This window comes from Tenrec ecaudatus, chromosome 5, assembly GCF_050624435.1.
Source record: "Tenrec ecaudatus isolate mTenEca1 chromosome 5, mTenEca1.hap1, whole genome shotgun sequence".
In the NCBI taxonomy this organism is placed as follows: Eukaryota; Metazoa; Chordata; class Mammalia; order Afrosoricida; family Tenrecidae; genus Tenrec; species Tenrec ecaudatus.
In genome coordinates this window covers 182700488-182816482 of record NC_134534.1, presented here as the reverse complement: position 1 = coordinate 182816482, position 115995 = coordinate 182700488, and the positions used below count along the sequence as shown (strand labels likewise).

Genomic DNA, 115995 nt, shown 5'->3' with positions numbered 1-115995 from the left:
ATCAGATGGTGCCTGGCTATCAGTGAGAATAGCATCTGGGGTCTTAAAAGCTTGTAATCAAACAAGCAGCCATATAAGTGAGGCCGCAACTAAGTCCACATGGAAGAAGCACACCAGCCTGTGTGATCCAAAGACGATGATAACAAAATCCAAAGATGATGAAGGGAAAAGTATCGGGGATTAACCCCCAATTCGTAGAAGGCTATGGAGGACAGTGGGAACCCCAAGTCCATCTGCAGAGTGTCTAGTCAGATGAAGCCTTGGACAGATCCCCTCCGGTTACTGGCAAGGGCCTCAAACAGCTTTGCCATCAGACAGAGACTAGTCAACTTGATCACAGTGGATCCAAACCATGGTACAGTGTGGTACTTGGTCAGTAGACCCCCTTCTTGACTCAACCTGAATTTGCTCTAGGCTCAAATATTTCTCCCTGTCCGATGACAGAAATGTCTTCTCTGCCTTTTTACATTGCGTCGGTGGTCTTTTTTTTCCTTACTCATTTTCCTCTTTATATTGTTATTATTTTCTTGTTTCAGTTTTGGTTTCTATGGTTTCTCATTTTGTGGAGCACAGAGGGAGTGGTTGCATGGAGACAATAGCTGATTCAATGGTTTATTGGGGATGGGGATGGGGAGGGGGAGGGGAATTGGGGGAGCAAGCAATGAATGTAGGAGGGGAAGGGAGCACTAGAACTGATTGTGATGATGTATATACAACTTTAAAAAAAGTGATTTAACTATGCAATTGTAGGATATGTGAATATTACATCAAGAAAACTACTAAAAAAAAAACAAAAAACAAACTTGACCAATGGTTAGTATAGGTGAAGGAAGAGGTGTTTTTGCTTAGGGTTCTTGTGTTTATGTAAATGGTGGTAGTATAATTTGGAAAAGGATATTGATAATGGTGGTATAATATAAAGAGTATAATCAGTGGAACTGAATTATGCATGTAGAAGTTGTGGAATTGGAGAATATTTTGTTGTGCGTATTTTTGCCACAATTAAATAAAATAATTACAGGAATAACAATGGGTACAAGGAAAAAGGAAGGATTCTAAAATTGAATGTGGTAATAATTGTACAGCTCTTCTTGATATGATCAAGCTCTTGAATTGTATGACATGTGGACAAAGTGCCCCCCCAAACCTATTAAAAAGAAAAAGAAACACTTGCTGATGAAGATCAAGGATCGCAGCCTTCAGAGTGTCCATGTCAATGGAAAGAGGGTCCAAGTCCTCACAACTGGTTGAAGCTGTCAAGGATTTTGTCTTGCTTGGTCTACACTCAGTGCTCACAGAAGCAGCAGCCAAGAGATCCAAAGACATATTGCACTGGGTAAATCTGCTGCACAGACCTCTTTAGAGTATTGAAGAGCAAGGATGTTACTTTGAGGACCAAGATGCACTTGACCCGAGCCATGGTATTCTCCATTGCCTCACATGCATGTGAAAGTTGGTCATTGAATAAAGAAGACCAAAAAAGAATCAATGCATCTGAATTGTGGTGCAGGAAAAGGATATTGAAAATATTATAGACTGCTAAAAGGACAAACCAATCTGTGTTGGAAGAAGTAAGGTGAGAGTGCGCCTTAGGGACATGGACAGCAAGGCTTTGTCTTACGTACTTAGGACACATTGTCCGGAGAGACCAGTCCCTGGAGAAGGACTTCATGTTTAGCAAAGTGGAGGAGCAGCAAAGAAGAAGGTCCTCAATGAAGGGGCTGACGCAGTGGCTGCATCAATGGGCCTATGGCAGAGGGACGATTCTGAGGATGGCATGGGACCGTGAAGTGTTTCATTCTGCTGTCTGCAGGGTTGCTATGGGTTGGAGCCGACTTGGCACCACCACCAGCACCACCAGCACCACCCCACTTTTGATGCCGTTTTGCTATAAATGCTAAATTTGTGGTTTGCCATTTACACTGGATTTATTGTACTCTATATGCATATTTATATGCTAATTGATAAGCAGTTTTCTCTTTTACTAAACAGGCGACATTACTATCAGTTTACCCCAGCAGTTCTCAACCTGTGAGTCGCAACCCCTTTGGGAGGTGGAATGACACTTTCACAGGGGTCACCCAATTCATAACAGTAGCAAAATTACAGCTATGAAGTAGCAACGAACATTTTATGGTGAGGTGGGGGTCACCACAACATGAGGAACTGAATTAAAGGGTCGTGGCATGAGGAAGGTTGAGAACCACTGGTTTACCCACCGTGAAATAGTTCATCGGGTGGATAGAAAGTTTGTTTATCAATATTCCTGCCTTCGTGACTTTTTAAATAACTTTTGCTGTTATAAAAATATATCTTCAAACATGTTGGAGTGTATAGTTTTGCCCCAATTTAGTATTATTTCCCTGAAATAGATTCCCAGAAGAGTAGTTCTCAAGTCAAAAGGTCTGAATGTTTAAAAAGCCTTTAAGTACTCAGTGCCAAATTGCTTTCCACAAGATTTTAACAAGTCCTCGGGGGGGGAAAAACAAAACAAAAACAAGTCCTTGTCCCCACTCCAAGCGTAGGAATGCTCATTCCTCCTGTCAGTCCTAGCCTCCTGTGGGAGCAGCTCTTAAAGGCTTCAAATGACATCTTCTTTCCCTGTGTATTCCCATTACTCCGAGTGAGAGAGAAATGGCCCATGCTTGCTTCCTGCGTCTGCCCTTTCACAAATCATAGACGTTCTTTGGCCATCTTTGAGATTCTTAGCCGGTTTCTCATCCATTTGCATGCTCCTTTTTTATGTAATGAAAACGTTTCCCCAACCTGAAGTTTCCCTTTTAATGTTGGTTGATTTTGGAGCAGACTCATTCTGGTTTTAGTGATCTAGTGCTGCTAAAACAGGAAGAGCCCAGCTGCACAAGCTTCAACACCCACATTTCCACACAGTTAAGAAAGCTTGACGTCTGAATTCAGGCACGGGCTCTAGGGGAAGGTCCTTTCTCTGTTAGCTCTCCGGGAGGATCCTGGTTTCTTTTTTATTTGTTTCTTGGTCCCTTGGCAATCTTCACAGCCTGACATCTATCTCCTCCCATCTCAGCTTCCTCCTTTATATTTAATCTGTTCATTCTGTGTCTGAAAGGTGTTTGGCTTTAATGGTACCCCGTTGGGATGTGGCTTGTTAGCACAGCAAAGAAAGCTCTCTTCTCAAAAGGGGTTATATCCATGAGTATGGAGGTTAGGGTATCCAACACTTACTTTGGCGGAACACAAGTCAATAGCAAGTTTTGTTTTTTTAATTCAGCAACAGAAGTTAAAGAATATTTTAAAATGTTTTTCCAATCAACCCGTTCACTTTTTCCTGTGTGATTGCTTCCATTTTCTCTAAACGTAGAAGGCCGTTCCCTGTTGTTAGGTTTAAGAATGGATGGATTTCTCTGAGCGGTCTGGTCCTCTTTTATCCTACGCTAAACTGACTTGCCTTTACTTTTTTAAAATGTATACCTTGAAAAATAAAAGAAATAAAATGTATACCTTGAATTGTGCTCATTGGGGTTGTGGACTACAGGGGGAAGTATGTACATGGATTTGCATCCAAAAAAGTCTGAAAGACTCTGTCCAAAAAATGTTAACACTGATGTTCATCTTGATTGCTATTCCTGCCAACCCCGCCCTCTGCTTTCCTCACCTTTATCCCTGGTGGCTCTGGTGTGGCTGCCCGTTTCAACCGCTCCCCCAGCCGAGCACTCCCCCCCCCCCTTCGTAACAGATAAGGCATGGCACGTTACTCAAGCAGGGCCAACCAGAGTCCTGCCTTGAGACTGCTACACAAAACTGGGTGTAGCTCTCCTTCTGCCGGCTTCAGGTGGATGCTGGGGCCAGGTTTCCTGCCAGTGAGAGAATATCATTCTGCAGAGGAAGAGAGGTCAATGCACAGAGAACTGAGAGAAATGATTTTTGAGAGTGTAATTTGTTATAAGGAGCACATAACCTTCCTCCCGAGGAGCAGCTGATGGGTTTGAACCTCAACCTTGTAGTTAACAGTGCCGTATGTATGTAAACCACAGTACCATCAGGCCTCCGTTCCTAAAACAGACAGGATGCGCTTATTTCTTACAATAGCACATATGTGACCTTCCCCAAACCAAAGGATGGAGTACAACTGTCCCATGGGATTCTGAGACTGTAAATCTTTATGAATGCAGGCAGCTGGTGGGCTCAAAGGATTGACTACTGGCCCAACCGGGCTCCTTAAGGGCCCGTAGACATACTTAAGAACAGTCAGGATATCAAAACATGCTCACTGCTCCACAGACACCTACCTTCTTTGCCATGAGCCCAGAAGAACTGAACATTTTGAACAAAGATTTCACCCTTGATCAAAAGGGGGGGGGAACTATATGAAAAATTCCAAATTTTCACGGACTCCAGACTTTTTAGACCAACTGAGGCTGAGCGAAACCCTGAGACTACTGTCCTGAGGTAATCTTTAACCATCATACCAACTAGATCCACTGAAATCTTCCTCAAACCAAACAATGATTTAATGTTCTTTTAAAGAAAATGTGATGTAAGGATTGTGCCCTTTTAAAGAATGGTCTACTCATTGATGGGATCAAATTGACAGCAGCAACTAGAGATATGTGATTGAAACCTTAGGTAATGTTAACGAGGGAGGAGAGTGAGAATGAGCGTCATCAATATCACCAAACTGCACACGCAGCAACTGTTGGCCTGACTGAGGTTCTGCGGTGTGTTTTTCAACAATAACAACGAAAAATAACCGAATTTTCTTTTAATAGCATAGAAGTTGTGCAAGTCCTTGGAAGGACTCAGGCCACGAGGGTCTTGGCAGGTTGTCAGTGGGATCAACAGGAGCTTATTGGGAAGCATACTCCACTCCATGAGGATGCTGCTGGGCCGGTGCAGGGGCAGTAGTGGCTCAACTTTGCGCCTGAGGTATGTTCACTGGGGGCTGGGGAGCTCAGGCCTCCAGATTTGGAAAGAGGGGTTGCTACTTGGTCCAGGAGCCTGAGATACTGAGAGGTGGGGGAAAGGGACATGATTACCCCTGGTCAAATCAGGTCCCCTCTCTTCCCCTCCCGTCCCCCCTTCTCCCTGAGGAGCCTGTGTCTGCTAAATCCAGCTCTCCTGTGAGGTGCTCCTGTGGTATTTCAGGCAGTTCACACGCATCACCTCACATAGTTCTCAGGCGAATCCTGTGATTCTATCAATTGAGTCCCTTATTCCAGATGAAGAAATGAGACTCAAGTTAGGGTAAGGTATAAAAAAAAATAAAAGAAAGAAATGAGACTCAGAAGGGTCAAGGGGACAAACGCAGGCCAAGCGGGACCCCGAAGCCCTCTACCAAACACAGCCAGATGTCTTCTTCTCGACTCTGTAAAAGGGGCTTACGGAATCGCTGGACATCTCTGAGTCCCCATGTTGACAGGGAAGGTTTGCAGCCATTGGAAGTGAGCGGCGGGAGGCAGTCTTCAGCGTTCTGGAGGAGGGTCCCACTAGAAGGTGGTTAGCTGTGGGCTGGGAGTCCGATGCATGGTCTCCGCCAGCCGGCAGTCCAACCCCACCATCAGATCCTGAGAGCTGCTCCCGCACGCCCTGCTTCCCATTCGTGCCAGATTGTTTTCCCAGGGAAAGCCTTGCGCAAACAAACCTGGGTCAGGTCCCTTGGCCCCCAGCCCGCCGCCCCAGGAGCCAGTTTGGCGCCCGCCCCCTACCCCCCCATTCCACCTGGCCCCCAGCCATCAGCCCGGACTCCTGCCCATCCACATGACACGTGGGTTCTCTTTGACCTGCTTTCTCGGGATACAGCACACGCAGACTTGCCTGCCCTGAACCGCTGCGTCCCACGCTCGTCTGGCCGGTCTGCTAAGAATCCTGCCCTCCTCGCCCCCCACCCCGCCCCAGTCTCCTGAGCTCTCCTTCTGCACGTCTAGTTCACTTCTGGACACCGGAGGGAGGGACGCCTTGGGCCGCAGTCCAGAAGTGGTCTGGAGGAATTGCAGCAGGCGATGGCGTGAAATGGGCTCGCTTGGCATCACAGACATGGGTTCGAATCCCGCTCTGTCACTGATGGACTGCCGACTGGAAACTTGGCTGTCTGTCTCCCTGGGACTCCCAGTGGTCCCCTCTGAAATGGGAGCGAGCCTTCCTGGAGACCGAGGTGCCCAGCAGGTCTGTCTAGGGATCAGGGGTCCCCAGCCCCTGCAGGAGCAGCGCCGCGTCCCTCCGCCACAGGCTCCGCCCCCGCTGACATCAGAGCGGGTGCGGGGGTGGGGGGGTGAGAGCAGGGAGCCGCCGAGCCCAGCCGACGAGCCGGAGGGCGGGCCGGACGGACGCAGCGGCGGCGACGCGGTCAGAGCTCCGCCAGCCTCCTCGGGCCTCGCAGCCAGCCCCGCGGCGGGGCAGCCGCAGGTACTCTGGAGCTGGCCAGCCAGCGCCCCTGGGCGCCGAGGGGGGCGGTGGCAGGAGCCCTTCACCACTGAAAGCCCTCGCCCAGGGGTTGGGGGGTGGGGGTGCCAGGCGGGCTGGACCCTGCATGGGCACGACAGGGCTGGGCCTTTTTTTGTCTACCTCTGCTCCGGGCCCAGCAGGTGCCAGGCCAGCCATGGGAAACAGGGTGGGGAACAGGGTGTGTGTAGGTGGGGGGCACGTGTTGGGGTGCACTGTGGTCTTAGAACAGCCACCTGGGTCTGTGAGTTGGAGCGCCAAACCTTCTTGTGGGTGGGATGTCTGGGGATTAGCGGGTGTTCAGGTGTATGTGCTGAGAGGTAAGGTTATCTGGCTCTGATAGAGTGGCGGAGCAGGGCACGACTGTGTGCTCTGGATGTCTGCAGGGTCTGAGGAGCTGGAAGGTGTAGGATGTGGGTGAATCTGGGGTGTATCACAGGGGTGTGTGCTCAGGCATCATCTTGTCCAGGTTCAAGAGGGCCAGGGTGTTTAGGTATCTCAGTGAGGGTGAAGATGCGTGCTGATGTCTGGGGACATGCTCATATAGTTAGGTGTCAGGTGTTTGGGTGTCACCTGGCTCTGGAGATGAGTCAGTCCCTGAGTTTGGGGATATGGGTGAAGCTTGGTGTGAGATGCCTGAGTGGGGGCGATGTGTGTGGAACTGTAAGAGGGTTATTTGCCTTCTGATGGGCTTAGGACGCCACCTCCAGAGCTCCCCAGCCAGTCTCTTGTCCTAGAAGTTTCTGCTTCTGGGGTTGGAGGTGAGAGCTCCTAGGTGGGATTGCACACCAGTAGCTCTAGTTAGGACCCTTTCTCCCCACTTCCCCACAGGAAGCAGAGGGGTGAGCTCCCTGTGTTGGTCACACAACACGCCAGGCTGCTTGGAGTCACCCTCTGGGAGTGGGGTGGGGAGCTGTGTTCCTACGGGCCCTAGCCTGGTTGCACATTAGAAGAACCACTAGAGGGAAGGCCCCTCTTGGCCTTTCCCCTCACCCACCTCAGCTGGGACCTCTACTGGGTATCATCTGGGGAACTCTGACCCCAGCCCATATTGATCGCCAGCCTCCGTCTCTCCATGCCCCTGGGCACAGGGGAGATAATGTCCACCCTCTCCCGCTGGGTGAGCCAGGGCCCCCGGTAGGAAAACGTTCTGACTGAATCAGGGTAAGGCCAGGGCAGGAGGGGATGGGTTGGGTGGGAACAAGCTGCCTGGACCCAGATGGGGAGCCAGGAGGGGGAGGGGGTAGGTAGAGGCCTGGGGGAGCTCCAGCTGTGGCTGTTGTTGCCGTGGTAACAATGCAGAAGGAGCTATTTAAAAACGTGGCTGAGATATTGCTGGAAGCCTGGGCTGCCGGAAACCTGATTTCCGAGAGGCTGGGGGAAGGAGGGGGGAAGGAGGAGGAGAGGAGACACCCACCAGAGCAGTCCTGCGTGGGGCTGAGACATTGCTGACTCTGAGCGAGGACCGTGATCTCAGGCTGTGCACCCATACTAGCTTCCTGGAGTCTCCTCTACGGTCTGTCCGGAGGCCAGGGTCTGTCTGGGCGCCTGGAAAGGGACTACAGAAATGAGGGGAGGAGCGCCTTTGTTGAATGAAGACTTTTGCTTCTGCCGAAAAGGATGTGCAATGAATCAATTTTTCTAGCGAACCAACAAATGCTTGTTAGAGGACTTTGAGGAATGACTGACTTGAGGGATGAATGCAGGCACGCTGAGTGATGGAATGGGCCCCCCTCATTCATTCCCTTAAGAGAAGGCGAAGCCCCACTCAGCCCACACCCTCCTTTTCCCTTCCCAGGAGTCCTGGCTGGGGCCAGCGGGCAGTGGGCCATGCCGGGGGCAGTGGAAGCCCCCAACTGGAAGCAGGCAGAGGACATTAGGGACATCTATGACTTCCGTGATGTTCTGGGCACGTGAGTGTGGGCTCTCAAGTCTCAGGGCAGGAGAGAAGGGGGCTGTCCCTGAGGTGGCCTGGTGGGAGGGGCCTTGGGTGGCCTGCATGCCAAGATCTAGAGGGCAGCACAGCATTGGCTGGGACTGGGGCACTTCCTCTGGTCAGTGGACCACTGCTTCCTGTCTTCCACAGTCTCAACCCTGCAGCAGGGCAGGTGGCCTTGCCGTGACCCAGGCTCCCGGTCAGTGGTGGGCGGGCAGGGACTGCTCTGGGTGCAGTTGTGGGTCCCTACTGGGGCAGGAGCAGGGAGACCAAGGGGCCAGCTTCTCAGACTTAATGGCAGTAACCAACCTGGGGCCTGGCTTGTCTGAATGTGGCTCTGTTCTTGATCTGAGGATCCAGAAATAACTCATACCCGGTCCCTCTCTGTCCCTCAAGTGGGTCCCAGACCCATCTGAAAGGACCACAGCATATGTTCTATGCCCCACTTCAGGCTGGGCTGTAGCTTCTATCCGGAAGAGAGAGCATTATTGCTGGGACTGAAGGGTAGGTGGGAGTGCACTTACCAGAGAGGGAAAGGGCATTCCAGGTAGAAGGAGTAGCACCAGTAAAGCCACACAGGCAGGCATGATACCTGAAAGTAGGGGCTGGAGGAAAGGAGGGAGCAGGACACCCAGGCCCTTGAAAATCAAACCACTGAGACTGCCCTCCGTCCCGTGGGCCAGAGGAAGCCATGGAAGGCTTTCCTGCAAGTTTCTGATTCAGGGTGCATGAGTCACTCTGACCCCAGGAGGAGAGATTGGAGAGGTGAAAAACTGTAAACTGGGGGATGAGCCTACTACACCCACTGGTTATTCTTGATGACAAGCATTTCACCATGAGAGATGCTTTTCTTTGACTATTCTCCCAGGAGAAGAAACAACCATAGAAAGAAGACCATCGAAGCCCACCATGCTCACTGAACTCTAGCGTCTATGGGTTTATTTGTTCCTTTCTAAGGGCCTGGTTCTAAAACACTGCTTCTTAAGCTTAAATGTGCATATAAACCACCTGCAGAGCTGGTTAAAATGCAGAGTCTGATTTAGAAGGTCGACGTGAAACCTGACATTTTTAATTTTTTAAAAAATTCCCTGAAATACCCACTAGAAATATCTCTCTACTCGGTATAAAGTCCCAAAGGAAAAAGGCATACAACACAGACAGATGCACATGCATGGCTATTGCAGTGCCATCCACAACAGCAAGAAGATGGAGATAGCTGGACGCCCGTCTGGAGGAAGACATCGTGGTACGTCATTGCAGTGGAATACTATGCATCCCCGAAAAAGCAATGATGACACTTGCAACACAAATTTGGAAGACACTGCTCAGCAACGTCAGTTCATCTCATAAAGACAAATGCTACGCAAGACGACGGTTAGGAAAATGGCTTCCACACCCGAAGCAACAGACTTTGAAGGGTATGGGGAGGCTGGGGGAGGAGTAGGGAGTGAAGAGAGGTGAAAATAAGCAAATAAAAAAAGAGAGCTACATATAGGGAAAAAAATGTCTAATCCCCCTCACCCCATGCCAAAGAACATACAGAGCTTGCCCCGCTCAGTGCTTTTACCTAAAATAGTAAAGACAGCAGGACCCCAGACCTCAACCTTCATCCGTTCTAGAAGAAGCATCGAGATGTGATAAAGTCAAGTTCTGAATCAATTTTTCCCATAAGAAATAACCGAAAATGGATTAGTCTGTTCTCGGCCACTAAGTTTTTACCCTGTTCTTGCTTTTATATAAAACATTGCACAGTAATTTCAAAGTAAATAAATTCAGAGTTAAATAATGTAATTTAAACAAGAAATACAACATTTAAAAAGTTTTCAATAACTACAATATGGCCCTTACCTTGAAATTGATGAGGATCTGGATCTGTGGACACGGATGTGGAGAGGAGGTGTGGAGAGAGAGTCCTTGTTTGGAAGGGGAATTTCCTTCCATAAAATCAATCAGTAGCTGCTTTTCAGGAGTTTTTTTTCCCTTCTATACCTTTTTTCACTAGGACCTGGCTGGCTTTCTAAAAAACAAAACAAAAAAACCAAAAAAAAACCCCACCTGTGCAATGTGGTCTGTTGTTGGCATTTCCTTAACTGTTTTCTCAAAGGGTTTACTAAATTATCATCAACAATATCAGTAACAGTTAACCAGTTCCTTATGATGATCCTTTAAAAAAAAACTCTCAGGAACTATGTTTTTTTTTTTAATCTAAAAACAGTACAAAAAGCCACAAAATGTAAGAAATTCTAGCAAAACACTTGGAACACAGCTGCAGAAGGTTTAAGCAACGCGTACTAACGCCGAATGACCGAAGCATGAACTGTTGTTTATAAGAATCATGTGTGTCGGGTCGGGTTCCAATGTTTTGTTTGAGCTCTGATGCAAAATTTCCTCAGGATTTTTCATCGAAATCCCATGTCGTCGGGCCCTGCTGCAGTCGAGGACCGGGGCTCTACTGTAAATACTGTGAAGATGACTGGCGGCGCTTCACGTTTGTTTCTAAAGGGCGATCAGTTAGCTAGACTCAGGGGGACTGGCACACAAAGGAATGTGTGCACAGCCGAAAAGGGCAGGGATAGCTTTCAGGCACGGCTGGATCCAGGCACGGGCTGATGTTATCAGGATACTGTCTTTGGCTGCTTCCTAGCTCTGATTTCCTTTGTATTGGCTTCATACTCAAGCAGGCTGTCTTGAAGCAGTGGCAAATTAGTCCCAGGCTTACATGCTTCCAGCCGGGCAGAAAAAAAAGCACCTGATTGGGAAGTGCCGGGAGCCTGGTGAATCACGTGACTCCATTACCCATAGACTGCACGGATTTGGCAGACCTGGGTCATGTGACCATCTCTAGCATCAGGGGGAGATGAGTGACTGGGAGAGGCTCATCCTCCCCCACTGGTGATGGGGCTCGCAGGTGACAGTGGGTGGCGGGCAAGGCAGTTCCCATTCCCCACCTTAGGCATTTCCTCTCCCTGCAGGGGTGCCTTCTCCGAGGTCATCCTGGCAGAAGATAAGAGGACGCAGAAGCTGGTGGCCATCAAATGCATTGCCAAGAAGGCCCTGGAGGGCAAGGAAGGGAGCATGGAGAATGAGATCGCTGTCCTGCACAAGTGCGGGGGGGCCACCACCCTCCCTGCCCCAGCCCTGACCCTTCCCCTGCCTTCCCAGCCATTTCTGGGGAATTGTTTAATCTCTCTGCGCCTCCATTTGCTTAGTTATAGGATGGGAGTGTCACTAATCACTTGGCACGGGAGTGAACACGTCAGATGTGAGACAGATACAAGTGCAGGTTTACAGTGGTTTCATGCTCCCTCCCATCTAAAGGCCCATCTCCAACAGGGCCAAGCCCACAGGTCACTAAGTTCCCCCATATATTAAGGAGTTTTTTGTTTACGTTTTATTGGCACTTCAGGAAGTTTTTGAAAAAATGTCCGTGCCGACCCTGTGCCATCAGCCACTATCCGCTCGATTTTGAGATGCTTAAGTAGCTACCAGCCTCCTTGGGAAGCTCATCTCCAGCCTCTCTTGGAAACCTGTCCAGCTCCCTGGGCAGAGACGTAGGCTGGGAAGAAATGGCTTCTGTCACTTCCCAGGGGAGAAACTGAGGCCCATAGAGGGCTAGGGATTTACCCAAGGTCAGAGAGCACATTTGTGGCACAGCCAAGCTTCCCTTTCCTCAAGATCAGTCCCCACGATGGTGAAATTCCTGAGCATCGACTGTGGCCAGGCCCTCAGTCAAGCACTTGACCTCCATTGACTCCCATGATCCCCACCCCAACTCGCTGAGGGAAGTGTTACTGTTGGCTTCACTTCATAGCTGGGGACACAGGTTCCAAGAGGTTGCGTTCAATCCAACTGATAGTCCTGGGCACTGGGTGCCAAGGGAACAGTGAACTGATCAGAGGTACTGATCTGGAACTGGCCTGATGGGAAAGGCTGACAAACTTGTTGACCAAGAAAAAAGAATTAAATGCATATATTGATCAGTGGGATGAAGAGGCCTTAGCCCCATGATAGAGGCAGGATTTGAATGCTATTGTCAGATGCCAGAGGCTGGTGTTTCCCTACTGGCCCTCCTGCCTCCTGATAAATTATCCATCGATCGAGGCAAACCAGCCCTCCCCTTTGGAGTCTAGACCCTTGGGTTGTCCTGCTCAGGTCTTCAGGTGGTGGGAGGTGACTGAGCTGTCCTCAGCTCTGAGCCACCTCATTTCTGCTTCCAGGATCAAGCACCCCAACATCGTAGCCCTGGATGATATCTATGAGAGTGGGGGCCACCTCTACCTCATCATGCAGCTGTGAGTGGCCCTACCTCTGCTCCTTCCTTACACCATCCTGGGCTTGGGGACTTGGGCCCTCCTACCTACGTTCTTGGGTCCTTGGCCAGACTGCCTACTCCCCCGCTGCAGGGTGTCGGGTGGGGAGCTGTTTGATCGCATCGTGGAGAAAGGCTTCTACACAGAGCGGGATGCCAGCCGCCTCATCTTCCAGGTGTTAGACGCTGTCAAGTACCTGCACGACCTGGGCATCGTCCACCGGGACCTCAAGGTGAGGCATGAGGTTGTGTGCTAAGGGGCACCCAGGGCCCTGGCATCCTTACATTGGTTTTAACTTGATTTTCGACCCCTTGGTGGGCCTCGGGGTACCTGCCTGCAGTATGGATTTGTCGCCCCTCAACTGCCTCCCCCCTTCTTCCCATCAGGACAAGCAAAGGCCACACCAAGCAACCTCATCTGAGTAACATTTTGTGCCATTTTCTGATCCTGGAAGTCCCACGTGGTCCTTGTAGGGCAGTTGAATGGGACAGAGCAGAATGCAGAAAGCCCCTCCCCAGAGCTAGGGACAGACAGATGTGTGCCTGTGTGCACCTCTCCTTCAGCCCTGGGGAGGCCCCACACTTACAGGCCCTGCCACTTTCTAAGGGCTCTCAGCAGGTCACTGCCCCTCCCAGCAATGGCATCCCCCTGCTGGCCTGGGGTGGGGGTGGGGGGCGGAGTTGAAGACAGAGTGGGACCCCCTGTGACGACAGGGAGCAGAGCTGGAGGGGCTTCACAAGGCTCACTGGAGTTTACAGACAAGTCCTTCCTGGCCCCTCGGCCCTTTCCTTTCTGGAAATTGTCATCTGGAGATGTCCTTGGGATACTGGTGCCTTGAGTGGGGATGGCTGCTGGAGGAGGTGTGGTTTCTTATGTGTGTGTGTGTGGGTGGTGTTGTCAAGGTGTGCCTGGGGAAGGAGAAGGGTCTACCAGCCTCTGACCACCTCTTCTCCCCTCCACCGACCCGCGCCACCCCCCCCACCCCCCCCCCGACTCCCAGCCGGAGAATCTGCTGTACGACAACCTGGACGAAGACTCCAAGATCATGATCTCGGACTTTGGCCTCTCCAAGATGGAGGACCCCGGCAGCGTGCTCTCTACCGCCTGTGGAACCCCAGGATATGTGGGTGAGGAAGGGCCTGTGCCTGGGCCAGGGCCGCAAGCAGCAGTACCCAGAATTGTCACCACCGTGACCCCTTCCCTCCACAGCCCCCGAGGTCCTAGCCCAGAAACCCTACAGCAAGGCTGTGGACTGCTGGTCCATAGGGGTCATCGCCTACATCCTGTGAGTAGGGGCTTGGCCGCCCAGGGTGGTCCTGTCCCCACCTTCCTGCCTTTCCTCCTGTCTCTGTATCCGCCAATTCATCACATAATGAGGTACACCGAGTTGCTAACCTCAAGGTAGGTAGCGTAGACGCAGCAGCTGCTCTTTGGGGCAGAGGAGGCTCTGGTCCCATAAGGATTTCCAGACTTAGCATCTTTCAGGGGCAGGTCTTCTGTCCCATCAGGTCACTAAGAGTCAGAATTGACTCCACAGTGGTGAGTTTAGAGTTCAAGCTCCCACTAGGGTCTGTCAAGGGCAAACTGAAGCCCTCGGCTGCTAGCTGCAAGGCCTGGTTCCTATCAGGACAGGTCAGCACAGAAAGCCCCCGGGACACCACAAGGCAGTGCCAACTCACAAGCTTTACCATTGCAGATGCCATCCAAAGGGACAGAGGGTCTGTCCTCGGGAGGTGATGTTTGAGCAGGGGAGAGCCAGTACACACGTGAATGAGTTCTCTTAGGTGCTACAAAGTGCTGTGAAGAAAACTCAGGCAGGGCAAGGAGGGAGGGAGGGGTGGCGGTACGGGACCGTGTGGTCAGGTGTGAGTGGCATTTGGTGTGATGTGAGGAAGCCAGCCAGAGGTCTGGGAGAAGAATTCCGTAAACAGAGAGGGGGACGGTGTAGCTGGACAGGAGAGGCCAAAAGGGCTAGTCGCCTCCCCCCATCCCCACCCCTTTGTAAAAGGGGACTCCTTCCCTTGGGTCCTGCCTCCCGGGATGTCCCTTTAGCTCTGGCTGGGAGCCAGTGGGCACTCTGACTTTGGAAATGAGACCGCCCTCTCTGCCCAGGCTCTGCGGCTACCCTCCTTTCTACGATGAGAATGATGCCAAACTCTTTGAACAGATTTTGAAGGCCGAGTACGAATTTGACTCTCCATACTGGGATGACATCTCTGATTCTGGTACATGGGCCCCTGCCCCTGGTGCTTTCATCTGCTCAGGGGGTGGGGTGGGGTGTGTGTGTGTCTCCGTACTTCCCCATCCCACAGCCCTAGTCTAAGAGCTGGCGCCAAGCCAATGCTCCAGCCAGGGGCCCCCTTCTCTTCTGCCTGGTCCCAGCGGAGACACTTAGCATACATGTACCTTGCACACCTTGGGTATCTGAAGACTCCCCCACTGACTTCCTAATGCCCAATCCACCTCCAGACATGTCCATTTCTCCTTCGTGCCCAATTAGGAAGCAAGCTATGAAGGTATCAGTCACTCACACATCCCTTCTAAGATCAAGTGTTTTCTTAGGGGAGAGAGCTTGAAGATCTGGGCTGGGGGGCTTAGGTGAAGCAGATGGGGGAGCCAGGACCCACACAAACCTGACCTCTTGTCTTGCTATGATGCCAGGCCAGACCTGAGGGGGTGTGGTTTCTCCAGGGGGTGCCACAGGCATCTCCACCCTGTCCATGCTTTGTCTTGTGGGGGGGGTTCAGCCAAAGATTTTATCCGGCACTTGATGGAGAAGGACCCAGAGAAGCGGTTCACTTGTGAGCAGGCTTTGCAGCACCCATGGTGAGCGTGCCTCTACGTTGAGGGGAGGGGCTGGGCCCTCCCAGGCTTCCCGCTCATGCCCACCCCCCCAACACCCCCTCCCAGGATTGCAGGGGACACGGCTCTAGATAAGAATATCCACCAGTCGGTGAGTGAGCAGATCAAGAAGAACTTTGCCAAGAGCAGGTGGAAGGTAAGAGCATCTCCCGGGCCTGGGAGACCCAGGAGGTAGAGGCTTGGAGCTGAGCAGCAGCAACAGGAAGAGCGAGTAGTGGCTGATTGGCTAGCCAGGAGTCATTTAGGAGACAGAAGGGACAACATGTGATGGGATGGATTTGGGGGTGGGGAGGGGAGAGAAGAGACGTCAGAGGGGTTGTTAGGTCGGGGCAGAGTGGATGGTGGTGCCATCGGGGAGATGGAGACCCCAGAGGCATAAACAGGTCATGGGGGTGGTTTCCGTTTTAGACGTGATGAACCTGAGATACCTGAGTGAGGAGTGGCTGTGGGGTAGAGGGGGTAATGTTGACTTGAGAAAGGTTCGCGTGCGCACACACCCCACCCCCAGGGCATACTGCTTAACCTTTGTGCAACTTCCTCCTTTGAGTATGTGACCCGGGTGGTGCCAACCCCAGTGGTGTGATGTGCACAGGGCTTGGGGCAGAGTGACACACACTGCTCTTGTGTTTTCGGCTATATATACATAGGAACCCTATGTCAGCACTTGTTTGTAGACACATTTTTACACATGAATGTGTGCACACAAGTGTCAACATGCACGATTAAATATTGTTTTTAAAAGCTTTGTAGAGGTCTGTGGGGTCACAGGCGATCCGTGAACAACACCTGAGAGAAAACAAAAGAAACCCATTTTCTCAAAGGCCTCCTCTCTCCCACAGCAAGCCTTCAATGCCACCGCCGTGGTGCGGCACATGCGAAAGCTACAGCTGGGCACCAGCCAGGAGGGGCAAGGGCAGACGGCAAGCCATGGGGAGCTGCTGGCACCGGCAGCTGGGGGTGAGGCCAGGGCTCTGCGGGAGGACCTGGGTGGGGCACAGAGGCACCCAGGCTGGGTGCAGGGTCTGCCCGTGCAGCCAGCTCTGCTCTTTTCCCCACCAGGGCCAGGGGCTGGCTGCTGCTGTCGGGACTGCTGTGTGGAACCAGGAGCAGAACTCCCCCCGCCGCTGCCCCCCCAGCTCTAGGACCTGGAGCCAGGGTCGGGACCCCCTGCCTGGAAGGGACTGGGGACCGCTGGCTTCCCTTCCCTCCCTGAACTGGGGAGTTCCCCTGCCCCACCCCACCCTACTCCCTTCCTGTTCTCCATTGCATTTTCCATACACACGTTTCTATTTTATTGTCCCTTCTTGTAATAAAGGGAAGAGAATAAAACCACAGGTAGCCTGTCTCCCCAGAGCCCCCCACCCAACCCTGTTGTGCAAACTGACTGCTTGATCTGGGGGTGCACAGCCCCCGAGGTCGCTCCAGGGACCCCTCTCCCCAACATGCAGTCTTGGGGAGAGGAAGGGAGGTTCAGTGTTCCCGCCTAGCCTTCCTGCCCTCTGCAGCCCTTTCTGCGCTTGGCTGGTGGCTCCTGAGCCTGGCGCGGCTGCTGTAGGTCAGCACAGAACAGCACCTGTGGGGGCAAGAGGTTCATGTGGAGAGGGGTCCCAGGGCCAGGGCTCGAAGAATGTGGCGATGTAAGGAGCAGAAGGTCTACTGGGAGGTGCTCACACGCAAGCCCTCTGGGGTCAGGGGGCCTCCTGTAGGGCCACTTGGTGGGGGGGTGGTGGTGAGGGGCTCATGAGGATGAGGATGGGGCTGCTGGAGTGACCCATGGGTTTGGGGCAGGGGGAGGGGGGAATCTCATGTGGTCTGGATTAATGGGCGGAGGTGCCTGGGTCTACTCACCGCTTGGGCCCAGCCAGCACGAGGGCCCCACAGATTCCGGAAGAAGTTTCCTAGGGCAGAAGTTATGAGTCTAAGTCACTTAGACCTTCTCTCTCTGCTTCCCACACAGAGGATGTGGGATTTAGGGAGAGGTGACTGAGATGGGGAGAGGTTTGTTCCTCTGCTGGCCCCAACCCCCCACTCTCCTCACCCAGTTCCTTGTTGGCTGGGCGACTCAGACCCTTGGCCTGGCTTGTAGCGGATTTCCAATTGTAGTCACGCTGGGCAATCTGCCACATGTGGATGTCCACTGGCACGGCCTGGAGCTTGTCAAGGGCCATCAGGCAGATACAGTCAGCCACCTTTCAGAGACACAGAGAGACCAAGGCTGAAGGGCAGGATCCACTCTGATGTGACAGTGAGCCGAGTCTCCACCAGTCTAAGAAACCAGGTACCGTCAATCGAGTCAGTCCTGGCTAACGGTGGTCCACGTGTGTCAGAGGGCAACTTTGCTCTACAGGGTTTTACATGTTTTTAAACCATATGTGAACTGTGTTATTACTAAGAATAGACACAACAAAGCATGTACCTGTTCAAGGGCTTTCCATGTACTGTTTAGTGATGCTGAGTTGGGTCACCATTTCCACCCCCCTTTTCTGAGTTGCTCCTTCCCCCAGCAACATAAATTCAGTGTTCCCCAAGATTCCTATCTAACACTTCCATTTGCCGCTGGTAGCTTGATCCTCTAAAGAGAAGTTGATCTTAAAAGTGCGCGATGCTCTTTTGGGCAGACCCTAAAACTATTGTCTGGTTTTAAGAAGACTGCAGGGGACATGGGTAGTGGTTTCAGGGGGATCATCCAACCTTCAAGGCCCCAGGCGGTGGAGAGTCCACAAGCATCCCCAATTCTGCTCTGCATATCCCTCCTATGGAATCTTCGATCCAAATGTTCAGTACTGGTGGCTGGACACCATCCAGTTCTGGATGTAGGGCAAAGGAGGCAGTGTTCCACACATGTAATGTCCACCTTCTATTCTTGACTCTCCTCCTCCCTCTGCTGTTCCTGACAAACAGAAACTAACTGTGCCTTGGACAGCTGCTTGCAAGCTTTTCCGAGCCCAGGCACGAAGCACAGAACAAGGAGGCCGAGGTGAGGCACGAGACATGTTAGGCTAAGGGACTGTGATCTCCCATGGAGGGTTTTAGTTGCACATATCAGCATCAGTGGCGATATCTTCTTCTGGTTGCTGTTGTAGACAGTGCTTTCCAATGGCTGCATTGTTGGAAGCAGATGGCCAGGGGTCTGAAGCACCTCTGAATGGAGCTGAACCTCCTTCCTCTTGGCTGGAGGCTGTGTGTGAGCCATTTGGTATTCCCTCAGTCAACAGACACTCTCGATGCGGCGGCGACGACGAGCAGCGGTGATGAGAGCTGCATCTATGGGGCTAAGCTCCCCGCATAACTTAGGGTGACGGTGTCACCATTTTACAGACAAAAAGACACCCCCTGCAGCTCAGAGGATGACAAGCAGGACTTGTCCAAAGTCAGAGTCCACTAAAAAATTCATTTTCTAAATTGGAGAAGTATTAAAAAAAAAAAAAGAACATACATTTTCAATCATCTTACTGCTCCGTAACCCAGCTGACATGAAATAAAAACTTTTCAAAGTATTCTGTGCATATAAATTCAGGAAAAATCGAATGAAACGAAAAGCAGAAAACCGCTAACGTTGCATCTCCCCAAAGAAAACCACTGCTATGTTTGCCCCGATTCCTCTGTAGACATTGCTATATACACTGAATCTGAACACGAGGCCATTTGAAACCTGCGGTCAGCAGCCTGTACTTCCTACCCTGCCAACACTCGGACTTTCTGTCCTTGAAGAAAACACCTGTTGTCCTTCATCCTCTCTGCTCTGCCTCCAGAAGCCAAGGCTGCCCAGCGCTCAGCTGCCCAGCGCTCAGCCTGGCTGTCTCCTCCTCTCAGTGTGGGTGCGAAGGGCAGCTCGCATCCCCTGCCATCACCTTGGGGCCCACGCCAGGCAGGGTGCAGAGGGCCTTGTGGGCTTCCTCGTAGGGGGCTTCACGCAGCTGCTGCAGCCAGGGCAGCCCACCCTGTTCTTCCAGGATGGCTCGGGCACTGGCACTCACGTAGCGGGCACGGTACCCTAAGCCCAGTTTCCGGAGGTGGGCCTCCACGTTGGGCCCTGTGGAGAGAGGGGAGGGGGGGTTGTCAGGCATTCGCACATTCTCCCTGTCCTCTGGCCAGCACCTTGGGAGACAGCAGACACTTGTATGTGCAAAGGAAAGGGCTACAGCCTGGGACCTGGCACTTTGCAGATGTTTTCTGAGTATCTACTAAGTGTCGGGCACTGGACCAGGGATGGGGGAGGGCTCACTGCCGTGGAGATGCTCCCAGTTGAACTCTTACCCTTTACAATGAGCCATCAGTAGTCACTGTACTAAGAACACTTTCTAGTCTCCAGTGCTGGGGGTGATGCACTGGGAATGGTGCTGTAGGTCTCTAGGTGTGATTGCTTCCTGTTCTCAAGGGTCCTGGAGATCACAGATCAAGAAACGGAGGGCTTAGAAGAGGCTGAGGAACTTGCTCACGAAAGGACATGGTGGAGAGGATGTCCCCGGTCTGTGCTCTTAATGAAGCCCCACTAGAAAGAAACTCTCTACAAACAGGTGGAGAAGCATGGCAAGGGGAAAGCCTTCCTTGAGGTCTTGTAGCCAAGAAGGGAGCCGAGTCTCCCTTCCAGAGACAGGCTGTCCCTTCCAACACAGTCCCAAGTCTTGCCCCTTGCCTGACCATCCTATCTGTCAACTGACACGCTTGCTTCAGGAAAACACTTCCCTCATGAGGCTGCTGTGCAGGGCATGTACACTCCTGGGTGCAGAATCGTGGCACTCACTGCGGTAACAGCAGTTTGAATCTTGCTCCCTGCATGTCAAAGGCGGGTGCAATGTGTGCATTCTTTTATTTGCACTATTTTCAACTTGGTGCTGTTTTGAGTCCATGTGGAGGCTCGGTGGTGTCGTGGTGACGCATTAGGCTGTGAGCCATATGACCAGCTGTTCCAAAGCACCAACAGCTCCCTGGGACAAAGACTGGGCTTTCTCATCCTATTTTTCCAGTCCGGAAACCCACAGGGTATGTGGACTCGATGGCAGTGAGTCTGGCTCTGGTTTTGAGTTCACTGCCACAGCCACTACCTGTCTATCTTGACCAGGGTCTTCCTCTTTTTCAGTGATCCTCTACCAACCATCGTGTCTTTCTCCAGGGACTGGTCCTTCGTGATAACAGGTCCAAAGTACATGAGATGAAGTCAAGTCATCCTCAGTTCTAAGGAACATTTTGGGTATCCTTGCAAGGCAGATGTGTGCATGCCGTGGTGGCAGACTACGGTACATAAAGAAGTTTTGTGCAGATTGGACCAGTGCAATATAGCCTTTGATTTCTTGACCGCTGCTTCCATGAGTGTTGTGAATCTAAGTTAAATAACATATTAGACAGCTTAAATCTTTTCTGTTTATCATGATGTCGCCTATTGGTCTAGTTGTGAGGATTTTTGTTTTCTTGATATTGTCATCCATACTGAAGGCTCCAGTCTTTGACCTTCATCAGCCAGTGCTTCAAGTCCTCCTCACGTTCACCAACCAAGGCTGACACCTGCATATCCTAGGCCATAAATGTGCCTTCTCCCAATGCTGACCTTGTGCTCGTTTTCCAATAGCCCGGCTTCTCAACATGCACAGTGAAAGGATATACCCCTGATCCTCACCCTTTGCTCTAAACGAATGAGGGCCTCTTGATCCGTGTAGATTCTACATGAACACAAGTAAGTGTGCCAGAGTCTCCATTCTTGGCACATCATCCATCGTTTATGGTTCACACAGCTGAATACTTTGCCCAGTCAATAAAACACAAGTAAACATCTTTCTGGTATTCTTTGCTTTCAGCCACGGTCCATCTGCTGTCAGCAGTGAGATCCCTTGTTCCATTTCCTTTTCTGGGGAAGCAGATGCCCTCTTTAACAAGTGGTGCTGGAAAAAATGGATATCAACATGCAGAAAAATGAAGCAAGACCCTTATCTCACTCCATGCACAAGAATAAACTCAAGGTGGATCACAGACCTTGAAGTTAAACCCCAAACTATTAGGGCCATCACTGAGGGAATTGGGACCAACTTGAGAACTTTGGCGCAGGGAATACACAGGCTATCAGAAATAGGGAAGGACACAAACACAGAAGAGGCACAAATCGACAAATGGGATATACTGAAGATAAGACACTTGTGTACATCTAAAGAATTCACCAAGAGAGTAATAAGAGAGTCCACAGACTGGGAAAACATCTTTAGTAATGACACATCAGACAAAGGCCTTATTACTAAAATCTACAGTACTCTGCTAGCTTCCAAAAAGAAAAAAACCAATAGCCCACTTGAAAGGTGGGCAAAGGACTTGAACAGAAGTTTCACAGGGGCAGAAATCCGAATGGCCAACAAACATATGAGAAAATGTTCCCGATCTTTAGCCATAAGAGAAATGCAAATTAAAACAACAATGAGGTACCACCTGACACCCTCAAAGGTAGCCCAATTCAAAAAATCAGAAAGCAACAAGTGTTGGAGGGGCTGTGGGGAGACAGGAACTCTCATCCACTGCTGGTGGGACTGTAAGTACGTACGGCCACTATGGAAATCAATCTGGCGATACCTAAAACAGATGGAAATAGAGTTACCATATGACCCAGCAATCCCCCATTTCCTTTTCTGAATTCAGCCTAAACTTCTGGCAGTTCCCTATGAATATACTGCTGCAAATGTTGAATGATCTCCAGCAAAATTTTACTTGCATGTGTTATCAATGGTATTGTTCTATAATTTCCACATTCTAATGGGCACAAATATGGATTTCTTCCAGGTAGTTAGCCAGGTATGCTCTCTTCCAAATTTCTTGGCATAGACAAATGAATGATTCCAGCACTGTTATGAGTCTCTTGAAACACTTAAATTGTCATTCCATTAATGACAAATGCCTTCAGCATAGCCTGGATTTCATTCAGTATCATCAGTTCTTGATTATATGCAACCTCTTGAAGTGGCTAAACATTGATCAATTCTTTTAGGTATAGTGACTCTTTGGATATTTCTACTATCCCCCTTTGATGCTTCCTGCATCAATCAATATCTGGCCTATAGAATCCATCAGTAGTGCATGTGGAAGCTTGAATTCTTCTTCAGATCTTTCAGCTTGAGTTATGCTGAGCATATTCTTCCTTTTTGGTTTTTTAACTCAAAGCCTTGGCACATTTCCCTATAATGTTTTGTCTCTTGGAGCTGGCCTTGGAAATGTCCTGTTCAGCTCTTACTTAATCACTTTTTACATTATCTCGAGCTACCCTCTACTCAAGGGTTCATTTCCCAGTCTCCTGATAGCCAATTTGGTCTCTTTATGACTTTTTGCTTTCTTCATGTATGGTGTTCTTAATGCCATCCCAAAATCCATCTGGTCTTTGGTTAACAGGTGTTCAATGCATCACATTTGTTCTTAAGATGGTCTCAAATTCAGGTGGGATATGTTGACGACTGTATTTTGGCTCTTGTACACCTGATTTAATTTTCTTCAGTTTTCACCTGGATTTTCATTCATATGCTTATCTGTTCTGGCTGATGACATTGAACTTCTTCTCTGTTGTCTTGTCCCACAGAAGTAGTCAAATTGGCTGCCATGTATTCCATTTGGTAAAGTCCACAAGTACGGTCAGCAGTAGGGCTGTTGAAAAATGGTATTTGCAATGATGAAGTCTTTGGTCTTGCAAAATTCTAACACACAATTTCCAGCTTTGTTTCAATTGTCAAGGGCACATTCTCCAATTACTGATACTTTGTCTCTAGTTTTTGCATTCCAAATCACCAGTAATTATCAATACAGTTTGATTGCACATTTATTTATTCCAGATGAAGAAGATGGCAGAATTCTTCAATTTTTTTCATCACTGGCTATAGTGGTTGACATATAAATTTGAATTACAATGTACGAAAAGGTCTTCCTCATGGGCATTATCCTATCACAGACAGCATTTTACTTCAAAATAGATCTTGAGATTCTTTTGATGATGAATGCAACATCATTCCTCTTGAAGATGTCATTCTTAGTTAACCAGAGGGGTGTCCAATTTGTGCGTCCTTTTTCTTCAACCCTCACGCCAACTCTGCTCAGTGGGAGCTATGATTACCCCATTGCAGATAAAGAAGCTGAAAGACTAAATAATGTGCCTGAGGTCATATAACCAGAGGTTGTGGCAGAGTTAAGATTCAACCCAAGCAAGGATGCAGGGTAGCAATAATGAAACATACACCTTTCCTCTAGTTCTTTAACGCTTCCTCCCCCCAGATATCGTGACCCCAATTCTACCTTACAAATCTGGCTAGACCAGAGGATGTACACTGGTACAGATAGGAATTGGAAACACAGGGAATCCAGGACAGATGAACTCCTCAGGGCCAATAATTAGGGTAGTGATACGATACCAGGAGGAGAAGGGAAAGGCGGGGTAGAAAGGGGGAACTGATCACAAGGATCTACATATGACCCCCTCCCTGAAGGACGGACAACAGAAAAGGGGGTGAAGGTAGATGTCGGACAGTGTAAGACAGCAAATAACAATAATTTATAAATTATCAAGGGTTTGTGAGGGAGGGGGTGAGGATGGAGGTGGAAAATGAGGAGCTGATACCAAGGGTTCAAGTATAAGTGTTTTGAGAATGATGGCAACAAATGTACAAATGTGCTTGATACAATAGATGTATGTATGGATTATGATAAGAGTTATATGAGCCCCCAAGAAAATGATTTTAAAAAGAAAAGATTAAAAAAAAAAAAGATTCAACTCACACAGTTTATCACCAGAACCCATGTTCTTAACAACCAGAACCCATGTTCTACACTATATACTGTTGTTGAATTTTTTTTTTTGTATAAGGCATTGAATGGAAAGGGCAAAAATCATCGTCTACAGAGTTGCTGGTATTTCAGGGGCAGGTGGGGAAGAAGAGGTGCAGTTAGAGCTGATCTGACAGGGTGATTCTGGACAGGGGGAGGGGCAGGGAATGTGGGAGGATTTGAAATTAGAGATGGTGACCAGGAAAAGCTGATGGAGGGTCTCAGGGGCAAGAGCCCCTCCACTCACCAGCCAAGGCCTGCAGACTGGGGAAGCCATAGTAGGTGACATCATCTAGCTGGATGAGCAGAGGTCCGAAGGCCTGGCAGAGCCGTTCCACCATGCCAGTGATGCGGGTGATGTTGTTGTTGGAAGAGCAGATGAATGAGAAAAGACACTCAACAGGGTCTTGCCGCAAAAGCCGCACACCTGGGGGCCAGAAAGGTAGCAGAAACACCTACTCAAGGGATTGGTCTTTTCCCAGCCAGAGATCCTGGCAGCAAGGGTCCCAAAGAAACAAGAAGCAACATTGTTAGAGAAAGTAACACCAGGGCTCATGTTTCATAGCATCTTGTGTGGTCTAGATTATCTCAATCCAGATGAAGAAGCCCCATGTGAGCACCAGAGGGTAGGGATTTATCTCTGTTTTGGTCATTGCTATAACTTCTCATCTATAGCCTATATACAAGCCCTGGTAGTATAGTGGTAATGAGTTGGACTGCATGGTCAGCAGTTTGAAACCACCAGCAGCTCCGAGGGAGAAAGACTGGGTTTTCTACTTCATCAACAGTTATAGTTTCAGAAACCCACCAGGTTGGGCGGGGGGGGGGGGGGGGGGGGGCGGGGGGGGGAGGGAGGTGTTGCTAGGAGTCCACATTGACTTGATGGCAGGGAGTTTTTGGTTTTAAATCCCTCACCACACAGTAGATGGATGATGTAAGCATTTACAGAATGAATGAGATTCCCCTTTCAGGGATACAAGCTTTCTCACTCCTCCTTGAAGATCAGCAGAATAATTGTAGTTACTGTAATAGTTACTATGTGCCAGACACCAGTTTAAGCACTTATATCTACAGGCAATATGAATCCAACCATTGCAACAGAGTTGATTCTGACCCTGCAGTGCAAGGTAGAAATGTTTCATAGATGCTTCTGAGGATGTGGTAAATCTTTACAGGAGTAAACAGTCTCATCTGTCTCTCATGGAGTAGCTAATGGGTTTGAACCACTGCCCTTCTGGTTAGTACCCCAATGCTTAACTTATTGTGCAACCAGGGCTTCTTAAAATACAGGTAGGTTTAATCTCCGTTTTGTTGTGTTAGACAATGAGTTGGCACCCAACTCACAGCAACTCATGCACAGTGGACCAGAATGTTGCCTGGTACTGCCCCATCCCTATGATGTTTCACCTTTGACGATTGTGATCCATAGGGTTTTCATTGGCCAATTAGATCGCCAGGTGTTTCTTCCTAGTCTGAGTCTGGGAACACATTCATCATCCCGGCAACAAGGAGGTGGCTATAAACTTGGAGCACTGACCACAATCAAACGGAGGCCTCCCACAGAACGCTGAGAATTCTACCACTTACCCATCACTGCCCCTGGATCTCCATTTTACATATAAGGAGACTGAGTCACAGGGAGGAGGCTGGCCAAAGAACTCGAACTCCTGCCCTAAGCCTTGTACATACTCACCTTGGAATTTTGGGGCCACCTTTTGGAAATGAGGGTCCTCAGAGCTCCAATGGTTATACAGTTGAGCCAGACTGACATCCAGCTGGAAATACTGGCGCAGGGTCTGCAGCTCCTCTGGCGTGGGCTTGCCCACGTGACTCTTGTTTCTGCGGTACACGGTGCAGTGCAGCTGCTCCTCTGTCTGGGTCAGTGTCCACACTTGGTCCGCCAGCACGCCACTCCAGTGTGCAGGGCTCTGCTCCTTCCACCTGAGCCCCCATGCAAAATCCTAGTACTGTTTCCCCGCCTGCACCCCGACTGGTCCCTCTCCCCGCACCTGGGTCAACCACTCCATGAATAAAAGTTACCCAATTGCAAAGTAAAACTACTTTGACCTTGGTTCTGATGCACACAACCCTCCACAAGGAAGGCTTACTATCACCACTTTATAAAGAAAGTCGAAGGCCTGCCACCTGTGCCTGGCTGCCTCTTTAGCATCTCAAGGTTGCTCTCATCGCCCCCAACATTCCTTTGCACCCCAGGAGGCAGGGTGGGGGGAGGGAGGGTGTATCCGAGGGTCAATGACTCACCGGAAGGACTGCCCAGAAACCAGGACCAGGTCCAGGCGCAGCTCAGAGCGTCGACAGGGGATGGAGGCCCAGAGGGCGGGGGTGGAGGCCAGAGTGCGATGGATCATACTACTTGGCACGAGGGTACAGACTAAACTTTACACACGCGGCTCCGCCCCCTGACGGCTCCGCCCATCAGGACTGGAGCCAGTCACCACCCAAGACCACGCCCGCCCCTCCCCTTAAGCCTCTTTAACGTGTTGCAGGTTCCGCCCAGCTCCAATTAACTCCACTCCTTGCAAGGCCCTCCCTCGCCTCTAGTGTTCCCGGCAGTGCTCGTTCCAAGCCTCGTTTTCACGTTTCATGCCTTGCCCTCCACGGCCCCTGAGCGCGCGCCAACGTCGCGGGGCCGCGAGGAAGTGGGGCAGCGAGCGCGCCAGCACCGTCTTCCGGTTTCGCCACCGGAAGTGGCTCTCTGACCCCGCCTACTTGATCCAGAGATAGCCAATCCGAGGGAAGAGCGAGGCGTGGGGATGGGGTGGGCGGAACGCCCAGCGCAGAAGCGGTTGGCGCGCTCTGGGCTCGCTGCCGGCTGGTTGCTTCTCGCGTGTTGGCCCTCGGCCCGGCAGGGCGTCCCACAGGACCGGGCGTGGCCGGTGCGCGCCTGGCCTCAAATCCAAGCCCATTCTCTCAAGCTCGGCCTTTCTCCAGGCGTCTTCACAGAACCCAGCACCCCTCCCTCGAAGTCTCTCCAAGGATGGGGCCCGACCGCAGCTCTGCTGTGAGCGCTTTTGACTGGGGGGGCGGCGGGGCTGCCTTCCCCAGAGCGCCCTTCAGAAGCCCACCCGCTCCGGAATCCCACCGTGCTGAATAGGCCTGGAGGCGCTGCCTCAGAAAAACAGCTGTTAGCTCAGGGCGTGCCTCCTAGGGAGCAGCCTGGGCTGGGGAAATGTGGACTCCGACTTCCGGTCAGGAGCCACACACAAAGCAGGGACACAGGGAAGGCCAGACTTATCAGCGCGTTTTCCACCTTCTGCCACTGAGGAGCACGGGCTTTCTACACCCTGAAAAGTCAGCCCTGGAGAACTGCCCGCAGAGTTGCTGGGTGGGGATGGCGCCCTGACAGGGGATGGGGACTGGGTTAGACCGCAGTTTGACCTTTGTCCTCCAGCATATATCTCTGGATCCACTGTGCATGGGAACACGACCAGTTTGTCTTGGCATTCAGTAATCTCAAGGTCCCTTTGAACAATTACTTTTTCCTCACTGGCACACCACCCTGTACTGTCTGACTCTCAGAACGGCACTCCAAGAATTGTTCAACTAGCACTAGAAGGCACCAAGGTTGAAAGTGAATAAAAAGCAAGTTTCTTCAGTCTTTACACACATACTTTGGACATGGTGTCAGGAGAGACCAGTCCCCAGAGAAAGGCATCATGCTTGGTAAAGTGGAGGGCAGGCAGTGAAGGAGGCCCTCAATAAAAATACATCGACACCTTGGCTACATCAACAGGCTCAGAAACAATTGAGGGTGGCAAAGGATCGTGTGCAGTGTTTCATTCTGTAGTGCATAGAGTCTCAGCTTGGAACCAACTAGATGGCCCCTAACAACAGTGGGGCAGAGTCACAGGTAGTGACTGAAGCATTTGGGTATCCTATTGGCAAAGATGAAACATCCAAAGTCTACAGAGGGATCTGTAGTTGGCACTTCTGGCAGTGCAGCAAACAAACCTGACTCGGCCACTTCCTAGATGGAACCGGGACAAGTGAATTTTTCTAAACCTCAGGGACTTCCTTGGGATAACCACCCAATATCATTAGCCTCCCCATATGAGGGGGCTTCAAAAGGCTTTTGGAAACATTCTAGGATCTTTTAATCCACTTTCCCATGAACTTTTTATGAAGTCCTCTAAAATAGTCACTGCAAGGATCACCTAAAAGTTTGCACAGAAAAGTTGGTTCTCATTAAGTAGATGGAATGGGAGCTATCCCATTATTTTTGCTGTTGACTACAGATGTGGTATGCACAGTAGCCAGCAACCACTTGGGCCCAATTATTTATCATCCCTGGGGGATAGACTGAACCTCTCTTCCAATTCCTTTCCTCCCGTGGCAGAAGGCAATAATGAAGAATTCCAAATATTTCTACGAATCAATATATTTTCTTCCTTGGAAATAAATACAAACCAGTTTGAAAGGGGTGGGGGCCTATGGGAAGGAAAAGGGAAGTGGGGACAGGCCCCAGGTATTTTTAGTACCAAATGACTCTGGCGCGACCCGGAAACGCAGTTACAAATGAGAATAATTTAAATTCTCCACTAATTACAGTATATACAACAGCAGGGGAGGGGGTCACCTAGTGCCCCTCTTCCAGGCTGGATCGACATCAATCCCACTGCTAGGCTGGGCAGATGTCTGCCCACCTTACTACCTGCAGGGGCCTCAGGCCTCTAGGCAGTTAGGGATACTCCTTGGCATAAGTAGACAGAGTTGGTGGGATGGCCTGTTTTTCGCAGTGTCCTAACCTTCACCCGCCACCATGCCCTTTAATGCCACGAGGTCTCGGGCTCTTTCTGGCTGGTGGGTCTACCCCTCTACTTGCCCAGAGCCATCATGGACCCTCAGAGTGTTCTGTACAGTCCAGCTGCACTCAGAGCAGGACGGACCACCCCCCGCCCAACTTCCCCTGAGACTGGCCCCAAGACCAGGAATGAGTCAGTGCAGAGGCCGGTGCCACCCTGGGCTGGTGAGCAGAGGGGAGAAGAAAGGTCACAGGGCACTGTGCCAGAGCATCAGTCACTGTCACTGGTCTCGCTGCTCTGCTCGCCCTGCACCTTGCTGCGGTGCTGCAGAGCCCTGTGGTAGGCGATCTGCACCGACTTGCGGATGTTGGACTTGCGGCCCTCCAGCATCTTCTCCTTGTCCAGGTCCTGGTTTACCCCGAGAGGAACCAGCTTGGTCCTGGGCAGCCACTGCCTAAAGCACGAGGTGGGGGTTAAGTTAATCATCTCATGGACAGCACAAAGCACCAGCCTTTACTGCTCCTTCAGCCAAACTTGATGCCCCCAAACCCTACCCCCAAGCACCAACACTGGGCCAGGTTCTGTGGGGGGCACTAGAGTTACCACCAGGGACCAACAGAAACAATCATGGCTCTCAAGAAACTGCTTAAGACTAGTGAAGAGAGCCCAGCCAGCAATCTGATGAAGGGGGACCACAGGGTCTCTATGGCCACTAAAAAGCAGACCCCTGGCCTAACCTGCAATTTGTGCACTCCCGCAGGATCCAGGCACATTACCCACACCTAAATCTACCATCAGACTGTTAAGAAAATAGACGTGCACATATCAGAAAAGAAGTGCAAAAAAAAAAAAGTTCAGAGGTGGCCTGCTTAGGCCTGCTTTATCCCAATGCTGTCAGCATGAAGGAAGTGGTGGAGAACGAAGCGCTGAAGCCTCTGAGGCTGGGAGGGCAGCCACCTCGTCATGTGTCACAGTCATCGATGGCCTCCTGGTTTCTAGCCACAGCTTTTGTCGGCTGCTGCCCACACAACCTCTCTGACTCCCGGTCAACACAATCCTTTAGCGCAAAGCTCTCTTCTAAGTCCTTTCCCAATGGACCTGTGATAATCCCCCCCCCCCCGCCCCGCCTACCATCTATCTGCTCCTGGGGTTTCTGATGACCACACTGGGTCGTACCTATGGCTATCAGTCATACGAAATGCTCCCATGCTCCCTTACCAGGTTCGCTTGTTGTCAAAGAAGAGGACGAGGTAGAGATGCTCACGTGCTTCTTGGGTCATCTGCTCACCAAGTTTCAGCACCTCCAGTGGGGGCACAGGGATGGGAACCCCATGGTGGAACATACCCTCCCGGGGCATCTTTGGATCAATGATCTGAGGATGTAACAAGAATCTGGTTTGGCTCAGTTCACTTCCTGATCCCCGAGGCCTGCCCTTCCCAAGAATTTGGAGACTACCTCTGAAACGGGGACAGGGCAAGGTTATATCACATTGCTGGGGATGCAGTGCTGTCCCTTGGCTTCTTCCAATGCCGACTTGGTCCAGAACCCAAAGAGCCAGGGACGGAAAAGGCAGAGATGGAGAACCAACTAAGTGGTACTCCAGCTACACCTGCCCAGCAGTCAGCCTGCTGGGGCTCCGGCGGCTCTGCCGTGTCATAGGGCGAGGGATGGGCTCCTCAGTGTAAGCCCGAGGGACTGGCAGTGAAAACAAGTGGGTTGTGAGAGAAGGTGGGGAAACCTACCAGAGCTGGGTACGATGGGTAGCCTCGGCATTTGGCCCACACAAGGTCCAGGGCATCCAGGGGGGAGTCTTCGTCCTCTGAAAGCCAGCTGGCTCCCCGGCCCAGACTCTTCCTCACCACTTCACAGGAATGGGAGAGAGGGGGCGGGTCAGCAGCTGGGGGACTGGCGAGGCCCTGACACTGGGCACCGGGCATCCCTGGCCTTGGATGAGGGTACTTACTGCTGTGGCCCACGCCGCGGCCAGTGCCCACGGAGTAGGCCTCGTTCTCAGTGCCTGAGGTATCCTCACTGCTGTCCTCTGGGAAGGTTCCCCTCGAGAAAGAGGGCTTGCCCCGGCCCTGTTTTGAGGGCGTCGTGCTGTGAAAAAGACATGGGGAGGTCAGGTCAAGGGAGGGGGAGGGAGAGGAGGGGCACAGTGCGCATCTTCTCTTGAAGCCCCCAGAGTCCTAGATGTTTGGGGAGGAGAGGGCACCGGCGGAGTGTTTCAGACACTCTCGGGGCCAAGCGGATGCTCTGACTGAAGGTGCGGCGAGGAGGCCAGTCTGTGGGGAGCAGCCGCTGCTCAGCTTCAGCCTGAAGCTGAACAGCCATGCTGCTCACAGTCGACAACTCGGACACAGCAAACTGGGAGTCCCCACGCCCCACCCCCACACCAACAGCATTTCCTAGCCAAGCAAAATATGTCTGCGGACCCGATCCAGGCCAGAGACCACCAGGTTATCCCCTCTGCTCCAACTGTCGGCTTCACTCAGGAAGGCCCCCTCAGTCCCCCAATGTGATTTGAGTCCTGATCTAGTGCCTCTGTGGAGCACGTTGGAGTTTGAGCCATTTGAACCTCTGCCGAGATGGCTGCCCCCTACTTCCAGCAGGGAGCCTGGACAGGCTGCGAGCCCTGGAAGGAAGGACGCCCTACAGGTGTCCCTGACGGGAGTGCCAGTACCTGGTTCGATCTGAGGCTGCACTGCTGCTGCTGCTGCTGCTGGACTCCGAGTCCGAGCTGCTCCGGGGAAGGCTGCAGTCATTCCGGTACACCAAGAAACTCTTCTTCACCGGTTGGTTCCCACTGCTGAAGCCGTTCGCTGGTAAGTCTTGGTTGGAGGGAGAGGAGGGAAAGACACAGTTAGTGATGGCAGTAGGGGACAGTCGGGACTTAGAACTTGGGCTCCCTCTGTGCTAGCAAAGTCCTCCCACCTTGGGCAGCAGAGCTAGCTCTGGACAGTGCCCACTACAGCTGGCCACAGGCCTGGCCCCACCCTGCAGACTTCCCGTGGAGGCAGTGACTGGCCTTAGGACATGAAGGACTTAAAACACAGACCCCGAGGAGGGTGAGAAGAGAAAAGGTGAAGGCAGTAAAACGGAGGAGGACCCTGGGGGAGAATCTGGCTTGGTCAGTGTCTATCTGAGCCTGTTTCCCCATTTATAAAATGAGGGGTGGAATCAAGGGATTGTTAAGGCCCTTCTAGTTCTAACATTTTCTAGGGAGATGAAGGGACTGACTCACTGGGGAGTTATATGGTGGAGAACGACAGCTTTGTTCACTCTCTTGGGGGAGAGGGGCTGGGTGATGGTGAAGCTCACCCATTGGGGGGTCTTCTGTGGACTTATCACTGTCGCTGTCTGAGCTCGAGCTGGGTCGGGGGCTCCTACCCCGCTTACGCTGACGCAGGGAGCCCGTGATGGGGAGCTGGGGGGGCCCCACAGGACTGCCTCCGTGGCTGGGGGTCATCTGGCTCTCCCGGTTTTTGGGGGGCCGGCCCGGCCTCTTGGGCGGTCCAGCTGTCTTCGGGTTCTTTTTGGAGAACAGAACTGAGGTTCTCCTGCCCACCTCATGTGCGGGGGCTGAGGACATGTTGGGGCCCAGGCCTGGAGCAGAAAGAGAGAGAGAGAAAGAGCAGAGTTGGTGAGGGTCTGACGTGCAGTGGAGGCGGCGCGGGCCAGGCCCGGGGTGGACAGGCCATGCTATAGCTAGAGCTGGGGGGCAGGGGTGACCTTGGGACATGGGATCAGGGACAATGTCCTCTGAGACACACAGCCAGTGGGCACGGCTAGCTCTGCAGGGGGCCTCTGCCCGGGGGGACGGCAGGGACTCTGTGTGTGTGTGTGTGTGTGTGTACGCGTGCACGCTCGTGTGGCAGAGCCAGTGTGGCTCATTTTGGGTCCAGACCTTTGCTCGTCTCCTGGCTGCTGCTCTCCTCAGCTGCACTGTCAGTCTGCCCGTCCTTGTCGCAGGCGGCCGGGTGAGGTGTCAGAGAGCCCCGGCTAGAGGGCCCGTGCCGCTCAGGTCCGTCCCGTCCACTCTCTCGCTGGTGCGCCAGCTTCCGCCGCAGTGCTGTCATCTCTTTCTTGATCATCTTGGCGCGCCGCGAGCGGCCAGCGCTCTGCTTGCTGGCGTTCACCTCATCCAGCCGTTCCAGCAGCAGCTTCAGCTGCTCTTCCACAGGCAGGTGCTTCTGGTTCTCCAGCAGGACCAGCCGCTCCTCCTCGGCTGCCAGGCCTGGGGGTGGGAGGGGTGAAGGATACAGGTCAGCTAGGGGGCAGGCCTCCTGGTCTCTGGGCAGACAGCAAGAAACCCAATTCTGTCCACCTCAGATTCTCCTCCACAACACCTACACAGTGGCAGCACCAGGATGTGGAAAGGTGAGTCCTGCCATCCATCCACCTGGCTTGGTCTCTCAGGGAGCATTCCAGGGGTTAAGCAGCCACTTCTCAGCTCAGCCTAGCACCTTCCTGCCTACACTGCCTGCTCCCAGGAGACATGTGGAAAGCTGTCCACCCCAGGCACAGGTGTGTACGTGTGTGTAAGAGAGCGAGACTCATCACCCACCATCTTCGGTGTGATGTGGGGCCTCATCTCCAGCCACGTTGTGAGGGATATGCATGCCCGTCTCAAAGTCAATGCCCATTTTTTCAGCCTGGCGCCGGGCCTGGCGGAGCACAGCACCACCCTGTTCGCGGAGCCGCACTGCTGCCCGGTAGAAGATGGTGTCCTTGGCATTGTACTTGAGGCAGTTGCTGACGATGAGGTTGAAGTCCTCCTCAAAATCATCAAAGTTCAGGTAGCGGTAAGCCTCCAAGTTCTGCTTCATGGTGAAAAAGTCCATAGGCTTTTTGATGTGGTCTAGGTAGTCAGGGACCTGAGAGAGCAGGGCAGGTGTGGCTAAGCAGAGCTAGGCCCCTCCTTCCCCCGGAGCCCCCAGCCCCCAAGTGCATCCAGCAACTCTCTCCCACCACGGTTAGAGGTAGGCACGTAGCAGAGGGGAAGAGAGCTACGTTCCAGTCTCGACTGCACACGCCACAAAAAAGCTGTGCGACCTCAGCAAGTCTCTGGGTCTTCCTTTCCTCCCTGAGAACAAAGCATCGAGTCAATGCCGACCCACAGTGACCCTACAGGATAGGGCAACACTACCCTGTGGGTTCCCGAGACTGTAACTTTGTGGGAGGAGAAAGCCCCATCTTTCTCCTCAGAGCAGCTGGTGGTTTAGAACTGTTGACCTTGTGGACTGCAGTCCAATGTGTAACTGCTCTGCCACCAGGGCTCCTGATCAAAGGTGGTGAAAATACAGCCAAGTCAACTTTCTACAGCCATGTGAGGTTACAGGAAGGAAATGGCTAGCAGAAGCTTCTGGAAGTAACAATCTTGCCGGGCTTACATTTTCTCTTCTCATAACACTTCTAAGGAGGCTCTCTCTCAGCCTCTCATTGCATACATTCTAAGAGCACGGCCACTAGCCAGACCCCACAGCTGAAAGGGTCATTCATGTGGCAGCCCCTGTTCCTGCCTCCTGGGAAGGAGTGCAGATTGCCTCCCATTCTATTCTGGCCTTGGGGGTGTGTGTGACAGACCAGACAGGGTCCAGATGACACACCATGTGGCCCCAGAGCCACCACCCTTCTCCTCAAGGTACCCTCCTAGTCCCCAGCCCAGACCTGCAGCAGGGGTCCAAGTGGGAGAGGAACAGAAAGGTGGAGCGAGGGGAAGGGGTTCTTACTTCATCCAATTCGGTTACCTCGGACAGAGGGACCGGCTCGCTGAAGATGTTGCCCGTATCCTTCTCTTGCAGCTGCTCCAAGGTTTTCCGCAGCAGGATGAGGAAGGGCGTCAGCTGCATCTCCATGGCGAGCTGCTGCACCTTGAGCTGACACAACAAAGGGCTATAAGCCAGGCCCTCAGCACACAGTGGTTCTGGCTTGGAAATCGCCCACCTCCACAGTTGCGTGGGCTCTCCCGTTCTTTCTGGCCCCGCTACTCTGGCGCTTCCCCTTCCTGGACCCAGTATGCAATGCAGGGTTCCTGCATACTCTCTCTCCTGGACAAGGACTTCTGGTCGGCCCAAGGGCACACGGGGAGGGTTGGGGTCAGGGTCAGCCTGGCTCTGGACCTGCTCTGCCTTCTCCGGAGCACAGGGCTGGCCCCGAGCACTCACCATCTCCCGCTTGAGTTTCTCCCGCTTTCGGATCAATTCCACCAGCAGCCGAGCTCGCTCCAGATCATGCCGCAGCCGCTGCCACGACTTGAGCTGTTCTTTGAGGGCCCAGTTCTTGTCCTCCGAATCTCTCTGTGGAGGGAAAAGGGAGATCAGAGATGGGGAGGGAGCCTCGGGGGAACTTGGCTCTGCAGGTCAAGCCGCAGGAGGGAGCACAGTGGCTTATGATCGACAAACTCTCAGCTAAAGTTGCTATCCAAATCTGCATGTCCCCAAAGTACCTGCTCGGTTAAGTGCTCTTGGAGTGAACGAAAGACATATCGGAACACGCCCATCATAAACTGATAACCTCTAGGGCAGCAGTTCCCAACCTGTGGGCCACGATCCCTTTGGGGGGTTGAACGACCCTTTCACAGGGGTTGCCTGATTCATATCAGTCACAAAATTAGTTACAAAGTAACAATGAAAATAATTTTATGGTGGGGGGGGGTCACCAGATGAGGAACTGTATGAAAGGGTCACAGCATTAGGAAGGTTGAGAACCACTGCTCTAGGGACTTGGTCCTGAACCTAGTTTGAAGGCCTCTTAGTGGAAGCCAGTCCCAGGGCCCACAGAGTCTGACACAGTACCCCGACTTGGTCACAGTTCCTCTGAGACTGCAGGTGTGTCTGCAAGCGACGCAGCAGGGGGACCCCGTTCCGAGACTGCCGCTTCAATGTCCAGTAGCTGTGTAGCCTCTGCATGAACTGGCTCTTCCTCTGGATGGTCAGGCGGTTAGTGATTTTGCTGAGTCTGAGGGGGGTAGGGGGACAGGAGAAAACCCTGCTGGGCCCTGCTACTTTTCCACAGAACTGGGCTCTCTGGCCCGCGGAAACTCCTGAATGAGGTGGGACAGGGACTGTGTCTCTTGTCCAACAGGCCCGGGACACATGATTACAGCAAAGGGGAGCAGGGGCACCACTGATGGCACCTCTGTCCACAGGAAAGCAAGCTGAGCATGAAGCCAGCATCCCTAATGCTGTACACCATGGGGGGCAGTGGGGTTCTTCCCAGGATAGCTCATGCCACTGCACACCTGAGTGCTCTCACCCAGCCGAGCCTCGGAGAGCTCTGAGACAAAGCCCAGAGCAGCAGTAAACTGCTGCTCACCAACTACCAGCAAGGACCACCCCCCAGCTGAGCCCCACTTTACAACTCTGCCCTTCCCTTGCTTACTCCATTCCTCCCCTCCTAGTGAGACTGTTCAAGCCTCTGTGGCTGCTGGTCACCCACCCTCGGGCTTCCTAACTGACCCCAGCGCCAATATGAAGGGCAGCTTAAGCCCGCTGCCAGGACTGAGAGTTAAGAGGTAGACGTTTCTGGCTCCTAAAGTTACACTCGGGTGACATGCGAGAGAGCCAGTCCTCTTTCTGGAATTCGGTTGGCATCTCTACGCAGAGCCTGATGGGAAGAAGGTGTAACTCAGCCCTGCCATGGCACTCTGGCACCAGCTGCTTCCCGCACCTGCGCCCGCATACCTGTGGGGGGGGATGCAGGGCACCGACACCACCGGTGCTGCAGCTCGCTTCTCGGCCAGGATCTTCCGCGCCTTCTTCATCTTGATCCGGGACTTGGCCTTGGCCTTCTTGACCTTCTCTGAGCTCCAGCTCTTGCCATCTTCCTCTTCCTCATCCTCATCCTCTTCACCCTCGCTATGGGACAGGGCAGGCAGGCGGCGGGCTGAGCCTGGGGGTGTGTGGATATCGCAGTAGGCTGTCTTGCGGACACTGAAGGAGGTGCCGTTGGCCCCAGTCTCTCGCACAGGCTCCATCTTCATGTAGAGGCCGGCCTGCTGGGCGCACGTCACGTGGAAGGCGGTGTAGCAATTGGCCTTATGGCACTGGATGCAGGCCCCCGAGCCCCGCTGCTTGCAGATGTAGCAGGTGAGCTTCCAGCGGGCAGGTGGGATGTGCTCGATGCTGTCGATGGGCTCCAGGAAGACGGTGTTGGCAAAGCAGACCTCGGGGATCCACAGGGCACATACCACGTGGGCCCAGCGCCCGTCATCGGTCTGCTTGAAGGCACCGCCCTTGTTGGGGCACAGGGCACAGTCCACGGCACGGGAGGGTGACTGCAAGCAGCGGCGGCACAGCCACTGGCCCTCGGGGATGTAGGGGACGCCATAGCACTCCTGGTGCACGGCCAGGTTGCACATGTCACAGAAGAGGATGACATTGCTGCTCTGGCACTCACCGTCATTGCAGATGCAGCACACGGCGTCCTCGTCCACCAGCGCACTGGGGTCGCCCTTGTTGTGGCTTTCAAAGTACGACTCCTTCTCCAGCCGGTCCATCAGGTACTCAAAGATCTCCTGCGGGATAGGGCTCACGCCCTCCGTCTTCCGCCGCTCGTTCATGATGTCCAGCCAGATGTAGTCCTCCTCATCCATGTCGTACTCCACCTCCTCGTCGAGCTCCTCAGCCGACTTCTCGATGTACCTGTGGCGCACAGGGGGCTGCAGTGGGTGGGTGGGCTTCTCCTCTCAGGCAGTTTGCATTTGCCAAGCACATGCTCTGTGCCCAGCCTGCGCCTTTTTCATGAGTGCTCTCACTCCTCCCTGGCCTCATCCCAGGTGCCAGGTGCTATAGACACCACCAGCGTCTTTACTTTTGCAGAAAAGCCTCCCCCCACCCCCCCAGCAGTCTAGGTGATTCAGGGGAAGAATGTCTTTGGGCATCACCTCCCGAATGACTGTATCACCACCTGGCCACCAGGGAGCAGAGCGCTGACTGGGTTCCAAGTTCCCTCGTACTAGGTTCTGCCAATGGATAGCCATGGGAAATCACCTCAACATAACATTAGGGAGCACTGACTTGGGGGTCAGGCACTGTGCTGACTTATTACACAGGATTCTCACAGCAACCGCACTTGATGATGAATCAACTGCCCACCACAGGTAGGTCACACAACCAGGAAGTGGAAGAGCTGGGATGCAAACGTCAGCCCCAGCATACCCAGCCTCCACCCAGCAGCACTCACTGGGCACGAATGAGTCCTACTAAGTGATGGCTCTCGCGAGTCCCTTATCCACCTGGCCTCACGCGACAAGAGCTTACATGTCTAGCTCTCAGACACAGGAGGCTGAGGCCACAGGTTCACTGCACAGAACCAGGCCTGAATGCTCCTGTGAAAGACATTCTGGGGTCGAAGGGAGGAGGAAGCTGAGGGGACTGTATGTACGGGGCCCTGTACCTCTTCCCTAGGTAACTGTATTTCTGTCCCTGAGTGAGGGCGGGGCTCAGGGCCTTGGAGAACCACCTGGCCCTTCAACCTTTCCTCTGCTGTGACAATACGCGGGGCACTTGCACAGGGCAGCCAGGTGACAGGCTGAGGCCGAGAAGGCAGGCTGCTTGGAGTAGAGGTCCTGGCACACCAGCCAACCCCAACCTCTCTCCTCCCTGTCAGACCCAAGTAGGAAGAAGGCTGTTATCATGTTATCAGTAAGAGGGCGACCGCAGACTCATTCACAGGTCACGGAAATGACTTCCAACAGCTGGGCGCTGCCTCTGACAGCAGTCCAAGAATGACTTGAAGCACACGGACCACCTGACAGCCGTGAACCAGCAGAGAGCTGTGCTCCCAGGAGGCGAAGCGTGAATGAGAAGGAGAAACCGTGTGGCGGGCCTGCCTATCAGAAAAAGTCCGTAAGGAAGCCCTGCAGAGTGGCAGAGAGCAGAAGACAAGGGCACGTCACTCACAGTGCTAACAGACATGGGAAGGCCTGAGGATGCAGAGCTGAGCAGATGTCTAGGGACTGACAGTAGAGAGGAAAGTGACATCCAGGGCCCTACCGCTATGGTTCCTACAGATTTGTCTTTAAAGAACTAAGAATTAATAGAACATGTGGATTGAGTTGTGGTAAAAGTTGTCTTTCAAATCAAAAGCTTTATGATGATTCCTCTCTGAGATGAGGCCTTCTGGTTGACAGGGACGAAGGCTACTTGAACTTCACTGACTCATCAGAACACTCTCTGCCTGCAAGGGCAAGAGTCTCCAGGTTGTTTTATACTTGTGTTTCTGCAGCATCCTCCTTGCTTACTTTCACCTTATGCTAAGGGAATTTCGCCTGACTCTACCTGTGCCTTCGTGAGGAGCCACTGTGGAAGGCCTCAGGGTGCACAGAAACACTCACAGGTGATCAAAAGGCCATTGCAGAAACAAAGACTGCGGGGGAAGAACTCCCTGCTCAAGACTGTGGAGGATAAATGACAACTGGGAGAATGTCTCTGCAAACTGGCGGGCTGCTCTGAGGAGCTTATCAAATCAGGGTTCTTTGCCTTTAAGGCAGACAGGAATCTCATGCCTGTCCTGGAGATGTGGTTTCCCTAAAACCAGAAGTCGCTGCAGGAGTGGGGAAGGTCAGGGTCCAGAAACTGTCTTTGGTACAGTGGGACGACTACCGATTTGGAGGCAGAGTGATCCCAGTTCGTCTAGCTACTGGCCTGCCAGTCTCTGATAGTCCGGCGTCCTTTCTGGACAGCAGTGGACACTGCTGTGCAATGGGGAACAGCGTGTCTGAGTGGTGAGGTGAGAATGAGACAGGGGGTGTTTAGAAAGAGGCCTGGGTGGTGGGTGCAGTTCGTGCTCAGCTACTCCTGGGAGCGCTGGGGGCTCGGCCTCCCCTCCTGGGGTGAAGCTAAGCCTCTCGATCTGCTTCTCTAGAGACTTCCTGCGAGGGAATGCTACAGAGTCCCAGGGGCTGCCATGCGTGGGGCTCGCAAGACAGCACTGGATGGTGAAGTACCCACTCTCGTCCTGGCATGTGGCACTGTATGGTAAATGCCACCATCATGAGGCAGAGCAGTGTTCCCTTCCCTGCCCAGCAGGGCCAGCATGTCGCCTTTACAAAACCTTGCCACTTTTCTATCCACCGCCTGCCATGTCTCTGGCCCCTGAGCCCTGTTGGACCGGTTTTCCAGAGCTGGGGCAAGGCTGGCCTTACCGGTAATAGGAAGTTGGTCGGGGCGGGGCATCAGGGGTATCCTGGTCCAGCTCCCGGTACACCACCTCGGGCAGCTTGGGTGTGGTGCTGGCGGCAGCGCCGTGGTGGTGGTGGTGGTGGTGGTTGGAGTCCTTGCGCTTCTCCTTGTTCTTATGTTTGCCTGACTTGGGAGCAGCAGCCGGCGCCTCGGTGTTCTCCTTGTTGCTGCCATTCTCCGGCACCTCCTCTGGGACCTCCTCATCCTCAGACACTACATCCAAGTTATCAAAGATGCTGATGCGGTGGACACGGCCGTGCAGGTCCACCTCCACCATGCGTTGGGCCTGTGCATAGTTCATCACCTCACGGCCTGGAGACTGTGACACCTCCGAGGGAGTGGGCGACTGCTTGTTGGACGGGCGAGACTGCCGCCCCTTCTTCTTGTGCTTCCGGAGTGGTGTCTGCTGTGGGGGGGGTGGGCTGTCGTGATCATAGTGGTGCAGGTGGTACTCAATGCCACTGTAGCTCTTATAGACCTTGCGGCAGCTCTCCACAGGACATTCGTATGGTGGCTTAGTCGCCCGCAAGTTGTGGCAGAATGTCTTCACATCAAAGTCCACCCCCATGCTGTCACGACTAGAACACAGAGATAAATTAGAATAAGCCGCAGGAGGGGCTCTTGGCCACCCAAATCAGGGACCCCACTCATTCTCTCTCTCTCTCTCTCTCTCTCACACACACACACACACACACACACACACACACCTCCCCAAAGGTCACCAGCTCCCGGTCAACCCACTTTGATAGCATCCCCAAACACCATCTCTACCATATATCTAAACGTCTTTAGCCCAATGTTGCAAAATACAGTCCGTACTTTTTCAAGTGCAACCACCATGCCAACTTCTTTGATTCACAACCTCAAGATCTGCCCACATCTGTCAGCTCACATCTAAACCCTCTGATGAGATTCAATGCCCATCCTGGTCCTATACTCCCCCCTCTCCAGGCTTCAACAGGTAGGGTGCTTCTGTTCAGCCCAGGCAACTATGTTAAAACCCCTTCATTCCTGCAAGATGACTTCTATCTGGAATGCCCGCTATCCTTTCTGATTGGTGAACTCGTACGCATTCTTCAAAGTCTAGCTCAAATGCCACTTCTTTTGATCTGAGTTCTGATTCTCCTGTGGGAGCTGTTTCCATAGTACCTCATTCTCGCCTCCACCATGGTAGGTGGATTTGTGGGCCTCCTCCCACTAGTCTAGGGGCTTATACATTGCAGCAGAAATGGGCCTACCCATTTCAACAGCCTCAGTTCCTGGCACACACTGAACACTCCATATTTAGGGCATGGATGAGTAAGCCGTCAAGTGGATGGCGGAATGCAGGGGTCACCAGATTTGGAGCTGGGATTGATGAGGTGAAGTCCAGTGTTAGCCTGTGGGGAAGCCTGATGGGAAGGCTCTGTTCTCCAGCAGAAATCACCGGTTCTAAAAAGCATCAGTTCCTTTCTGAGGCCTTTAGCGGGGAACCTATGCCCTTGCACTGGGGCTGCAGCGTTGGGGGTTCTACTGTGGAACCAAGAGATAACTGAGGCTACTTAGTGGGGGCATGAGTAGCACATGTTCCTACTAAGTGTTAGATCCTAAGGGCTCAAACCTAAACAGGACAATCAGGCCTACGCAGCCCCTGATCTTCAGGGGCCCTAACCCCTTTCCTCCTCCCTGGTGTTCCTTGTTGAGTGGAGCCAGCAGATGGTACCAGGGCTCAGGAAGCCCAGCTTGGTCACACACTGCCCCAATTTCTCGGCCTAGTTGAGTTCAGTAATTCAGCTGGGGGCTTGGCACCATCCCAGGCAAAGCCAGCCTTGAGCTCCCAGACAAACAGAAGTTCTTTTGGCTTCTCTCCTAGGTGGCTGAACACCAGGCAAGGGGCTGCTCCCGACCCTCTGTCAACACCCCCTGCCTCCCACACTGAGTAAAGCTACACATGGAACTAAGTGCAACAGGAGACACAAACAAGCTCTCCTCTTTCCATGCTTGGTCCCTGGTGAACGTTTAGGCTTTGCCACTCTGGTTCAGACACGGCAGCGGCGGCATAGGAGATAGAGATTACAACTCAAGCTGAAAACCCCTTGGGGAAGGCGCGGGGCACGGCAGCTGCAGCTGCTCCTAGCTCAGAAGGCCGGAGGAAGTAGGGGGGTGGGGGAAGGCCGCAGGGACCAGGCTGGGCCCCAGGGGTGCCTGCAGCCCTCTCCCGGATGCGGTGGAGTTTCCCCTCGGTCAGAGCTTAACAAGTTAAACAAGGCTCCTCTCCTGCCATTGGCACCGCAGCCCGAAGTATACAGCGTCGCCCCTGGGTGTCCGCTGGGAACCGGCGCGCTGAGTGCTCCAGGCTACAGCAGCCCGGAGGGTGCCGGGGCTGTGCAGCCCGGGCGCGCTCCACGAAAGGAGCTTACTACTTCCCCGGGGGCCGCTCCCGCCCAGGTCCCAGGCAGGCCCGCACTCACCGGCCACCTCGAGTCCGGGCTCATTGCCGAGGGCGCCCGCCGGGGCTCCGACCCCTCTTGGGGGAGGCCGGCGGGGAAAGACGGACCGGGAAGCTGGATCCCCAACTCTGGGACTACAGAGCTCGCCACCCCGACTCCCCGGCTCCCCGCGCTCTGGCCGCAGCTCCCGGGATTCCCGCGCTGACCCCTGCCGCTCTCGGTCCCGCCGGCGCCTAGGAGTCTCGACTCGGCCGGCCGCGGCAGGGCCCCGCCCTTCTCGCTGGCCCCTAGGTAGCCTGGCCCGGGGACCGGGCGCCGCCGGAACAATGGAGCCTCCGGGAAGCAACGCGGGGACGGCGGCGGCGGAGACAGTGGCGGCAAAGGTAGCAGCAGCAGCGGCGGCGGCGGCAGCGGCGGCGGCGGCGGCGACGGCGTCTGCGCAGGGTAAACCCGGCACCGCGGCTCTACTGCGCTGCACTTTCGCCATGGCCTCCCACTCGCCTGCTGAGGCGCGATGGCTACTTCTGAGTCCCCGAAGGGCCCTCTGGCTGCCCTGCAAAGCTTTATGGGCCCTTTATCTTAAAGGTGAGTTTCGGGGGGGAGGGGGCGGGGGAGATGAAATCCTACTACGGAAGTCCTGGGAGCTCCGGGCCGTTTGTGTCGAATCTGCAGTCGCGGACTGCTGCGAGCGCAGGGCTGGGCGTCGGGAGCCCGCCCTTCGCCCCTCCCCCCCTCCCTCCGGCTGCTGGCGCCGTGGCTGCGGCAGGAACCTGGCGTGAGTCTCCGGGAAAGGGGAGGAGGCGGGGCCGGAGGCGCGGGGCGCGGGGCGGAGCCGGGGGCAGGGCCCAGAACCGGAGGGATGCGGGCTGCGCCCTAAAGCAGAGCCGAGGCGGCTCGGGGAATCCGAGGGGGGCGTGGGCTGAGGTCTGGAAGAGACTAGACCGGTCTCCGGAGGCTGCTAACCGAAAGACTGGCGATTCAAAACCACCGCGGGAGAAAGGCAAGGTTTAAAAGCAAAATTAAGAAAGAAAAGGCTATCTGCTGCCCGTAAGGATTCAGTCTCGGCACCCCTGTGTAGGGTCCCCCTGAAAAGGAACGGCTTCCCTGGCCCTGGGTTTGGTTTGGGGGGGAGTAGGGGACGGGAGCAATAAGCTACGTCATGACAAACGGAAAAAAGACAGTTGTCAAGGATCTCATTTTACTTGACTCCACAATCAACGCCCAGGAAAAGCAATCCCGAGATCAAGAGACCGAGCAGGGGCCCTGTGCAGATTGCTTCGAAGGACCATGTTAATGGTTTCCAAGCGAAGTCATCACCTTCAGGCGAAGGTGCACCTGACCCACGCCAGGGTATGCAATGGCCTCTTACGCGTGTGAAAACCGGATAGTGGCTAAGGAAGGCCGAACGAACGGTGGTAAAGAATGCACCATGGACTTGGAAGACGTGCTCCTCAGAAGTCCCGGTGGAGAACCTTTTATCTCACATCCCTTGGACATCTTTCCAAGAGAGACCAGACCCTGCAGGACATCCTGCTTGGGAAAGACCACCCCCACCCTGAGATAGGTAAGCCGTGGCTGCCAGTGAGTGGAGTCTTTGCAGGCTGGCACAGGACCAACCACGCTTCCTTCTGTCGCTGCAAGTCTAACCACCTCCAAGGGCACCGCAGCTGCGCGGAGATTTGCAGAGGGAGTGCAGCGCAGCTTTCCTTGTGGCTAGAACCTGGTAAGAAGGGGAATCGAACCACAGGTGGGGTACATTTATGGGGTGGAGTTAAACTGGAGATGGGACTTGGACGGTAGAGCTGACAGCTAAGTCTGGGAAGAGCACCAGCGGCAGGAAGTAGGGAGGAAGTGGGCCGGGGAGGGGCGGGAAGGGAGGCCAAGGAGGAGCCGGTTAGGGATTGTAGGGATGGTGGGACAAAGAGCTAGGGAGAGTGGGAAAGGCAGGGAGTGACAGGGAGGGAAGGTGTGGATCTGAAGCAAGAGGTGGGGTTTGGGGAAACTGGTGGGATTCAGGTATGGGCATCGCTGTGGGTTGGGGGCACAATGCCGTTGACTACAGACTGCAGCTTGTAACCACTGCCCACACCTTCAGAGAGTAGCTGGCAACAGGAACTCTGGCAAGCCCACGGGTTCTTCCTGCTGCAAGCTCTTGATCTTTCAAACCCATCTTTTCTCATCTTGGCTTCGGACAACTTGGACGCCAGGAGGCAGGTGAAGATTTTACATGCTGGTGTCAAACTGATGTGACCTCACCTCTCGGAGCTTGCGTTTGCTCAGGTGTGATGCAGGAATGACACAAACACGGGACCCACCTCACAGGGTTGCTGTGAGGATACATGAGACCATGGACGTACATCCCTTAGCAAAGGGTCAAGGGAACAGTTCGCTCTTTGGATTAACCCCATTAAAAACGCATATGGACTAGAGCAGCCATCTTCCAGCGAGAGGCCCCTGTGGAAGTCAAGAAGCCCCTTGAGAATCTAATAAAGGCTATGGGCCTTCTCTGTAGGAAAAAGAATGTATATACACACACTCCTACACACAGAGTTTCACTCATCTTTTCTCAAGTGTTTGAAGGAAGGGATGGGAGGCATCTAGGGTAAAAGGAGGAAGAGTCCTTGCTGAAGTGGCCCCAGGCCCTGAGCTTCCCAGTTGCCCCCCTAAGACTCCTGAGACAGAAGTGGAATAAAGATCAGCTTTATTATCAGTATGAAGGCAGGGAAGCGGTAGTTGTGCCAAGCCCTTCTGTGGGGTATTTGTCAGGTGCTCACCCAGCCAGCACCAGACTTCTAAGGTGGCCCTCCCAGTGAGCTCCAGGGCTCTCGGACCTTCTGGCTCCCAGCAGAAGCAATGGGTGCGTGGACAGACAGACTGCTAGGTATTGGATAGCTAGGCTTTCGAAGGCTGCTCCAGAGTTGGGGTCAGACTGGGGTTGGTAGTGGGTGGGGGCCGAGGCTGGATGTCTCTGGTCCGCATGTAGGACAGCAGCTGCTCGGGGATCTCGGCCAGCACGTCCTTGGCTAGCCGGGCCATGCTCAGCACCTGGTTCCCTGACCGGTCGACATAGTCACGGAAGGGAACAAACTGGGACAGGCACAGAAAAGACACATGTGGGTAGAAGCCAGGGCCGAGGAGGGTACAGTACAGGCAAGAACAGAGGGAGGGTCTCCTTGGAGCCCCAACTTCTAAGCTAACACCCTTCCCCTACTTTGAACCGTTTCCTGCATTTGCTGTCCCCTTCTGGGCTCTAAGACAGGTCAAACCCTTAGCTGCTCTCAGAGGAAAACCATGGGAACCTGATCGCCCAAGGACCAGTTCTAGAAACCCGGCGGAACAGTTTTCCTCTGTCCTGCTGGGTCTCTGGCCGTGAGTTGAGTCCAGTGTCTGGTGTGCACCTGCCGCCCGCTCTAGCAGGGCTTCCCCGTCTACTGAAATGGCCCTTGCTGATGTCAGTGGCACCGCGTGGCCACATCAACCCAACGGGCACCTTCCTTGTCGTCTTGCCGAGTCTCGTTCTCTTTAGGTGGCCGTGCCTTTGGACCCTCGTTCTCCTGGACACAGCACAGCACATGCATGGTGACACCACACTCTTCTGGTTCTTCCCAGCCCGACCTCCTCTCCACACCTGGCCCCTTCTCTCCCTCACCTCCTCCCAGGGAGTTCCTGCTCTCCCATGCTTTCCATAGGGAGACAGGGGGAAACAGATCCATCCTAACCTTCTTTCAAAGGTCCGGAACCATGTCTTAACCTGCCCATAGCACATCTGCGCATTTGCCTCACAGACACCTCAAACCTAATGGATTCAAAACAGAATCCCAGCTTTCTGTCCCATCAACCTTCCCCATCCCAGTCAATGCAGCCAGCACGCCCACAGTTGCTCACGTTAGAAAACTCCCTCCTGCCCCCATCGCAATCACCGCTTCGAACGCATCCCACCTCGCTGCCCATGCTGCTTTTGCTTTTGTTCTGCCGCCTCACCTGTAGGACTTCAGAGCTCCCCACCAGCAGAGGCACTGGTACAGTGCACTCCAGCCTTCCCCTCCCTCCCCTTGGAGACTCCCCTGTGGGGTTTCCAGTTCTCTTAGGAGAAAGCCCCAATCTTTATCATGCCCTGCAAGGCCTTGGCCCCCTCGACCCTTATTAGCTCAATGAGATCCTGCTACCCTCGTCCCCTGTCCTTGACGGAGGCAAGTCTGAGCCTCAGGCCTTCTGGGCTGCACCTTCCTGCACATTCTTCAGGTCTCAGCTCAAATGTCATTACTTCACGAAAGCCTTCCTCGACCGCCCTATCTGTCAGCCTCCTGTTCTAGGCTCTTACAGTGACTAGTGGCTATGAGGGGGTACCCCTTGAAAAACCGATACTCATTTGTTTTGTTTTTGATGTGAGGGGGATAGTGCATTTGGAGTTCATTCCACCAGGTCAGACTGTTCACCAAGCTTTCTATTTAGAGGTTCTGAAAAGATAGCACAACAGTGTGTGACAAAAAAGGTCTGAGTTGTGGCGGACACAGGACTGGTTTTGCCACCACGACAACGTACCTGCTTATGCCACCATCTCACTGTGCCAGTTTTTGGCAAAAACTAGATGCCTCTTTTGCCTCACCTGACCTCGCTCCGTGCAACTTCTTTTTGTTCCCAAGAATGAAGAGGGACATGAAAGGATAGCGATTTGAAGAAGTAGAAGAGGTGAAGAAAAAAATGAGGTGCTGTCAGCCATCTAATCAAATGAGTTTGAAAAATGTTTCCAAGAATGGAATCGCAGATTTGACAAATGCCTTAAGTGTAATGGAGAGTACTTTGAAGGTGATAAGGTTGTTTTGTTTTTTTTTAAAAAAAATCTGTTTTTTGGCGGGGTACCACTAGAGGGCAAGGACCTTGGGAACTTCCTTTACCACAAATCCACAAGGGCTGCAGAGGCTTGCCTGTTTCTCAAAGTGGCTTTGTTCCATGAGCAGGAAGGGTGGAGGAGTGAGGGAAAAGTTTTAAAAGTCAGTAGGGAAAGCGGCTCCCAACTTAGCCTCCCCTCCCCACCGTGGCTCCCAGGCCAGGTCTACCTGCACAATGTCCCGCTCGGCATAGCGCCCCCGGAAGGACACACGCACATCGTCCCCGTCCAGTTCTTCCATTGCTGCGGATGAGACGTCCCTCAGTTGATTGCTCTTCCCCACCCCCGACCCAAGTCACCTCCCTCCCTTACAACTCCCTCCCTCCCTTACAACTCCCTAGCAGACCACCTAACCATCCTGTGAATATTGAGCTTTTGTAATTGCTGTCATTATGTGCCTCCCCACACATCCGTTTCCCCAGGACTGGCCTCCCGTTGGCTATTAGGGGAAACTCGGGTGGGGACCTGGGACTTGACAGTTTCCAATAGGGGCATGCCTCCTATCTTCACCACGCGGTGGGCCTGGGATTCCCGGTTTTCTCTTCCCTGGGCTCTGTTGCCTTGGGAGAAACCTTTCCCCGTTCTCCCAAGTTGTTGACCCTACTCATGAATACCACCCCACCCCGCCATCACCCCTCACCCCAATCCTACTCACCCTCAAACATGGCTGGTCCCACACCCACAATGATGATAGACATAGGCAGTGAGGAGGCCTGGGGGGAGAGTGGGCACTGGAGATAAGCAGCCATAACAAGCAGGGGACTCTGAGCAGAAGTGGGTTCTCCCTGGTACTCTCACGCTGACTTTGTCCCAGATGCTCCCTTCAAGTGCGTCTGTGTAGCAAACAGCTGCGGAGGGTGGTACCTTCTCCTGGAGATTTGTTTACTATCCAATATAATAATATATACTATCCAATATAATATAATAATTATGTAGCCTATCTATGGTAGTTTATAATGGACTCAAAGTTCAAGGTTCCTTTCCTGTAATACAACCCACTGCTTAGGTGTCACCTGACCCATCCTCCTGTGGACATGGATACGTAGACTCGGTAAGTGCTGCTGGTCTGGCCACTGCGGTGGCTGTGAACCACAAGGACTTTTGCCACTGTCCCAGGCGTCTCGGGCCGGGCCCTCTACCAGGCTGTGTGGGGCCTCTACCAGGCTGACTTGTTCATTTGCAAGTAGAGCCAAAGTTCCTACCCTCCTGGACTTTTGTGGTTTGGTTTTCTCTCCACCAAGCCCTCCCTCTCAGACTCACGCTGACAATGGCTTCCTTGGTCTGTGTCATGTCCGAGATGACCCCGTCCGTGATGATGAGCAGGACGTAGTACTGGGACCCATCGGAGATCTTGGCTGCAGCTCTAGGCAGGGGGACAAAGTCAGACTCCAGCTGAAAGCCCAGCAAGGCCAAGAGACTTGCCCCCATGCTCCTGCCTGCCTTCCGCCCGCCCCACTCCATCCAGGTCTGTTCATGAGCACTGACGCCTCAGCGGGACCTGGAGATGCATGTCGAGTTAAAGAATCCAGCCCAGCCCCACTCGGGGGAAGCAGGTGTCAATCCCAGAACCACCTAGTAAAACGTGATACAACTGTGCCCGGACCTGTGAAGGATAAGGCCACAGTGCTAGGCTTCAGTGTATGACGGGGATGCCGAGCTAGTGCAGAAGCCAGTGAGGTCTCAGGGAGTGATGTCTGAGGGCGAAGGGGGGTAACTAAGTAGAGGGAGCACCACTCTAGTTAGTCCAGTGAAGGGAAGGAAGCCCATCCTGGTGGGTGCCCAGAAAGCATGGAAGCCCAGTGAACCTGGGGGTCCACCGAGGGTGGACCTGGGTGTCTACTGAGGGTGGACCTGGGGGTCCACTGAGGGTGGGCAGGGACCAGATAATAGGACTATACCGAGTCTGTTATTCCTTCAAGAGCCAAGACTGAAGGCTCCCTTCTCTGCTCTGCTGGCTCCTGTTTCTTCTATCTCCTTTCTCCCCCCCACCTCCCCACCCCCATTACCCCCCAAGCTGGGTCCTCCCTCAGCTAGTCTGGCAGCTGCCCCCAGAGCTCCTGATCCTTGGCCCAAAGGTTGGAGGTTCCCATCCACCCATGGGTGCCTCACCGGCCCTCAAACTCCATGGGACACAGTGTGGCTCACTGTGAGCCGCTGCTGTTTATTGACCCGAGTGGCCGTGAGGGTGTCTTCATGGTGGCAAACCATGTATTTGACTCGGGTTTGAACTTTTTTATGGCCAGTCTGACGGAGGTCCACAGAACGGATCCGTTTGCCTTTCCCAATTCGCACACATTTTGTTTGGCTATTCAATATTTTAACAGGTTGGAACTAAGCCTTATTCATTTATTTGTCCTAATTTTAAAAGCATCCCATTATTAGGGTTATTTTATAACCACCAATTAAACCTCTCCTGCTCCCTACGCCCCTGCTGTGGCCATTCAAACGAAAGCAAGTGAACGGAAGTGCGTGACATGTCAAGGGCCCGGGACCCACATGTGGTAGTAAGGACAGTATGAAACACCGACAGCGCCCGTCTCCACCACACAGGAAGTCCCACCGCACTGCGCGAGCGTGCAGTGAGCAGTCTGCTAGCCTTCAGTGTGACAGTTCCGAAGAGGCAGATGATGTTCCGTGGGAGACAGATGAGGCTACCTGCTGCCGTGAAGATTTATAGCCTAGGGTTGCAATGTATTGGGATCAATTCGATGGCCCTCCTGCAGCAAACTGGAAAGGTGCTCTCTCCCCATTGCCAAGGCGAGGCCTCCGTGTGACTTGGCATCTGTCTTCCGCAGCTCTGCAGGCTAGCTGGCTGATTCTCTCATATCTCAAAAGAGATATCTCCCAGCTATACTGACATCGATTCTATCTCATTGACATGACAGGACAGCCCGCTCTCAAATGGTACTGTAACCGCAGGCACCAAGATTAGGATTTACAGCGTGTATTGTGGCGGATACTACTCAGTCCATAATAGACATCTTGCTGGAAAGTCTGAGAAGCTCTGGCTTACAGAGGTCATGATTTGTTTATATTTCTGCCTCTCGCTCCAGGTGGGAGCTCCCAAGGACAGGACTAGCTCTGACTCACGCGTCTCCAGCACCCAGAGAAAAGCAATGAGCACAGAGCAGATGCCCTCAAATCGGAGTCATGACAATCGTAGCAACTGTCTCTGCGGTCACCTGCAGCACCGGAGATGCACCAGCACCCTCCCTAGTGCTTGACAGGTCGTCAGTGCTCACGACTCTGTGATGTGCATTCCTGTCAGCCTCCGTTTGTCATACAAGGAACCTGAGACACAGAAGTCAAGAACGTCACACAACTAGCTAGGGGTGCCCCCAAATTCCAAATTTGCTGCCATCGAGTGGCCTCCAATTCACAGTGACCCTAGAGGACAGGGAAGAGAGCCCTGTGAGTTTGAGACAAACTGTTTACAGGAATAGAAAGTCCAGCCTTTCTCCCTCGGAGCAGCTGGTGGTTTCACACTGCTGGCCTTGGGGTTAACAGCCCAATGAGCAAACATCACACCAGCAGCCACTCCAGGAGAGAAAGGTGAGGTTTTCTGCTCCCACAAAGAGTTTCCGTCTCAGAAACCCACAGGAGCAGTTCTGCCCTGTCCTACAGGGTTGCTATGAGTCAGCATTGACTTGACAGTGAATTTAGTTTCTTTTTAATACTGACCCAAGATAATATTTAAGAATTCTGTGTAGCCCGTTCTGACCCGACCACATCGGGGTGAAACACTAAGGGCACGCAACAGAGCAGCAAGGAGAGCAAAGCAATGAAGTCCCTGAGGAATCCCCAAATAGACTTTGAGGCCAGGGCATGGCACCCCATCAGACCCATCTGGAAAACTCTCCTAAAGGTCAACAAACAGACCTTCAACTATTTACAGGCTTTTCTTTTTTTGCTGTTGGTTTTCTTTTGTTGTTATGTTTGTTTTGCTTTGTCTTTTTTGTGTGCTTATTGTCTCTGCAGGTCTATCGCGATAAAATAGGTGGGATAAGCAATCCAGAGGAGAAAACAATGGGACCAACAGTTCTAGGGGTCATGGGAGAGGGGGAGGTGGGGGAAAGGATAGAGGGTGCCAACAAACCAGGGACAAGGGAGCAACCAGTGATCTAAAATCGATGGCGAGGAGGGCATGGGATGCCTGGTGGGGCTTGATCAAGGGCAATGTAACCGAGAGGAATTACTGAAACCTGAGTGAAGGCTGAACATGATAGTGGAATAAAAGGAAAGTTAAAGGAAAGAACTAGGAAGCAGCGGGCATTTATACATGTCTAAATACAGGCATGTACATATGTAAATACATTTACATTATAAAGATGGGGAAATAGATCTGTGTGCATATACTTATTTGTTAAGTATTAAGGCAGCAGATGGACATCGGGCCTCTACTCAAGTCCTTCCTCAATGCAAGAGCACCACTGTGTTCTAATAGCCCAGCTGTCCGTGATGCTCACCTTCCTGACACGGTCCCCGAAGACAAAATAAATGTGAACAAATAAACAACAGAATGTGAAGAAAATGTGAATAATAACAAACATGTGTGAAGAAAGCTGATGGTGCCCAGCTATCAAAAGATATAGTGTCTAGGGTCTTAAAGGCTTAGCGGCCATCTAGCTGAGAAGCAACAAAGCCCACATGGAAGAAACAGCAGCCTGTGTGATCATGAGGTGTCGATAAGATCAGGTATTAGGCATCAAAGACTCAGAACAAAAAATCCTATCAATGTGAATGAGGGGGGGCGGGAAGTGAAGACCGAAAGCCAACTGGACACCCTCATCCTTTTACTTTCAAACCTGCTGAACTATGTTGTTTTGCTTGGTCTCTTCTAGTAATGGGTTTTTACCCATTTACTCATCGATGCCATGAGGGAATCTTTGTGAGATGCAAGCTTGTCTCATGGATCTTCCTCGATATGTGTTTTGTTTCAGGTGCCACCACTTTATTTTATGCCATTTTCTAATGCCTTTTAAAATGGTTTCATGTTTCTTTAAAAATAATTTTACATATGATTTGCTTTGTATTTTTTAAAAATTATTTGGAAAATTCAGAACAATTTTATAATCTATCATTTTTGAAGCACTTTATTTTGGCCTGACACTGTGTCAGTAACTCTGAGAACATTACCAAATCTTAAGGGTCACACTCAGGTCCAATAGCAAAACTTATGCAATAACCAAAATAGAGGCCTGGACTGTCATTCCCAGGGTTGGGGCGGGGTAGTCTATTGGGACACTCTGCCTTGCAGTAAGGCTTTATGTAACTTCTGTGCTAGGGTCTTGCCAATACTGAACCTCTCACCTCCTCCCCAAAGTTCAAGTTCACCCACGTGTGGTGCCGACTACCCTTAAGGAGTCAGGCTCGCGTCTGGGTGTCCTAATTCTTCCCCCACCCCACACAGCTACCTTACCTGGCCACCTGGTTGATGACAGGGGCAAAGTAGGTGGGTCCGTAGAGCTGCACTGTGCGCAAACTCTCCAAGTAGCTTTCCAGTACGCCCTCGATGCCCGCACAGTTGGGGTCCTCGTCATTGTTGTTCTGTCAGGGAAGATGCCCTGCCAAGCTGAGCCCAGGCAGGGGGTGCCCAGGAGTGCTCTGATCCCAGCTCCTTCCTCCCTTTTCCCACCTCCTTCTTGGAAGCTCCCCTCCAAATTCCAGCCCCGTGCCCCTCCCTGCCCTGCCACCCTCACACCACTTCCTGCTGCTTTGTGGGCCCGGGCATCTTAGAGTACATGCAAACAGAAGAAATCGATCCACTTAGGGGCCAGATGCCAGGGCTGTGGACCATCCCATACCAAGGGGAACTGGTGGGAGATCCGTCCTTCTGGGGGCAACTTGGCCCCAAAGCCGTAGGCTGGGAAGAGCTTGTCGCTGTCATAGTCTTGGATGATCTCTCCCACTGCCTTGAGGGCCATGGCATAGGCGCTGAGCTGGTAGGGACTCATGTAGTGCAGGGAGGTGGGCTGCAAGGGATTCCCTGTGGGAACACAGGGGTCCCGCCCGTGGTCACTGGTTCACTCGTGCAGTCACCTGCTGATGTTTGTATGCATCCAGCCACCTTCTACACATCTGCCCCTTCATACCTTATTACTCATCAGTATGCTAGCTTATCCATCTACTTACCCATCCCCACAGGTCTCCATCCACTTATCCAAACGCCCACACCTCCAGCCACCCATCCATTCACTTGACCACACCTCCACCTTTCAATCCATTTATCTGTCCCAATCCATCTTATCTCTCCATTCTTATTTACTCTCTATTCATCCATCCACTTGTCCATTTTTATTTATTTGATCAATTTAATCATCCACCCACCCCTTCCATTCATCCACTCATCTACTTATCCATCCATCTATCATTCTCCCATCGACTTGCCTGCTCTTGCACCAATTTAAAGATCTGTCCATTTGTCCACCTCCGTACCTGTCCATGCCTCTACTAGTTCAGTCCTTTGTACTTACCCCCCACCCCCCCACCTGGGGAATGCATCTATTTGCCCATCCGCCCACCCATTACTCCCATGAACCTATCCCTGTTCCTTACACCCCCTTTGATGCCCAGCCATCCTCACTGCCAGCCACTCGGTGCTGACTCAGACACACCCCCTGTGGGTTTCCAAGACTAACTGCTGACGGGCGATGAAAGCCCCTAGTCTTCCTCCCATGGAGCAGCTGGTGGTTCCGAACTGTTGACCATGCAGATCACTGCCCAACTCATAACCACTGCACCTCCAGTTACTCATTAGCCTGTTGAGCCAACTATCCTTTCAACCTACATCCATCTCTTTACAATGCCCTCACTAGCCCTTCCTATCCAAAGCTCTCCCCAACATCCCTACCCCAGCACCAGCTTGACTGGGATGTACCTCAAACCTTGGCTTCCTGGGCACTCTGTCCCCAGCCAATCCCTAATGACACCCTTGGAACTCTGCTCCCCGCTTTATTGCCCCTACACCCCCCCCACCCCCTCCCCCCGCCCATGCCTCACCGTTGGAAGCTGTGAAGTCAATAGCTACTGTGAAGTTCAGCTGCGTCCTGTTCGGGAAGCAGATAGGTTAAGGACTAACATATCAAAACAAAATCTCTCCCACCTTAATGTACATGCAAACTACCTGGAGGGCTGATTAAAATGCAAATCCTTGGCTCCAAAGGCCAGGTATTTCTAACACATGTCCCAGTGACACTGAGGTTGCCAGCTTGTAGGCCTCCCTTTGTGCCAACAGCTCCCTACCATTGAGTGTTTCCAATTCATAGTGACCCTCCAGGACAGCGTGGAACTGCCCCTGTGGGTTTTCATGACTCTAAACTTTGATGGGAGCAGAAAACCTCATCTTTCTCCCAAGCAGATGGTGGTTTTGAACTGCTGACCTTGCAGTCTGAACTCTTAACCCACTATGCCACCAGAGGCAGAAGAGTATTGCGTGCCTTGGGGTGGGGTGGTGGTTACGCATTGAACTGCTCATCACTCATAAGGTCAGCAGTTTGAAACCACCAACCACTGCTCAGGAGAAAGACAGGGCTTTCTGCTCCCTTAAGTCTGGGGAGCTCAAGGGGGGGGGGGTGAGCTCTAGCATCCTAGAGGGTCACACTGAGTCAGCGGCATCAACTCACGGCAGGGAGTTTGGTTTTGGTGTGCCAAGTCTATTTAGTTCCATCTCATCCTTGCTGTAGTCCTGAAACAGTAACTCGGAGCCTCCTTGACAGAGGAGAAAACTGGCGTTCAGAGGAGCAGAGTGCTTTTCCAGGTCTGCCTGTGCCCTGTGAGCCAAGGGGAGGCCCTGGAGTCTGGGCTTTTCCTTCGCTGTTAGCCTCTCCAGCTGGTTTGGCCCTACTTTCGTCTGGGCCCAGTCAGGTTACTGGAGCCACTGTGGAAGATGACTGGTTTGGTATCTTGGGGGAATGAACTGGAGGGGAGGAAGCCACTGCGAGGACAAAGGGCTTGAGTTTACAGAGCATTTCTTTGCTCAGCGTTTCAGAGTTCCCTGCCTAATCTCCCTTCATACTTAAGAAATCTGACGCTCAGAACTGGGTGGAACTCACTGCTGAGCTTTCAGCGCAGGAGGTGCCCTGTGACTCACCCGCCTTTGATGTAGTCCACAAACGTGAATTCAGAGTCCACCGAGAAGGACAGCAGCGTCACCTGTGGGACACAAGAGGTAGCCTGGAGCATTTGGGTGCAGAGGGGGGAGGGGGTCTGTGATGAGAGGGACCTAATTCCCACCCCCAGCTTCGTCCCACATTGCAGTTTGTTAAAGGGAGAAAGGGGGAGGCTACTAGAGCCATCTTTGGAATCCCCAAAGCATATGAAATGGCGAATCACAGCTTAGGGCTCTTTTCATTCTGCCAAAGAGTCAAGGCCACAAAGGTTCTCCATCAAGGGAGATGGAGATCCCAAACCAAAGAGGCACTTGAATAGTGCCAACTGGTGCCCACCCTACGACTGTATCCACGTAACCTGTGCCACCGCCTGCCCCAGCGCCAGCCTTGGGGAGCTAGTTCTATAGGCAGGGACACCGAAGGGCCCCAGGAGGCCCAGGGCTCCAGGGGACACTCACAGTTCCCGAGTTGACGTATTTCTTCTTCTTACACTTCTTCCGAGGGTTCAGTACCTAAGAGAGGCAGAGAGGACTGAGGGTGGAGACAGAGGAGGGAGCTCCAGGATGGGGGCCTGAGTAACCTGGACTGGGCTGGGCTCTCACCTCATACACCGTGAACTGGTTCTGGGCCTTGCTCAGCTCCCGGTAGCTGGTGGTGAATTCCCCAATAAAATCATGGCTGCAATGGGGCCGGGGGTGGGGGAGAGTAGTGAGCGGAAGCTGCTGGTGGCTTGAAGCCAGCCCTGAGCCCACTCTTTACCCCGCCCCCCACTCCACCACCCCGACTCCAGCTCTAGGGCGCTGCAGCCAGAAGAGGGGCCGAAAGGGGAAGGGATAGTACAACAGAGAGAACAGGGGGACCAGGTCCACATGAGGTCCTGGCATCTGGGAAATGGGGTGGCTATCACCCGCCCTGCTGGCTCCCAAGGCTTCTCTGGGGTTCCCATGGCTGTGCTGCATGTCAGAAGGGTCAAAAACAGGAGAGGAGGCTATGTGGGGCAGCTCCACCTTCCATCCCGGTCCCAGTCGTACACGTCAATCTTGACAGTTCTGCAATGCAGAAGGTATGTGGAGGATGGGGCCGTGTATGACAAATTCGTAAGACTCCCCCACCCCCACATCCCTCCCCGCTGGGCCATCCACACGTCATCTTCCCATCCATTCGCCTGTTTGTCTCCCAACCTATCGCCAGCCATCTGTGCACCAGCCCATGCATGCGCCCGACCATCGATGCCCCACGACGGCTACTCTACCACGTTTAAAAAGCAAACTAACAAGGACCCAGCTGTCAGAGCTGATTTCTCCTGCCATTCCTACAACTTTCCCCATGGAATCTTACATTATTCCAGGGATAGTTCTTGGCACTTTACACCTATTACCTTATTCTATAAAGTACTACTATTAGTTTTACTTCAGGGTCTTGAGAGCTCAAAAAGTAACTTGGCAAATGTCTATGGCTAGTATGTGATTAAGCTGAGATTTAAAACTCGGGCAACTTGATTCCAAAACCCTTGTTCTTAACTATGTATGTTATCCCATGTGTCCATCTACCTCTGTATCAGTTTATCCAACCATCTATCTAGCCATCTGCTCATCCATTGGCTCATCTATCCATCGCCTTAATCATCTATTATGTCTGTGTGTCTGTGTGTCCATCCACCCTTTCATACCCTCACCTATCCACCCATCTACAAACTGCCCACTTACTTGTTCATATGATCAACTTAGCCATATTTTTATACCTGACCTTCAACTCACTCAGTCAATAACCCATTCATCTGTCTACCCATCCTTCTCCCTATCCCTCATGGATTTTTCATTCATTCGATAATCCATTCATCCATCCACCAAACGTTCATGTTCTTATCCATTTACTCACTGACTCGTCAACCCATTTATTTATTCATCATTTCTCATCTTACCAGGCACTAATCCACCCATCAGTCCACCTATTCATTCATCTGCTACCCATTCATCCATTTCCCCCATCATCTGTCCACCAATTTTCTTGTATACCCACCCATACACATTCATCTGTTTATCAGTTTATCCATCCAATGGCCCATTCATCTATCTATCCATCCTTCACCCACCCATCCATCCAAGGATAGATGTATCTGCCTACTCATTTATTTCTTGCTTCATCCACCTATCCATCTGTGGTAGTTACATAATATGATGTCCATTTAGGACTTGAGGGGATTAAGAGTGAAGGGGTAGCCTAGTCTTTCAATCGGATCATGGCCAATGAGGCCTCTCTGTGGGCATGGCCTCCTGAGAATTCTGGGAACTCCTCTATTTACCTCCTTGGAGGTGGGAGACACTTTTCTCTTTCGGCTCCCTCCCTTGGAGACTCTCTACTGACAAGACACATGCTACTACCTGACAGACCCGGTGCTCTGGGAACTGGAGGAACCATGTGGAGACCTCTGCCAGCACTGAGATGCTTACAACGCCACTGGATCCAAAGACTTTCTACCCACTGGCCTGTGATCGTCCTGCATGCAACATCATTGCATGTGTTTCATTGAGTCTGAAGAGGACTTCATAGATTGGTATCAGACATATGGGCTAATATCGGACTTATGGACTTGATCTGGACTGAGCTGGGATGTTTTCCCAATATTCAACTGCTCTTGTACATAAACCATTTTCTTAGTCACTTATGAGTCTCTGTGAATTTGTTTCTCTAGTCTACCTCGACGGACTCACCATCCATCCATCCATCCATCTATCCATCGACAGATCCTTCCATGGATAATCCATCTCTGTGGCTATCCATCTGTCTCCTCATCCACCCATCTTCTTGCCTAGAATCATATCTCACTTCTAACACTTCTGGACATTGCTGCCAGTATTCTGGGCCCCAAGAACCTCACCCTTGTGGCCTAGTTCCCTCACCCCCCAGCTTATGCTGAAGCAGACCTGTCATAGTCTCCATTGCACAGGGCCCGCACTGGGATGCTGAAGGGCTGCCATACGGGGTTCAGTGTGCTTTTCACCACCTCTGTCTTGTGGCAGATGGTGAACCTAGGTAGGAGCAAGAAGACTGGGTCTGCCCTGGGGTAGGGCTGGGCCTGGAGATAGAAGCTATGACTTTTGGAGACTGGGATCCCCCTATTTGTGCAACATATGTTTTGTGCTGCTTTGAGTGAATTGTAAGCTCAGGTCCTGTTGGAACCCCAACCCAACCTATGAGCCCACGTGGACCCCTGGTGGTGGGGTTGGAGGACAGGGAACAGGGACTCACGTGCCATCTTCATTGCTCCTGTAGAACACGAGGAAGGGGTCGGATTTCCCAAAGAAGTCCTTCTTGTCCAGCTTGTTGGCACACAGCTGCATGGTGGCGATGTCCTGGGAATGGTGGGGGCGACACTGCTGACATCCCAGTGGCTCTCAGCCCTCAGCGTCCCACGGGGGAGTATGGGGAGAGAAGGGAAGGAGCCTTCTCTTGAACCTAGCCTGTGGTCCCTACTAACCCGACAGTTGCTAAGCTCCTCTGCGGTCAGCAAGATGGTCCCACACTTCTTGCCTGGCACACCCCTGCAAGCAGAAGAGACCTCTTGGTATGAGGAGCGAGGATGGCCAAGGCAGCACGAGCTCTCCCTGGGGGTGCACCACACCATTTGCTGAGAGTCCTCCGAAAGTGTCCCCTCCTCTCCCGAGTGGCTCCTTATAGGGGAAGGGACTGAGGCTGCCTGAGGAAGGGAGGGTTTGTATTCTGGGGGGAAGGAGTTAGATACGTGCAGGTGGGCATCACCTAGTCCGTGAGGGGAAGGCAGTGTGATTTATTTCTAAGGGGTGTGTTCCTGGGTAAGTTGCTTCCTCCTTTTGGCCCTGAGTTGCTTCTGTGGGGAATGTGCTCACTTCTTAAGATTGTGACGAGGGCTAAATGAATTCCGGAAGGAAAAGCGACTTGTAAGCTTTATAGCTATGCAGGTGGTGGCATTCCCCCAAGCAGGCCCCGGGACCTTGTACATGCCAGGCCTCAGGGTAGCCTCAGAGGACGTGGTGAGGAACTGGCCAAGGATCCTGCCTTTACAGAGCTTCCAGGGGGAAATGGGATGCCTAAAGCCAAAAGGGTGTGAGGTGCATTACAGAATAAGGGCAGGCTTTCTACCCAGACCTGGGGCAACAGGGCTGGCTTTTAGGTCAAAGCTGTGGTGTTTGTTAAGACCATCAAGAATGAGACAAAAAAAAAATGACAAGGAAATTATTTTTCTTCCTGACCTTAGAAGGGAGGTTTTCATGGGCTTTCAGGGGGAATAGGACCCCCACCCAATTTTCCTTGGGTCTCCTAGCAGTCAAGGATCTTGTTGATAGGGCCCAAAGGGATCTAGAATGTGGCAGAGAGAAAGCTAGGTCTGGCGGGTCCTGGGTTCAAGTCCTGGCTCTACCTTTCTCTATAGTATAGAGTCTACAGCCTTCCCCATCTTCAAAATGAGAGTGTTGAACTATTTCTTTGACTCTGAGATTTAAAAAGACGGAGTGTAATGAGGACAGGGGCTGTTCTCCTCCACATCTGGGACCAAGCCATGGATCCTGTCATGTTCTTCTTGCCCTTCCTCCTAGCCTGATCTTCTCCCTCCTCCCCAGTGGAGTAGTTCATTCTTTTCATAGGCACTCAACTTGCATCCTGCCTCTTCCCTGCTTCTTGCCCTTCACTCTTGTGAACCATCAACCACAACCCGCTGCGAGCGCTTCTGACTCAGGAGTACAGACCTTCTGAGATGCAAACCTTATAGGAGCAGACAGCCTCGTCTTTCTCTTGTGGAGCGATTGGTGGGTTTAAAACTTTAAACTCCCAATATTGAGGTTAGCCGCCCACCGTAGTTAAAGCCAGCTCTCTGTATAGTCCATACTGCCTCCGTATAGCTGAACCCACCAGAGAAACACCATCTTGCTAACTCATCCCATTGTATGCATGACCCCAACCTCAAGAGCAGCGGTTCTCAACCTGTGGGTCTCAACCTTTTAGGGGTCGAGTGACCCTTTCACAGGGGTCGCCCGATTCCTAACAGTAGCAAAATGACAGTGATGAAGTAGCAATGAGAATAATATCATGATTGGGGGTCACCACAACATGAGGAACTATGTGAAAGGGTCACGGCATTAGGAAAGTTGAGAACCGCTGCTCCTCAGGGTCCTGAATGCTGCCTTGCAATTATACTGTACCTTCCTAAGTCATGTGCGCTCCTCCGCCCCTTTCCTCAAACCCCCAAGCCCTCCTCCCATCCTCAAGCTCAGCCCCAACCTTGTTTTCTGCTACACAGAGAGCAGAGGCAACCAGAAGACCACACAGACTGCGCCACCAGGCCTCCTCCATGGCTAGCATCTTTACCCACCCGCCACGCCATGCCCGCTTCCTCATCTCAAGAGAGGAACCACGTGCCCATCTGTGCCTATAGTGGGCACGACATTCCCTGTCTTCTGAGCCGCTCAAGGACATCTGTCGGCCAGTCCTCTTCTCTTCCCTTAGGTCACATTTTCAGTCTCTACTGGGTCATTCGTACCAATACAGAAACATGGAATAGTGTTTCTTTGAAAAATTATCTATTTCTCACATTAATAAACAATCTTCGGCCTCATTTCCCCTTGCCAACTACTGCCCCGTTTTCCTTTTCCTCATTGCAGGAAGAATCCCTGGCTGTGATCTCACTTCCCATTCCTTTCCACACCTCTCCTTCAGTACCTCAAACCCCACTGGCCAGCCCTCACTCACGCTGCTTGACTCTCCTCCTCCGACAGACTGTCCCTGCTTGGCTTCCCAGACATCGCCCCTCCTCTGGGTTCTCCTCCCATGTCTGTAATGGCCCCGGCTCCGAACCTCTGAAGCTCTCCCTCCAGATCTCTGCAAGGCTCCTTCCCCGCCAGACCCCCTTCAGGCTGCTGTTCAGAGGCCACCCACCACTCTATTCAAGACCCAGCCTCACCCGGCCCTCACCCCCAGTCCCTGGCCTTCACTCCCATGACACCTAACACTTTTTAAATGGGTGATGCAATTTACTTATTTCTCCTGGGAGTCTCTCTGTCTAAGCTCCCGAGGGAAGAAACCTTTGTGTTGGTCATCCCTGTTGCAGGCTGCTCCCATTAACCGTGGCAGTCTACCACACACGTGATGGGAATTCTGGAGGGCATAAGCCTCCCAGAGGAGAGGGGTTTGGAAGTGAACTTTGAGGTAGGATCAGAGAGAGAGGAGAGAAGGCTTGAGCAGAGTCCCCAGTATGGTACTTCAGTGCAGTGGAGGCCCCCAAGGGAGGGAAATCCTAGCCTCTCTGGCTAGCAGTCAGGAGTCAGGGACTTAGAGGGAACCACCCAGTCCCCCCTCTCCCTTCCCATTTGGCTCACGTGAGAGGTCTCTCTACACGGCTGCCCTGGCCGCCAATCACCTCTCCCAAGGCCAGGAACGTTTGTCCCAGGAAATCCTGTTCACAGAGACGTGGAGTTAGAGGGGCCAGGAGGCTGGCAGCTTGGCGTCCAAACCCAGTTGTTGCCGAGGGCCAGGTGCCTCCGAGGCAAGAGATGTTCCCAGAGCCTGTGCTCCCCTTCTGGTCCCACTGTCACCCTGTGCTCAGCCTCACCTTCTGTGGGTCCCAGGGGTGGCCAAGAAGCAAGATGAACAGTGAGCAAGGGGCTGTAGACAGGAAACCGAGGCAGGAACAGTGGAAAGCTGGGGTTGGGAGCTGAGTGGGGTGGGGGTGGGTAGGTTTGGCTCAAGGAAGACAGGGTCTGGGTCACCTAGGAGGAGGGTCATTTGAGCCAGCTCAAGAGGGGACGCTCGCCTACCGGTTTGGAGATGTTGGTTTTAGAATCCACGTTGTACCTGGAAAGAGAGCGGGCCCGTCTGGGTGGGAGGGGGGCCAGGTTACAATTGTGGGTGGAAGCCAAGGAGGCCTTGGCCCTGAATTTCAAGCTGGGTCTCATTTCGAGCGGGGGGTGGGGTCTGGGACGGGGATGTTCGGAACTGGGGCCTGGCCAAGTCAGGGACAGTGCTGGGGGATGAGGGGCTCTCAGTGGAGGCCAGGTTCAATTAGGGCGCAGATTTGTGCGTCAAGCCCGGCCTGGGGGGTGGGGAGAAGACCATCAGAGCCTGTCCCAGTGGGGCCGAGCAGGGCGGGGCAGGGCGGGCGGATCCAGGTGAGGGGGCGGGCCTAGCCAGAATTCGGGGCGGGCCCTCACGCATCGAAACGCAGGTTTTGCTTCTCCTCAAAGAAATAGTCGAGGACGAATTTGCGCACGAAGTCTGGGTTCAAGGTGTTGTCGATCACCTCCGTCCGACCGAACTGGGCGGGGGACGGGGGGCGGTCAGCACCGGGCTGCGGGGACAGGTGGGCGAGGGGCGGGGCGGGGGCTCTGGGACTCACCTCACGCCACTCCTGGCTGGCACGGCTCTGCGTGTACAGCACGACCACTGCGGCGGGGTTGGGGGACGTCAGGCCGGCCCGCACCCCGGCCCGCACCCCAAGTCCCTCCCGCTCCCGGGCCTGGCCGCCTACTGGGATCGGACTTGGAGAAGGTGTCGAGGTCCAGCAGGTTCCTAGAGAAAGCAACCGACAGACGGACGGAGGGCGGACTCCCGGGAGCTCAGCCCGCAGCGCTGCCCAGAGTGGAGCACCGCAAGGGTGGGGGTGGGGGCGCCAGTCACGCCCCCAGCCCCTCGGGGTCCGAGCCGCCAGAACTCCGGCCTGCCGGACCACCCTGATCCAAGCCCTGGCCGGCCGGCGGGCGCGTTCGCGGGTCCGAGGACCCGAGACGGGCCGCCCCAGAACTTCGTTTCCCCCGGACCCCCGCCTCCGGCCGGGCCCCGGCTCAGCGCTGTCTGGCGGGTGGGGTTTGGGCAAGCAGACCAAGGGCAGCTGAGCGTGCTGGCCCGCAGTTGTCCGCCCCCAGCAGCCCACCCGGGGCGGGGGTCCAGTCCCGCGTGCGCGCAGCGGAGCCGGCCGGCCGGGAGGCTGGGGCGGGGGGGTTGCCGCGGCTAAGCCCGCCCGCTCACCCACCGGCAGGAGACCGTAATTTCAATCTTGGTGGCCGGGACGCTGCGCTCGGAGACTCCGCTGAGAGACATGGCTGGGTCCGGGGCTGCGGGCTCGGTCCAGGGGCTGCGGGCTCGCGGCGGGCCGGCCCATGTGCCGCGGCGGGGCGGCCGAGGCGCAGCGTCCCCTCCAGCCCTGCGCGCCTTCCCGCCGCGCGGCCGGAGTGCAGTCTCTGGTCTCCAGCAGCCGCAGCTCCAGAAGGCAGCCTGGCCCCGCCCGGCCCCGCGGGCGGCCCCCGCCCCATTGGAGCAGCCGCGAGCGGGCCTGGCGGCCGGGATCCTCACCTAGCCGCCCCCACAGCCCGAGCCACACTTGGGAGAGTCCGGGCCCTGGCAACTCTCCCGGGTGCTGAAACCCACGGCACTAGACCCATAAGCTGCCTATGGGGAGGCTGATGGTGGGGCGGGAGGGGGTGTCTTCGTGCCCCCCCACCCAACAATCTACTCCTACCCCACTCCCTGCCTAGATCTCTGGATAGATAGCAAGCTTCAACCTGTTCCTATTAGCTGTGTGACCCTAGCAAGTGACTCAATGTCTCTGGCTCCCTTACTAACAGCAGGGGCTGCTGAGTGGATTGACTGACAGAGCCCCAGGTGTGTTTAGATACTGTGGCATCTTGGCTGTCATGGTAGACTACCAGCCTTTAGTGAACAGCATGTGCTCAAAAAGGCAGCTGGTCACCCTGGTGGGCTCTTTTGTGAGGAGCTCAGGGGGCTGGCACTGCTAGGTCCTTCCTGCCCATACTTCATGGTGACAACTGTGACACTGCACCGTGGACAGCCCCCACCTCCCACAGGCAGGGCCCTGCAAGCCACCTGTGAAATCTGTGCCCGGAAACCCCACTCCCTTCCCCCACAGATAAACAGGTTTCCAGATGAGGACCCCTTCTCCCCAGCAACAGCCTTGAGGCCATGTCCCCAGCTCTCCCATTTCACCCCTCCTCCAGCCCAGGGAGGGCACTGAACATCTCTCAGAGCCCTGTACAGAGGCTAGTGGCTGCTTAAAAAGTTTTTATTTTGTGATCTTTTGTGATCAGTGTCAAAGGGCCTCCTCAGTGCAGGTGACCACTCCTCCCTGGGAAAGAAGGCTGAGTGAGTGTCTTCTGTGATGGCAGGGCCTCCACACAGGCCCAGAGAACCCTGTAGTCTTGAGTTGATGGGGAACTCCCTCCCAGCAAAAATGGGGCAGGGTGGGGGAGAGGTGTGGCCACCAGTCAGGATGCAGAGAACTGGAGCCCTGTTCCCCACCAGGATCTGGCTGGGAGGCTGCCGCGGCACTGGGAGAATCAGTCTCCCTTGTCCGGGCATGGCTTTGACCCCTCTGGGCAGGGCTCAGCTGGGCGGAGGCAGGACGTGACTGTGGGTCAAGGTTTCACAGGGTGCTGCTGCTGATGCTCCGGAGCCCGACTCCACGGGCAAACTGCTCCAACAGGCCCCCAATGGACCCAGAGGGGCTCGGGGCAGCAGTTCGAAGGCCCACCGTGCTGCTATAGGCGGCCAGGAAGGTGGAGCGCACTTCCTGCAGCCGCGTCTCCCGACCACTCAGGGTGGCCGGCCTGTGGGGAAGGAGGGAGAGCTTACATTATGGCCTTAGAACAGAACCCAGCACCCTCACCTGAGTAGGCACCCCTCCCCTCAGCTCTCCGTTCCCACAAAGCAGCAGCTTTTATTGGATAATGTTCCGGCTCTGTTGGAAAATAGCTGCAATGATTTGGGGGGGAGGGGTTATGAGCAAAAGGAGCCTGTCCATGCCTTACACCTAACAGCAAGGAGGGGGCCCTGTAACAGTGAGACCCCCAAGACCAGGCACCAGATGGACTCAGCCATCCCGGGAGGAAGCGCCTGGCAGATACCACAGATCAGTGTCCACTCTGTGGCTCTAGCTGCACCTCATGGCTGTGGTCCCAGGTGGGCAGTTAAGTGTGTTGCGCGCGCGCACGCACGCACGCACGCGCAATTATGTCCTGGGAACAAAACCCAGCACCTCACACATGTAGAAGAGCCCATATGCTCTCCTGGGGCCATAGGCCCTTGGGTCCTCAAGTAACCAGCCCCTGGGCAAGCCCTTCTGAGGAACTTGCCAGGGGCAGTAACACACTCAATTCCCAGGCCAAACATGCCTCACATCTTAGAGCTTGATGCTGAATGGAAGCCCTATCCTGGTGGAGTCTGCCAGGGCAGACCAGGTCCCAGTGAAGTGGCCGGTGGGGTGCTGTGTGTGGAGAGAGAAACAGAGCAGGAGAAAAGGAGAGAGAGAGAGGTAGAGAGACCCAGTGCAGCTGCATGTCTGGGACACAGTAGAGCCAAGCAGCTCTGCATGTGGCACTGAGGACCGAGTGGGCACCGCTTTCTGCTACACCATGAGCTGCCCACGGCTCCTGGGTGCCGGAGTAGTCGCATGGCCAGAGGTCAGCCAGCCTCGGAGTAATGACTGAGGTCTGGGCTTGCAGTCACAGGGACTGCACCTAGGTCCCCGTGTGGTGTGCTCTCCGCTTTCCAGATTAGGGAGACAGAGGGAAAGAGGCGACCCGTTTAGACAAGAAAGCCGAAGCCCAAAGGAGATGTGACACAGAGGAGGCAGACCCTCCAGGGTGGGCAGAGAGCAGACAGGGGCTAGAACCACTCCAAGTGCTGTTCCCCTGCACGAGCTGAGCAGGTCGCTGCGAAGTCCAGACAGTGCTCCAAGAGACAGTCAGCCAACAGAGGAGCGAGGTGTGGACCACGCTTCTCTGATAAGAAAGCCCACGTACCGAGCCTACACACAGCGCCATCTTGCCAAAACTGGACCCTGAGCTCGCCCCCACCCTGCCGTCTTGGGAAGTAGTGGGATCACTTGTTCTAGCCCCCTACATGGCGGGGCTGGGGTTGGAGTGGCCTCTTTCAGGGGCTAATTCCAGGTGAGAGGTGCTCCTACATGGGTGTTTCCTCTAGAGATGAAGCTCAAAGCTGTCTGAACAAGCCCCTATCTTTAAAAAGGTGTGGGCATTTTTTTTATATACTTCAAATACTAAAGATGCCTTGTTTGTGGCCACTGGGGGGTGGCTATGCCAAGCCTGCTGGCTGTTGCGGCCCTCAGGGCCCAACCTGGTGGGCTTTGGTGAGGGAGGGTGACTCCTCACTCAGCACTGGAATCCTACAGCCCGTGGTGTGGAGGTGGAGGGAAGGAGGGAGGCTTGCTGAGGGCCCTTGGCAGTCACATCTGAGCAGCAGCCCTGCTCCCCAGGCCACCGGAGGTGCTCCCTGCCTGGCGCCTGTGGGGGGCAGAGCAGGCAGGGAGCAGGTGGGCTGCACAGAGGCAGCCACACTGTGTGTGTGTGTGTGTGTGTGTGTGTGTTTTGTTGGAGGGGGGGCTGTTGGTGCTAAGAGCGGGAGTTTGGCACTGAAGCCTTGAGGAGAGGGGTTTCCGGCCTGGGGGGACTATACACCCATGCACTGCTCCTTTCCGGCAGGAAGCAGCATAGGGCGAGCAACAGCAAGGAGCCGGTCCTGCTTGGAGCAGCACAGCCCTGGGGCCCAGCCGACCCCATCCTGCATCTCCCTACCTTCAATGCTACCTCACGCTCTGCTTGCAAAGGCTTTCCACGGCAAGCAGTGCTTTGGACTGAAATAGAACCTTCTCTAGTTACAGCCCGGCCAGCTTTCCCCGCAAGGATGCCCCGACACCGTGCGTGCGTGGGTCTCAGCGGCTGCGGTGAGCGAGCCTCCTCCCTAGGCGGAGACGTCCGGACGTGCAGGCACCAAGCCAGCCTCTGCTTTCCTCCTCCTCAGCACTCCGGAGAGAGAACCCACTGCTGCTGGTGCCGAGAAAACAACGCTGCTGTTTCCTGATCGAGCCATCCTCCGCCGCCGCTGCTGGCCTGTGCCCCATGGCTCATCTTCCAAGTAGCCATTGCCAGGGTGACTTCCCATTAGACGGTTCTTAAAAGAGCAGACATCCTCTCCCAGCTACACTGGAGGACGCCCTCGGGGATGGTGCTGGTCGGCCGTTTAAAGACGATCCCAGGGGTTCCTCCGGCTCACCAACCGACCAGGCATGGGCGGGGAAAGCATCCTGCCTGCTCGAGCAAGACACTTACAGACAACTGTTAGGGAGCTCATCCGGGAGGCTGAAAGGGAGAGAGGAATCTGTGTGCAGGGCAGCCTGTTCCTGAATACTGCCACAGCCCGTTACCATCTGCCAGCTGCCAAAGTCTGTGGATAGAGAGGATCCGGGCAGGGGATGGTCCACTGATCTGGGGCAGAGAGGAGAGAGAGCGAGATGTGCACAGTCAGTCATTGGCCTGGCGGGGCCACTGCCATAAGCTTCTGTCCGCAGAACATCTGCAAAGCTGGGTGTGTCGTGACCAACAGAGGAGCAGGCTGTGAGGCAGTTTCAGCGGAGGGGACAAGGCTTCATGCAAAGACTTCTGGTAGCAAAAAGGTAAGTAAACGCAAAGCTTGGTGACAAGAAGTGATCCAGCAACCAAAGCTGGGGTCAGGGCGTGCCTGTCCTGCTGCAGGGCAGGGCAGAGCAGGGGTGACGTACAACACGGGAAGGCAGGGGTCACTGAGACACTGTAGACAGTGGTGACCTACATGGGAGAGGCCCAAGGCACCCCTTCTTAGAGCCGTAGTTTGTATTCACAAGCACCGGCCCAGCAGACTCACTAGGCAATGTCCAGAGGGAGGGATGAATCAGGCAGCCGACTGACGGCTTCATCAGACCTCAGATTGGAACAGGTGGAGGGGGATGATGCCCAAACCCACTGCTGCCACCTTCTGTGATACAGCCAACCTCCCTCCTCCCTGCAGCTGTCCCTGAGAGGGGAGGATGTGGGAGACATCAAAGAAGGCCCTTCCAGCGCTTCCCCAGTCCCTGGGGCACGTCATCTTTGATGTGATGGCTCACAAGAGCAGTGCTGGTGGCGTAGGAAAACATCTAGTGACCTTGGCCCAACCTGCTGGCTGGGGGTCAAGGACTTCAAGTCTGAGATGACAGCCTGGCTCAGCCATCACGCCGCCCTGTTTTAAGCAGCCGTCCCCTGAAGGGACTCAGGACTTCCTAGGCAGCCCCAGCTTCGAGATGAGGCAATAGCAACCCAGAGAGGGTGCCACACATGCTTTTGCCTCCAGTCACCATGTCTGACTGAACAATATTGCAATCTGCCCTGAAACGAAGTGTCTGGAGCCAGAGAATCCCGGCCAGGACCAACTTGCCACACTCATCAGCCCAGCTCACGCAGGATGAGAACAGGGCATGCACAACTATCCTTCAGGAGTCCCTTTCTAGACAGCAAAGTGACAGGGCAGGGCACAGGCATGTCTGTGCTTCCTCCAGGTCAAGTGCAACGTCAGCCAGCTCCTCCTTCCCCTGAGGAGTAAATGGCCTGGCTCCATCGGGTCCATCTACTCTCCAGGTCTGAAGGGAGCTTTCTGCTCCAGCTGTGGCAGTTTGTAGGCACATCTGCAAAGAACCAGAGAGCCGAGTGCCGGGGAAGACGCTGAGCAGCAGCAGCAGCAGGAAGGACTGGGTCAACAGGGCACTTCTTGGCCCCAACCCACTTGAGGGGGGGGGGGAGAGGCAAACAAATGCAATGTGGCCACAGACCGGTTCCCTGCAGGGCTCCTGGTCCCCGAGCCTCTCCTCTTCTTCCCCCAGTGTCTGGGGGGTCGGTAGGCAGCACCCCCAGATGAAAACTGCCCAGAGCAGCCGGCCGCTGGCTGTTGGCCAGATGAGGCAGCAGGGTGCTAGTTCTGAGGGCTCAGCCATCTCTGTGGACCCGGTGGTCCTCAGGACGGAGCACAGAGCCTTCATGTGATGGCCGTTGGAAGCCTTCATTAAACCCTGCCGGGCTTGGCTCACAAGATCGCTATCTCTCCTCACGTCCTCACGGTGCAGAGCAGCAGGGAGAGGACTGTGCTGGACCTCCACTCCCCCCCAACCCAATACAGGCCCGTCCTCAAACTGAAGAACTGGCCGGGCCTGAGCGCAGACTCCAGCACCAACTTGGCACTGGGGAAGAAGTCTGTGGGGCTCGGAGTCTCAGCTCACAGTGCAGCGGCTCCAGCCCTCCCGGCCCGGTCCCTGTCAGAGTCAGCAGGCCGCCTGGAGCACGCTGGAGGGGCACACAACGGTTCGGTTCCTGTAAGCCAGTGGTTCTCAACTTTCCTGATGCCGCCACCCTTTCATATAGCTCCTCATGTGGTGGTGACCCCAACCAACACGTTATTTTCGTTGCTATTTCATCACCGTCATTTTGCTACTGTTATGAATCATCATGTAAATATCTGATATGTATTTTCATTGTTACAAATTGAACACAATTAAAGCATAGTGATTAATCATAAACCAACATGCAATTATATATTGTGAAATATTTGTGTTTTCCGATGGTCTTGGGCAACTCTTGTAAAAAGGGTCCTTCGACCCCCAAAGAGGTTGAGACCCACAAGTTGAGAAGCATTGCTATAAGCAAAGCTGGGGCGCAGGCAGGCTGCCCAGGGCACACCTGGCTGGCAGCCCGCAGACATGTCACTGATGAGTCCCGAGGAAAAGAAGAGTCCCGGCTGTGTGCCAGGCCCTGTGCTCCAGGACCTCAGTGAAGCCCATACCCAGGGCGGGCATCCCGGCTCGCCTCCGCACCTGAGACACAGGACGAGCAAATGGAGCTCCTACGGAGAACACCTTCCCACAATGCATGCGCCCAGAAACGAATGAGCAGCCCGGCCACACATGCCCCCCCCCCCCCAACGAAGGGGGCCGTCAGGCAGATCACTGCAGAACTTCGGCTCTCTCGGGTTGGAAAGGAGGCGCCCCGTGGGATTTGGGGCAGAAAGCAGTATGTCCCAGGAGCTGCTGCCGGTAGCCATTTTGTGACTTGTAGAGCAGCTGCTACTCAGAGTGGCGCAGGGCTTACAAGGCGGGCTGCTCATGAGGCCGGCAGTTCAAAACCACCAGCTGCTCCTCGGGAGAAAGATGAGGCTTTCCACTCCCAGAAAGAGTTCCCGTCTTGGAAACCCACAGGTGGTTTTCCTGTCCTGTAAGGTCCTGTGAGTTGGAATCGATGTTTCCAAGCTGTTCTGAAGAAAGGAAAGGAGGAAGAACCCCAGGGAGCTGGAGCTGGGGTCGGCCTGTGCTCGACCGGGAAGGCCACCTTCCCACCGGACTTTTCCATTCAAGCCGGCAGCTCTCTCTTCGTTGAAATCTATCATTTCTCCCAGAAAGCCCCTGGACTCACAGTGAAGGCTGGGAAGGATGGGCCTTGGGAACTAACCTCAGCGTTTGCTGACGGAGAGCAAGAAACGGATGCCAGGAGACATCAAGCCCCTCACCTACAGTCACATGGAAAATGACTTGGAGACAAGACCCAGAACCTCAGGTGTTACTAGGTAGAAGTCCCCAAATTCAAACTTCTCCCGCAGCCAGTGATAACCACCCCACCCCCGCCAGGCCTCTCTGCCCATGTGACTCCTGCCAGAAACCCGCCCTAGGGAAGCCTGTGTGCTCAACAAGGGCACCTGGCTCCCGAGAGAGTCAGGGCAGGCCTTTGTACTTCATCTGAAAAGAATTTTTTCCCTGCAGCCTGGCCTTGACCATCTGTCAGGAGCGGAGGGGTTGGGGGCAGGGGGCAGCAGTGTCAGAGACTCAGCCAGGGCCTATGGGATTCCTGCGGAAGCCTGAGCAGTACTCGGAGTGCCTACTGACTTCTCATTGCTCAGTCCTGCTGTGGGGCACACGGAACGTGGGGCCGGAATGCCACGTGTTGCAGAAAGCAGTCTGGCTTCTCTGCGGCAGGGTACAGGTGGCCAAGGACAAGACGCCTGATGGGGAGGTGGCGGCAGGGTACAGTGACAGGGGCAGCAGAACCTGGTGCCTATGTTGCCATGCAAGCTCCTTAGCCACAAAGTCTGTTCTTCACACAGCCCGACATTAAGCCAGGCTCAGCTCGGCAGAGGTCCCATCCCTCCTCAGGCGTAGACAATGTGGTGTTAGCACCCGCCCCCAACAGATGGCCGAATGCAGAGCAGACACTGAGGCCAGGTACCAGCGGTCCCAGGAAGGCGGATTCCCCAGAGCACTGGCCTGTAACCGGCAACCTTTTAACAACAGCCCAGCCACGCAGCTCTGTCAGAAGCTGCGGCAGTCGGCTAACAAGGGGAGGACGGGTTGCGGCAGGGTAAGAGTCAGGACGACTTCCTTCTGAGCTACACCCACTACTGAGAACAAAGCAGTGCCAATTCCTGCCACAGTGAGCCTTGCTTTGAAATGAGAGGTGCTTGTGGAAGGGATCTGGAGCACATAAACCCCGATGATTCGCATGATGAGACATAGCTATACCAAGGGCATTCTCCTCCCTTTGTCCCCCAAGATTCCCCTGCAGCCTTTAAGAGCTGACTGGCTAAGAAAAGCAGGGAAACTAAGGGCAGGATCCCTCAGGCGCCTCAAGATAAAAGAAACTAAATTAATTTTAATGTTAATGGGAATACATAATTAGAATGCTCCAAATCGGAATAGTCCTGCAAAGCCTTCTGCAAATCAGCATGCCATTCTCAGGAAGCTGGCTGTGACCCCAGCTCAGATCGAGAGGGGCATCCCCCAAAGGATGCAGGCAGGGAGCAAGCTCACATTGGCACAGCCCACACTCCCTTGGGTCTGGCTGGGCTAGGCTTGGCCAGGCCCCAGCACACCCCCGAGTCCACCAGGCTGGGGAGTCATCCTGGACCAACCCACCCCAGGCAGAGACACCGGGGAGGCAGGTTAAGGCAGCTCTCTCATTGAAACCAGCCCCAAACTGGGAGGCAGGGTCTTTGGGCAGCAGAAAGGCGGTCAAAAGCTGGGAGGGCATGGAAGGGGATGGGCATGCCCTTGGCATGAGAGTTCAGCTGGGGGCGGGGACTCATAGATGAGGGGAACATTTTGGCTTCGGTCCCAGTGATCCAGCCCAGAGGCACAGCGGGGAAAGGTCAGGCCCCCAGCAGGTCCCATATCAGCCCTGCACAGAGGGCGGGAACAGGTCAAGTGGGTTTGTCTGCTGGGTACCAGCCCCTCCTCAGCCAAGTCCCTAGGAAAGAGTCCCCAGCAGAACCAGGGTCTCATTTAACAGACTTGGGCCAGTGCAGTCTGGAGCTCTTCCTTGCCTCAGTTTCCCTGTCTATGGGGAGGGCCGTGAGTCCTCCACTGCCTGATTCTAGAGACCCACAGAGGAAAACCACAGAGGAAGGAGGGAAGGAGGCTCCGGAAGTTTCCAAAGATCTTCCGGAAGAGGCAGCTAAAGCTGTTACCAAAGAAGAAACAGCACCTGCAGCCACATGAGCGCTGTGACGTGGCGCATGCTCTTCCGGATAAATGCCCCGCGCTCCCTGGGTGCACCAGTGCCCCCTTCTGGACAGACATCCCCAAGACGCTGCAGGAAGCACAGCTTGCTCCTCGCCTACCGCCCACCAGCCCTGGCCCCAGACAGGGCGTAAGAGTCCGGAGAGGCGTCCCCTGCTATCAGGATGAAGGGCCAGAGAGACCGAGGCTCCTCTGCACCATCACACCATGGTATCTCCTGGACTCCCCACCTGGCAGACCAGGAACCAGGAGTCTCTACCAACCGGCCCCCGCTCTATGCCGTGGGCTGGTCCGGACACCTCACCAAGCTTTGCACATGCACTCTACACGGCTTGCTCCCTGCACCCCAGCCCTGGCAGCAGGGAGGGGGTCTTCATGTGGACTGGTGTCCAAGTTACACCACCCCCCTGGCCTGAGTCCACATGCTACTCTGGCCTCCTGGGTCCCACCGCCCATGGGGCTACACACCAAGGCACCAGATCCTAAGCACAGGTAGCTCAGTTGCCTCCAGCCCCGTGAAGGGGAGACCTCGCCACCTCCACCAGCAGGCCTGGCGCAGAAGCTCCTCACCTGGGCTTAGGGACCTCCAGGGGACTGCTACCCAGCCTGAAAAGGTGGTCAGAGTGGTTGGAGGAGGAGGAGCTGGAGGACTTGGCCTCCCCCAGCCCCGGGTGCGAAGGCAGGCGGTCTTCCACAGGCTGTGGCCGGCTCCAGAGCACGCTCTGTGGCGAGGATGAGTGGCTCTTCCTCCTGCAGTGGGGAGAGCAGAGGTCAGGCTTCCGCTGCCCCACCGCCCCTCACTGCCAAGGGGCCGCACAGGGGTGGGCATGCACTTGGCACAGTCTGCTCCCTGGGCTCAGGCCTTGGCAGCAGTGATGGGGTCTTCATGGTGGGACTAGTGTCCCTCTTATACTGGGCCCCTGGGTGCAGAGTCCACATGAGGCCCCACCCTCAGATGCTATAAAGAATCTACCGGCATCTGTCTGGAGAGTTCTCAAAGGAGTGGACCCTCGGTCACCTCATCACCCAACCCCACAGGCACCAGCTGCCTTGTTTGGTCTGCCTGCCCCTGGGCTGGGCCGGCCTAGCAAGCTCTTCCCTCCTGCCATAGGATTCCCTAAGCAGATGGTGGGCCTCAGTGGTCCCTGCAGAGTTGGCAGGGCATGGAGCTGGGCTCTTAGGCCTGCTGTCGGGCGTCTCCCTTTGTTCCGGGGGCTCTCACTGCATCCTGAAGCTGATGCTCTGGCCACAGCTGTGATCAAGCCTGGCGCCTCACCAGGCTGCCTGAGTCTGGGCTCCCGCTGGAAGCAGCTCCACGGCCTCGTAGGTAAAGCTCCCAGCTGCTCCCGGGGAGCTCTCCATGATCAGGGAGAAGTCGCTGCCAAGGCTGGTGGTGCTGCCCCGGTCCCTCCGCCCTGCAAGAAGCCAATGTCATTGTCAGCACATGGGCCCCCACCGTGCAGCTGGCAAGAGCAACTTCTAGAAGGTGCATTTCCTATGTGGAAGAGCCGTGCAGTGGAAGGACTCACTCAGCATGTAGATATCCTCCAGGGTGAGCACTGGGTCCCTGGCTGGCAAACTCTTCCTCCTGGAAGCAGACATCCAGAGCCGTGAATTCCAGATCTAGTGGCGTTTCCAGTGACACCCGTCTGGCCCATGCCTGCCCCACGGCTGGTTTGGATCAACATATGCCCAAGGTCAACAAAGCACGCCACCCTGCAGGCTGGGCCTGAGAGGCAAGTCTGGGAGCTTGCAGGGGCCTCAGGAAAGACACCACTTTGGAAGGGTTTGTGTCTAAGGATGGACGACTTCTGCTCTGTCTTCTTCAGGAACCCAGGGAAGGCAGGCCGAGACCTGACATCTGCAGGGGCCAAACGGGTGGGAACTGGGGATCTTCCTGCCCCTGCCCTGCCTTGCTCTTCTCATTACAGGGCATCACTAGTCCAGGCTCAGGCCCACGCCTCCTGCTAGCCTGGCTCCAGCTGACCCCAACGCCTCTCCTTGGCCTTTTCTCGGCCTCAGGCAGCAGCTAGGAAGCTGAGTGCCAGCTGCTGGGCACACAAGGAACAGGGCAGAGCAGGGTGGAGAGCAGCCCTGCCCAGGGCACAGCAAGGTCCCACTTTACCTGTGTGTCTTCAGAGCACAGAACTCCTCGGAGGTAATATGCTTCAAAAAATTGAAGCAGAAGAAGAAAATCTAAGAGAGAGAGACCAACAGGAGCAGGCAATGAGAAGATGGCCTCCCCAGGGAGATGGCGGGTGGGGGCAGCAGATAGCAGCCAGGCTCTGGGCCTGACAGGAGAGGAGAGTCTAGAAACAGTCTGGGAGCTGAGAAGCTTCAAGGCCCGGGGATGCACGTGGAAAGGAAAGGACCATTTCCTGACTGGAAACAGGAGAGGTTAAGACACCAGAGCCTCGAGGGTCATGTTTTTTCAAGACGTGAGATCTTTCATGAACTCAGACATTCTCACATGTGCAAAGGATAAAGGAGACAATGGCTTCTCCTCTTCCCTTCTGAGAAGACTGGACTCCTGGGTGAACAGGAAAGAGCAGCTGAGAGCCTTTGGGGGCAGGGAGATTAATGGGCACAGCAGGAGCATGAAGGCAGGTAGGGGGGCAGAATGGAGGATCAGAAGCAGGATTTCCATGCAGAGTCCCCCGGAGCAACCTTGTGGGGAGAGGGAGGCAAGGGGCAGCCAAGAGGGAGGAACAAGAGAGGGGCAGGCAGCCTCGGGGCCAGGTGAAGAAGAGGCTGCAGGAACGAGGCCTGGGTTAGAAAGAAGCCTCAAACGGGGCCTGTGGTGCCGAGTCAGCCAGGTGACAGGACGGCTGGGATTTGGGTCAGTGTGAGCCTCACCCAGCGCCCAGTCAAAGGGTGCAAAGGACATCAAAAGGCTGGCGTGGTGGGCAGTGAGGACAAGGAGGAGGCCTTGCTCACGGGCCTGGCTGACTGTGGACAGCCTGGAGCAGATGTAGTGGGAAGGAGCGGGCAGGGGGGCTTTCATGTGCTGGAGGTCAGGATGAGGACGTGGAGGACTTGTCAAATGGTTCCCGAGTTGAGTACAACGTAACAGGGCCATCATTGGGAGGATGAAGAGAAGTGACACGGGGCGTATGCCGGGAGTGCTGCCCTGTCCACCCCCACTCCGCCCCAGCTCTCACTGAGCATCCCATTCCCACCATGCTCCGAGCCCAAGGCACTCAGTGCCCAAGCTGTGAGCAAAGACCCAGATCAGGACTTACCTCCTCACCTTTGCTGAGCCGATCTACCAACATGTGTCTGAAAGGAGGAAACGGAGTCAAACCAAGCCAAGAGGGCCAGCATGGGACCAGGGTTCTTGGCACCTAAACTTCAGGTGGGGCTTGAGCTGCACCTTCAGTCCTCCCAGGGCCGTGGGGTTGGCCATACCTCCAAACCTGGGTTGCATGCAGAAGCCCAGTCCACAGAACACTGGCTCCACCCTCGATGCCCACCCCACCACTGCGTCGCTCTCAGCATACCCAAAGAGGAACCAGTCATAGGCCACAGTCAAGTAGAGGATCTCAGCAGCCTTCAGGGACGTGTGGATCAGCCCATCCTGGAGAAAACAGGAACCAGCCGTGAGCAAGAATCCCCTGCCCTCGCCTCACCGCAGGAGCTGGGCCACAGACCCAGTAACAGTCCAGGGCCCACCCAGGGCACGGCAAGGACCAGCCCCTGGAACAAGCAGAGACAGCACACCTACTCTGGGCCCGGGGGTCCTTTACCCCAAATCTCTACTGCTGGAGCCAATCCTCGTGCTCCAAAGGGGTGAATTCCCAGTCGCCCGCCCCATACTCACAGCCCACAGTGAAAGGCGCAGGAGAGAGATGAAGAGGGGGGTCCGGTCCCAGCCTGAGATACAGTGCACCAGCAGTCCGAAGTCATCTATGTAGGGGCAACGCAGAACGGAGACCGGCTGAGATGGTGGCACAGGAAGTCTGTCTACCCCCAGTCCTGCTCGCCCCCAGCAAGCGCCCCAGATTCCTTTACAATCTAGTACAGAGTGCAGAGGGTGAGAGGAATCAGTCTTCGGTCTACAACACGGCATCTCTCTGTGGGCTACAGGTCTCCTGCACCTCTGGGCAGCGGTTCAGCTTGGACCGTCTGCTCTGCACAGGTCACTGAATGGGCTGCCTGCATCTCTTGGCCTGATAGGTCTCAAGAGGGCAGGGCAGGAGTTTGGGAGAGGGGTGGCCTTCATGGTGCTGCCTGTGAACTGCAGGGCATTGATCTCCCTGGCCAGCAGGCAGCCTCCATTGATCCCATTCCCAGCAGCTCCCCGCAGGGCTGTCTGCCCCAGGAAGGAGAGCTAGCTCTGGGGGAGGAGTGTTCTCTGCTCTCCTGTCCAAGAGATGGGTTCAAGAAGAATGCTCCTGGGGCAAAAGTGTCACCTCTGGGGAAGCGCCAAGGGTCGGGGACACATGTGGAAGGGACGCTGGCCATGAAGCTGACCACCATACAGCAGTGGTGACAAGTGGAGAGAGCTTTCTGATATTCGTTAGGCCCCAAGATCTTTCTCAGGACAGCTTGGTCACACTAGCCAATGAATCTCCAAGTCCAAGCAGGTGCGCCGCAGAGCCAGCCAGCTCCGCCTCAACTGTGTCCTCCCACCATGCTGACACTCAGGCTCTGTGCAGTTGGAGGGCAACGAAGTCTGGAGTTTGCTCTCTGGGGTCCTGAAGAAACCAACTAAAGCTCTGTGCCACACGGCAGAGCGTGGAGCAAGTGGACAGCCCCTTCCTTGGAGAAGATGCAGAGTCGGCTCGTGGTCTCCCTGCCAGTCTGCCTCAGGGAGGGCGGGCAGAGAGCATGGCGCTCACCGTCACTGTTCACGATGGAGAGCAGCAGCTTCAAGTAGTTCTGTGTTTGTTGCACCAGGTCCCAACTCTATGCAGGAAAGGAAAGGGGCTTCAGGGAGAGATGTCGAATGCAATGCGAGTCGGGGCATTGCATCATTCCAGAGTAAAACAGAACTCGGGGCTCCCAGTCACAGGTTGGACCCTCTCCCCCTGCCCCTCATGCTTACTGATGGGCAGCTCCCCATCAAGCGGCAAGCCCCCGTGCTGCTGGCTGTCTTGGAACTCAGGTAAAGCCAGAGAACAAGCCTTGAACCTGAGCTGGTTTCCAAAAGGCTAAGTGGAAAGTCATTCCTCCCGCGTTCACCACCGCACAGAGACGGCTCACACGGCCACCTTCTCATCCAACAAGTTTCCCTCGCTTTCCCACACTCCACGCTGCGCACTCTCTCTCCATGACTGACAATGCTACGTGCTAGGCAGACGGAAACAAGACGCTCAAGGTAGGAGAGGGAGCGTCAGGGACAGGTGAAAGCAGCTGGAACCTGTTCCAGCCCAGGTCCCAGCCGGCCTCTGAGCAGCAGCCCTGGGATTCCGCAAAGTGAGGCCTGACCCAGTTCGGCAGCAGAGTCTCCCTGGCAGGCTGGCGCTGGCTCTCCTCCCGAGGGCTGCTCCGTCCGTGCAGAGGGCGATTCTCGAGGGGAGGGCAGCCGTGGCACTTGTAATTGGGATGGTTTTCCCAGGAATTTAAAACCAGCTCTTTTACCTGACCCTCCCGCAGCCCCCAGAGAGTGCTGACCCACTTCTGACAGCTCCAGAGATACCGCTGCAGGGCCTCGCTAATAACATCCGTGCCGCAGAAGCACGAGGGAGCTCTGCAAGCACAGACTCCACGTGTCACACACATGACCACCAAGATGGCCACTGAACTGGGGTTCTTAGGGGTGGGGGAGAGAAGCTAGACAGAACAGAGCGCAAGGAAGCAGGGAGGCAGGGGCACAGTGAGAGGGGTGACTTGGGAGAACTGCAGGGGCGGTGGGAGATGAGCAGGACATTCACTCCCATGCCTGAGGCTAGCAGGGACCCAAGTTACCAGGTAAGGGGAGCTGGGGAACACAGAAAGTCCCTGGGGACAGGGTAGAGTACCAGGCCTTTGCACATGTTTTCATGTCTGGAACACCCCCCCCACCCTCAGCTCAGTCTTTTTCAAAGGTCCATCCCAGTTATCTGCACAGCCAGTGGCCACTGGCCAGGAGTCCACACCTCCACCCCGCCACACACAGCCAGCTCCCTGCCACTCGGCCCGCACAGAACCAGCAAGCAGTCTGTGCTGCACAGCCACATGTGACTCTGAAGGAACATGGAAACACTTTAAAGGATATTATATAGCTAACGGCGATGTCATTATTTGTAAAAATATGGCTGTCCAGTAATTTTTAAATTGTTGTGAGAGACAGGCCTGGCTCTTTCGTCTCAAAGGCTTGCCGACGACCCCAGGACGGGCCTGAAGCCTGAAAGGGCAGAGGTCGTTGCTTGTGCGAGGTCACACGCATGTGCGCACACACCCGTCTCCAGGGTACAGAGCTCTTGGAGCAGTCCCTCACACACGGACGGGCTCTGGATGGGGCCACCGGGCACAGCCAAGAGCCAGCACCCCTGATGGGATCCCAAACATGGACTGCCACACTGCTCCCTCCTGCAGGTCTCCTTGTGGCCATCACTGTGGGCCTCGTTTCCCAAGGGTCTGGCCCTGGGAAGGCAGCAGGTGACGGCAGCAGGGCCGGCACTTTGGTACAGCCCACAGGGAGGGCAGACAGCGTAGCCCCTGATTCGTATGTGGGAACTCTGGGCGGTGCAAGAGCATGGGCCTGGGGGACCGGAGAACTGGGTCCCTGAGGGCTAGCTCCTGGGGGCAGTGGGACAAGTCTCTCCGGCAGAGGGGACAGCACTTGCAAGGCCGGAGAACTCGAGGCAGGAACATGCCAGCTAGGGCTGTGTATGGCACAGCTGGGCCAGCCACGTGGACTCTGTAGATATCTCCCGAGGAGCAGCGGCTGTGGGAGGGGCTCGGGCAGGTGACAGACCGCGACCATGCTTGCTGTCTGCTAGGCTCTGGGGGCAGCACTCTAGTCACTTTCCCTGTCACTCTCCAGAGACAGGGTGAGGTCAAGGTGGAAAATGCGGAGAGCAGGGGGTGGGGCTGGGCACTAATGCTTGGAGATGGATTTAGGGTCAGTGTTCAGGCAGGGTGTGCTGTGCAGTGAGGGTGGCTGGGAGAGTGTCCGCTAGGTTAACAGTGGAGAGCAGCTTGTCTGAGAGTATGCCCCCCGAGTATGCACCCGGGGACCCTGGTGCGGCAGGGGCAGGGGCAGAGTCGATCCCCGCAGAGGCAGAAAATGGCAGGAGGCCCAGACCAACACCGAAGGCACATTCCTCTGGAGAAAGTCCGCCTCCAACACCCTCCCTGGCCTTTCTATCTGGAATCTTATTAGTCTGCATTCCCTTGAGTTAACGGGCATCCTACTTTTAATTATCACTGCTCCACTCACAGCTGACTGGAGCTTCAGTCTGGAGACACCTGCACACAGTGAGCCTGCTGCAGCCTCACATCACTTAAGACGGTGTCTCCATGCCACCAGACAGGGGAGGCCATTTGCTCACGGCCACAGAGCTGGAGGGCAGGGCTAGGCCAGCCAGACCAACAGGACCCCTCGTCCTCTGCCACCGGACCCCCAGTCTGCTGTAGGGACCGACAGCTTGGGGAGAGTAGTTTTTCAGACCTCGCTTGTTCCTTGGAAAGGAGGCAGAACGGTGGTAAAGGATGGGTTGGGCCCGGCCTACTCGAGGGCTCTGCACACAACAAATCAACAAGGGGCCTAGAAGTCCGATTTTGTACAACCTGGGACACAGACAAGGAGACAGGCACTACTAAACCTGTCCATTCTCCAGGCTTGTTCTCCTCTCCAGGGCCCTCTCCGAGGGAGACACCTGTGTCAGAGACCTGCCATCACCCCAACACACCCACTCAAGAGTCCTGGGGACCAGGTGCTGGACTGCCCCCCGCCCCTTCTGAAGCCCTCTGCTACTGGTAAGCAGAGCACCAAGCGATGAGGTATATACTGTTCCTAGTGCAGGAGGGCTGTCTCTCTGAGAGGCCACCTGTCTCTCTGAGCAGGATGGGGTGAGCCAGGCCTGGGGAAAGGGGAGAGGGTGCTTCTAGGTGTTGCCAGGCTTGGTCTCTCACGAGTTTAGCTCTGTGCCAGCTTCTCCATCGGAGATGCCCAAGCAGATCTTTAACTCAGTGATCACAGCCTGGGAAGGGGTACTCAGGAGGTTAACGGGAATATGAAGGCCGGCACCCCTACCTGCTGGACATCTTCCTTGTGTGGACACCTGAGACATACCCTGAAGGGGAACAATCACAGCTAAGCAGGGGACAGGGCATGGGTATGGTGGAAGGAAGGACCAGGTCACTTCATTCTGACTGGAGCAGGTGGCAAGCGAGCCCACGGGTAGCCCCTGGGTCAATGTGTTCAGAATGATCAGGAGATGGTGTATGGATGGGGTTGCATATCCCCAAAAGAAAGGTTGCTGGAATTCTAACCACTATCACACCTGTGAGGGTATCTCATTCATCAGTTGGGGTGATACCAACGAAAGGTTGATCCAGAACCTTGATTCTATAGACAGCACATCAAACAAAGCACCCCAAGGTGAATTGGCAGCGACTAGCAGCCAAGACAAACAAAGAAGGCCCTCTCCCCAGAGCCATGCCGACCTTGGACTTCCAGCTGCCTGACTCCGAGAAAACAGGTTTCTCTTCTCTGAAGCAGCTCTAGGGAACTTGGAGAACACACGGCTCCCTAGAAAGGACGGCGGGCTGCAGCCAGGACAAGCACAATGGGAGCTATAATCAGCTGAGGGCGGGCAGCGCGCACGTGGAAGAGAACAAGGAGAGCATTGCAGGAGCTCCGACACGAAGAAACAGGCTCCGAGAGGAAGCCCCTGGTGGGCGCAAACCTTTGAATGAATCAGTCGGGAAGCTTTAAATATCTGGGCCATGAGCGGATCGGAGACAACCAGGTCAGCAGGTAAGCCTCCCTCCGTTCCTGAGTGCCGGGAGCCAAGGGGGCCTGAAGGCAGAAGCCAGCCACCACCAGGCAGTCGCACAAGGGGCCCCTCAGTGCCCCCCTCCATTCAGGCCCTCCCTCACCTGATACTGGCTCCAGTCAATGTTCAGAGAGCGGGCCAGGGAGTCGGGGATGCTCAACGGGGCGTCAACGTAGTCCTGGGGCAGAAGACACGGTGAAATGCATGCAGGCCACAGGAGGCTGCAGTGCTGAGGGGCCTCACTGGGACTATGGGACGGTGAGGACCGCAAGGCAGGAAGCCTCCCACCAAAGCTCTTGACTTTTCCAGGCCAGACCCCAGCGTCACCCCTGGGGTGGACAGTGAAAAGTCAAAGCGGTGAGGTCTCGCACTGCAGCTAAGTGGAGTCTGTCGGTCAAATAGGTGAGAGTCTGCACAGAAATGGGCATCATCAACCGTGCTCTGTCCCCGAGAGCTCTCCCGTGGTCGGTGCCTCTCGCAGGGGAAGCAGCTGCAGAGCTCTGGCCCTTTACAAGACAGCCAGGAGGAGAAGGGCAGTCCCTGTCGGGCTCCAGAAACTCTCTCAGATAAGAGGAAGAGACTCAAAGGGGAAGAAGAAGAAGGGAGGGAAGGGAGAGGAGGAAAACAACAGGACTCCTTCCACAAGACAAAGGAAGGGCGGGGTTTTCCCCCCTCAAAAGTCGCCCAGCTGTTCACCTTGGGCTTGCTTTACAAACAAGCTCATACCTGCTTCCAGTTAAAGATGAGCCCTTCGGCCATGTAATCCCGATCCTTATACTCCTTGAAAAATTCACAGCCTGGAAAAAAAGGGGAGAGGGATAACACCCTATTTCTTAGCCAAGGTCTGCCCTGGGTGTTGATTGGCTGGGGTGGCCACCAGCTCAGCTCATCCATTTCTGCACATTGGTGCCCCAGAACCATGACTGATACAAACAGGGACAGGCTGGGCAGGGGCACAAGCCGGGGGCCGGACTTCCCTCTCTTGGGGTGCAGCCTGCCTCTGCTCCTCTTTACTTGCTGTGTCAGGTGACTGACACCCTTTTGCAGGTGCCTGTCCCACGTGTCCCTACAGGACCAACAGCCGGCAGATTGCTTGCTCACTCAATAGATATGGGCTCACTCTTCTTTGATTCTGTCCCCAGAGAAGGACCAGACTATGTATGACTACACCCTGGGGAGGACCAGGGTCTAGAGTGTGACAGGTGCTCTCGGGCATCCCCCCACCCCCATGCAGCCGAGGCTGGAAAAGCCACTCGCAGACTGGAACAGGGCTACAGGGAGGGAGGGAGGGAGGCAAATGAGAGACTGGGGCGCTGGCAGCACTCCCAGCCCTCTGCTCAGCTCAGAGACGGTGAACAAACTGTTAACTGCCAGGCCTTGATTTCCTCATGGAAAATGGCTGTTTACGGGGGTCACCTGACACACAGCACCTTGCGGAGCATGGGCACACTTGGCCGTCCAATGCCAGCAGCCACTGCTGTCACTGTGTCATGACAGCCACCGGGCCCCGTGGCTGTTCGCAGTCGAGAGCCTGCCACCTCTGGTCAGAGAGCAAGTGCCTTGTTTGGCTCATGGTTTCCCCTCGCAGTCTGACCACACACAATGTAGCCCGGGCACCCAGAGGGTCCATGCCACAGGCTAGGGGAGGCCCACGGAGAGTATGGGGCAGCACAGACTGAGTCACGTGGCTTTGGCCACATGTGTCTATCTGTGAGGTCCCTGAAGGCAACAAACAGTGGCCAGAGGCCAACAAATTTCACATGGAGTGACCTCTCCAGCAAGTCTGGGCCAAGTGCGAGGCCACACTGGGGCATTTGGAAAGGCTCCTGTGAAGACGCAAGTTTGGAGGGGAGGGAAGCAAGGGCTCAGGAGCCTCTTCGAACACACACACACACACACACACACAAACACACACACACACGCACCCACAACCCCCCACCCCCACCCACCCTGCTTGCTAATCCCCGCCGGCCTCACTCCTGATAATAGAGGCTGGGGAAAAGTCCCAGCTAAAATGCTTCAGCCTATTCTTGGGAGGAGATCCATGATCCAACATCCATGATGAGCCAGAGGCCCTGAGCTCAGAGCCAGGTTTAGAAGAAGCACCAATTATCTCTGGAGCACCTGTGAAGTACTCTGTTTTCCCCAGCTGGAGCTGCTAAAATCACCACCCGGGGCTCCAGGCTAAGCTCACATCAGCCTGCAAAGGAGAAGTGGCTTTGGTGAGAAAAGACAGAATTAAACAGACTCAGAAGCTTGGGAAATACCTGACGTGCCTGGCCCAAAGAACTGAGAAGTGAGACCGAAGGGCACATGGGCAGCAGCTCCCGAGAGAAGGGGCCGCTAGGCCGAGGCCAGTTATTTTGGGGGCTCAGAGGAAGTGCTACGGAGCACTTCTCATTTCCGAGGGCCAGGCTAAGCCCAAGTTAGCTTGCTGCAGCTAGATGACAGCATCACAGTGCCTGTCTGGGCTTCAAAGTCGCCAGGAAGCGCCAATGAGAGGCCTTCAATGACACCAAAGTGGATTTCAGGTCTGCTTTGAGTAACGGCAGCTCTGTTCCTTCTCCTTGTTATATAAGGAACCCAAGCACCGAGAGAGAGAGAGAGAGAGAGAGAGAGAGAGAGAGAGAGAGAGAGAGAGAGAGAGAGAGAGAGAGAACAAGACTGTTCAGTTTAGCAAGTAAGAAATGTTTCTCTCCATCCTTTTCCCTCGTGTGGCCCCCACCCCACCCCATCTTTTTAATTTTTACCCAGTTCTCTTTAGTCCAAAGCAGCGGAGACACACGCGGCTGTGGAAGACAGCACATCAACCGTCTGAGGAGACTGGGCGGAGAGGGGGGATCACAAGATCTCCTCACCTTAGCATTTTGGCATATTCCCTTCTAATGTTTGTCAGTACTTTTCAAAACCCTTCGTACAGTTGCGACTGTACTACTAATTATCAGCATTTTCCATTTCTAAAAACGTAGGCATTTTTCTGACTATGAAATATATCATTCTGCTAATGATGTACAACTAACGATGTACATACTTTAATGATTCTAATGAATGAAATCACTTCTAATTTTAAGATCATAGACATCATAATGAACATCTCTAGCTATATAGTAAATGGCTTATGATCTAATGAGAGATTACTAGAAGGATACCTGGGTCAAAGGAGGTAAACATTTTGGGGTTTCTATAATAAGGTACCAAAAAGCAGCAGAAAGGCCACTTGGCAGCAGTCTTCAAACTTCCAGCAAAAACACTTTTCCTAAACTAGGTCGGACATGGATACAAAAGATCATGAAAGGATGCCTGCCCTCTCTCTTCAGTAGCACAAAGCTTGATCGGGGAGGGGGAAGAGAGGTGGGACCTCAAAGCCTCTTGTAGGAACAAGGAGAGAGTAACGTCCAGTCCTGGATCCCAGCACTGGGCACCTCGGTGACAGTGCACTTCTGACAACGCCAAGACCATGGAAGCCAGACTATGGTATGAAGAGGCTCCCCCCGCCCCCACCCGTCCCCCTCAGCCTCTACATCCTGAGCACCTCTCACATTTCCTGCAGCAGGAGATGGGTGTTCCGAAGGTGATGAGGGACTTAACTCAAGGGCACTCGGGGCTGGAACTGGGATCCACGCCCAGCTCTGCAGCACCAAACCCTGCGCTGGCAGAGAGCAGTGGGGACTCGACGGTGGCCAATGACAGAGAGCCAGGTGGTCAGGGCTGTGGTTTGAATACCACCTGCTGACACCTTGTGAGGATGTCCTCTGCCCACAAGATGCTGGATGAACTGCCAGTTCTGGTTTCACAGAGGCCGGCTGCCACCAAGCCTGCCCTTGCTACTGTGGGTTCTGCGGCTCCAGGAGGAGACGGATCCAACCCAGGGCGGAAGGTTGCTGTTGGTGCAGACAGAAAGGAGCGAACTCAGAGTGAAAGAGGAGGTGCCCCACGGCTATTTACAAAACCCTGCATGGCTGTGAGCTCTCTGGTCCCCCTTGCTGCACAAGCAGGACCCACTCAGGGCGTGTCAGCATCACCTAGTGAACAAATACAGCTTCAGGACCCACGGGGAAAATACTAAGAAGGCCTGGTGGCACAACAGTCAAGCACTCTGCTGCCAATTACCAGCTGCTCTTCGGGAGACAGGCCTGGTGGCCTGCTCCCCTAAGTAAGGATGACAGGATGACAGCCTCAGAAACCCACAGGGTGGTTCCACTCGGTCCTGCGGGTCTCTGTCGCTGCGATGGGACACAGCAGCAGCACGGAGACCACGCCTGGGCCACAGGCTGTGTCCGCTCACAGTGCAACTCTGCGGACAGCTGGTGCTTCACATCAGGGGCGGCCAGCGAACGGGGACAAGGCCACCAGAACCACCATTCCCAGGGCACTCCCAGCACACACATGCATGGGGCCAGTCACCCTCGTCTGCGTCATGATGACCTGCCGACAGTGACGTCACGCTGCACTGAGCAATGCTTCATGCGCACAGACACTTTGATGCCTGAACTCAGCCACTGCCAGGCTCTAACAGAGGTTGTGGCTAGTGTGTACGAGGGCCAGGGTTCAATCTCGGGACCCCTTTAAGTAGCTAGCCCTCCCAGCACACCGTCCTAGCGCTGGGTGGGAGCCTGAACTGGGGCTGGCACCAACTGCCTCCCAGGCGGTTTTGGCACCTAAACATGGCAGGCCCGCATGGGTACCACCATCCTCAGCAGCCTGCCCTTGATCGGTCCCTGACAAGAGCCCCTACCTGGGTACGGGATGGAGAGGAGTGTGAAGTCAGCGTAGCGCTGGGCTTTGTCCACCTTCTCGGAGGAGGTGACACTGCAAGACAGAATACAGGTGTTAGGGTGTCAGTACACAGAGCAAGCCCAGTGACCATCAGCATGACTTCATGTGGGCTTCCTGCTCAGGAAGCCCCTCATCAGAGTCCAGCACGGTTCTCTTCCGAGGTGCTCATGTGGCAGAATTAAGAAATCAAGCTTCTCTGCCTCCCCTGCCCCAGGCGACCCTCTCCCATTGAGGGCAGACCCAGCCAGCACCCCAAGATGCAGAACCACCTCCCCCGGAGGCCTCACCACCAAAAGCAGTGCAGACGCTGGGACCCAGGCGTGGGTGTGCCTGGCCCTTCCTCCCCCTCCTCTCTTCCCCAAGACTTGCTGAGACCACGTTCCAGACAGGGAACACACAGGGCACTTGGAGAAGCTGCTCTGACAGGGGAGCCCTGGTGGCAGGGGCCAAGCTCTCGATGCTCACTAAACGGGCAGCGATCTGAACCCCCCACTGGCTCCAGGGGCCAAAGATGTGGCTGTGGCAGTCTGCCTCCGTAAAGACGTACAGCTGTGGAAACTGCAGGCAGTTGTAGTCTGTCCTACAGGGTGGCTAGGAGTCGGAGGCAGCTGGACAACCCCCAACAAGATGGAGTGGAGAAGCGGGTGAGAGTGTTCACATAGCCACCAAGAACCGAGCTGGGATTCCATCTGCACTCAACTGCTTTGTAAGACTATTGCTTGAGGATAATTTAATATTACATCTATACACATACGTGTGCGTGTGTTGGAAAAAGCTCCTATAGTCACTCTAACCTCGGTTCCACTTAAACTGCCCTATCATGTGCATTGGCCACATGTGCATTTTTACGAGGCCACAGTCACACAAATGCTGGGTATAAACTGGGGTTTGGGGTTCCCTGTGAAGAAATTCCATGTGCTGGAGATGGGTTCCTGGACTAGGGGTGAAATTCGAAGGGCATCTAAGAGGGCTGCGGGTGCACTACGATTAATTGTGGCTTCTTGGACACTAGATGAACCTAGGCAAGTCACATGGCACCTCTGCTTGTCTCGTCGATGAAAGGGGACACAGCCCTATCTTCGGGGACGCACATGCAGGGTCAGCGCAAGGCCTGGCACCCATGTCCGTGGGATCACTCCACCCTGCTATCTGCTACCTGTGTCCCAGCTCTACGGACACACGGCCTCCCGCTTCCTGTGGCTGCTCACACTTACTTCAAGCCAAACTTCACCTTCTTGTTCTCCACCATCAGGTCACAGATGTATTTGACCGACAGGTACCGGAGGAGCTTGATGTCATGGCCTCTGACCTTATCAAAAAGATGCGTGTCGGTGCTTCTGAAATGAAGCAGAGCCAGAGGGAAGTCACGCAGGCACATCCGTCTATCGGTGGGAGGGGAGGGCATGGAGCCGCCGGCAGAATGTCTGCTTCTGTCCTCACTCCAGGACTCCGAGGCAGGTCACGCGGTTCCAGGGAGGACGAGGACACAGAGAAGGTGACTTTCTAAGAGATTACCCAGCTTTCTGGAACATATTTCAAAGAGGAGCAATTTGGAGCCCAGAAATGGAAGCGGGCTTTTGACAGTGCTGTGCTTTAAGCCAGCAGACTTGAGATAATCTCACAGTTCTGAAGAGCAGCGCTCTGGTGGCTGATAGCGTCTCTGAGCTCCATTAGTAGGGTATCGCCCTGCAGCTCTCCCCCAACCTATGACTCCTCCCTTGCAGCCAAGGGCCTTGCTCATAAAGTAAGGCTGGCATTTTCCTGGGATGGGCTCTTCCAGAGTTTTATCAAGGAACTGCACCTTACTAGCGAGTGAAGAACCTCTACTTAGCAGATCTGTGAAGCAAGAGAAAGCGTTTTCCAATCCCCTGGCTGCCCCTGGGTCGGCCACGCAGATACAGGCAAGGAGAAAGGACAAGCAGTCACCATTACTTTTCCCACCCTGCTCCAGGGTCCCAGCGAGGCCCTCACCCAAAGAAGGGAAGGTCAGACCGGGCCAACAGTCAGGCATTCCAGAGGGCAGGCTGCCATGGCCAGCAGGGCCCGTCCCCACACTGTATCTCATGCCAGGCAGCTGACTTTACCAAGGTGCATTCCGGGGATGCTTGCTATCAGCTAAAGGTATCCACGTGGTACGCACTGTACAAAGCAGCTTCTCCAAGACACCCTACAATGAGGGGCCTGTCTCCCTCCCTTCAGAGGTCCCTAGGACTCTCATACGGAGCTCTCACTCAGGGCACTGACTGCACAGCCTGTAACCGCTTCGGGGTCTCCACATCCCATGTGGACGGAGGACACCAGGTGTACCATGAGGTCAGAAGTCTGTGCCAAGGGCACTTTCAGACACACAAGGTCACTGGGGCCCAGGTCTAGACTGTCGCAGGAGCTTGGGGAGGCCCTTCCCTCTGAGACCCTGCTGCACAGCCAGGATGAAGGGTAAGGGCATGCTGCTGTGAGTATTCCAGACAGCCAGCTTGGGGGGACAGCCACCAATGGACGTCACAGCAACCGTCTTTTCGGGGGTGGGGAGGGGGAGGGCAGGTAGGAGAAAAGGAGTCAGTCCACCCGCCTCACCCCCAGGACATTCAGTGTGCAGATAGCCACCCTGGCCAGACCCCGCCCGATGGCCCAGCACTGACCGGAGTGCGCAATCCTCCTCCGTGATGTCTCCTGCATCAGCCCAGGCGTCATCTGCACCCCCTGACAGAGAAGCCTGCGTCAATGGCTTCACCGAGGTCCCAGTGCTGGGTGGGCTGGAACACCCTGGCCCCTCCACGGGCCACCGGGTGCTTCTTCCCACCCAGCGTTCTCTCCTCAGATCATTGCCGCTGAGTGACCGACTCCCAGCGACCCTGTAGGACACAGCAGAACTGCCCCTGGGGGTTTCTGAGGCTGTACAGGAGTGGAAAGCCTCGTCATTCCTCCCTGGTGGTTCTGAACTGCTGGCCTTATGGCTGGCAGCCCAATGAGTAACCCACTATGCACCCAGGGCTCCGTACCCTGCAGCGAACACCCGGGTACCCCTGCTTCCTGATGAAAGGGAGGCACGTGGTCCACCCTGCCCCCCACCCCACCCAGTGCAAGCCAGCCCTTCCGTAGTAGTGGGCGGAGGGTCAGGAGATGTGACAGTCACCTGAGAAAATATAGTTGTAGCCAGTGCGTCCATACAGCTCCCCCCATCCCGCCAGCGTAGCCGACCTGCAGATGTGCTGGGAGACACAACAGCGTCCGTCAGAAAGCTTCCTAAAGCGCACCTGCTGTGGGGTAGCTAGGATTTCCCCACACTTCCAGGTCAGCAGAGGGGGCCCAGAACAGTCCTCCCCCAATTCTCTCAGCAGCGAGGCTGCAGCAGTATCCTTAGAGCACAGCCAGTCTGCCCTGGCACCACCGTGGCACTGACAGCAGTGAGAGGCAGGACCACGGGGTGCCCACTGCAGGCTTCTCACAGGGAGCCCTGAAGGCATCCCTGCACCTTCAGTGATGAAGAGAAACTGGTCACAGGTGTGTGTGTATGTGTATGTGGGTGTGATGTGTAAGGTCACACAAGCTGGTCTATGGGCTCAGCTCCGCCGACACACCTGCACCCACCCTCCAACCGCTGCTGGGAGTGGTACAGGGGGAACAACCTTTATAGCGGCGGATATGCCGGTGTTTCTCTGTAAAGAATATGGAGTAGCTCTGGCTCTGCTTAATATTCTTTCTCTTCTTCATCACGAAAAGGATCAGAGCTCCAAAACTAGCCACTGGCATGAACGCTGATGCCCCTGTGAGGTGCAGTGTGCTCCAGTCGGCAGGCTGGGGGCAGGAGGACATGCCTGGTGGTGGAAAAGCACCCTAGTCCAGCACAGTTAACATCCCATGCAACACAAAAGGGGTCCCTGAAGACTGCCAAAGGAAGAGGTGTGGGTGGGAACAAGACCCTCTTCCACCTTAGTAGTGAGCTGGGCTCACGTGGGTGCTTTTCCATGCCGGGGGGAGAAGCAGCTAGGAGGAAGGCTATTCTGGAAGCCTAAAGAGAAGGATCGGGACTGAGGTGCCTGAGGAGGCCCTAACAGGATGGGCAACTTCTCTGGGTACAAGAAAGAGCACTTTAAAAAAGGGATGAAAACGACAAGTTACCTTGACAGTGCGCACACCATGCCTCAACTGTTGTTAGGAGCTCCCAGGCCCCCAGCCCTTCCCAGCCTCTAAGCATCAAGGAGCAGCAGGGGACACCTGAGCAGGAATGTGCCCATCCCCAGGCGGAGTGTCCCTCAGACTCTGATGGCAGGAGGAGGTCAGATTGCCCAGAGTGGATCGGAACAAGCGGCCACCCAGCTGCTGCAGGTGGGCTCTCAACGTCTCACCCTCCTCCCTCCAGCTAGGCTGCGGCACCAACACCAACCCTCACTCTCCTCGGCATTGTTTCTGCTAAATGTTTCCAGAGCTGACACATTGTGATTCCTGGCTGCTGAGTTTTGAGACAGCTTCTTAAAATTCTTTCCCAGAGTCAGAACCTCCTGTTTCCATTCTTCTCCCAATCCCTTTCTCTCGGGTCCTTGCCTTTGCGGTGTTGGAAACAGCCAGCCCTGGGCCCACAAAGAGGTGTCCAGGGTCAGAGAGGGACAGAGCACGAGGGCTGTCAACTCCCCAAGAAGGCACGGAGCTCTGCAGAAAAGGCCTCATCTGCCTTCAGATTCCAAGACTGAACACCTGCGCCTGGGCCCTTTGGTCCCATTCCTAATCCATCACTCAGGCTTAACTCTGGACTGGAAGAGCTTTCCATTTCTCTAATTAGGAACGGCTCTAAGACTATCGATCAAACAGTGCTCGAGTTAAAACTGCCAGTGGATTCCCCTCAGGTGCACACGGAACCTGGTTTTCAACATGTTCTGCATTTCTGTTTTGTGTGTTCATGTTAGGGTGTACCACTGAGGCGTAAAGTTGTGTGACATGCTGTTCTGTGTTTCGGTACATGCAACTCAGAACTCATGAACCGACAGGGACAGGAAGTGACACAGGGCTTGGGAGCGGGGCAGATGTCAAGGAGTCCAGAAAGAAAAAGATGTCTGAGATCTGATTGTGGTAGCAATTGTACAATACAGCTTGACGTAATTGAACTACGGAATGATACATGTATTCACTCCCAATTAATAATAAATTTAATGGGACTCAGTCACATAGCAACCAATCTTGGTACAAAACACCAAAGTGGCTGACCCTGACTCCTCACCTTTGAAAAGCAAAACAGATTGCCCTGATATTAATAGTCTGAAATCCAGATGCAAGCGCTGGGGAAAGGGTACATCTTACCTTCAGTGCTTGAACTGGGGGGGGGGAAGGTTGTTTTCTCATTACAAAAATAACTGTAGGCAGGCCAACACTCCCAGGGCATGTATCTTCCAATCCACCCCTGAAACAATGAGGTAGAGAGCCTTCCCAAAGCCCAGGAGACAGATTCCCCCGCCCCCACCCCTGTAAATGCACATCTTAAAACCACTTTAACAGGAGACCTCACCTCAGCTGGGGTCAGGTGTTCAAGACGTGAGGAAAGGTAGAGTAAGAAGTTGCTGCCGCATGTAACTGTGCTGGGGTCACCCCAATCTGACCCCACCCCCACACGACAAGGAAACCTTACTAGAAACTCAAGGGGGCAAGTATGTCTCAGAGCAGGCAATTACCTGTCTGAAGGGAAATGGGGAGGGGTAACCTACCCCCCCATCAGGAAAACATGAGTAATGGTGCTTTTGTCAAACCCAAGGGGAGAGCCTGCCTGTTACTAGATTCCTAATTGGACACTTTTGACCCAGCTTCTCTGCAGCCCTTGGCGACCCGGTCCAGGCACCATAGACTCCCGGGACTTTAGACTCTAGTCTTCCAAGGTGCACACCCTGCTTCATAGGCCACACCAGGACTCACTATGGAAACCCCACTGGGCTTTACCTCAAACCCACCGACAGCCCCTGGGCTTCAGGCTCAAACTTCCTAGTGCGAGAAGCAGATGCCTTGACTGCTGACCTAAGGAATGACTTGGCTAGATGCTGGACTTTGGTTCGAATCCCTCGCCTTGAGGGGCCTGATGAGTGGTGCCTGGAACTACCATCTACTATTCTAATGCTCTCCTGACTTCACTATGGCATGCATTAGTCTGATAGGCATGGCTCTGCTATTAAAAATGTTGTTATAAAAAAAAAAAAAAGAAATGTTGTTAGACATGTAAGATCTGCCCTATCATCATCCCCCATTTTTTCTTTTTTATTTTATTTTAAAAATATTTTATTAAGAGCTGTTACATCTATAATAACATTCCATCAATCACATAAAACAGTATTGTACAATTGCTACCAGTCGGTTTCAAAACATTTTTTTTTTTACAGAGATGGCATATAATACTTTAAAAATACCATTAAACAATGTATTATTTAAAGTTAAGTATAATGAGGGGATTTTTTTCAGTGTAGAAAATAATGAATTAAAATAATAATGGCATCTTCCCACTTTCCCCCACTTCTTATTAAAATCATTTTATTAGGGACTTATACACCACCCATCTTGATCCACACATACATCAATTGTGTAAAGCACAATTGTACATTCGTTGTCCTCATCTTTCTCAAAACTTTTGCTCTCCACTCAAGTCCCTGGAATTAGGTCCTCATTTTTTCCACTCCCCCCTCCCTCACGAACCCGATAATTTATAAATTATTATTGTCTCATATCTTGCTCTGTCCCATGTCTCCCTTCCCCCACTTTTCTGTTGTATGTCCCCCAGGGAGGTCAAACACAGGTCCTTGAAATAGGTTCCCCCTTTCCAACCTACCCCCCCATGCCTTCCCAGTATCGCCACTCACACGACTGGTCCTGAGGGAATCATCCGCCCTGGCTTCCCTGTTTCCAGTTCTCATCTGCACCAATGTACATCCTCTGGTCTAGTCAGGCTTGCAAGGTAGGATTTGGATCATGACAATGGGGTGGGGGGAAGCATTTAGGAACTAGAGGAACGTTTTATTTTTTATCATTGCTACGTTGCACCCTGACTGTCTTGTATCCTCCCCAAGACCCTTCTGTAAGGGGATGTCCAGTACCTAAGAGTTTAGTCTGTATAAGTCAAAAGTGTTATGTTATACTGCTGACCAAACTAAAGACACCATCAATGTGTCGTGGTTACAAGTTGGGGTGCTAACCACAAGATCAGCAGTTTGAAACCACAGCCAGTTTCCCTGGGGAAGGACAAGGCAGTCTACTCCTGTGAGGATTTGCAGGCTCAGAGACTCACAGGGGCAGCTCTACCCTGTACTATAGGGTCACTAGGAATTAGCACGGAATTAGTGACAGTGGAAGTGATGACTTAGGTGGATGATTGATCATGTTCTCTAGTACAAAATGACAACGATACCTCTAAAATGAACCAGAGACATACAAACCACAGATGCACGAATGGATTTAGGGCTTGCAGTTGATTCTAGGCCCAATTAGTTCTGAGGACATGGCCCTCGTGAAGAGATCACTAAAGAGATGGGTGCTATAAAGCAAAGTGTAGTGAAGAAACAAGAAAGAACAGCATCTGGGGATCTTAAAAGACTTGTTTTCCAAAAAGCAGTCATCTAAGTGAGGCATCAACTAAGTCCACAAGGAAGAACATCAACGTGTGATCCAAGGATTATAAATAATATAATCTAAGGCAGTGGTTCTCAACCTTCCTAATGCTGAGACCCTTTAATACAGTTCCTCATGTTGTGGTGACCCCCAACCATAAAATTCTTTTCTTTTTTTTCCCTACCCTCCACCTCCCCATAAAAATATTTTCGTTGCTACTTTATAACTATCATTTTGCTACTGTTATGAATCAGGCGGCCCCTGTGAACGGGTCGTTCAACTCCCAAAGGGGTCGAGATCCACAATTTGAGAACTGATCAAAATCTAAAGGAGGAAATGATATCAGAGCTTAAATTGTGAAGCCCTGGTTTTCAGAAGGTTGGAAATGGAATAAACAACTGGTGAATGAATCCCTTTCTGATTGCAGCTACGGGATGTTATTAGACAGGGCATTGCAATGTCGGAGGTCGTGTACTGTCTTATCATTTGACCTCCCTTTGACCCATCTTAAAGCGGTTTCAGGTTTTTTAAAAAGGGGAAGGGGAAATATATGTGGGTTTTTGGTGACTCTCTCTGACCGTGGAGCAGGGATGTGAACAGTCTTGCTAACATGCAGAAGGCACTGGAAAGTAGATTGCTGCAGGTGCAGTGAGGTTAACATGTAGCACCCTAACATGTGATCTCCCTTATGATGCATTTAAATTTGTTCCTGTTCTAAATATTTTCTGCTTTTCCATTTTGATTTTTATCAGTTCCTGTTACTCTTCTTAGTTTTGTTGTTGGTTTAATGATTTTCTGTATATGAAGCCCAGGGTTAGAAAATAAAAGGTATCCAGGACAGTTAGTCTATACAGGTGCCTGGACTACTGACCTGTTCTCTGAGGTGATGGCCTGAGGAGTGGGGGGAAGTGGGGAGCTGACAGTCATGAGCATGAAAATGCTCTGAAAGGGCTGCGGCGGTGACTGGGCAGCACTTCTTGCTGTGACGAACTACTGACTTCAGTATTATAAGCCAAAAATACCCCTATGATTATGATCAAGTAGATAACAGAAATTTCTATCTTTTTTTGTTTTTAGCCGTCTTAAAAAAATGTTTGTATGGAAGAACACACCAGCCTGTGTGATCGAGTGGTCCCAAAGGAATCAGTTACCAGGCATCAAAGAACAAAAAATCATATCATTGACTGCACACCTCCATGATAGGATCGCTGAAGACAAATGGGTGCATAAGCAGATGTGGTGAAGAAAGCTGATGGTGCCCGGCTATCAAAAGAGATAGTGTCTGGGGTCTTAAAGGCTTGAAGGTGAACAAGCGGCCATCTAGCTCAGAAGCAAATAAGCCCACATGGAAGAAGCACACCGGCCAGTGCGATCACGAGGTGCCAAGGGACCAGGTATAAGGCATCATGCAAAAAAAAAAGATATAAGTGTGTGTATGTATGTGTATATATGTGTATATGTATATATATACCATATTAAATGAAGGGGGAAGTGCAGAGTGGAGACCCAAGGCCCAAGTGTTGGCCAATGGAGATCCCCTCATAGAGGGGTTTAGGAGAGGAGATGGGTTAATCAGGGTGTGAGGTAGTATCGATGAAGAACACAGCTTTCCCCCAGATCCTGGATGCTTCCTCCCCCCAACTACCATGATCCAAATTCTACCTTGCAGGGCTGGATAGGACAGAGGCTGTACACTGGTACAGATGAGGGCTGGAGGTACAGGGAATCCAGGGTGGATGATACCTTCAGGACCAAGGGTGTGAAGGGCGATGCTGGGAGAGTGGAGGGTGAGTGGGTTGGAAAGGGGGAAGTGATTACAAGGATCCACATGTGACCTCTTCCCTGGGAGAGGGACAGCAGAGAAGGGGGGAAGGGAGACTCCGGATAGGGCAAGATATGACAAAATAACGATGTATAAATTACCAAGGGCACATGAGGGAGGGGGTAAAGGGGAGGGAGGGGAAAAAAAAAAGAGGACCTGATGCAAGGGGCTTAAGTGGAGAGCAAATGCCTTGAGAATGATTGGGGCAGGGAATGTATGGATGTGCTTTATACAACTGATGTATGTATATGTATGGATGGTGATAAGAGTTGTATGAGTCCCTAATAAAATGTAAAAAAAGAAAAGAGGAGAAAAAAATGATTAGGGCAAAGACTGTACAGATGTGCTTTATTCAATTGATGTATGTATATGTATGAACTGTGATAAGAATTGTATGAGCCCCAATAAATTGTTTTTTTAAAAAAAAATGTTTGTGAGTTAAGTGAAAGTTCATAGAGTGGGGTGGCAGGTCTGGGGAGGGGGCGGCAGGCGCCATGTCGGGCCGCGAAGGTGGCAAGAAGCCCCTGAAACAACCCAAGAAGCAGATCAAGGAGGTGGATGAGGAAGAGAAGGCTTTCGAGCAAAAACAGAAGGAAGAACAAAAGAAACTGGAGGAGCTAAAGGCGAAGGCCGCGGGGAAGGGGCCCCTGGCCACAGGTGGAATGAAGAAATCTGGCAAAAAGTGAGCTGCTCTTGGTGGCTGAGGCAATGATGGTCCTCGATTCTGTTCCTGTGTAGACATCTGGATTCCCTGCTAGAACTTTTGTTGCCACTTAGAGTTAGAATGAAGTGCTGTCTTGGAGCCTGCTGTACATTTAAGAATAAACTTTTGTAAAAAAGGAAAAAAGTTCATAGAGTGTATCGTTAGCGTCACAGTCAACAATTTAGACATTTTATTTCAAGCCACTGTTTCAATGCCTTCACTGTCCCCCTGGCAGTGGCTGCCTGTCTCCACCTCCTTTCCTAACTTAAGCCCGTCCTTGGGTAACGCTGCCCTTTGGGTTGTAAATGGTAGCGTTTTCTGACACCAGGCTGAGTTTAGTTCCAGACCTGAGGGGGTGACTAAGGGCTATAATTTGTTTTGGGAGGGAACGAGGAATCCCACCTGTCTCTATCTGACCAATAAGCCTGGTCTCTTATTTATTCATTCATTCATTGATTTATTTGAAGCATGACCTCTTTTGTGATGTTGGGTTGAACTGGGTTTTGAAGTAAGACCATCACTGATAAGCCATGACTTAACCTACCCGCTCTCTCATCCCGGCAGAGTGAAGTGCCCGGACTAAAGTTGCCACCATCATATGCATCGCTCAGCACCTAGCAGTCGGTGTCACGGGTCTCTGAAGAAGATACCATGTTACAGTCAAGACCCTCACACTTCTGCCTTTCTAATGTTCTCTCCACTGTGTTCACCCAGCTGCCTCCTGCTCCCGTGACCGACCTTGGGGAGGACAGGACTGGCTTCTTCACTCTGATCCCACTAGAACCAGCACAGGCCCTGGCACTGCTTCATCTAGAACCTACCCAAGAACGCACTTACCAGTGGGCACTTTGCTAGGTTCTAGGAGTACAACAGTAAGACGGGGCCTCTGCTCTCAAAGGGATGACAGCAGAGAGGAGAGGACATTTAAGCATGCAATTAGAATAAAATGTAAGCAAGTGGGTAATAGGTAACCTCACACTGACTGACAAGGGAAGTTAAAACCAAACACACTACCATCAAGTCAATGCTGACTCACAGCGACCCTATAGGACAGGGTAGAAGTGCCCCTGTGAGATCCTGAGCCTGTAACTCTGTAGAGGAGTAGAAAGCGCCATATTTTGCCCGTGGAGTGGCTGGTGGTTTCAAACTGCTGATCTTGCAGTTGGCAGCCCAACATGTAGCCACTGCACCCCCAGGGATCCTCAAGGGAAGTGGAGCGGTTCGACAGGGTATCATACTGGCGAGACGGGGAGCAAAGGCAGGAGAAAGCCGGTTAACAGCAAAAGCCAGTCTCCACTCCGCATGCACAACAGCGACTCCTTGGCACCGGTGGGCTGAGGGCTCCCTCCTCTGAAACACCAGCTTTCTCCCCAGATGCTCCCTGTGTCTGGCACGGGAGCTCCCCGTTCGTTGCTCATGGTCTGCAGACCACTGAGAAACGCACACGGATGTGGCACTCTGTCCTCGGTGCTGTGGGGCCTCTCAGAGCCTCTACGTGGCACCTGCATTTTAACTCTGGAGACCAGGCCAAATACGGTACAGGCATTTCTCATTCTAACCGACGTCGGACTGCTCCCATAGCGTATCCTACGACGGCTGTTCTCTGGAACACGCTTCACTTGCTCCTCAGGTACCAGCTGTCTGCGGACCAACACGTGGATTGCCTCTTTGCTGCCCGCTTCTCGAGCGCCCACCTACATCTTAGCCCTCTCTTTCCCACTGCCAGCCTGGTCCAGTGGGATACCACCTGCATGGAATGTGCTCCTGCCCCTTCCTGCTGACTAGCCTTGCTCTTGTCCCCAACTGGTTACACAGCCAGACCCTGTTCCACAACACAAAGACGGCTGTTCAGTAAGGACTTTCTTTCCCTAGGGAGTTCCATCCTTAAAGGTGGTGTCAGATGGGCGTGGCTTTGCGGGCCTGCTTCCCAGAGCACCAGCCACAAAGCAGTCGCCAGGAAGCCCGAGGGCACAGAAGAGACCATAGAGACTCAACACCTTGCCTGGAGCCAACTGCCCAGGAGAGAACTTGGCGAGGGGAGGGCACAGGAGCCAGGGGCCCAGGAAAGAGCTTGGCAGAGAGGGCATGGGGCATACCTTACCTTGCCCCTGAACAGGATGACGGGGCACACGAACCGTCCTCGGCATCTGGCCATTTTGCTGCGCTGGACGAGGTCCTGCAGTTTGCCCACCTGCACAGTGCTCTCAAACCTATCACACAGGGAAGGGGGGCAGTCAGGCTTCTCCCCGGGCCCCCGAGGCTCTGTGTGCACACTCATTGAATGTAGTACCCTTATCATGCACCTGTGGAGACTGACAAGCCTCAGAACTCTTGCTACGAGTCGGAATCCACTCGGTGGCACTGGGTTTGGTGTGTTGGTTGGTAAGTCCTAAATTCTACATCACTGATATATTTCCTTTCCCAAAGAAAGAAGAAACTTCACCTTAAAGGTACTAAGTCATCCTGATTTCAGAATCTTCAAGGTGGTAAAAAAAAGCTAGCTAAATTAAAGACATGGCATATAATATATATGGAGGTGAAGTAGGGAACTTCAAAAAGTTCATGGAATAATGGGATAAGAGATAAGGGAGTTTTTCCCCATGGACAAGAATTCTTGATGCCCCTTCGTAGAAACACAGAGCAAACTGAATGCTGATTGTGTTTCGGACGTCTCGTGTTTTACTCCAAGGAAGAGACCAGAAGTGCTATGGAGACCCTCTGGAAACAGCAGGACCCTTTTTGTGAGAGGGTGAGCTCAGGTCTGTGAGCTGAGGTGCCCTCGGCTATCTCACCACCATGCCCACCAGCTCTAACAACCCAAGGAGCCCACCCAGCAGAGCCTCCTGGAGCAGGAGGGAAGGAAGTGATCGGTGGCTTTGGGAAGGTCACTAGTTGGTTTCCTTGGTAGGAAACTCCTGCCCCAGCAAAGTCCGGTTTAGCATGGGCCCTAAAGGAAGGGCCCGTCCTCATGGGCTCCAGCCACCAGCCCGTCAGCTTCTACAGTCCAAGAGGAGGCTGAGTCCTTGCAGATCTCCAGAGGAGCCGAGTAGACAGGAGGGAAGGCGTTTGTCTCCTCCTTACAAGGGCATGACTTCAAGCCCAGTCTCCCTGGAGGCTCAGCCCTGGGGCTGTGACTGCACAGCGCCACGTGGTCACTTGCACACACAGCTTCAGGCACAGCAAGGCAGTCACTACCACACACCTGTGGGCACATCCGTCAGGGTATGTGGACACCGCTGGGGTAATAGCATCACATCTTTAAAAAACACTGCTGACTGTCCTGTTATGGGGAGATACGCTCAGCTACTATCAGGTAGGGGCCTGAAACTGAAGTTAAAAAGTGGTTTTCCAAATAGAAGTCAAAACAGCTTGAGGATCTCAGAAGGAGAATGGGGGCAAGAGAGAAGTTACATTTTCCAGGGTATTGTTTTCTATGATGTCTGACTTGATTTTTTTTGGCACTTTAAGTTTTTCTTCATCATTGAAGGGCAGCATAAGAGCAGCAGCCTGGAAGAGGCTGCGTGCTTCCCCCCGACACTCGTGGCTCACTTGAGAACCAGAGTGTGGCACATCCCACCCCACACATTTCCCTGGGAGATAACAAGGCACCCCGTCCGCAACAACTGAATGGAGACTTTGTAAGGAACTGAAGAGCACATGCGGTCCTTCCCAGAACACTAGCAGGGCCCAGTCCCTCCCCACCTCCTGGGGCCCCAGGCCATTTCCACAGGTCCCTGCCAGCCAGGTAGGGGACAGGTGGGGCCACTGGACTCTTTGGGCAGCTGCCTCTCTGGAGCTCTCACCGCTGAGGCTCCATCTGCTTCTCCCAGGTTCCGTCCCACCAGTCAACATACCTGCTTCCCAAATCCCAGGCAGTGACCCTCTCCAGCTCAGGACCTCCCCCCCTTGGTGGCTGCAGGTGCTCATCATACTGCTTCCCTCACCCACGGGTCCCACGAAACTTGTTGGCTCCTCCTTCCTATCGCCTCTCATCCCCGAGATCTTGTTTTGGCAGTGCAAGCCCTAAGGCTGTCGGCACACTCAAATCTCAAGGAGTATATGAAGACAGTTTCATCATGCATGCACTGACATTACTGCCAGATGTTACCAGGTGGGGAGATTAAAAAACAAAGACTACGCAATTAATAATACATTTAGAAAGCAACGATGACGACTTCTTATTTCATTGAAGAACTCTACTTTTCTTGACTAGCATTTACACACAAATACAGTTTTCAAAGAAGACGCTATGATCACATGATTTCCAATGGGATGCTTTCCCGGGCTATCAGCATACCCTCCAAACTCGGCTAGCTGCTCCATGTGCCCCCAAACTCCCTGAAATACATGTACCTGATGCCTGTCATCAACAGAAAGCAGGGATAACAGAGGGCTTACAGACACCATCCTGTTTATAGATGAAGACTCTGAGGCTTACTGATAGGAAACCACTGGCTCGAGGTCCCAAGGCAGGAGAGGAGTGGGGATTCTAAATCTGGGGGGTAGGATGGGAGGGCTACTGGAGTCCAAGGCCTTAACCACTGTCCCCATGGCTTCGTTTATACTACTCCCAATTCTAGTGCCTGTCAATACTCTACTATTGCTTAGTAGTCAGTATACATGAATAAAGGCAAAGACTTGATCTACCTGGCCGTATCACTGGTGTCGAAGCATGGCGGGGCCATTCAGAGATTCCTATCCAGGTTTACATTCGCAGCTGATGGGCTGAGTTGAGGAAATGGGCTAACAGAACCACACCATTTCCTAAATCCAGTTCTAGCCTGTTTAAATAGGTCTGATTACTGTCACATCCATACAAAAGCCAGATGTGTGAGGAAGCAGAATATTTTCTCTCTTCCGTCCACCAGTAGCTCTGCGCCCAGTATCAGGTCAGACCTCACCAGGAGTGAGAGGCGGGCAGCCGGGAGGGACTCCTCTTTGATTAAGGATGCGACTCAGGGACCATAGCCAGAAAGGTGAGTCCTAATTAAGCAAGGTGAGATAATGACTGGTAGTGAAAATAAGAAAAAAAGTCTAACAGGTGGCTCTGGGAGAAGCAGGAAGACCTGGCTTTTAACCCAATCTGTTTATTATCTCTGTGACCATGGGCAAAGACCACCAGCCAAGCCTCCCCTTTATCCTCTGTAAAATGGGGATGAACCATCTCCAATGGGTACTTCTAGGGCCTTAAGTGAGCGAGTAAGTAAGACATTCCTATGTGGCAAAAAACAAACACTCAACAAGACTAGCTTCCCTCTCTTAGAAGGTTAGACTGAATTGGCAGACTTCCTTTCCTTCCAGGAAAAGTTGGGAGGCAACCAAGACTGACTACTGCCACTTACAAAGGCCAACTAGATCTACTGAACCAGATTCTGTCGTTAATAAAACCCCAGGGGGGTCGCTCCTCAGGGCAAGTTTGACCCAAGTAGCTCCTCAGGGCTAAGTTTACTAACAGAATGTCACAGGACCACAGAGATAAAACCAGCAGCCAGCTCTGAAGAACAGTGGGGAGGAGGGGACGGGCAAGGGGCAAGAGCTGGGCTCAGAAACTCCAAGCTTCAGGGATTTGGAGAATGTATGTTCATTACCGCGCTCTAACAGAAGGTCTCCGGAAGATAGAAGGACCATAAACTGGGCAGTAAAGCCCAAATCTCCAGGCTGGAAGACCCCTGGAGTTGCTTGGTTACTGAGACTAGAGTAACTTTTCTGTGACATTCATGCCAGGGTCCTCAATGCATCCATCTTCTCAGTGGACCTAAAAATAAGGTTTACCCGAGATGGACACTCTACTAAACACCTGCAAGTGTGTGAGGACACTAAGGCTCAGTCCTTGGACACCTCTGACCAAGCTGTTCCTCAGCCTCCCTGAGAGGGGGGGGGGGTTCTCACACCTCAGCAGGTAAGGAGCCATCTCCAGAGGTCTCTGAGATTCCAAATCAGAGAGCCCACAAAACACCCTAGAACCTACCACTGTAATGAGCCCCTCGGAGATAAAGCCACTCAACGCCGACACAGGACCCACATGTCCACTCCTCAGTCTGATGACCAAGACCCTAAACAAGTTGATCCTTAAGGGAATTTCAGGAAGGTCCTACACATCCGTTCAAGCCCAGCTCTAAGGGTGTCTCTAGCATGAGAGTCCCAAACTTCTCTACACCAGGGGTCCTCAAACTGCAGCCCGCGGGCCACATGTGGCCCGCAGAGGACATTTATCTGGCCAGCCGGGTGTTTTTGCCCGTTTTCGGTTTTTTACTTCAAAATAAGATATGTGCAGTGTGCATAGGAATTTGTTCATAGTTGTTTTCTTTTTTAAACGATAGTCCAGCCCTCCTATAGTCTGTGGGACAGTGAGAACTGGCCCTTGTTTAAAAAGTTTGAGGACCCCTGCTCTACACTAAGGGAATGGCTCACCTAGTCTGCCTACAGCTGGGTTTCATACACCCTCAGGAGCATCCAAATCACCTGGGTGTCCGCACCCCCTGGAGCTTCATTTCTAACAAGTTCCGGTGCCTCGACAGCTGTGCTGTAAGTCCTACCACCTGGCAAAAAGCAAGCACTCAGCAAAGGAGTCCCGGTGGCCTAGGAGGCTACGCACCCATCAGCCACTCCCGGGAAACTAACAAGCAAGGTCTACTCCCATACAGCTCGTTTCCGAAAGCCACAAGGACAGTTGGACCCTGCCCCCTGGGGCCCTCTGAGTGGAGCTTTTGCTTTTCCGGAGCCATTTTCATCACAACAGCACCCCACCACGCAGGGCCACCCGCTGATAGGTGCATTGGACAACAGCTCCTAGAATCCCCTTAGGGCAGCAGCAGAAAGCAGAAAGACTGGGCGAATCACCTTGCAGATCAACAAAAGGCGTTTGCTGGAAACTCCTTGCCTTTTGTGATTATTCACTATCAAATAATTGCTACCACATATTGGCTACCAGTGGGCCAGGCAAGGAGCCCTGTGGGCACACAGAGTTAAACACAGGGGTTAGCCAAGCGAGGTCAGTGGGTCAAGCCCACCAGCCAAAGCGTAGGAAAGGTGAGGCCGTCTACTCCAATATTTTACTTATTTTCATTTAATGAGAACATATATGAAGTCTTAAGCATGACTAGAACAAGATAACTACAGACACATCATAGGATGAGGGAAAATATTAGCCCGCGGTCATTCAAAATGGTGGCCAAGGGATTGCGGAAATACTGCGCTTTAGCAACGGAACAGGTCCAAGAGAAAAGTCGCAAACGCATCGTTGGCGGCAGCAGACCCACTCATCCAGGTTCCCAGGTTATCCGGTACAGAACTACACTGGGCTGGGCTTAGCTCCGTTCCTCATGAGGGACCTACACCAGCTGCTTCTCCAGGATTTGTTAGTCAGAACAAGGACCACTTGAGGTAGATATACTGACGCTCTGGCTGAAGGTCAACATACAACAAGCCCAAGGTTGGTTATCAAACAGGAAGGGGGACCAGTCAGGATGGAACTAGGGCAGCCTGACTCCAGACCTGGGGTCTGAGCCGCTATATAGGGTGAAGTGCTCTTCGTGGATCGTGACAAGGCATGTTCCCCACACCACACTCCCTTAAAAGGAAGGTATTCAGAGAGGTGAGGTGTCCAGGTCAATGCGTGCACACCTGCTCCCGGGTGGAGCGAAGAGAAATCCAGGACAGGTGACTCCGAACTCCTCATTCTACACCAACACTACCTGGCCACCAAACTGCTCAGACCCAGGAAAGCCTAACACCTGGGGAAAGTGAGCTGCCCTGCCCTGCCCAGCTCCAGGGCCTCCCGAGGTAGGTACACCGTGGTCACATGATGCTCACGTGTCTTTCTCCTCCTCAGAACTCTCATACTCCAGGAACACGATGTGCCGGGGATAGTGGCCACAGATCTCCCCGTTCACGTTTTGGATCACGCTGTAACAGTAATCACGACCAAACAGCTCCAGACATCTCTTCTCAATGCGCTCAACCTGTATGGAGGAGGAGACCTGAGCATGAAGACGGGAACGACCCTGGTTCTCTGAATGTGAGCGCTAGGTGGTCCTGGATTTGAAGAGGCCACTGGGGAGGGTGTGCGCCTCTGAAATGACTCAACGCTGTCAAATCACAGGGCCTGATCTGATCTGCAGCACTTTAACCCTTCTACGGTATGCTTTGGGGGCAGCCCTGAACCCCTCAACACTGCTTGTGACACTATGTTATTTGAAGAACAACACTGTGGCTTTCAATAGATACTCCAAACGACCCACAATCCATGAACTTGTCAGAATTCTTGTACTTTAATTGGCACTAATCCATTACCTTGCCTTAGTTCCGGATTGCCCCAGTCTCCACCTACAGACCAGGGCCCGGTGCAGCAAAGCTGTCCTTTCAACACCAGTTACTTATGAAACAGAAGGAACAATGCCCCCACCCCCAAAAGAAGTGCTTGTTTTGTTCACAGTTCAAGAAAAGGTCCACTTTGAAAAAGGAACTAAGAGGCACCAGACTTACAACACCTTGGAAAGTTTGCAAGAGATCAGAGAACCTGAGTTCAAATCCATACACATTATTAAGGCTGGCTGCAGCGAAAGCCAGGTGAGCCCCGGAAATGGGATGCAAGTGTCCCATGGACCTCCTCAACAGCTACTTAAAAGACCCGGGGCTTAAAGAAAGCCAGCGGCTTGAACTCACTGCCGTGTGGCCGATTCTGATTCATAGGGACTTCTAGGACAGGGTAGAACTGCCCCTGTGGGTTTCTGAGCCTGTCACATTTCATGCGGTCCCTCATAAAACCCACTAGGCCAGGGGGCTCCCGGGGCTCAAACTAGGAATCCTAGTTTAAGGACATGTGAGAGTCGTCAAGAAGCCTGCTACGAAACAAGGATTCTTTCTGGGGGTAAAGCCAAGGAATCTTTTCACACGTGTCCCACTTCCTGAAACTGGGTCTTCCAACTACACTAAAAAAAAAAAGGGGGGGGGAAAGAACTTTGTCACTTGGAAGGTGGGCAACCCTGTCCTCATTGAAGTCTTCCCTGAGTTACTCCAGAGATTAGCTGACACCAACTGCATGTCTCGGGCTAACCAAGCTCTGGGACGGGGCCTGTGCGTGGCAATTCCTTGGGGGAAAGAAAGGCCTAGGAATGGGAAAGCATCCCACCGGAAAACCTAATGCCCAGACCTCCTGCAGGTGAGAGGGCTGGTTCAGCAAGACACCCAGGGCTGCCAGGCAGGCACTATGAGGTGAATGGCCCGACTGATGAAACGAGGGAAATCCCAGGGGAGAAGAGAGGAACTAGCCCTGCTTTCGATTCTAGCCAAGGAGGGTGGACCATCTTTCTGCTCTGCTGGCAGGGCAAAGGGACAAGCCTGTCACCCATCCCAGGAGGCTCACCACACTTCATCCTGCCTCTTCAATTGGACCTAGGAGCCGAAGGAGGCCTCTTCCTTGTTTTTATTTGGACTTGGAGGATTTTTGTTAAACATGCTCCTAAGCCCACTCTTACCCAGACACCGGACCCAAGAGGTCCTTCTCCGGAGCCTCTGAAGCTGGACCTTCAGCTCGGACCCTTAACTTCCAACCACCTGTCTCCAACCTTCTGGGTTCACTTACTCTAAGGTGCTTCTTGTGTGATGTTTGAGCATAAACAACCCTTTCAACAGGCGCCCTGGGAAGCGCGCCTCTTCCGCAGCATGGGAGTCGTGCGTGTGCTTGTGTATGTGTGTGTGTGTGTATGTAGCATTCTGGCCCTCCTCAGCTCTCCTCCGTTCACTCCCAAAGCCATCTCGCCCCGGGCTCACCTTGGTGCCGCCCGTCCCGCTCCCATCCTTGGCCCGGTACTGAGTTCGGGAGAACTCCTCCAGCAGCTCCCCGAGTCCCGGTTCGTGCGGCGGCGGGTTGCCAGAAGCCGAAGACCCCGCCGAGGCGGCGGCGGCTTCCCGAGCGCCGGCCATAGCCCTGCCCAGCGTCCCCTTCAGCGCCCCGCGTGCCCCCTCAGCGTGCCTCACCCCTGCCCATAGCACCCAGGGCCACCCACCCCCAGCACGGAACCCCCGAACCGCTTTAGCCGCCGCCTTCCCCTACTTCCGGCCCCGCCCCACCCTGCCGGATGTTTACTCGCGTCTCGACCAATCGGCGCTCGGGACTCGCGCCCCGCCCCACGACCGCCGGCCCACCCACGACGCGGAGCTTTCCAAGTGGTCTAGACTCGAGGGAGGGGAACGCGGGCACTGAACCCAGCAGCACGCTCCGCCCCCGAGGAGCGCGCCCCGCCCCCGGCGCCCAGCCCCGCCCCCGGCGCCCAGCCCCGCCCCCGGCGCCCAGCCCCGCCCCCGGCGCCCAGCCCCGCCCCACGGGGTTTCCCCTAGGAAGCCGGGCCAGACCATTGGCACTCCTGGGAGGGGGTGGCGGAGTTCGGGAACTAGGAGGAAAGAACCATTGGGAAAAAGCGGGGGAGGAAGGGGAAGAGAGAACGCAGGGAAGGGAGCAGGTCTGCGTTGGCAACCCTAAACTCAACTCACTTCCCCTGAGTCGACCCCACTCACAGCGACCTTAATAAGGCAGCATTTCTAATCGCATGGTTGGACCCCTGCCTCATTAACTGCTCATCACCTCCCTGAGATTACAGTGCTCGCTTCTTCAGCGCTTTACGCGGGAGAAACCGAGAGCGGGATGCAAAGTGAGTGGCTTGAAATTCTGGTTCAGAAGCATGGTGTTCGTTCCCTTTTTTCTTAATGGGATATTTCGAACAGTTACAAAATCGTAGAGGATAGTGAAACGGACCCTTTTGTACTCTTCAGCCATTTTCAACAAATCAACCCCTCATTCAGCGGAATGGTTTTGAAGCAAATCTGAGAGGCCACAGAATCTCATCTGTATCCTTTATTTCTTATGTATTAGATACGAGTAGGCATACCCACAAGATCACGAGCAAATCTAACAAAATTGACAGTAATTCCTTAAAGTTGGTCTAATAAACCGTGTTCCAATTTCTGATGGTCTCACAAACGCGAATTTCTGGTAAACGTTATTGAAATATATGTACACCAACACCCCAGCGCTCCGAAATCCACCTCCTGCCAACACCGGGTTATTACCTTCCTCAAACAAGTCATCTTGATCCTAACCTTTAAAGCTGTAGATTAGTTCTGTGAGACAGGTATTAAAGCTTACAGGCTGAGCACACTGGTTTGCAAAAGGGTATGAGATGGCAGTGCACCCCAAAATCCACTTTGAGTCCCCACAGAGATGGAAGTCTTCCTGACCTTTAGCCAAGGACAGAGATCATCTTGCCCTCAGGCAGAAAGCCTTGTGGAGTAGATTGCCTCCACCCCTCTCTGGCCATCCCTGGGAGGGGCAGTCTCTGAAGGGCATGCAAAGTGTGCATGTGTCCTTGATGGAGGTCACTGTTCACCTAGGTCGTGCCCTGCCCGTTTGGCCCTGACTGCCTTAATCAGGCGACCATGAACCAATCTTGTAAGACCTTCTAACAATATACATGTCCCAATAGTGGTCCTGTCCTGCTTCTGTAGTCCCACCTGTTCCTGTGATGTATTGATCTGCCACCAATCATGCTTCTGTGACAGTTTCCTTATCATCCTGCTCCAAACCCTCTCTATCTCAGTTGAGAATGCTGTGGGCCATTCCAACCTCCTGTTGGTGGTCTCGCTCGTCCACATGCTGCGGCTGTGTCTTTGTCTCTTCTAGGACAGGACTTAATAAATGTCCTCTTTAAATTATAGCCAAATGGGGTTTCCTTTGTAACCTCCAACAAACACAACGATGCAGAATATGGACTATACCCTTGGGTTTGGCTACTCCCCCTCAACATAGCATCTTTAGGGTTCATCTATGTTTGGGGATGCAATTAATAGTCTTATTCTCGTTGCTATTCCACTGAACCACAATTGACTTATTTGTCCCACTTTCGATGGACATTGAGTTAGTGACTAAAAGCAAAGATACCCCTGACAGAGCCTTAGTTTCATCAGCAGCCTTAGAATTATTAGTCCAAATGCCATCTCTAGTCCCCCACCCACATCCACTTTCCGACCACCAAGCTGCCCAAGTGAAGGCCAAGGAGACGGGAAGGACAGTAGCCCTTAGGAATCTGGAAAGGCAGGGGGAGCAGGTGATTTGGGGGAAAGCTAGATGGAGGAACATACACATTGACTAGATGGATCAGAGATTTGAGAAACAGAGAGGTGAAGGAGGAACATACATACAGGATAGGGGTAGACATGAAGGAGAGCCTCCTCAAGACCAGGCTATGCAAATAGAGAAAGCCATCTCCTTCATTCTTCGCAGTTCTGCCCGACGCCTCAACTGAAGGCCCCTCTCGACTGCCTTTATCATGAAGCCTTGGACAAAGACTTTGCAGACGTTACTATTTGTCTTCTCATCTGTTGTGAGAAGCAAATCACTACCAGCTCTGCATAAAAAGCACAAACTGTATGCCTTCTCTTGGATTGGGTCAGACATACGTAGCCCTGGGGGTGTCAGTCCATTTCCCAGATGTCTCTTCTCTTGGCCATACAGACAATTTTCTTTCCTCTTGAGATGACTTCCCCTGTGACAGCACTTACATTGTTTCTAGTTTTTAACCTAAAACTTTGCTGTTGCGAATTGTGTGGTGAAGTGAAATTTCTTAATATGTCTCTGATAGGTACCTAGATTAGGGATAAAGGGGGTCGTCTTCCCGAAAGCCTGCGCTCAGTCACAATGAGCTGTCCACACTGTAAAGGGCACACTCATGAGACCTCGTGGGAAAATCCAGAACCGAGCAGGCTCAGACCCATGTTCCCTAGGCCCAGGTGTGAGGTCCACCTGGGTGCACAGACTAGGCATCAGCGACATGACATCACACAGGTGCACCTGAACTAAGCCAATAAAGTTGGCCAACACCCTCCACCATGCCCCCTCTCCGGCAATGCAGGATGGGGAGAAAGGCAGGCGCCTGGGGCCTGCTGGCTTTTTCGGCCTCTGGGTTTCACACTCCTATCCTGGTATTCTTCTCACGTGATTTTTTGTGCTCTCCTAAGGTGGCCGTCTTCAGTCTCAAGGTCGCTCACAGTCCCCGCGCAGCCCCATCGTCCACTTTCCGGAAGTAGTGTGTACTTTTCAAAGATGGTAACCCCTGAGCCTCTCCTTTCCCTTATAAAAGTCATTTGGATTCACAGAAGTGTTTCTGCCACGTGAAATCTCTCAGTGCTGTGAAATCTTTCCCCGATGTAAGCCACCCCCAGAAACCTAGCACCTCTTACTTCCATTTCCCCATATAACTCACCAAATGAGAGCATGGCACCCTGCAAATAAGGTGATGAGGCCCTAACGCTGAGCTTGATCGGTTTTACCATGACTTTGCATCTAAGAGTGCCACCTCAGAAGCAGAAGTGGGTAACACTCCCAGATCCATCAGAAAGAAGCACCAGCGGAAGTGGCATGGGCTTCCTGTGAGGTGCAAATGGCAAAGCCTTGCTTGCTGAGAGTGAAGAGGACTTGATGTGGTGAAGATCAAAGACTAGGTCTTCAGAATCGGTTGCACCTCAACAGAAAGAAAGCAAAAAATCCTCACAACTGGACCAATAAGCAACCTCACGATAAATCTAGAAAAGATTGAAGTAAAAAAAAAAAAAGATTGACGTTACCGAGGGTGTCATTGGACGTGTGCCCACAGTCAATACACATGGTAGCAATGGACCAGAAGTCAAACGTGACGTCTTGCCTTGGGTGCATCTTTACGGTGTTAAAAAACAAGATGTCACTTTGAGGACTAAGGTGCACCTGACCCAAGCCATGCTATTAAGATTTCCATGTGAAAGTTGAATAATGAATAAAGAAAACTGGTGAATCGATGCCTCTCAACGATGTGCTGGTGAAGAATGATAAATACCATATATAGCTGTGTCTAAGCCGAGTTTTCCAGCACATTTTTAATACAGTTTTTGTGGTAAAATTAAGTGGCTCGGCTGATATTCGGGTCGGCTTATCCTCGAGCATATACGGATACTGCCAGAACAGTGAACAAATCTGTTTTAGAAGTACAGCCAGAATGCTCCTGAGAATCAAGGACAGTTTATCAGGAGGGCCCAGTCCCTGAAAAAGAACATCACATGGGGAGGATGGAAGGTGAGATGGAGCTGATACCAAGGAGTTCAAGAAGAAAGAGAAGGTTTTGAGACTGATGTATGGTAGCAATTGTACAATACTGCTCGATGTGATTGAACTGTGGAATGATAGGATAGCTGTATTAGCTCCCAATAAAATGTGTTTTTTTTAAAAAACAACAACATTGTGCTTAGTCATTGAAAAAGGAAGCCACTCAATGAGATGAATTGGCCTAGTGGCTGCAACAGTAGCTTACACATGGCAGAGAGGGCGAGGAGGCTACAGGATCAGATCACGTTCCCTCCCACTGTCCGTCGGGTGCCTACGAGGCAGAGCGGCTGGCAGCTGGTGAGACATGTAGTGCATGGAAATGCCGTGCATTTCTTAGAGCTTCATGCTGCGATGGACTTGACTTTTATGAAGGTTCAAGAGTTGCTCTATAGCTAGAAGTAGAATTACGAGGCTGTATCGTATTAGTTAATTTATAACCGGATATGAAATAGTCAGTGTCGCAAGTGGTTATACCCACCACTGGTAATGTGAGAGTTCTAGTTGCTTTGCATCCTTGCCCCAAACCAAAGTCAACCCCCGCACAACTGAGTCAGACTCAGCAAGTTTATGGGAGAGATGAGAAGCCCCTGCACTGTAGTGTTTGTAAGTCAGACTCAGTAGGTTTATGGGAGAGATGAGAAGCCCCTGCACTGTAGTGTTTGTAAGTCAGACTCAGCAGGTTTATGGGACAGATGAGAAGCCCCTGCACTGTAGTGTTTGTAAGTCAGACTCAGCAGGTTTATGGGACAGATGAGAAGCCCCTGCACTGCAGTGTTTGTAAAGCTGCAGATCATTATGTAAATCCCAGACTGCACATCTTGATGGAAACAAGGGGCCCCAGTCTCGGCCCCTGAGACCAGAAGAACTAGAAGTTGCCTGGTTATCTCTACCAACTGCTCTGAAGGGGTCATATCAGAGAGGAGTGGGAGACAAACTGGAACAAAACTCAAATCGTGAGAAAGGCCAAGCTTACTGGTTGGATAGAGATGAATGAACCTGAGACTTTGGTTCTTAGCCACCTTTCAGGCCTAGAACTGAACTCACCCCTCACCACCACCACCACCCCCAATCAATGGTCCTTTACTCCTATTGTTTGCCTAAATACAAAAGTCAACTTTCAAGAATCTTGGGTAACAAGAAAAAGAAATCGATTCCATAGACCTAAGTGTACATGGAACACTGCTCCCTAGAACAGAGCATAAGGAAACGTGTTCAGGACCTTGAGCTGCAAAAACCTTAAACTTGAAACAAACGAGGGGGTCTCCCCACTCAAACAACGGAACCCCCCCCCAAAAGCTATGTATTTGATTTTTTTCACAAAACAACCTTATCATCTTCCAAGTTCTCTCCATAACACTTAATACATTTGTCAAATCAGCAATTCCATTCTTGGAAACATTTTTCAAACTCATCTGTTTGGATGGCATCTCATTTTTTTTTCTTCACCTCTTCTAAGTTGTCAAATCACTGGCCTTTCATGACCCTCTGCATTCACAGAAACAAAAAGAAGTCTCACAGAGTGAGGTCAGGTGAGGAAAGGGTGGGGGAAAGAAAGGTATACCGTTTTTTTTGTGTGTGTGTGTGTGTGTGTGTGTTATTGTTTGAAGTGAACTTGTTTGTCCCAAGACTCCAAGTCCACTTCAGTTTCACTTTCCTCCTTTTTTCTTTAAGCCCCTCAGACCACTGTTTAGGTTTGAGGGCTAAGGAATCTGGAGGGAAGGTATACCGTTTTTTGCCAAAAAAACTGGTGCACTGAGATGGCTACCTGAGCAATTGTCATGTTGGCAAAATCAGTCTGTGGTTGGAAGGGTGCCAGCCCCCCACCACTAATCACGGGTTCGATAGGCACAATTGTATGGTTAAGATATATAAATATTATATTGAAGTCATTGAGAGCATGAGAGAGAAATGCAAGAGAAGAATTGGAGTCAGACACATTTCATGGTAGCAATGCTCATGCCTCACTTGATGGTCCACGTGGAGAGAGGGGGAGGGGAAGGAGGACAAGGGGAAAGGGAACAGGGGTGCGAGGATGGGAGAGGAGAGGGGGAGTAGATGAGAAGCCAAGGGAGGAGCAGAGAGAGGGAGTTCTTTATTCACCCCGGCCTATATACCTTTGGGGGGAGTGTGCAAGCCCACTAATTACAGGTGAAAACATATGTCACAGGAAGGGGTTGCACTATAGGTTATACAGCAATGAGATGGGAACAATCTAGGGATATACACGCAATAGGAACAGGAGGGATTGGGGGTATACATGTGACAAGATAGGTGGATCCTAGAGTCAGGATGGCAGCTAACTTTGGAAGTAACTGAGTCAGTTTGATCTGTTCTATGGATCTCCATAGAAACCATTATCAGTAGGGTGTAAACCCCACCTACAGGAACCAAGCTAATGGTCCCAAGACTCAGGGAGAAGTAGCCCATTGTTCCCAGCAGGAGGGAGCAGGCCCACCCCTGGTGAGACAAGATCATAGTCTGGCAGCTGATTGCCTCAAGGGGAGTAACTTTGACCATTAGCTGCAAGCAGTGTCCTAAGTCTAACATATTTGGGGGAGAAAATGAGGGAGAAATCTTTCTGTTCCCCACACCAGTCTCTGGTCTAACACAAATCAGACATTTTTTGTCACACAATGTTACGCAATCATTTCAGATCCTCTAAATAGAAAGCTTGATTAACCAGCTGACCTGCTGGAACGAACTCCAAATGTAGTACAAGTTGACATTTTTATCCGTTCAGGAAGTTCATGGAAATCTAGACAAGGTTTGTCAACAATCAACAGTTCACCTTTTTTTGAAATGAGAAAACCACTCCTACACGTCAGCGCTGTCCTTGTAAGCTGTGGTCAACAGCACAAAAGTTTCTGCAGCATTTTTCCCAAGCAGGAAACAAACTTTCACAGCTGCATGCTGTTCTTATAAATTGGCCATCACAAAAAACAAGGTTCAAGCAAAACTGCTTTTGCAAAAAAAATTCACTATGACCAAAGAGAACCTTACCAGGTGACGCCACAGGGTGCACTAACTCAGGGCGAGCTGCTGGATGCTCACTTAGCAGGAACAATGCCACTATGAAAGCTCCCCTCTGCCCAGCGCAATTCCAGGGAGTGGGGGAGGTTGGTATCTCCTCATAACTGCTCACCATAAAGGGGGAAATAGTACATTAAAATTAAGTTTTCTGTTCATCAAAAGGCACATTGTGAGTTGTTAGGTGCAAGCCATCCGGTCGGTTCTGACTTGGAGGAATCTTTGTACAAGAGAATGAAACCCTGCCCTGTCCTGCACCATTCTCACAGTGGTGGTTATGTTCGATCCCATTGTTGCAGCCACTGTGTCCACCCATCTCCCTAAGGGCCTTCTTTTTTTCTACCCCATCTACTTTACCAAGTATGATGTTCTTTCCAGGGACCGGTCCTTCATGATAACATGTCCAAAGAATGTGAGATAAAGTCTTGTCATCCTTTCTTCTAAGGGGCTTTCTGGCTGAACTTCTTGGGAGACAGATATATGTTATCTGGGCAGTCCATGGTACTTTCAATATTCTCCACCACCACTTGTAAGTTTGTACGACCACTATGGAAATCGATCTGGCGATATCTAAAACAGATGGAAATCGAGTTACCATACAACCCAGCAGTCCCCCTACTGGGCATATACCCAGAAGAGGCAAGAAACAAACCAAGACCAGACATCTGAGCTCCAATGTTCATTGCAGCACAGTTCACAATTGAAAGCAACCCAAATTTCCATCAACTGATGATTGGATTAAAAAACTGTGGTATATACATATAATGGAGTACTACGCATCACTAAAAAGCAGTGATGAGCGTATGAAACACATCGCTACATGGGAAGAACTAGAGGAAATCATGCTAAGCAAAGTAAGTCAAGCACAAAAGGACAAGTACAACATGAGTCTGCTGAGGTAAGCTTTAAAAAAGAAATGCAAAAGGGGCATAGGGAAAAAGCTACTGTATACAAACATTCCTGGGGTGAGGATCAGGTAATATGGCAGGAACCAGATCAAATACAGGGATACACATGGTAGACAACTAAAAAGGAGGTGGGGAAAGGAAAAAAAAACAATAATAAAAAAGAAATGGGGAGCGGGGGCACAGGGCACTAACCCACCCAGGGGAGGGTATTGTTTATATCTCCACAGGGAAAGAGGGACCAGACTTCAACCCAGTGCTCCAAGATGTGAATGCAACATCCCGGCGTGGAGTAGGGAGCCAGTGGAGAGGTCTGGGGGGCCGCCCCAATCCCAAATACTAAGTGGACACCTGCCCCTCCCCCCAGAAAAATTTATTTCAAAAGACAGCATTGAATCTGCAGCTCAGAGAGAGGGACATATATGATCAGAGCACACAGGAGCAGATGAAGGGGGAGGAGGAGAGAGTGGAGCACATCCTGGCCCACCAGGCCTTGAGGACGATGATCCTGCTTAGAGCAGCCAGTCCACAGAGAGGCCCACATGGCCAGCCCCACTATGAGACATGACGCCCCTCACTAGCCCATAGCACTACAGGGGACACCACCAGAGATACAGTGTGGGAATTGTACCCGATCTGACCCCACCACACCGAGGCAAAACACTAAGGGGGTGCAACAGAACAGCAAGGGAATGGAGCGGTGTGGTCCCAGGGAATGCTGAATGTGGACTTTGGGGCCAGGGCGTGGTGCCCCAACAAACTGGACTGGACAACACTCCTAAAGGCCACCAAACAGTCCTTGAACTAACTACAAACTTTTCTTTTGTTTGTCATTAGTTTGTTGTTATTTTGTTGCTTGGTTTTGCTCTGTCTTATTTTTGAGCATGTTATTATCTCCGCGGGTCTGTCTAAATAAGATAGGCTGGATGAACAATCTGGAGGAGAAAACAATGGGACTGACAGTTCTGGGGGGACATGGGAGAGGGGGAGGGAGGGAGAAAGGAAGTGGTGTTAACAAACCCAGGGACAAGGGAACAACAACTGATCCAAACTGGGGGCAAGGAGGGTGTGGGAGGCCTGGTAATGATCAAGGGTAATGTAACAAAGAGGAAT

At 53.2% G+C, this 115995-nt stretch overlaps 6 protein-coding genes across 14 annotated transcripts; 2 read left to right on the top strand and 4 right to left on the bottom strand.

The window, feature by feature from the left end:
* Positions 1 to 6219: 6219 nt before the first annotated feature.
* Positions 6220 to 16848, top strand: CAMK1 (calcium/calmodulin dependent protein kinase I). Its single transcript, XM_075550425.1, has 12 exons — positions 6220 to 6375; positions 8210 to 8324; positions 11320 to 11451; positions 12565 to 12639; positions 12751 to 12889; positions 13658 to 13784; positions 13867 to 13942; positions 14770 to 14882; positions 15405 to 15483; positions 15568 to 15655; positions 16359 to 16476; positions 16579 to 16848. The coding sequence occupies exons 2-12, from the start codon at positions 8242 to 8244 to the stop codon at positions 16659 to 16661; spliced, it is 1113 nt and encodes a 370-aa protein (XP_075406540.1). The 5' UTR covers positions 6220 to 6375; positions 8210 to 8241; the 3' UTR covers positions 16662 to 16848.
* On the bottom strand, positions 16788 to 28587 carry OGG1 (8-oxoguanine DNA glycosylase). Of its 2 annotated transcripts, XM_075550426.1 has the most exons (7): positions 26563 to 28587; positions 25994 to 26241; positions 24548 to 24727; positions 19371 to 19552; positions 17558 to 17708; positions 17368 to 17417; positions 16788 to 17092 (listed from the first exon to the last, which is right to left on the bottom strand). In XM_075550426.1, the coding sequence occupies exons 1-7, from the start codon at positions 26667 to 26669 to the stop codon at positions 17003 to 17005; spliced, it is 1008 nt and encodes a 335-aa protein (XP_075406541.1). In that variant the 5' UTR covers positions 26670 to 28587; the 3' UTR covers positions 16788 to 17002. The 2 variants fall into 2 exon arrangements, with proteins under 2 accessions (XP_075406541.1, XP_075406542.1); XM_075550427.1 differs by lacking the exons at positions 16788 to 17092; positions 17368 to 17417; positions 17558 to 17708; positions 19371 to 19552 and adding an exon at positions 21685 to 22071.
* Positions 28588 to 28683: 96 nt separating this feature from the next.
* Positions 28684 to 43231, bottom strand: BRPF1 (bromodomain and PHD finger containing 1). 6 transcript variants are annotated; one of them, XM_075550420.1, is made up of 14 exons: positions 42701 to 43225; positions 40214 to 40828; positions 36750 to 37709; positions 35862 to 36024; positions 35232 to 35363; positions 34797 to 34943; positions 33632 to 33941; positions 32972 to 33301; positions 32386 to 32670; positions 31748 to 31895; positions 31028 to 31164; positions 30807 to 30925; positions 30282 to 30436; positions 28684 to 29517 (listed from the first exon to the last, which is right to left on the bottom strand). In XM_075550420.1, exons 2-14 carry the CDS (start codon positions 40816 to 40818, stop codon positions 29334 to 29336), a joined length of 3675 nt encoding a protein of 1224 aa, XP_075406535.1. In that variant the 5' UTR covers positions 40819 to 40828; positions 42701 to 43225; the 3' UTR covers positions 28684 to 29333. The 6 variants fall into 6 exon arrangements, with proteins under 6 accessions (XP_075406535.1, XP_075406536.1, XP_075406533.1 ...); XM_075550421.1 differs by having other exon boundaries at positions 34815 to 34943; positions 42701 to 43223; XM_075550418.1 differs by having other exon boundaries at positions 30807 to 31164; positions 42701 to 43231.
* A 2186-nt stretch (positions 43232 to 45417) lies between these two features.
* Positions 45418 to 63739, bottom strand: CPNE9 (copine family member 9). Its single transcript, XM_075550417.1, has 20 exons — positions 63672 to 63739; positions 63171 to 63211; positions 63039 to 63085; positions 62854 to 62957; positions 62461 to 62497; positions 62023 to 62099; positions 59154 to 59217; positions 58925 to 59028; positions 58600 to 58704; positions 56683 to 56724; positions 56278 to 56353; positions 56134 to 56187; positions 55657 to 55718; positions 54567 to 54613; positions 53372 to 53553; positions 52987 to 53114; positions 48828 to 48930; positions 48223 to 48280; positions 47737 to 47810; positions 45418 to 45766 (listed from the first exon to the last, which is right to left on the bottom strand). The coding sequence occupies exons 1-20, from the start codon at positions 63737 to 63739 to the stop codon at positions 45572 to 45574; spliced, it is 1668 nt and encodes a 555-aa protein (XP_075406532.1). The 3' UTR covers positions 45418 to 45571.
* A 965-nt stretch (positions 63740 to 64704) lies between these two features.
* On the bottom strand, positions 64705 to 106796 carry MTMR14 (myotubularin related protein 14). Of its 3 annotated transcripts, XM_075550414.1 has the most exons (19): positions 106594 to 106796; positions 104635 to 104783; positions 98924 to 99032; positions 89856 to 89931; positions 89362 to 89422; positions 87937 to 88059; positions 86682 to 86755; positions 82673 to 82743; positions 82050 to 82124; positions 77861 to 77927; positions 76840 to 76925; positions 76520 to 76596; positions 76262 to 76298; positions 75145 to 75215; positions 74549 to 74607; positions 74296 to 74434; positions 73590 to 73769; positions 67783 to 67938; positions 64705 to 65262 (listed from the first exon to the last, which is right to left on the bottom strand). In XM_075550414.1, the coding sequence occupies exons 1-19, from the start codon at positions 106744 to 106746 to the stop codon at positions 65079 to 65081; spliced, it is 1947 nt and encodes a 648-aa protein (XP_075406529.1). In that variant the 5' UTR covers positions 106747 to 106796; the 3' UTR covers positions 64705 to 65078. The 3 variants fall into 3 exon arrangements, with proteins under 3 accessions (XP_075406529.1, XP_075406530.1, XP_075406531.1); XM_075550415.1 differs by lacking the exon at positions 67783 to 67938; XM_075550416.1 differs by lacking the exon at positions 104635 to 104783 and having other exon boundaries at positions 106594 to 106766.
* On the top strand, positions 96614 to 96805 carry LOC142449048 (translation machinery-associated protein 7-like). The gene has a single exon (XM_075550809.1). It carries the CDS (start codon positions 96614 to 96616, stop codon positions 96803 to 96805), a length of 192 nt encoding a protein of 63 aa, XP_075406924.1.
* Positions 106797 to 115995: the final 9199 nt, after the last annotated feature.

Excerpts from the sequence above, each read along its gene's own strand:
- BRPF1 (XM_075550418.1), bottom strand. The coding sequence starts at position 40,818 with ATGGGGGTGGACTTTGATGTGAAGACATTCTGCCACAACTTGCGGGCG. Across the intron at positions 33,302-33,631 it reads CCCACATCACACCGAAGATG|GCCTGGCAGCCGAGGAGGAG; the intron begins GTGGGTGATGAG and ends TCCCACCCCCAG. Across the intron at positions 31,165-31,747 it reads GCAGCCTCAGATCGAACCAG|CACGACGCCCTCAAAACAGG; the intron begins GTACTGGCACTC and ends TCTTTTTCACAG.
- OGG1 (XM_075550426.1), bottom strand. The coding sequence starts at position 26,669 with ATGATCCATCGCACTCTGGCCTCCACCCCCGCCCTCTGGGCCTCCATC. Across the intron at positions 26,242-26,562 it reads GTTTCTGGGCAGTCCTTCCG|GTGGAAGGAGCAGAGCCCTG; the intron begins GTGAGTCATTGA and ends ATGGGGGCTCAG. Across the intron at positions 19,553-24,547 it reads CAGTCTGCAGGCCTTGGCTG|GGCCCAACGTGGAGGCCCAC; the intron begins GTGAGTGGAGGG and ends CTCTCTCCACAG.
- LOC142449048 (XM_075550809.1), top strand. The coding sequence starts at position 96,614 with ATGTCGGGCCGCGAAGGTGGCAAGAAGCCCCTGAAACAACCCAAGAAG.
- CPNE9 (XM_075550417.1), bottom strand. The coding sequence starts at position 63,739 with ATGTCTCTCAGCGGAGTCTCCGAGCGCAGCGTCCCGGCCACCAAGATT. Across the intron at positions 59,218-62,022 it reads CGTGTAGAGAGACCTCTCAC|GGGTGTGCCAGGCAAGAAGT; the intron begins GTGAGCCAAATG and ends TTCTGCTTGCAG. Across the intron at positions 55,719-56,133 it reads AATACGTCAACTCGGGAACT|GTGACGCTGCTGTCCTTCTC; the intron begins GTGAGTGTCCCC and ends TGTGTCCCACAG.
- CAMK1 (XM_075550425.1), top strand. The coding sequence starts at position 8,242 with ATGCCGGGGGCAGTGGAAGCCCCCAACTGGAAGCAGGCAGAGGACATT. Across the intron at positions 12,890-13,657 it reads TCGTCCACCGGGACCTCAAG|CCGGAGAATCTGCTGTACGA; the intron begins GTGAGGCATGAG and ends CCCGACTCCCAG. Across the intron at positions 13,785-13,866 it reads TGGAACCCCAGGATATGTGG|CCCCCGAGGTCCTAGCCCAG; the intron begins GTGAGGAAGGGC and ends TTCCCTCCACAG.
- MTMR14 (XM_075550414.1), bottom strand. The coding sequence starts at position 106,746 with ATGGCCGGCGCTCGGGAAGCCGCCGCCGCCTCGGCGGGGTCTTCGGCT. Across the intron at positions 88,060-89,361 it reads GAGGAGGATTGCGCACTCCG|AAGCACCGACACGCATCTTT; the intron begins GTCAGTGCTGGG and ends GCTTCATTTCAG. Across the intron at positions 77,928-82,049 it reads TTGACTGGAGCCAGTATCAG|AGTTGGGACCTGGTGCAACA; the intron begins GTGAGGGAGGGC and ends TTTCCTGCATAG.